Source organism: Emydura macquarii, unplaced genomic scaffold (genome assembly GCF_026122565.2).
Source record: "Emydura macquarii macquarii isolate MOO-44397 ecotype Brisbane River unplaced genomic scaffold, CSIRO-AGI_Emac_v2 contig_499, whole genome shotgun sequence".
In the NCBI taxonomy this organism is placed as follows: domain Eukaryota; kingdom Metazoa; phylum Chordata; order Testudines; family Chelidae; genus Emydura; species Emydura macquarii.
In genome coordinates this window covers 3,235,333-3,361,589 of record NW_027130636.1, presented here as the reverse complement: position 1 = coordinate 3,361,589, position 126,257 = coordinate 3,235,333, and the positions used below count along the sequence as shown (strand labels likewise).

Sequence of the window (126,257 nt, the reverse complement as noted above, 5' to 3'; positions counted from 1 at the left end):
AGCTAGTCTACCAAAAGACAAAAGAAAAACAAAGTTTAACTCTTCTGGATACTGTCAGGGAAAGATGCTTTTAGCAATGCTTTTCTAGGAGCCATTTTAAAATAAATAATGAAAGTCTTTGTTTTAAGAAAAGCATTTGGCTTCCCAGGACCCCCTCATATGTTTGAGAAGTTAAATATACTGTAACAGAAAGCAACTATATGTTCAGTTGACACTGAAGCCAACACCAAGTGGAAAATCACTACTCCCACGTGCCATTCCAGAAGCTGGACTCCTGTATGCTAATCGAAGGGCAACTTCTATGGCACTGCTTTTTAAAAAAACTGAGTAGTTTTGGTGTGAAATGGAGTGCAAGACTGTTGTGCCACTACATTTGCAGTAGATTTTTAAAAAAAAGCATCCCAGGGCACATAAGCCTTCCACTTCCCCTCTCCCTAAACAGAAATAAGGAATTTAGTATTTAAATATTCAGCATGAAGAGGAAAAATGCACACCACAAGTTTCATAACATCTACGAGGGAAAGGACCTTTTGAGTTTCCACATCCACACAGTATTGTGTGTTCGACTAAAGCCCGCTCTTCAGATGCCAGAGTCAGTCCTGCTCCAACACTCAGCAGCGCAGGAAAGAATGCAAAGGAGATGCCTCCCGTGAATCTAAAAATCCTTTTCAAGTAGTGGTTGAGTCCAGCTATTCCATAACAGCAGCAGCATTTTTAGAGGGCTCTAGACCTCGTGAATTTAACTCGCCCTGTAGTTAAGCCACTTCCTCGCCAGTTCCCTTCTCTGTGCCCCCAGGAAAGCTTTTAACAGTCAAACAATAAAATTAGCATCCCCTCCCCCACAACACAAATCTGGCCTTAGCTTTATGAATGGAAGAGGGAGCAGCAGCAGGTAGAGTGTAACTGGATCCCCAGCGCAGGGCCCCATTCACAAAACAAGGCACACACTTCCCAGCTTTCCCCATTCATGAAACTCCTTCAGATGCACCCCTTACCCCCACCCCCGCGGTTTGAGGGGAAGCTCAATGTTTCATTCACACAAAAACCAGCTTCATTCACAAATCGCCCACATTCATAAAACTCCGAGCGGCGGCGGCCAAGCTTAGCCATTCCCGCCGGCAGCCCCCAGCTAGAGCAGGCCGCCGTGCGCCCCTGTACACGCCAGCCCCATCCACCTGCTCCCCGCCCCCATCCCGGGCACCTCAAAGCCTGTCCGCCCCACTCACCCCACCCCCACTTCCCGCAGCCCATGAAGCTCACACCCACAGCGACGCTACCCCAGACCTACATCCCCAGTCACCCCACACTCACCTCGCCCACCGCCTGCACCCCCAGCTCCAACTGCCCGGACCCCCAAGCGCCCCACTCCTTGCACCCCTCCCCGCTGCACCCCCACCCCTGTGCGCCCCCTCTCCTGCACCCCCACCTTTGCACCCCTAGACCTGTGGCACCCCCTACCCGCTGCACCCCCTCCCTGTGCGCCCCAGCCCTGCGCACCCCCTCCCCTGCGCGCCCCCCTTTGCACCCCCATTCCTGTGCAACCCCCTCTCCGCTGTACCCCTACCTCTGTGCGCCCCCTCTCCTGCACCCCCCACCTTTGCATCCCTAGACCTGCGCGCCCCCTCCCCGCTGCGCCCCCACCATCCCGAGCCCCGTGCGCCCCCGGCCACGCAGCCCCCTCCCCCGGGAATGCTGCGGCCTCGCCCCGGCCCGCGCTCACCGGGTCCCGCAGCCCCTATCCGCCGCCGCCGCAGAGCCGTTCTCGGGGAGTCTTTGGGCTGCCAGAGCCCGAGCGGCCTGCAGAGTCCGCCTCTCCCTGTCCCCATTGGCCCACAGCCCTTACTGGAGCCGTCAATCACTGCTTGTTTACCCTTTCCACCGCCCAATGGCGCGCGCCGCTGCGAACGCCTCCCATTCTGATTGGTCCCAGAGGCCCAGCGGCGCGTCGGTGCCCGCCTCCTCCTAGAGCTAATAGACATAATTTATTCTCCGGGGAGTGCCAGCCAATCGGCGCAGCCTGCTTTGCATAATTCTTGCGAAGACGTTTTTCATTCATAAAAAAACGCGTCCCGAGGGGGAGGCCGAGCGAAGGCAGGATTTAAAGAGACAGCGCCCCCGCCAAGCGGTCTGCCCCGCCGCTTAGGCCCAGGGCAGGGGTCACCACCCCGCCCCGCCCATGGGGGCTGGGCAGGGCAGGGCACAGGCGCCACCAGGCAGCCAAAAGGCTTCGCAGCCCGTGCCAGTTACCCTATGGCTAGGTCTCAGAGTGAACGCCCTGCCAGCCCTGAGACGCAGGGCCCAGGACCTTTCACCTCCCTGCAGGCTACAGGCACCTGCCTGGCTCCCAGCAGTGCTTGAGCCTGGGGGCTGGCATGGCGCGCCCCACCAACCCGCCTGCCACCCACCCTGCCAGCCCCGCCGCCCCACCGCTCGGAACAGGGCAGAGCCTTGCTGGTGCCATCCCGCTGCCGGGTTACGAGGGAGCAGCCAGCCTCCTGCAGCGCTGGGGGGAGGACATAGAGTGCATGCCTTGCACAGGCCAGGCCTGAGAATGTAGAGGCCAGGGCAGCATTCCCACAGCTGGGGGGATGAGGGCACAGGGGGAGGAAAGCACCTCCTCTCTTCGCTGCTCTCAACCCCAGGGTCTCCGACACCAACAGAAGCTGGTTCAATAAAAGACCTTACCTCACCCACCCTGTCTCTCTGAATGCCCAGACGTATTTTCAAAGGAAGGCAACCCCGCCCGTCCCTCTTCCCCACATGCACACACATTGCCTGCTGTGCCAGGGTATTGTCCCCCCTCTAGATCACAGGCCTCAGGACAGCACGTGATGCCTGCCACGCACAAAGATTGCCAGAAGGGCTCAAGCCCATCACAGAATCCTCCTGGTAAGACATGGGAAGGAGGCTAGTAGGAGACAGACCCGATGCAGATGCACACAAGGAGCCCAGCGGTGCTAGAGGGCCCTGGCACAAACCTTGGTACATAGTCACTGGCACATCGCATGCACTCGCTGCTTAGTCAGCCCCCCTGAGTAGGAGCAGGCCCCAGGAGTACAGATGCTGCCCTCCGCATTTGGCTGACACAGCCCAGCCCCACAGAAGCTGGCACTGACACCAAGGGAGGTCCATGGCATTATGGGCACAGTCCTGGCAGAGTGTGCTACTTGCTGGTTTTGCCTGTGCTGCTCCATAATACCCTTCTCACCGCATGTGAGTGCCCAGGGCACAAGGGAACACAACAGGGCACAGCATCATCAGCACAAACGATGCTAATTATCCCCAGCACAGACCTCTACCCTCCTCATTGCAGTATAGAAACAAGGTGTTTATATCCACCAGCTGGCAGGCTGCACGCTCAGACTCAGAGCTGGAAACGGCTACATTTCTAGACTCCCACCCAGTGCCCTGCCCAAGCCACGATGGTCTACCGTGCTGCCTCTGCTCTGGCAGCTACTATGAGGGCACGGTCTAGCCCAGGGAGTGTTTCGATTGGCCTGAACCAAAATTTCAGCAGATATGAGGTTTGTGAAAATTTTCAAGATTTTGATTTTTTTTTTTTTTTTGGTCCTGATTCAAGAGAGAAAAATTTTGATGTCTAAAAAATTTTCACTGGATGGGAATTCTGCCTCCCATCCGACTCTAGAAAAGACTTATGTGACCCTTTTGCTGGTAGCCAGAGGGCACTTTTTCAGCCCCCTCCAAGATCCCTATGTAGATGAGCACCTCCTGTGATGCAGTGTTCACCCATACTGGGGCACTGCCCTGGGAACACAAAGGAGGGTTTGTGTGGTAGTGGCATGTGAGAAGCCTGCACAAGGAGTCCTGAGTTCACAAGAGGCATTCCCCACCAGTCCTTCTTCACAAATAAAGAAAGGAGAAGTAGATAGCAACTGGTATAAATTAGACCCTACAAAGTGTAGAAAAATGATAAGGGAAGTTAAAGACATAAGGAAAACTCCATGGCTGGCCAGGCTAAGGACAATAAGGAGTTTTTAAAGTGTATTAGGAACAAACAAAGCCTACCAGTGGTATAGGTTCATTACTAGATGAAGATGGTAAAATTGCTAATGATGCTGCAAAAAAGGCCAATAATTCAATAAATATTTCTGGTCTGTATTTGGAAAGAAGCAGGATAATACACTCATATTTCCAGTCCCTTAGTAACTAAGGAGGATGTTAAACAACATCTGATAAGGATAAATATTTTTAAATCATCAGGCCCAGTAAACTTGCACTCAAGAGTCCTAGAAGTGTTGATTTAGGAGATCTCTGAGGTTAATTTTCAATAATTAGTGAAATCTTGGAGAAATTCCAAAAGCCTGTAAGTGTGCTAATGTTGTGCCAATATTCAAAAAGCACAAGTGGGTAACAAGAGGTCAGTTAGCCTGATATCAGTCCTAGGTGAAATAATGGAAAAGCTGATATGCAATTCAATTAGTAAAGAATTTAAGCATGAGACTATAATTAATGCCAGCCAGCATGGTTTTATGGAAAATAAGTCTAGTCAAACAAACCCGATTTCACTTTTTAACAAGATTATAAATTTGGCTGATAAAGGTAATTGTGCAGACGAAATATACTTGGACTTTTGTAGGGCATTTGACTTAGTACTGCATGACAGGCTGATTAAAAACTAGCACTATACAATGTCAATAAAACACATGTTAAAAGGATTAAGCTCTGGCTACTTGACAGATCTCATGAAGATGCTGTCAGTGGAGCTGTTGCTAGTGGAGTTCTGCAAGGAGCAGTACTAGGCTCAACGCTGTTCAACATCTTTTTCACTGATCTGGAAGTAGACGTAAGCCTGCGGTCTGAATGAGGTCTCTCCTGCCACCTATGAATGAACTGGAGACAGAGCAGACCTTGTTTGCAGAGACTTACCTGCTTTGTCAAGGTGAACAATAGACACGCCTGCTTGTCAAGGTGATCAATTTGCTTGTTTTGGGTTAAAACTCACTTTAAGTCTTGGACGTAGGGGTAATGGAATGTTGTTGTCCTTATGGTAAGACTGAAGGACGGCAGAGCTGTGCTTTGTATGCCCTAAGGGCACCTGACTAGGTGTGGGGATGGGGAGTCAGGCTGAGTGAAAGAGGGTGTGTGGACAGGTGTTCCCGCTGGTGCTGTGGTACCCTCCCACTCCAGTGCTTCAAGATAGAGCTGATTAGACTCAACCAAGAGGCCTTGTCTTCACTCAGGGCTCATTAGGGCTGTAATCACTGACAAGCTGGTCTAGGGGCTGGCCCTTGGACCTGGCCTGGAGGCAGCATTGTAATGAGAGGGGATACAATAGTAGGAAGGTTCCTCCCTAGCCTGTGAACTTCCTAGGAGCTAGCCTAGGCGGTGGAACCCCAAAACATGGCATGGTGGCTAAAGGAGGCATCAAATGTGCCCCCCCACCTCTCCAGCGTATCCTAGAGCTGTGATTACTTACAGCTGGGCTAAGTGGTCGTGGTGCTGTAGGACCGGACCGGACCGGACCGGACAAAGGACTGAAGCAGCACCGCAGAGGGAGCAATGGTAGCGACAAGCGGTGGCAGAGATGAGAAGCGGCAGAGCCGTAACACACACCCACCCTCCCCTGGGGTATGATGGTGACCCTCCCCCCCAATGCACCCCTGGGCTCTGCGGTAGGGAAGAAGCAGAAGAAGCAGCTAAGGGAGGTGTCAGCTGCCAGACACAGCCACCGCATTTGGGGGCAAATCGTGGGGTGCGAGATGCAGCCTGGGCTGCTTGAAGCGAAGGAGCTGCTCCGACCCCGGCACAGGGAGGAGAGGCATGCACTGGAAGGGCTCTGCTCGCTGAGAGCGACTCACTGTGGGAGCAGGGGAAACGAGCAGGCTCCCACGGCTGGGGGAAAGGGCTCTCTAGGTGCATGGAGGAGCCTACTTTCGGGGGCCATCACGCCCTGCTCTCCGGTGTGTATATGGGGGGAGGGGTCGCTGTGCAGTCTGTGTCCCAGCCCAGTGTGTGTGGGGGAAGCACCCAGCGTGTGTGTAGGCTGGCTCAGAAAAGAACAAGGCAGAACTGCTGGAGCATAACTCCTCTCTGGATTTCAGGTGCCGGCGTGATGCTCTGGACCACTCCAGCAGCAGTGTGCTGCCTGCCGCGTAGATTTGGGTGGGCCCGGGTGCTAATTGGCTCCACCTCGGTGGGCCGTGGCCCAGCCAGGCTCAGCAGTGGCTATGGCCCTGCCCAAGAGACAAAACCAAGCAATGCACAAGCCTTCCCTGCAAGCTTCCCTGATAGCCTTTCCTGGTCTAAGCCTCTCTTCCACCTGGTAGGGGGTGAGAGATCCACATGCACAGGGCTGCCGCCATGTGTGACTCTAAGGAGAAGGATTGCTGGAGAACATTGCAAGATGCTTCCCGGTGCCTTTGAGGGAACCAAAGTCTCTGTAAGTTGAGTCTTATGGGGGAGGGGAGAACTACTTTGGCTAAATTTAGAACCCCCTCAAAAAAATCACTGGGTCTAAATTTAGCCCAATACGCTTCACATTGAGAGTTCAGCTTGGCTTTAGCAACACACAAGTTCCCGCCTGCTGCTGCTGCTTTGTTTGTTTGTTCCCTAGAAACAAGGCATTGATCATGTTCAAACCAGAAGCTCTGATTAGTGCAGGGTTCAGTCCCTTAAAGGCAGCTTTTGGACACGTCTCTGAAAAGTACAGTGGTTTAAATGGAGAGGCAGTGCCTTGTCTTTTGACGCCCAATCAAAGCTCACATTGTAAAAGTCTGATTCCCCACTGCCTTTTTTCAGGGCTCTGGTCCAGCCTGGTCCCAGTGGAGTTGTCCCAGTGTAAAACTGACAAGGTGCCCTGGTGAATCAGGCTGTGTTCCAGGGGATTTGTGAAACCCAACCTGCCACCAGGAACTCCCAGCCCCATGCTGTAACAGGCAGTAAGTTCTGCAAAACCCCCACTTTGGTGCAAAGAGGTGTGGGACTCGCCCAAGGTGACTCTGTTATGGAGAAGCCGTAGCCTCTTCAGAGGCAGGGTTGTAACCAGCTTCCATTGCAAAGCCCTATCTTAGCACCCCAGAGGCTCGAGGACAATTCTTAGGCCAACCCACCTTTCTAAACCAAAGCACAGGGGAGGCAGAGGGGAAGCGTCTTGGCAAAGACTGAAGGAAACCCATCAAACTGGTTTTGAACTACAGGTACCATGAAATGACTCTGATTGGAAAGGTTTCCTGTTGCATCACTGGTCTTTGGCCCCACCTAGCCCACTCCAGCTGGGTCCTGCCCATTGCTTACTTCCCAGGAAGTTAAACCTCCACAGACACTCACGCGGCAGTGGCATTGAAGAAAATCACTTGTAAGGATGAAGCACATTTCTGCAGGGCGATTTGGGCTCCAGTCTTGCTCCCATTGATGTCCATGGACGTCATGGCCCAGACCTGCCTGGGATGCCATCACCCCACGGAGTCCATGACCCTGCATGCCCTGCTGCTAGCTAACAGAGGAGGATCTGAGCAGGAACACCTTCAAGCTCTATGCGGGGAGAGAGGGGCAGAGCTGGTATGGGCCCCATGGAGACGTGCAGCTCTGAAATGGGGGAGCTGCCAATAGCAAGGGGCAGCTCGGCTTTTGTTTGCAGACTAGTGAGGTTTTGCGTCCTTTCCCTTGCAAAGGGCTCTGAGCTTGTAGACTGACTCAGTCCCCAGTGGGTGGGGCTGAAAGGACAAAATGGCCAAGCTCTGCTTCTGCAGCAGGAAGCTGGTGGGGTGAGGATGGGAGGGTGGGGGAATTACTGATATCCAAAATGCTAAGTCTTGCGAGGGATGGTTGGGAAAAAGCCCCGGGGGGGGTTAAAGGACCAAATCACCATTTCCAGCTTTGTGCTCTTACTTTTCACCCTTTCACTCGCTTTTCGACTTTGTCGAAAATAACAAACATGGTGCCTGTTTTTCAGCATCTGGGCAGCTGTCTGAAGACCAGTCATGGCATAAAAGCTACCGGAGCTGGGTCTCAGACAACTGCCCTGCCGCCATGCCAGGCGGTCGCTGCTGCCACCAACGCAGCTTTGTCAGTGCTCAAAACAGGCACAGCCTTTGCAAGTGGAGAGAGTGCTGCTGGGGTTGGAAAGGGTGTGAACAAGGCTGCTCTTGGTGATTCGCCCTCTGACGTTTCAGCCTCCAGGGTGGTGCTAAGGGGACAGCAATAACGTAAACAGAACCTGACACATTCCAGGACCAGCCACGGTTTCAGTGTCGTTTTATTCGATGTAAAACCACATCAATCAGGACTGACGTATAAATATGTGCTACGTTACAAAGCCACACAATGCCATGCAGGGCACCACAACAACACAGAGGCGGGAGGATGGGGCAGGGCGAGAGACGGGGGGTCAACAGGAACCCAGGAACAGTGGGGGGACAGGGTCCTGGCTGGATGCCACCCAGCACCTTCAGAGAGATGCGGGTTCTGTTTATCCCGCCGAGGCTCGGTTGACGGCATCAAGAGACCCTAAAAGCTGAGCCGGTTTGACGCTAGCGGAACACAGTTCAGTCCTGCAGCCTTTGGAGTCAAGATGACGTGAGCTTTTATGCACAAAAGGAAATCAGGGCGGCTCATCTCCAGTGCTGGCTTTTTGGGTATTACAAGGTGGCGCTTGGGCGGGCCTGATTACTCTTCCAGCAGGTGAGTCCGGTGGGCGCAGAGGAATCTACCACTAGACGAAGGCACGGGCAGGGCTGCTGGCTGATGCAGCTGTTCCTTCTGGGCTGTGAGCCCATCCTTTGCTGCAAGGGTGAATGTTCAATGCTGGGCAGGGTGCGATGCCTATTAACTACCCCATCCGTAACTTGATGTCTGTACCCTGCCCCACAGCACCGGGGGGCAGCCTCGGTGAGCAGAGGGCTGACTTCCTTATAAACGCGGCCTTCCGAAAGGCACGTCGAGCACTGGGGTGGGAAAGAAACGGGTCTTTCAGACACCATTGGTTCATCCGAATGAGCTCTGGCTTGCCATGGTGGCTTATTGGAAGTGCTGTGCAGCAGACGGCTTTGGAGGTTGGCAACGCCGTGCTGCAGCTGTGTGAGGCACAGGGAGGTGACCAGCGCACAGCAGGTTTCCTAACAACTTGGCAGCTGCCCTTTACCTGACTGGGATGCAAGGTGCTTACATCTCCTCCTGCACAGCAACTCAGGAGGCCTGAGCAAGACAGGGACGGCTTTACTAGCCAGCTTTGTTTTCCCTTCCATCTGCGCCGGGATCTGATCTCCATCCGATCGAATGAGCGGGGAGGCAAGAAGCAGAGAGGCAGGCAGTAGGCAGGGAAGTGCAGCCAGGTGATGAGTGGAGGGCTAGAGATGCATGTGGGGGCAGGGAGAGAAGAAGTAGAGAAGGGAATTTCCCATGAGCCTCCGGGTCAATGCACTGAGGCTCTGCCCTGTGCGCCTGCAAAGAGACTGCTGTGTGCGTGAGTGGTGATGGATGCTGCCCTGCTTCCTCGCAGCTCCGGGGAGCCGGCCAGGGCATGCCACACTCGAGGCAGGGCTCTGTTACACCGTTCCCAGGCTGGACGCTCTCCTGCTCAAGTCTCAGGCCTGCTTTCCAGACACCCCCAAAGCAGGCACTAGCTCTGCTCCCTTGCTGCTTTCCTCCTCCCCCTAACTTCCCTTCTAGCTCCCCACATTCTCTGCTAGTACAAGTGGCTGATCCTCCATTGACGCCAATAAAACTGGAGCCATTTATACGGGCAGCAAATTTGCCCCCCTGCAGCGCTGTGCCCCCAGTGTGCCTGTGGCCTGCCTGAAAACAGGCTGAGCAGCTCAGGCGCTAAGAAATGGAGACATCTTTCCCTAATGGGCCCCGCTCTCCAAATGGCACCGGGGGCTCTGTGTACGTCATGTCTTCATGGCATTCAGAGCCCAGGGGCTCAGTTCACCAATAAAAAGCGTTTGGTCTTCTTGCTGGCCCGGCGGAGGCTGCCTGGGAGCTGAGCAATCAAGCTGGGCTCCTGAATCTCCACCAGCAATCGCAATTCTGCGGCTGGAACCTGTGGACGCCGTGTGAGCCAAAAGAGATCCCAGCTCACTCTCCAGGAGCCATGTTGGCGCTGCTAGGAGAACTGGAGTAAAATATAGTACAAACTAATTTTTGCCAAGAATCTGAATTCGTACAGGAAGCAGGTCTGTTGAATCAAAAGGTGCTATTTTTATACAGGCACTTTTCTGACCATAGTCACACTTTACAACGATAATTCACAGGAAAGGGTGCCAAATCTGCTTATATAAAACCCAATGAGCTCATGTTTTTTCATCAGATGCATTAAACAGAGAAGGCCTTTTCCCCTGCCAATAGTATTTGCAGTTAAAGAGCTAGCATCTTCTTCTTTAACGTCCTGAGGAGCAAATATTTCAGAAGTAGGAATCTGACAAATTATACCAGCTGGAAGGGTGGGGGTAGGGGTGGAGAACAAATGTTTTTTGTTGTTTCATGGTAATCAACTTTTATTTCAGCCTCAGTACAATATGTTTTCTCCTGCTGCTAATTTACAAATACTATTGTTTAAATCAAAGGAAAATGTATTTACATACTGCCTACCGGAGCACACACATGCAACTGCGCAAAGATGGAATAAACAGTGTTCTCCTCTGCTTACCAAGCCTTTTGCCTGCATGTTTGGAAAATCTGATGCTATTTTCCACTTGCTCAGAGTTGCTTAGCAAAAATCTCCTGTATCTAGTTGCATTAGCTATTTACAGTGTTCTTCTAGGAACACTCTCCTATTAATCTGTGCATGCAATTGCATCTTAGCAAATGCTTAAAATCCATTATTTATCAGGGTCTCCCTGTAACCAGAGATGCACACTTGGGAGGAATGTACATTATGGACCAGAGTCTCCCAACCAGCCCAGCTGCACTTGGAGTCAGGCAGGGGCAAATTAGCTTTAAGTCATGGAGAAGCCAGGCTGGCTCCAGTGCTCTGGAGAACTGGCTGGAATTAAAAGGGGCTGGCCTGGCCTAATGGGAATAATGTTCAGTGGGACCTGGGTTCCTTACCACATGGGGCCCTTTGGGTATCTCAGCCAAGGTCTCCAACTTCCTTTTCCTGAACATTTAGTTCAATCTGCCTTCTCTCAATGGTCAGGGTTTTACCCAAACATTGTGCAAAGCGACAGAAGAGCTGACTCAGCCTTTGGCACGAGGTGTACGATCAGCCACCCAGAGCTACAGAGAAGCTGTCAAGCAGCTTTCCTTTCCTCTCTTTAAAAGAAATGATGCCCAGCTTATCTCAAACCTGCTGCTAACACCCCTTCTGGTCTTTGTTTGGGGCTGGGCTAAGTTTTGGTTCCGAGACCAGTGCATCCTAAACTGCAGTGGGTTGGGACCAAGTAAGTGCTCTGAGATCCCAATTCACCAAAGTGTTTTGCAACATGCTTAACTTTAAGTATGTGTTAATTCCCATTGATTTCACCTCTTGATGTTAAGCATGTGTTCAAGTGTTTTGTGGCTTAAAGGGCGACCAGTCTACACTGCAATAAAAAATCTGTGCCTGGGTCAGCTAACTTGAGCTTGCGGGGCTCAGGCAGTGGGGCTATGAAATTGCAGTGTACATATTCAGTCTCAGAGCCCTTGAGCCCGGCCAGCTGCGGCTGTGCCACGGGTCTTTTATCGCAGCGTGGATGGCTCTTGAGAGACCATTTCCATGTTAGGCAAACAACCATGTATGGACTTTGCTTTGATTATATCTAGAGCTTGTAGGGAATTTCTGGACAAAATTTTTCCATTGAACCCAGAACAGTTCATGAAACAGGGTCGGATTCGATAGTTCTTCCTATTCAGAAAAAAGATGGAGGAGAGTTTTGAAATCGTCATGTTGAAATATTTCAGCACTTTCTCAACGAATAATTCCAGTTTTGTGAGTTGAAATGACAGTTTCTAAATTTAAGCTAATTAGCCTACAAAGAAATTGTCAGAAATGAGTTTCTAAATTTAAGCTAATTAGCCTACAAAGTTTGAAAGAGGGGAATGAAAAGGTCAAAATTGAAACTAAATATTTCAAAATTATCAGAACAAAACAGTCAGTTTTCCAGGTCAGAAATCGTTTCAAGATTTTGACTTTTCATCCTGATTTGAGATGGGGGAAAAAATGTCAAACACTCTCAAAAATATTCACAGATGGGAAAGTCATTTCCTGCACCCTCTAGTTATATCACAAAAGTTCTCTGCACCAAAGGATCAGTCTGGTCTTCTGAGTGTCTAGTTTATTCCTAGTATGCACCGCTTTGTGGCTCTTCTGGTTCACTCCCCAGGCAGTTCACAGGACCAAACGAGAAGATGTTCTACAAATAGTAGAATAGTCTCAAACTTTGTTCTGGGAGAATGGGCTGGACCCTGCTGAGTGCTAGGCTCTCCCCACTTTCCCAGCCCTTTTCCTGCCAGCCCATCAAGGGGGCAGGATGAGGAAGAAATTTTCCCTGAATCACGATACTGTCCTTGTGGCACAGCAAAAATTACAGATGGAAAGATCACCCTAAACAACTCCCCTCTCTCCTTGGGCTTCACCGTCATGTTAGATGAGTATCATATGCCCCCTTCATTCTCCTGTGTGAGCAAGGCACAGGATACAGATTTAGTTCCTTCATCCTGACGTAACGCGCACAGCTCCTTTCAGTATTTTGGGGTCCTCCTGGCAGTCTCTCCATTTCACAGGGTAGGTGCCCCGAGTGGCCAGCAGTATTTTAGGAAACCCTTTACTATGGTGCACCGTATAGAAGTGCCTGCTCCCTTGCCGCTCTCTGCTGCCGACGGCTGGTGTGGCACAGCAATCACACGCTGGGCCAGGGTCATCCCTCGTGTCACTCCACCAAACGTCATCACAATTACACCACGGAGGAAACTAGCCGTTGCTCTTATCACCCTCCTCCCCCCACATGGATAAGTTGAAGACCCTCCCCCTCCATTACTGTTACAGTAGGCTGCTTTGGACATTGCTGCTGTTTAAGAAGCCCATGCTCATCGAATTGACAACTTTCCTTTCCGTGTGTTAGAGTGCATTTTTGTGGGACGGCTCTTGTTTCATTCCTTGCTCACATTTCCAATAATCTAGGGCCTGCTGGATCATTTCTCTGGCCTGTCTGCGGTTTGCAACACCCTCCATTTCAGTAAACCAAGGGAGCTGGCCCCCAAAGAAGCTCAGATCCAAACCAATTTGAATGGACTATTTCAGTTCAGATGCCAAGGAATGCTAGCTTGGATGCTTTACCAATGCCCAAGTCGCCAGCATAGTCGCAGAGTCGGTCACTGATGTTGCAACTCCATGGTCTAAAGGAAAGCAGTTGAGTTTGTCTGGCCTGGCTTATGCCCTGTCGCTAGTGTTTAGGGCTCAGACTCTTGTTTGGATTCTTTAATCCTCTCATCCCTGCATGTGGCTGAGTAGCCATAGGGCAAGGTCTGTGGTCTGCCGGTAGCAGCAGAGATGAGGACCGTGGTGGGGCCGATGGAGTGTCTAGGGGCAGGAGGACTAGTGCATGGCACCAGGGGATTGAAAAGCTTGTAAATAGTGAGAGGATGAGCAGGCTGGGGGGCGAGCAGCCCCACATGTCGTGGAGGAGCAGTGGCAGGGAAGGCAAGAAGAAGATCTCTCAGAGGCAAATGTTTGGGGTGAGGGCAAGGCAGCTCTGGCAGATGGGGCTGAATGCCAGTGTTTGGTGGGAGAGCTCAGATAGTACCATCTGTGGTATCGTATGTGGTGTGCAAACTGAGTGCTTACTATTTGCTCTATTATTTTACTAAGGCGTGAAGTTAAATGTATTACTAGCTGGTAATTGCCAGCACCACACTTCCTGTTCTTGAAGGCTTGGTGCCTTGGTTTTCTTCCACTTTCTGTGGTACCTCCTTGGTTCTTGATGACACACTTCTATTCTACACAGGCTTTTATATTGTGGTCATCACTGTAATGTCCCAGCGTCTTCCAGTAGTGCACCGTGACTACGCATCTGTCCCTTGTTGTTTGCTCTCTGATCCTCTCCCCAGAAGGAGAAGTGTAGATTTTGTGTGTGTGTGTTAAATATACCTGTTGCTCTGTTCTTTGGCTTATTAGAAAAAGCAAGGTCAAAGAAATGCGCTTTGCACTTGAAGCGGAAAGGGGTGAGATTTGGGATGGGCTTTAGTTGCTGGGGGAGTTCATTCCACAGTCTCAGATTGGCCCCGGAGAAAGGTCTGTCTGCCACCCAGATGAGCTTGATCTACACTGAAAGGTCAGGTCAACCCAACTATGTCTGGCAGGGGTGCGAAAAATCCACACCTATAAACTGTATAGTTAAGCCAACCTGGCGTAGATGGTGCTAGGTCAATGGAAGAATTCTTCTGGCGACTTCGCTTTCCCCCCTCTCAGAGATGGACTAATGCCAGCGATGGGAGAGCCCCTCCATCAGCATATGTAGTGTCTACACTGAAGCGATACAGCAGCGCAGCTGTAGCATTTCAAGTGGGTGACGAGCCCTTTCTCTTGCTGTTGAGAGTTCCTTTGGGCCAGAGGAGTGAACTTGTTGACCACAGCCTTTGTCCTGGAGCTTTAAATAGTCTTAGCTCAGCAATTCACTAGCTAATTCCTTTAGCATCCTTGGCAAAGCCTCACCAGCCAGCTGAGCTGTCAATCCATTTCCCAAGTCGTCTCTTACCGGCTCGGAGTCAGCAGCTCGGCTCTAGGCTCCTTGTTACTTTAATCATCCCTGCCTCTTCCAGTGATACTCGTGGACCCACACGTGATTTTTGATTTTCCTAGATGGCTTCTCTTGCTCCTTCTCTCCCTGGCACCACATTGTGTCTCACTGGTGTTGTAAACGCCTCCTCCTCTCACTGCCCCCTGTATTGCTCATTCGCACTGGCGCTGCTGTGGGAGCCGTGCCAGACGTTTCACTTACACCCCCGAGATAATTCTCCCACGAGATGACATTTCCAGACTGGGGGGCTTATTTCCCATGTTCCCTGTGTTGATGTTTAAGCCTGTGAGTACATGAACGTGACTTTTGGTTACTATTAATTAGCATGAGGTGGAGAGCAGCTATATCCTCCACCTTTGTGCTCAGCTGAGAAGAATATGCCAAATCCTAGGAGTGACATGGAAGATTTCCTTTAAAAGCCAGCCTAAAGACTCCATCTGCATGACTGGAGCTTGGCGAGGGCAAACGGATGCCAGAAACTAGTCCAATGGATGGTGAGTCCCAGAGCCTCTCCACAAAATCAGCGAGCAGCTGGTCTCCAGGAATCAGCTCTGGATCTCAGTGTAGGTCACCAACTTGCCAGGTCTCTTTCTAGACAGCGAATGCTATGCTTCCATTTTTTCCCCACTTATTCTGTTGGTTTATTACAGGGTCCACAGTAAACAAAATTCCCCAAAGTTCTTCAGGAGACCTGGAGACGGCTTGCCTTTCTTGTCACATCTCCTGTCCTGACATGTGGGGCCAGCTCAGCAGCCTATTCTCTTTACCTAGGTCACAGATGGCCAGCCCCGTGTTCGGCGTTATTAAGGCAACCGTCATTTGCTCAGCCGTCCTGCCTGAGTCGTCCAGTCCTGTCCTCCTCCAGAGTGTTTTCAGGCCAATCCCCCTTCAGAGTGCATCTGGCATTGTCAGATCTGCACCAATTGGTCCTGGGTCTTTTACATTTCACTCTTACCCCGCGCTGCCTGCCTGCTTCTCCACATCCACCCACGCCAGGTTCCCAACCTGCTGTGGCCACAACAGTACCCCGTGATGAGCCCCTCCATCTGGTCCCTCAGCACGGAAACCAGCCTGCCCTCCCGCAGAAGCAAGGAGATGCTGCCTCGCTCGGGTCAGATGGCGCTGAGTTCTCCAGGACACCTCTGATAGCTGGTTCATTCAAGCAATGTCCTTCCCCTTGCTAGACCCTGTCAAGCTTTACACTGGTGCAGGGCTGCTCTGGGGATTATTGGACTGCCACCTATTTCTGCAGGATATCTGCTTTCATTTTAACAAAAGGTGACAAAACCATTCCTCCTCTTTTAGTGGATAATTGCAGAAATGCCCCTACCCCCACATGGCACTGTCCGCGGACTGAAACATTAATTTTTCTATCTAGGCTACCCCATCACTGTAGTATCTGAGCACCTAGGAGAAGAGTGAACTACCCTCATTAAGTGTTGACTCTGAAACCTAGTGATAACCAGCAGCCATTTGCATTGCTAATTCTACCCTTCCTGCTGTCACACTGCTGAAAGTGGTGGAGCTGTTCTCCCCAGACTGAGTTCCCTGCCCTTTGGCCAGGAGAAAATTACATGGGGGGAGAAATGAACTACCATTAGGCTTTCCCATCTGCTTCACATGGCTGTAGGGAGAGCAGGAATTGCTGGTAGGCGGGGAATGAGGACTAGGAAACAATTCCATCCTAGCTCCTGTCAGTTCTAAACACTTGGTTATTCCTCTCACCTCTGGACTCTCTCGGGAACTCCCATCTCTGTCCTCCTGGTCATAGCCCAGCGAGGTCTGCCAAGACACTTGTGGATTACTTCCGCCCACCTTCGCAATGACTCACAACGCTCCATCAGTTCTTTACACCCATGCAGAGCCTCTAGACCTGGCACGTAGTGCTCTTGGTCCTCCTCGCAGCCCAGTCCCCTCCACTGTCACATCCTCAATCTCTGCCTTCTCAGGTAGCTTGGAGATAGCGTGGTGAACGGGGTCTGCTCTTCCCTCTGCGGTCAGAGTCATGGCCATCCTCACAGCACCTAGACCCATCAGATCTCCGTGGCCCATGTCGATCTGGGTACCAGCATTGGTCTGGTACAGAAACTGCGCTAGCTGCACTAGTTGACGATCTCCACCCAGTGATAGATGATGATCAAGTCGTCTGTGCTGGCACTGTTAGTTCCACTAACTGCATTTCTCGGCCTTGAGGCATTGTTGGCATGCCTGTAGGTATTCCTCTTCAGTGGCTTTGTTTTAATCTCATGGGGAGATCCCACAGGGGTGACCCCGGCGCTTTGTTCTCCTTCCCTAAGAGCATTTTCAGGAGGAGCTGTGCAGGGCTCCTCCTTGGTGTGGAAAAAGCCATAGCCCAAGAGATGATGCATGTCCAGCCAGAGGGGCACGGTGTCATGCACGCATGAAATATGGACATTTTGCAGCTGTTTGCTGCACCAAAGCAGTCAGGGAGAGGACTCGTATTACAGACCATCAGGAATCATTGTTTCTGGGACTCTATCACTTGTGATGACACAGAACCTGCCTGGAGAGTGAAACTGAGTATTCACGGCAAGTTTATTGACTTTAAAATTGCCTCAGGAGCTGATATTACAGTCATCTCAGAAAAGATTTCCAATCACCTTCAACCCCGCCCAGAACTCAGACTAGCCCTGGAGCTATTCTGAACTGCATGGGCCAGTCCATCACAGAAACAATTTACAAAGACAAAAGCTTTGCATTCAGAGTGCATTTGCTCAAAGGACCATGGACCAACAGCCCTCTCATCCGCTGCTTGGCAGCCATGATGGGCCAAGTGAGAAAGGTGGAAGACCTCGACAGAGGATTTGATGTTATTGGACTTTTGAGAGGAGATCCATTGAAGTCATTCTGAATGAAATATGCTTTTGACCATATTACTAGCAGCCCACGTTACCCACAAGCAAATGGAGAGGCTGAGGGAGCTGTACAGACAGCCAAGAAAATCCTACAGGAGGAAGATCCATTTCTTGCCCTTCTGAGTTACAGATCAACACCAAGAGCAGCCACTGGGCATAGTCCAGCACAACTCCTGATGGGAAGACAACTCAGATTCTTTTCTAATGTTGCAACAGTTGTTCTATCTCCAAAGTGGCCAAACAAACAGAAAGTAGCCAAGTCTGATACAAAATCTATAAGTGCTTATGAATACTTTTACAACAGCTGTCACTCAGAGAGCTGTCAGGTCTCGAACCTGGTGACTGTGTTCATGGAAGTCAAATTGGATGAAGAAATGGGATGGACAACTCCAGCCACCAAAGAAAAAATTCAGTACCCGGATCATATATGATCAAGACCAACAGTGGAGAGTTCAACAGAAACTGTCGACATCTACAGTTTGTTCCTTAGAAAGAACAATCAACCAAGCAAACTCTACGGAGGGCAGAGGCAGAACAAGACGACTCAAGGTTTCCAAACTGACTGCCACCAGCAACTGCTGGACAGCCAGATGACCAAACTGTTTTGCATTTGGGTGGTGTAATCAGAAAACCCAGTACGATTCAGAGACACCTAGCAGATGGATCCGTCCTGAACTTCAAAGACAGCACGACAGTGTCAATATTGTAAAAGGAAGGAATGTAGAACTTAAAGGGGAAGATGTAACGGAATGCTAAATTGCACGATACTGTTCAGTCACTAGTGACCCGGGGTGTAAAATACCTTATTTAAACAAACATCAGCCCTACCTGGAGGGTATTAAAGGATCCGATAATGAACACATCTGGTGTGACCAGTCCATAGCTGGTATTGCAGAACATGACAGCAGTACTCCACCTAATTGCCAACCACATCAAGCCGCTGGGTTTGATATTCATGACAAAGATTCAATAGAAATTTAGGATGAACCCATCAAGCTTATATGATCTAAGCCAAATTTGAATGCAGGTCTCCTCGGCAGGAAAGCATCATAGTAAGTAGCCTGTGTATTACGATCACGCTTGAAGCTGTGTTGCTTTTGATGCCCTTCGCTGTATACTCTTTACATTTTTTTCCCCTGCACTGTTGTGCTTTTGAAAGCAAATAACTCTCTGCAGTACTAGCCCTGGGTTTACTTTGATTTCAATCCCAAACCAGGGCCCCTTCCAAAGCCATTCACAAACCCGCCACTGACTGTGACAACTCAGCATAAATCCTGTGCTGTACAGTTAAGGCTGCCCCATCACATCCCCAATTCAACTTAGGCCATTTGTCAGTGGGCTAAATCAACCCTATTAAGGGTAATACCCTTCTATTAGGAGAGTTTGGATCCCTCTCTCTTCTTTGGAACTACCAGGGAAAACTGGGAAGTTTCATTCCTGTCAATCTTTTTTCTTTCTTTCTTTTCCTTTAAAAAAAACAACCCCAAACAAAAACCTGTTCAATAAATATATAAATAAAAACAGCCAGGTGGGGTCCAAAATCGGCCTGAGGATTCCATGGAGGCCGGCAGCTGCATGGCAAGGACCGTGTTATACATTCAAAGTGTTGTCTCCTCTTGTTTACCCTGAGTTTGTTTCTGACATCCAAGGAAAAGTCTCTCCTTGTGTAGCTTCCCCCGTCCCTTCTGGCTCCCTCTCTCCAAACATAGCTTGCACCCACATGGGTTTGAAATTGAATGACAAACTTGCTTCTGTTTCAACAAAAAAAAAAAACAAAAAACCCAAAAAACCTCCCCCCAAAAAAGCAGCAAGTGGAGAGATTTGAAACAAAATAATTCGAACAGTTTGAGGAATGGCAACATCTCCTCCCTCTTGTCTCCTTGGTGTTCTCCAAGCTAAGACAATAAATAACCTTTAGAATGTGTAGGATTTGGTGACCACAGAGACAATGCAATGAAATATCCAGTGTTTCTGGACAGAACTAAACAATAAATAAGTGACACTCAGCTTCTTGCCAGGTCGATGTTTCACCAGCACCTCTGGGGGTGAAGTTAGTGGTTTAAATAAAAACAGAAAGAAAAAGAAAGAAGCCAACTCCCACTTGCAGCGTTGGGCCAGATATTATACTCCATCCATTCCAGGTCATCTATGTTGCTCTACTTTCAGATGGGCCGATTTGTTGAGAACAAATCTTCTCAACAGAGTCCAAGGCTTCATCACCTGAGACAAAACCCTTCCCCAGCACTGAGAGTTTGTTTGCACTCCTGGGACTGAGACATTCTAGGAAAAAAAAAATCTTTTTTTTTTTTTTTTTTTAAAACCATGCAGCTGGTGCCTGCTAGTAATGTGTGTGTGTGTGTATGCGTGCGTGTGTATAAACCCAAACCACACCCCATTTAAAATGGGACCATTGGTGCTCTTTTCCACTTGCTGTTCAAAACACTGCCTCCGGTCTGCTGTTTCCAAAGCAGAGAGAGACGTCAGTAAATCTGAAGAGATGAAGGTTCTTTTTCCACAGGCCTTCCTTGCAGCAGTTGCCAGCGGGATGTAGAGTTGCCACCTCTGGATGTTAGTGCTTTGCTTGCTTAGTCTCGAGTTCGGTTTCTTCTCTTCAGGAAGAAGAAGCTGCTCTTCTGCGGAGGGCCCAGCAACATCGGCACTTGGCTTTTGTGGGTAATTTTTATCTAAAAATAAATATATAAAACAAATCAATCAAGAAGGCCCAGCATAGAGATGGGTTAGTGGGTCTATTCACCTCAGAAGGAACTCTCTGTTAGGTGAGAATATGACAGCAACCATCTTGGCCAGCCTGCTAGGGACTGAGCCAGAGACCTCCACTGCTGTAAGGAGGCAGCCTTTACAGCTTGAGCTAGAGAGACAGGACCCGCTCACCTTTGGGTTGGACACATAACACACGCTGACCAGAGGATGACAGTGATACCTGAAGACTCAAATGCTTGGAATTTGTTTGATGTTTTCTGACTGACAGAAAGGCCGGACGAGATGCCTGGATTTGGATACCATCCCGGATGCGCAGCTCTGTTTGTTCATCTCTGCCCTGGCCCACTTCATTCTTGCTGTCCTCAGCAAAGAGTGCCAGCCACAACAAATGGCGGTGTGCTTTTGTGATGCCCACACTGTGGTTGAGGATGGGTTCACCAAATCTACTCCCACTTCTGGGCCAAGTCACGTTAGGAGCTCGACGGCGAGCATCCCACCCTGCAGTGTCTCTCTTTGCACCCACATTGTTCCTGAACTGGTTCCTCTAGAATATAGGCATCACTTTACTCCTCAATGAAGTGGTTGGTTTTTAATGCCATGGGCGAGGGTGGAGTTAGCAGCTCTTCCAGCGCCAGGTAGAGCAAGAGGTTTGCTAGCATTCTCTACTGCACGGCAGCAGAAAAGACGAAAATCAAACCTATGCGAGAGTAAAACTGGGCCCGGGACCTTTCATGCGGCTCTTCAAGGGGAAGCCAGAGGTTTTTGATATAGGCTTCTGAGGAAAAAGTGGCCTTGCTGTGGGGAAGCTGCTGGCGCAGGGGCCAAGTGCAACGAAACAGTCTGGACAAATAAACTGTTCAGACACCCAGTCACTCAGCCGGGGGTTGTTAACCTTGACAGTGGTAAATGGCTCAGAGGCGTCTACTGTCTAGAAGTATTTCCACTGCAGGGTCAAGACAGCACAGTCCAAAGCCAGGACAATGCAGAGTAGTTTGACAAAGGGGAGCATTCTGAAAAGCACTGAAGAGACTTAGGAGCCAAAGTTCCATTTTCAGAAGTGGCTGTGGCATCTAGGCCCAGATCCTCCAAGGCATGTTGATCGCTGAAATCTATGGGAGTTAGGTGCCTAAATACCTTGGCGGATCTGGGCCTGAGGAGCTCACGTCTCATCCACAGTCAGTGGGAATTAGACTCCTCAGTCGTGTGGTGAATCCCACCCAATATCTCTGCAGGTTAAATATGTTTTTTCTTCAAAGTATGCCGTCCTCATCTAGCCGTAATAACTGAAAAGCAGATGAGAGAGTTAAACGCAATTCTCCCGCCAGCCAGTGGTCTTCGTGAGTCAGTGACACGGGACTTGCTGGAGGGATGGCGTTCTAGATTTGTGAGCACACAGGGCCACAGCGCACAGGGCACAGCGCAAAGCCACCGGTGGGACGGGGTCTCTTTGTGAGCAGCCAGCACGACCCAATGCCCAAGAGCAAAGGTGTTGGGTCGCTTTGGCTCATGCTAGGATCCTGGGCAGGGGGCACCCACTCTCCCTGGACACCCTGTCCCCAACAAGGTGCTTTGCCAATCTCTATGCTCTCTAGAGCAATCACTGCAGGGAGGCTGACATGCTGCAGTGACAAAAATAGCAGGTTGCCAGGGCTTTGATGCCGCCCACCCGGAAGCTCACAAGCACCATTTTAACTGCAGAAGCCCTGCGTTATCACTGGGGAGGGGAGAGCTGGCATGATCGCCCCATTCAGGCACAACAGGGCTGGATCAATTGTGTTCACTGTGGGCTCACAATCAGCCCTTGCACTCGCAGGGGCCAGCGTCTGGGGATGATCCACCACAAGGTGGCCAGGGGGTGTTCGCACGACATCCCACCCTGGGGACGGGAAGGGGGAGGGCGCAGCTGTGAACGGTGGCTGGGTTCCACGTGCTTCAGGGGTGTGTGGGGTCAACACGTCACTCCTCGCTCAGGGCCATCCGCTTTCGGGGCTGGTCCCAGGCGCTGTCAGACTCTGCCTCGGCTGCGAGTGGACTGGGTGGGAGGAAAGAAAAACCTGTCTTGCTTGAAGTAAAACAAAGAAAAGAGTTTATTGGGAGATGTGCTGAAATCAAAGCAACAGTGAGACAGCCTGGGCCTCAGCACAGTCGTTATTGCTGTTCTTGGGTGGATTCCCTGGGCAGTATGTGACGTGCCCTGCTTCAGACCCAGCCCTTCTCTCAGAGGCACAAGCAGCATGATCCACTCTGGGGGCAATGGGTCAGGGAGACTCGTGACACCAGCATTTCTTGCCTGGAAAAATATTGGTTATGATGTCAGGGCCTTGAAGACTGTGGGGTAGCCATGGGGCTTAAAAAGGCACAAGAAAGAGGAACCAAAGTGCAAAATGACCTGATTTTTCTGCTGGCTTCTAAAAGCTACTGCTTCCAAAATCTTCTCTTCTCAGGTAATGTTGCGCCAGGCTGACCACTTGTGCTGTTCTGTGGTGGCAGGTCGACGGGGAGGTGAAATGCAAAGCTAAGCCAGAGGTTTCATCTGTGCATTTCGTTGCTCCTTTAACCTGTACAGAGAGAGCCCTCCAGGCCACGTCCGCACCAGGGCCAGGCCCCCAGCCTTGCTCCATTGAGGTGAGGCTCGGGCCCTGTGTAGCTGCTTGTTTACGTTAGAAATATCAGGAAGGAGGACCTTGACAAGATCACAGGAGGATCTGGACAGTGAAGCACGGGGGGCTGAGACTTGCGCAGCTCCCAACTGAGGAAGTCACTTGGGGCACGTCAGCTTAATCTGGGCTGTCCCAACAAAGGGGAGTCCGGCCATGAAATTAGGCAGCCCTACCCGTTCCTTGCCCCCCGTTTGTTTTGTAGCCTAGGCCTTTGAGACACCCTGTGACAGGGCACACACACCTCTCGTGAGCGCCTCCTGTTGGCTGGGTGTGAACCTGCACTCTTTCCTTTTCCTGGCATCCCAGGGGCTGTTAGCCTCGTCAGGTGGGTTTTCAGTGGCCCAGCCCTCTGGCTAAATCACACACAGCCTATGGCATAAAGGAACCCCTTCCGGGACAACACAGTCCAACAATGGCTGGCCCTCTTCAGGTCTTCAACCCTGTCTCTGGGCCTGTTTGAATTCCAGCCCCTTCCTTGGGCTTTCACCAGTGAGTCCTGTCCCCTTCTTGGGGCTTAGGTCACTTCCCCAATGACCAGTGGAGGGAAACGGGCCTGACCCAGGGACCCTACAAATAGCAGCCACGTGCTGCTTCCCTTAACTCCGATGCCATGGCTATTCCCTGGGCCACTTCCCACATAGCTCCTTCCTCTTCCCTCTTATCCCAGGGGTCTCTGTCTGTTCCCTGCCTAAGCAGGGTCTCTTCCCAGTCCCTTTACCTGTGGAGTCACACAGCCTTCCTGTCCTTCCTCACCCTTCTGGTCCCAGCCAGCAACTGAGCTGGTCAGGGGGCACTGCTGCTTCTTTTATCTGAGCCTGCTGCACTCTGATTGGCTGCTTCCCTGCAGCCTTTCCAGGCAAGCATGGAGGACCCACTTTCACTGCTCCTTTTTCTGGGGCAGAGGTGGCAGGACTATGAGGCCTCCAGCACTCTACCCTGCACTTCAGCTGTACACCCACTGTAGGTCAGAACTCAAGAGCTCGTGAGTTTACATCAAATCTTTAATGGCTCTTCATTTGTTTTTAATTAAAAGGGCCAACTGCTGTCCTCTTTCTGAGGCTGCAGGGGCCGAGGGAGTGTCACAGGATCTTGTATGCAGCCCTCTTCTGCAGGAGTCTGGGGAGGGACACGAATCACCAGGAGGCAGTGGCTGCCAATCGTGTACTCACTGTGCAGGGCGGCTGCATCCAGGGCTCTCCATCCACTTGCATGGGCAGCAACTTCGTTGTCCTAGAAACCACAAACAAACAAAGACACTGGCTGAGGACACGGGAGGGGCTGCCTTCCTCAAGGCGGATGTTGTGCCACTGACCTACCCAGGAGGAGTGGGGGGAAACACCAATGACATGCCCTGGAGCCACCCCTTTGGGGAAACGTGCCCTGTTCGAGTGACTGGTAAAGAAAACATGCCCTGAACAGCAAGCCCTGGGCCTAGGAAACTGACGCGGGAGACTCCTGCAATGCTAGGGGCATTGGGCCAAGGATGAGAGCAGACACCCAGTCTTGTTTTACGATCTACTGCATATAGCACTGGATCTGCTCATGGCCTTTCCCGGGTCTATAGCCTGCCCCTTGACTAGATCCTCTCCATTCCTTCCTTGCGCCTGTGCTGAACGCTCTTAGTTCTGCCACTGCGTCCGTCGCTGCCTCTGCCCGTGGCATTGATACAGAGTCATGGAGTTCAAAGCCAGACGAGACCACAAGATCCTGCAGTCTGACCAGTATGGCACAGGCCACCTACAACACCCAGCATCCACGCACCAAACCCAGCTACCGAAATGAGAGCAAAGTGTTACAGCTCCCAGGAGGCTAGACTAGGACGGGGCCCCAGCAGAGAACAGGAGGGACTGAGCTGCACCAATGCCTGAGGCCCCCCCAGTGTCAGGAAACTGATCCAGTGAGAGATACCCAGATAATCCTGACAAGCCAGGCTGTGTTTTTTCACACCCCCAACCAACGAAAGTTTAACCGACAAAAGTGCTAGAGTAGACATAGTGTAATCTGCAAACCAGCAATTGGTCAGAAGTAAGTAAGGGGAGACAATATACAAGTAAATCTGAAAGTCCTTCCAAGAGTCAGGAGACTTGAACATACACGGCCAAATCCGAAAGTCCAACAAATTCCATTAACAACTATTGCTGAAGAATTAGGGAGGCCCTGAAGGGCTGGGAAATACAACAATAGGAGGAAAGAATGATCCTGTCAATGAGTGCTCAGTAACTGTATCTTCTATAGTAAAAGAACTGAACAAATATCAGAGAGACTCTGTGGCCAATAGACGTCTCAGCAATAAGCAGCAGAGGCTTCCACTAAATATTGTTGGGGGTAGCTGTATCATCGGGCCTAGGAGCCGTAGTCATGGCCAAGGACCCCAGGGTGCTCGGTGCTGTACAAACCCATAAATAACTCATGAGAGAGACAAAGCGGGGCAGTCATCTCTTTTATTGGACCAGCTTGTTCCACCAGCAGAAGTTGGTCCACTAAAAGATGTTAACTCACCGACCTTGTCTTGCTCCTATCCGGGGACTAACGCGGTCGCAACAACACCATAAATAAATCCTGCCAGACAACAGACCTGCTGGCACAGGAGGCACAGGATTAGCGAGTGAAGGGGAGGGAGGGGGTGCAGTGATTGGATCTCAGCAGAGCCTCGTACAGGTGTTGGATGCAGCAATGTATCTGGTAAGATGCTGTCACATAGTCACAGCCATTTGGCACATTCTAGCGGGCATGGCTAAGATCTGGATCGGGGGCTGAGGGCTGGAATGGTACCTGATGGTGACGGATGAACATTGAGCCAGCCTTTTCCCAGCACTCTTCAGTCCGGTGTAGATCTGCCCCATCTCCATCGCTCCCTCGAGACCCACCACTTCCAGGAGCTGGTCGCTGAGGTCTGGGGGGAAAGAAAGACAAACACTGCATGTAGGGTCTGACATGCCAGGTCCAGATTGGACTCATGTCCCCAGACTTAGCCACTCACCCACCCTTTGGTCTAGTGCTAAACACCACCACTCATTACTATTCCTAGCCATTTATCGACAGGAGCAAGACACTTTGCAGAGCCGACATTTACACGGTGATCTTCACGTTACTGATCACCACAATGCAGCCACCTCTGGAATGGAACCCAGCAGCTGCTGTAACCGTGGCAGCAGTGTTGGCTCACGGTGTAGGGGCAGGTCATGAAGAAGAAAACCTTACCCAAATGCAGTGAGAGGGGAATTTAGCTGAGCAGACTGCAGCTCGCTGCACTGGAATTTAGCCGGGGCACTGGGGATAACAGCCCTTTGCTTGGAGAAAGAGCCAGGAATCCATAACTGACCTGGGCGCGTTCTGCAAGGGAGCGTTTAGGATCATTCATCCCAGTGCTGGGCCAGTGTTTGGGAGAAAGGGAGGGAATGAATCTGTTGTGTCTCAGAACACTGCCTGCAAGCTAGGTCTGGTTGTGCTCCCATCACCTCCCCACCAGGGACCAGCTTCAAGGAGGACAGAGCCTTTCCCCACGCCAGCCCCTGCATCACCATGGCCATGGGGTATAGAGGCTGTTGATGCACTGCAGCTGGCCAAGGGAAATCTGCCTGGTCAGGCCCAGTGCAGGGCTACCACAAACAGATGCTGCTTCACAGCATGGAGGCATGCTGGGCCCAGGGCTGGGGTGTGAGGGGTGGCCTGGGGGCAGGCCCATAGCTCACAGTGCTGGTGGGCTGCTGATCTGGTCTGCAGTAACTTAGAGCAGCCTCTGGCTGCTGTAACTTATTCTGGGGTTTGTTTTGGCCCCTGGGCAGCCCACAGAGCCATCTTTGCACCCCTACTGGTGCTGCACTGCAGAATCACAGCCCTTGCCTTTCGTGGGGGAGGGGGGGAGTGCTCCCCTTGCCCTGTCAATCTCAGCTAGGAACGGTGGAGTGGCCCTGGGTTGTGACTAGTCCCCACCCCGTAGAGGTCAGGTACATCTCCAAAGCATCAGTGCCCAGGTCTGGGGGCTGGGTGAGACAAAACAAGGGAAAGGTGGGTTTACAATAAGAAGCTCTAGGAGAAAAGAAAAACACAAGAAAAGATTCTAGATCAGGTGACTCAGGCAACTGACATCAAGACTTTGTATCTTGTTCATTATGGTCTCTTCCCCATTCCCTCCTGGTTCTCTGCGCTCATGCCCTTTCTCTGGGAATGAGCACATTTATGGGATGCGGGGCTAGAGCCTGGAAAACGGCGAGGGTGCAGAATGCGATCTCCCTATGCGACGCTGGGGTGAAAGGGGTGAACTGGGGAATCTTGCGCAGGTGCAGAGAGGTGGCGTTACCTCTGCGTACGGCGTGGGGAAGACCACTGCACAAATACGGCAGCCTGTTCTGCTGCTGTTCTTCAAGAAGGATGTTGAGAAACTGGAAAGAGCCACAAGAATGATTGGAGGTCTAGAAAACCTGCCAGGCAGTGAGCAACTGAGGGGACGTCTACACTGCAGCAGGGAGGTAGAAATAAACATACCCACACTAGCTTTGATCGAGCTCGCACACTGAAAATAGCAGGGTGCCCGCCGCAGTGGCTCAGGATAGAAACCTAGTTACAATCCTGTCTGACCCCCTGAGTTGGTACTTGGGTGGTTAGCCCAAGCTGGTGTCCTTGTTGCCGCAGCCATGGGGCACTGCTCTTTTTAGCAAGCTAGAGATCAAGCCACGCTAGGGTGAGCGTGTTTGGGCACATCCCTTAAGAATCTGTTGCAACGGTTCATTACTCTCTGTGTTACCAACTGGCACCTGATTTCCAGTGTGAACTTTGCTGAGTTCACCTTCCAGTCACTGCGGTCTGGTTCTGCCGAAAATGACACCTCCCAACTGCAATGCAGACATACCCTGCAGAAGCTCAATTTATTTCACCTATCAAAGATCCGGTGAAGAGGTGACTTGGTCATGGCCTTTAAGTACCTACCTGTGGTGGTTTCTGATAGAGACCTCTTTAACCTCGCGGCTGAAGGAAGAACAAGACCCCATGACTGGAAGGTGAACTCAGCAAAGTTCACACTGGAAATCTGATGCCAGTTGGTAACACAGAGAGTAATTAATCACTGGAACAGATTCCCGAGGGATGTGCCCCATTCTCTATCACTCAGCGTCGTTAGACCAAGTATGGATCTCTGTCTAAGAGCTTCATTCTAGCTCAGGGAGAAGTTCCTGGTGTGGTGCAGGACTCAGTGGATGAGATTCTCTGGCCTATGTTATACAGGAGGCCAGACTAGTTGATCACAATGGTTCCTTCTGGCTTTATTAAGATCAAAGCAGTTAGTTGGGTCCCTATTTTCTCGAGCCTGTGTGCACTCCTCTGTGCTTATGGAACGCCAGAACTGTTCTCAGTCCCCAATGGAGAGAGCACTGTTTCTTGCGGGTGAATTGACTCCCGGCAGCATAAGATGGAATTAGCGATGGGAACAATCCGTTCAGTTCTCTGCTCCCTGCCCCGCTACACTAGACTGCCCGCTGCTTTCTCTGGTCCTTTGTAAATGGGGATGATGCTTCCCCCACATCCTTTGGTGGCGGGGGTGGACGCTGCTCCATTCATCACGTGACAGGGACAGGAGGGCCCAATGCCAAGTACGCCTGTCATTGAGGGAGTGTGTGCCCATACTGTGAATGAGATGGCCTGACACCCTCGCTAAGCAGACAGGTGAGGTATAGAGGTCGTTCAACATGCCACACGACCTGCGCCCTGCCTGAACCAGCCGGATGCGGTCTCTTCCAACCCCGCTTTGCCCCTGGGCTGTGCACATTTGACAAAGACAGAGATGCATTGTCTTGCCTGGATTTTCAATCCAAAGCTCCCCCTTGCGGGCGATGAAATGCTGATGTTATTCTGGAAGGGCTTTAAAAGCAGGGGCTGAAAGAGCAACCGCTTTGCAATAGCTTGGAGGCGACTTGTTCAGCTCTGCTCTGGCAGTGGAGGGAGGGGCTCTGAGGAAGAGGAAGGTGCAAAGTGAGGAAGAGGGAGGCAGAGAAGACAAATAGTTGAGATGGGGGATGAACGCTCATTTTCTGATTAGACCAGACACTGCGGTTGCCTTTCTTCTCTGATCAGCATCTCCCACCTAACAATGCATCCTTTGGGGTTGAGGCCCTGTGTCCTCAGCCTGTGGGGTACAGGGCTTCTTCTGCACTCAGCTGGGGAAGGATGCTCTCATGCCAGCTCAGCTAGCCCCTTTCCTCGGATGGAGAGGAGAGGAGAACAGAGATCTCCTCAAATGGAACGCAATGGTCCAGCCTCTCTTCCCCTGTTCTGGCCACTCACGTGGTGCAATGTGGCAGGATCTGGCTTGCAGGGAATCCCCTTGGGCTGGGGGCGCACTGAGCAAGCAGACAGTAGAGTGACCTGCCTTGCTACGCGAATGGGCTGATGCATTTTGTACCAGTGGGAAGTTTTTCAGGGAGTGTGGCTCCATTCCTTCATTCTGTATGGTGAGTTACAGTAACCGGCACAGTGGTCTCAGGTGCCTGGATCACTGGGTCAGATCCGGGTTCAACAAGGCCAGGCTCATCTTTCTGGCCAGCTGCAGGCTGAGGGAAGCATGTTTGTATACATGTTGTATACATTTGTATACAATGTTGTATACATGAGGGAGGCGTGTTACAGCTGTGTCTATGGGGGTCTCTGAATGCACTACAGAGCCCAAAAGAACGTCAAGGCTGTGACTCAGGCCTGCAACCAGTTGCCAGGAGCCCTCGATTGGAGAGTTACTGCTGTCCAAAACACGATCTCCCATCCCATGAACATGGCCTATGTTTTTTGTTCCTGGGTAGATGTCCTTGCCTTTGGCTGCATTAAAATGCACTTTTGTTTGGGCCCCGCCTACCAAGTTGTTCAGTCTGCTCTGCATAACCAACCTGTCCTTAGCATTATTCACCACTCCACTCATCTTTGGGTCAGCTGCAGATTTTACCAGCAAGGAGAGATTTTGTATTTTCCCCCAGTTCATTGATCAAGAAGCTGAAGAGCATTGGGCCAAGAACAGATCCCTGGGGGAAACGCCCCCACAGGATCATGATTTCCCATTAACAGCTACGGTTTGATGTTGAGTATAGAAGATGGACGTTGATATCAGTGTAATTGCAAGGCACAGAGGGGCCCTGCAGGATGACGATACATGACATCTCCCTGACTAAGGGCAAGAGAAGACCATCCACCATACCTGCATGTGCCCAGCCTGCATCATGCCCTGGGCTGAAGCGTGGCAGAGGAGTGCAGGGTACTGCTGGCCACAGAGGCCTGTTCTGTGTAAGGCTCTCCGTCCCCTTGCTTATAAGAGGCAACTTTGATACTGGGCAGCAATTGGCAAAGTGCCCAGGAAGAGTCGGTTCAGTTAATAGACAACTTAGCGCCAAAAGGCCACGCTATGTAAGGGACTAGAAAGGGGCTGCAACAGGACTGGTGGAGAAGGCTGCAGACGGCAATCTGCCAAAGGCAGCACAATTCCAAGGTCCAGCTACGGAGCAGAAACGGAAGAGTTGAAAGGTGCAACACTCTCACTTTGTTTCTTTGGCTTTGGCAAGGTGCCCCTGGCTAGAGGAAGCCAGGAGATTTCGAACACTCCTGCCCAAACCTGTGTTTCATGCGGGCACCGCCGGATGCTGAGTCACACACATGGTGTCAGTCCTGTCTTCCCCTGCCAGGAATCCCACCTGCCCTGATGGAGCTCGTCAGCCCCTCTTGTCTAGGGATGTGCCACCTCATACAACAGCTCATCAACCCTCCTCGGCTTCTCCCAACGACCTTGGGCCTTCCGTTGTTGTTCAAAATGCTCGCCGGGCTCACCGACACAGGGGATCGCGTTTGAAGGGACAAACAGCAAGACGAGCTCCTGAAACAGGCTGGCCCAATGAAGCCCACGGCGTTTTGCTGACAGCTCCTCAGCTGCTGACCATGAGGCACGAGCGACAGAGAATGCTCTGCACGGCTAGCGCCTTGCCCTGGAGATGCTCAAGGGGGCTCCCTTTGCAGGGCACGTCTCACTCTCGGTGCAGCTTGCTCCTATCCCACAAGCCCCCAGCAGCTGCAGCGTAGAGAGCGTGACTGGACAGTGGCCAACCAGCCTCTTGGCTGCAGCTAAGGCTTAACATTCATGTTGCCCAAGACAATACGCATTCGAATTGCGAGTGGTCCATTGGCCCAGATGTGCATCTCTTCCTGCCTCCGAGGCATGGATTCCTGGGAACCTGGCGAGGCAACGAGAACCGCTCTGCAAACATCACGAGAGCTGCTCCATCACGTCAGGAGGAACAGACGCGACGTTGCTCCAACAGACACAATCCTGTGAGCGAGAGTGAAGGTGGATTTCACATAGTGCATCTGTAGACTGGAGGCCAGAGCAGGTCTTATGCAGGCCAGATCCCATCTCTTGTAGCACCTGCACCCTCACTAGCCAATCATCGAGGGATGGCTGCGTCTAAGGTCACTGCTCTGAACCTGCCTCTGTGGATCAGGCTGTGAAGTGTTCTGGTATCTAAGCTTCCCCATGGTAGAGAGGCACTGTTCCTGGGAATCCTGTGAGCTAAAGTCCACTTGGGCATTCAGCCAACAGACGGGCCTGTCTGCCTGAAACTCACTGGCTGGGCCAGCAAGGATGGGCTGTCTTGGCTTCCATCATGCTAACGGAAGAAGCTGCTGTTGAAGTTAGAAAGAAGAATGTGCATCAGCTTCACCAACCAAAAGTAAGTGCCTTGAGCACTTTTCTAGGGTGTTGTTAGGTTCCAGGAGTGGTAAGAGGTTGGCCTGTTGGAAGAATGACTTCATTTATTTAGCGTTTTACTACCCTACAATAGAAAAGCACCTCTCTGGGCACCCATGGAAATCCTTTAATAAATGACCGGCCAATAGTGCCAAAATCACGTAATCCAACACCAGCATAACTAACCCCCTGACAATCTCACCAGGAGTCTCCCCACATCACTCCTACCATGCCTTACCCATCACCTCGCGCCTTACAGCAAAGATGGGGTAGAGCAAGTGCGAGTGCAGCTAGCTTTGCCAGCACAGCTCAGCACAACAAGTAAATATCGCAGATTCCAGCTTCGATCCACCACGGAGGTTGAAAGTCCATTTCTGGTTTGGCCTTGCAGTTTGCCAAAGTGCAGCGTGGTGAGGCTCTGCTGAATGCAATAACATCACACTGCTGGGACTTGTTAGACCGTTTGCTTGCTCCTTGTATAGCAAACGACGCAGAAGGCACTGTTCTTAAATGTCAGATTAATCCGTTTTGAAAATGGCAAAATGTTACCAATGACACTATCATTAGGATATTAGAGAAACAAGGTGGGTGAGGTAATATCTTTTATTGGACCAATTTCTATTGGTGAAAGAGACAAGCTTTCGAACTATACAGAGCTCTTCTTCAGGTCTGGGAAAGGTACTCAGAATTTCACAGCTACATACAAGGTGGAACAGATTGTTTAGTGTAAATAGTAGTTAACATATATTGTAAGAGACCATTTAAGGTGAAGTGGCCAGTTAACATCCCCCCAGGCATAGAACCAAAAAGGGAAGTGTGTGGGTTACCGATTGTTGTAATAAGATGTAAATCCAGTCCCTTTATTAAGACCATGATTTTTAGTGTCCAGCAGAATTATAAATCTAAGCTCCCAGGCTCGTCTTTTGAAGATGTTGTGCAAGTTTTCTTTGAGGATGAGGACTGACAGGTCAGATAGAGAGTGATTGCTTTGTGGAAAGTGTCCACCCACAGGTGAGGTGGTGTTTTTGTCTTTTATCATTTTCCTATGTGAGTTCATTCGAGAGCAAAGTGATTGTCTGGTTTCACCCACGTAGTTGTTGTTGGGGGTATTTAGTGAACTAGAAGAGGTAAATCACCTTTTCTCTCTACTATCATTAAGAAAAGGAATAGAAAGTAAATATTTCAATACAAAAATCTCCAAACCAGAAGAAATACTCCAGTTACCAAGGTTTTGGAGGGCACTGTACCATTAAAGTGAGAAAAGCGTCCCATTGACACTTACAAACATTGCAAGGCCCTGGGAAGTGCAAGGCACTTAGAAATAGAACTGCTCAGATTTTTTTTTAATCAAAACACTTCTCTGTCAGAACATGGCATTTTTATGACGCTGAAATTTTTCATGAAATTGTTCATTGAAATTTCAATGAATTTTCCTGGGAACATATTTTTAAACAATTTTTTGGGGAAAAAAATGTAAGGAAAATTTTAAAATTTCATGCACAATTTTATTTTATGAGTTTTTCACTTTTATATTTTTATTATTTTTACATTTTAATGTTATATCAGTACTAATACATGATGACATGTCACATCATGTAATGCATGTCCTACTATGTCATATTCTGCACCCCTACTACTCACGTCATAAAAATATAATATAAGAGTTAAAATATTCTATTTTTATTTTGTTTTATTTTTAAAATCAATAAAGAGCAGTTGCTACTTAGTGCTGTTTGAAACATCTTCACTTATTCTCTAGATCATATTTTCATTTCCTGCTTGTGTTATATTGAAATAGTTTGACACTTTGAAACAAAATAAGATAAGGACTCCGAGTACTAATTAGCGGAGTAGCTGTTTTCAATATCTTTGTGTTAGCTTGGAATCATTTTGCTAGAAGATTGAAAACACTTGCTCATCTAATGCCATGTTAAACACTGCTACTACTGACATGTCATTAAATAATAAAAAGAATATAAAAATGAAAAAAAAAAACCCAACATAAAAGCATCCAATCCAGTATGACATTCTAGGTGATAGAATTCCTGATCAGAGATTGGCTTAGTCAAGCAGATGCATTGGGTCCTCACACTCACAGCTCTAACAAAGTTCCCATGTCCAATAATCCCATCACCAATACTGGTACAGAAGTTCTCAGCATTCTACAAGCTTATTGAAGAAAAATGCTTTAGATATCTGGCAAACAGAGCAGATATTTTTGTATGGGTCAGTAATTGGCTAAAGATAGGAAACAAAGGGTAGGAATAAATGCTAAGATTTCTCGTTGGAGAGAGGTAAATAGTGAGGTCCCCAAAGATCTGCCCTGGTACTAGTGCAGTTCAACATATTCATAAGTGATCTGGAAAAAGGAATAAACAAGGAGGTGGCAAAGTTTGCAGATGATACTAAATTACTCATGATAGTTAAATCCAAAGCAGACTGTGAAGAGTTACAAAGGGATCTAAAAGTGGGTGACTGGGCAAGAAAATGGCAGATGAAATTTAATGTTGATAAATGCAAAGTAATGCACATTGGAAAACATAATCCCAACTACATGTACAAAATGATGGGGTCTAAATTGGCTGTTACCTCTCAAGAAACAGATCTTGGAGTCATTGCGGATAGTTCTCTGAAAACATTCACTTAACGTGCAGCGGCAGTCAAAAAAGCGAACAGAATATTGGGAATCATTAGGAAAGGGATAAATAATAAGATAGAAAATATCATAATGCCACTGTATAAATCCATGGTACGCCCACATCTTGAATACTTAGTAAAGATCTGATCATCCCATCACAAAAAAGATATATTAAAATTTGAAAAAATACAGAGAAAAGCAACAAAAATAATTCAGGCTATAGAACAGCTTTGAATGGGGTGGGGAGAGGATGAAGAAGGCTCAGACCATCTAAGTTGGAAAAGAGATGACTGAGGGAAGATCTGACAGAGGTCTATAAAATCATGAACGGTGTGGAGAAAGTTGAATAAGGAAGTGTTATTTACCCCTTCACATAACACATGAACCAGGAGTCACCCAATTAAATGAATAGGCAGCAGGTTTAAAACAAATACAAGGAAGTGCTTCTCCATACAGTGCACAGCCAACCTGTGGAACTCATTGCTAGAGGATGTTGTGAAGGCCAAAAGTATAACTGGGTTCAAAAAAAAATCAGATAAGTTCATGGAGGACAGGTCCCTCAATGGCTATTAGCCAAGATGGTCAGGGATGCAACCCCATGCTCTGGGTTTCCCTAAGCCTCTGACTGCCTGATGCTGGGAGTGGCTGACAAGGGATGGATCCTGCAATAATTGCCCTGTTCTATTCACGCCTTCTGAAGCACCTGGCACTGAGCACAGTTGGAAGATGAGTTGGATTAATGGGCTGACCCAGCATGGCCATTTTTATGTACATGCAGGTCCGGGGCCAAACAACATTAGCAACCTTTAAGAATTGCTCAGTGATGGGGATCCAGGTAGATGCTGGGCCACATGTTCCCCTTTGAGCTCTGGCACGCCACAGACGCACGTCCCATACTCTTCCCTCCACACACATTTCCCCCTGAAAAATAGATTAACACCCCTAAACGATAGCCTGGGGCTATGCTTATTCATACTGCATCAACACTGACTGCGTCCAGAACTCCTGAGCCCTGCATGCTGCCCTGGCACATGATCTATGAGGGTTTGACTTGTGGATTTGTCACGGAGTTGCCAAGAGCTGTTCGTTGCTTTTAGGAGGCAATTGGCTGCTCAGCAATTGACAGCTTCTCTTCCTCATGCCAGGGCATCCCTGAGGGTTTGGGCTAGAGTGCTGCAGTTTAGTGAGCTGATCTGACCCGTCCCTCCACAGATGCTCTCTGTGCAAAGGGGGGGCCAGCTTTCAATGCCATTGCAGACAGTCTCCAGCTCTCTGAAACAGCAGAGTCTGCAGAGCTGCTTTGACTTCTCTCTCCATGGGAAGGCTCAGGCGTGCTGATGCATGGTCCCACACAGTGGAGGCCCCAGCGAGGTTCCCAGAGACCTGGGGCACTCAAGACACCCGTGTGGCTCTTGTTGCTTGTGGTGCTGACTCCGAAGGAGCACAGCCTGCAGGAGCGCCTGTGGTGTCATAAACTTATGACAGCTGGCGGTGTCATAAACTTTGTAAAGCTCACGGACATCCTGAAGGCTTGATCAGCCCCCGCTGTAGCCCGCACATAAATCACTGCTGCATGTGATGCTGTCCATCCCGAAGCACGCTTGTCCGGCTTGACCAGTAGGATAAGCCCACATGCATAACAGGGTTATGGAGGTGCCACCACAAAGAGAAAAAGCACAGCATCCCTACTCTGCTTGTTAGGAGGGACCCTATTGGCACCAGGCTGAAGCTGAGAGGATGAAGCCTAGTGGGAAAGGCAGAGGAGAGCCGATTCCTCCGCTTTCAGAAGTGGAGCAGTCTCAAGTCCTGGAGTCCCCTCAGGACCCAGAAATGTCTTCAGGAGACACCTCCCTCTGCAAGCCTTGATTTTGCCCAGGGAGGAGGGTGAGGAGGTGGAGTAGCTCTCGGCTTAGGGGAGGGGTGTTGATGGTGTCCCCTGGTGGCACCATTCCTGGGGTCAGGAGTAGGTATCTGAGGGGGGTGCACCAGCAATAAAGAGTCCACTAGTACCTGTCCCCTTTGGCTCAGGCCGGGTGATGGGGAGGACGCCAGAAGCCGCTCTGGTGCTGCGTTGCGACAGGCAGGGCATGCAGCTGGCTCGGTGGGTCAGGCTTGGACTTTCCCCATCTTTTTCCAGCTCACCCCAGGAGCAAACCACCCTGAGGATCATGTTCCATCTTGAAGGCTTTGTCCACACGAGAGTCTGACCAGTTTGAACAGTGAAAGCTTCAATTTCCACCAGTCATTCGGGCACCCTCTGCCAGAGCCAACTACCCACGTGATGCTTCTAATTCCCCAGCAGATGCCTTCCCAAATAGGCCTTTCCCTCCCCAAGTTCATGCTATGCTGGAGGCTATCACCGAGCTCTTCCAGACATCCCCAATCTGAAGTTTGTAAGACAAGCTGTTCTGCAGCTAGCACTAAATCTCCTCAGTTAGTGAAAACAATTCTCCACTCACCAAAGCCCACTCATGGCAAGGACCTTTTGAGGACTGTAAAGGAGACGGCCTTGTTGGGAAACAAACCTCAGCTTTACCTCTGCAGAGGCTCTCACCCACTTCTCCAGTCAATGCCTTTATTGAAAGCTAGCAGAGGCGAGATTTGCAGCAAAAGGAAGAAGCATAAAGGCTATTGCAGGTGACCACCTCATCATGGTTAGGCTGGGTGTAATAATTCTGCACTTGCTTTCAGATGCGTAACCAGAACAGATTTTTTGGCAGGGCCTGTGGTTGACACGGGGTGGGCACAAGCCTTGTGCCACAAGCAAAACAGCGGCTGATAAAAATGCGGGATGAATTGCTTAAAATCTGCTTGGGTAAGCTGGCTTTCAAAGTGGGTGGGCCCATGGTCCACCCATAACTATGCCACTGCTTGCTTTATTATTTACAGCACTTAGAGATTATAGGCAATTGGAACATTGTTGTAGCAAGGCAAACACTCCTTTCAAACACGGCAGGTTCAAGCAGTTTGAAAAGGCTCCTTGTTTGTTTTGTTTTACGTCAAGCAATGGGCTTAGCCCCAGGGTAGGTCTGGGGGGGAGTGACTTTGTGTGGCAGCCCCAGCCCACGTTCTTACAAAACATGCAGAGTTGGTAGTCTGTTATGTACGGACTGTAATTCCTAAGAGTTTATCCCGGGCGCACGCAGCAAGGGATAGGGTTTCGCGTGTAGTTAGCACAAATCTCAATAACTAAGTCTAGGGAAGGATGTGTTTGGGGAAATGTTTTGCCCTGCAGCTGCGGACAGCTGTGTGGGAAGTAGAGTAGCTGGAAGCTTGAACAGAGGAACTCTGCCTGGGTGTTGAGAGTCATGGCTACATTTGAGGAAGCTTTGCTGCAGGGTTCTTCAAAACACGCCTAGGAAAGGCGCTCATATGGTCAAGTGCAATAAATTAGGGAAGGCTGTCATGAAACGGGGCTCAAACACTGCTGGTCAGTGCAGAGCCTGGAACAATCCTTATGTACAGAGCATTTTCCAAGCACTCTACAAACAGTGAATAATGATCCCTTACAGCGCCCTTGTGAGGTAGGCTGGTGGGAGTGTAATTGTCCCCTTTACACACTGGTAGACTGATCCATTCAAGAATCTTGCACAAAGGCAAACAGCAAGCCAGTGGCCGGGCTGGAACTAGAACTCAAACTAGAACTCAAGCGCTCCCAGCTCAATCAGCTAGACAGGAGCTGCCCCTAATATGACACAACACTAACAAAGCCCCTGTCAGACCTCAATAGTCTCACAGCTCTTCCAACCCTCATTTCCCCTACCGGCCTCTGACCTTGTCAAACCAAGACAAGCTGCCGACGCTGCTGGTGCGAGTGAGCCCATCCCCCACCCCGGGAACCCAGACTGGTGTTGCGGGATGACGGATGAACAAAGGCGGGCTCCAGGATTGCTCCAGCACAGGTTCACGCTCATCATGTGACTATGGAAATGGCAAGACGTCGTGCCGCTGCGTAGTCGGGAGCGGGTCAGTCGGGGGCTCATCAGCCTGACCAGCCAATCTTGGAGCTTTTAAAAACTTCATGTGTTCCCAGCAGCTGAACAAACAATCACTGTTCTCCTGGCCCTGGGCGCCTTCCAAATGTGTTACTTCTGCTGGTGAAAGTCCTTGGGTAGCCATCCACGCACTTACGCCAATGAGCCGAGCACTGCATACGCACACCAGTGAATGGCTGTAGGAGATCAGGAAGGCAATGCTCACCCCAGCCAATCATGGTGCTGTCCGGGACGCTGCCCCTCCACACGGGATGGATTCCTGAGGGAGGGTTCCCCGCCGTTTCACAGAGAAGTTCAAGGCCAAACCCCAAAGAGAAGCAGGGACTGAATCGATTCCCCCTCCCAGGCAGTGAGCGGCAATGGTCCAAATTGGGCCTCGGGGAACAGAGAAACGAGAAAGGCGGAGTGACCTAGAACTCTAGTCCTGGCTCACATCCACCACTCTGTCCCAAGCAACAGCAGCGATCTCTCTGCAGGCTTCCGCTTCCCCTGCCACAACACTTCCACCAAATACCGTCACTTAGGAACGCAGGCACACAATCCTCCCCCAGAGCAGGTGCTTAGACAGGTATCCTGGGTGACAGAGGCCAGAAACAGATGCTTTCAATGGAAGGTCCCCGACACTCAGTGCTTAATTTGTAATGAAAGAGGTGTTGGGGCTGAAGCAATTTTTTTTACATTCATAAACAATGCAGCAAGCCCAGCGCTGCCGGGGCGATGAACTGCCAAGCCTAGAATGCCGACTAAGCACCGCTGAAACTCTTGGAATCATAGAACAATAGGGTTAAAAGGGACAGCAACGGTCATCTGCTCTAACCCCCTGCCGAGAGGCAGGATTTGTTGAGTTTGAACCATCCAAGACAGACGGCTATCCAGCCTCCTTTTGAAAACCGCCAGTGAAAAAGTTTCTACCACTTCCCTAGACAGTTTGTACCATTGTCCTAGTGTTCTTACAGTTAGGAAGTTTTTCCTGAGGTTTAATGTAAATCTGCGATGCTGTCGTTTGAACTCATTGCCTCTTGTCCTGCCCTCTGTGGCCACAGAGAACAATTTTTCTCCATTTTTCTTATAGCAGCCTTTCAAGTATTTGAAGATTCCCCTTAATCTCCTCTTTTGCAAGCTAAACATACCTGGTTCCTTTAGCCTTTGTTCACATGGTTTGTCTCCTATCCCTTTGATCATCCTTTGTCACTTGTCTCTGGAGCCTTTCCAGTTTCTATACATCCTACACAGTAGTCCAGCTGGGGCCAACCAGCGACGAGTAGAGCGGTACTATCACCTCCTGTGTCTTGCAGGCTATACCTCCGTTAAAGCAACCCCACATTGCATTTGTTTTTTGGTTTTTTTTTTTTGCAACAGCATTGCATTGTTGACTCAAGTTGAGGTTGTAAGTCACCGCAACTCCCAGATTCTTCTCAGCTCTGCTGCTGCCAGGTCAGTTATCCCGTATTCTGTATTCGTGCACTTGGTTTTTCTTCCCTGAGTGTAGCACCTTATGTTTGTCTTTGTTGAATTTCATTTTGTTGTCTATAGCCCGGTTCTCCAATTTATCAAGATCCCTTTGAATTTTACATGTTGTGTGTCATCTGCAAATTTGATGAGCATGCTCTCTGTTCCTACATCCGGGTTATTAATAAAGATGTTAAACAACATTTGTCCCAGAACAGATCCCCGTGGAGCCCCACTTGAGACCTCCCTCCAATCTGACATCAGTCCATTAATAGCTACTCTTTGTGTATTATTTATTATTAGTTGGTATTATTTATTATTTGCTTTCTAGTAGCATTAAGATCAGGGTCCCATAGTGCTAGGTGCTGTACATACGCACAGGAAGATAGAGGTGCTGGAACAGTTTGTATGGTGGGGGTGCTGAGAGCCATTGAACCAAACTGTCAACCCTGTATTTAATAGAATCCACTAGAACCTGGGGGTGCAGCTGAACCCCCGCACCACTTGTTCCAGCACCTATGTAGTGAGAGACATTTTATGAATCCTACCAAGTCCTGGATTTCAAGGATATCAGGTGGCAGTGAGTGCCATGGGGTAAGAAAGTATTTTTTATCTGTTTTGTATTTGCCACCTTTCTATTTCATGGAATGTCCCCTTGTTCTTGTGTTATAAGACAGGGTTAAGAGGAGCACTTCTCTCTCCAATTCATTATTGTGAGACCTTTATTATGTTTCTTCTTATTGGGGAGGGGGATGAAGATAACACACTAGAGACCACGAGGTGCTCAGCGACGGAGGCCAGATATGCAAGATAGCCGGATCACACCCGCGAACCCACACAGATCCAAGTCATAAGTACAAACACGTCACTAAGGTTACGCCGCCAGCATCCTGGCGAGGGACACAGCATGGAGTGCACAGTGCTGAGGGAGCGCAAAGAGGCAGCTATGTCTAATGACACAGTAACAATGGATGACTCACATATAAACTGGTCAGATGTCGCCTTGGGACAAGGGTTACAGAAGCAGTTTCTCAGCGTCATTGCTTCTTGGAACAGCTAGTTCTGCACACAGGTTATTTAATGCAGTGCTCTGACACTTGGTTACTTGGTTACTTTTCTGGGCTTTTTCTCTCTGATCTCAACCTGTCTCTTCTCCAATGCAGCTGTAGTTTCTGCCCTATGCTTTACTGAGTGCAGAGATAGCTGTGTCTCACTGCCACCTTGGCAGACTTTGCTTGACTCTGCTGCCCCCCAGCACCCATCAGCTCTCCCCCAGCGCCTGCTTAAAATAATCCCACAAAGCTGCCTTGCTACTTTTCTGTCCATGCACTTTGGAGTTGCTTGGGTTAAGGTGGAACCCATCCCTCCGGTAACAGCTCTCTCTTCTCCCAAGCCCCCCCAGTGATTAATTAATTTAATTCCTCCCCCTTTATACCATCTTCTACTTTGCATATTGGGGCTCTGAAGTTCCTCTGTCTTCCTAGCCCAGTGAAAGCACTTCACAGAATCCTACCATAGAAGCCCTGGACTTAGGGCTTACCAGAAGAACCTAAATTTCACCTTCAGGAACAATCGCCCCCGGCACCTCCCTATGTTTAAAGATCTTGCTCAGAGAGATTGAACAGCAATCTGCAGAGCTATCCTCGCCGGATTTATGTGCTAGCATGACTAGCAGTTGAGCATTTGATTCAATGAATATCTAGTTAACACACAAGATCTGTTTTATATAATAAGCCCCACTTCATAGGAGACTGGAGTCTAGAATAAAACTTTTGAGGATGCTGAAAAACACAAGGGGTTTTGTTTGTTTTTTGTATTGGCTCCTTCAAGTAGCCAGAGGGCTTCCTAATAAAGCTGTGCTTGTTTATTCCCCATCATTTGCCTCTGGGGCAGGATGGGCACACTTGCCTCCTCTTTGTTGGACTCCCTTTACTTTGACTTTGTCACCAGAGATGACTCACGCACCACAAAGGGTTTATCTTCATCACCCAGTCTGGCCAAAGGATGGAATTAAAATGGGGAGTGACCAGGGTATAATTGTCTTGAAATCCTTGGTCTGCATCCTCCTGCAGAGAGGGTAGCCAGCGTACTGCAAAATGCAGCCTGCTTTCACAGGCCACTGTCAGGGGAATAGTAGATACAAAGCTTTATTCAGGTGCCTTCAAAATCCTTCCCAAGTCCCCCTCCCCCTGCTGTGCCAACCTCAATCATGCAAAAGTCCCAAGTCAGGGCCCAGAAATCATGAGAAGAAATCATGAGCGTTTAAATCACAGTAAATGTTGTTTCTTTGTCTTCTGGTCTTTGAGCCGCTTGGTCACCCTCCGGTCATGCCCGCAAGCTTTTCTTTTCAACTGGGGGGGAAGGGGGCTAGAAAGGCAAGCTGAGGTTTTCACACGATCACCTGACTCCAGGAGCAAGGGCTTGCAGAAAACCACCAGATAGCGTGAGACATGCAGAGGCCAGAGCTGGCGATGCTGCAGTAGGGGCCTGCTTGAGCAAGCTCTGCTGTTTCTTTCCACAGCAGAAGCCAGTTACCACCTCGCTCCCCCCGTGACACTGCACCTGCAGGGAGAGGAATTCTGGCCTCCCGGGGATCTGCCAAGAACCCCCCAGCCCTGGCCCTCCAGAATCAGACTTTGGAAGTGCCAGGCAGCTCCTCACCTTCTCCTCCTGCCCCCTCCCTTGCTGCCAGGATCCAGCCTCACCGCAGGCCCTAGGCTGCACCTTCCTCTCGAGTGCAGGAACCCAGTGCCTGTGCCTCAAATGATCATGTTCATAATCTCCTCCGTCTGCTTTGGAGAGCGGCTGCCCACAGGGGACCCAGAATGCTGGCAGGGCCCCCGGGTCACTTCGGAGTTCGACAGCTCTCCCTGCGCCACTGTCAGTCCAGCCAACCCCTCAGGTGCAGCTGCCCCAACAGGCAGACAACAGGAAGAAATAAGCAAGAAAGCCCCAGCCAGCGCCAGGGAAGGTCAGTGACAGCTCCCGCTGATGCAGCACAATCAGCAAACAGCCTGCTCAGATGGAGCCCAGACACAAACACCAGGCCCTGAGCCTCATGCCAACCTCCCCGAGATCTGCGTCCAATACTCCCTGCCCCATCCACGGCATTATCACTAACGAGTCCCCAGCCTCCTCAGCTTCCCGGCTGGATACCGCTGCAGGCCCCGGGCTAGCTGCTCTCACCCCCTCGCACGCCCAGGGCACGCCAGTCACCACCTGCCCACACTGGGATCACACTCCTGTTCCCTTTACCCACATAGGGAGAGATGGCCATTGGACCGAAAGGCCTACAGCCAGCTCTGATAGACAAGACAGATCAGGAGTGGAAGAAAGACAGGATTATTATCCCCTTTGCACAGACGGGGGCATCTCAGGTTTGTCAACGGGACCATCTTTTGCAAACTCTAACAGGCCCTTCTTTGGGCCTTTCAAATGCCCAAAGATTCGGGAAATGGACAGAAAGATTTTTGGGCGCCAGCAGAGATGGGAAGGAGGTGGGGTGAGGGCAGCGTGGATTTACTTCTGTTCTATGCCAGCTGGATGCTCGTGAAAAAAACAATCGTGGTCATACAACATACTGTTGAAAACTCTCCCTCGCTCTCCCGTTTTAAGCCATGAAGAAGGTGCCCACAGAGATCCATGCACATTTCAATCTGTGCTTTAGTGAGGCCTCACACCTCATGTCCCCCAGCCGGTCTCCGCACTGGAAGTGACGAGGGTTGCCACCTGTCCAGTTGTTACCCGGACAATCTGGTTTTTGGCTTCTGCATCCGGATGCCATTCAGGGTTGCCAGGTGCCTGGTTTTCAGGGACCTGGCAACCCAAAATGGCACCTGGACCAAAAGTCATGTTACCGCAGGGCGAGTTATTACCCGGCCCCAGCCCCTGCTCAGCCAGGGCTGCCTCCTATATGCAGGCAGGCTCCTTGAAATGATCCAACGTGCAACGCGGGGGAAAGGGGTGAGTGATGGGGGCGGGGCCTTGGGGCAAGAGGTGGAAAAAGGGGCGGGCCTTGGGGGCTCCGGTTACCAGCAATTAGAAAGGTGGCAACCCTAGCCGAGTGAAAGTATGTGTGGCTCACCTTGCACACAGAACTTGAGCTTCTTGGCGTCAGTGACCACCGTGGAGTGCAACTTTTCAGGCACTTTCTTGCTCATCCGGTTGTAGCCACGCTGTTTCCTGGTCTCGCCCCAGAGTTTGGAACCACCATACATGCTGGGGATGTTGAGCACTGCGACACTTTCCAGTGAGGCACCGTTCAGATCCAGCAGTGTGCCGTCACACTGCAGACAGACAGGCAGATAGGAAGGCAGGCATGGTAAGGCATTAGACCAGATTGACTTAAGTCAGGGGGGGAAGGGAAGGGAGAACGCCGTGCCCCTAACTCTGCGATGCGCACATCTGCCATCTGGAGTGCCAGCAGGTGAGCGCCTTTGATCTCAGGGGTTGGGGGCTGACCCCACATGAGAGGTGAGCGCTAATACACACAAATCCACAGCTTAAAGCTAGAGCTGGTCGAAACATTTCCCCACAAAATGGCATTTCAATGAAAATGGCTTTTTTGTCAAACAACATTTTTCATGGCGCCCTTTCCACTTCATGGAACCATGTCAGCAAGTCCAGGACACATTTTACCCCAAACTGAAAAATGTACCTGAAAATAGCTTTTGAAAACCTTCCTCTCCCCCCGAAGTTTTCTGTTGTGGTCTTTTGTTGAAACCCCAAAAACCGTTTGCAGGCAATTTTGAGGAAAACAAAAATATCCATTTTTTAAACTTTCGCATGAAAACTCATTAGCATTTTTCAAACAGCTCTTCTTAAAACCAACATCTTGGCTGGGGGGGCAGCGATCAGCCCTGACCAGCACCTCTCCCATCTCTGACATCAAGCACCTGACCTGACAGAATCTTACATGCAGAGTTGTTGTAGCTGTGTGTATCCCAGAAGATTAGACAGACAAGTTGGGTGAGCTCATGTCTTTTATTGGGCCAATTTCTCTTTGTTTGTTGTGCTTCAGGATTTGAAGAAGAACTCTGTGTAAGCTTGAAAGCTTGTCTTTCCCACCTACAGTGATTGGTCCAATAAAAGATATTACTTCACCCACCTTGTCTCTCATGCTATTGTGCAGGCATTTCTAATATTGTATGTAGGGTCTGGGGCATGAAGGCGTGCAAACAAAACTCTCTAATAGAATTCAAGAACCCCATCCTAGAAACACTCTCTCATTCTTTGGTTTTCTTTCTTTTGACTATAAGATTTTTTTTTTATTATATATTTTAAATGAACATTTAAAAAGCCCAGAGACGTCTCATTAGATAATGTTTAAAAACTTTTAGTAATTTCCAGGGGAACTGATGTCACTAAATGGACAGTTTCTCTAACCACAGATCGCCAGGTACTATCTACAGCAGCACAGAAAACTTCCACGGCTCAGCTAACTTTCCCTGTGGCCTCTTCTCTTATTATTTGAACTTACTTTAGAGAATAAAATATTTTGGCTCGTCAAAGCCTTGTTCCTTTGATGACTGGATACTGTTTCTTCTAAATACAATTTGGAAAATAGGGTTGATTTTGGCAGAAAATAATATTAAAGATGTTAAAGAAAAAATTGTCCATTTTGGAAACTCTTTTGGAAAGCTATAAAGCATTTCTTGGAGTCCTTATTGAGGCTTTTCAGTATTACATAGAAAAATTGAAACATTTAAAAATTACACTAAAAGGTATTTGTGGCTTTCCATAGGACTAGAGGGAGAGGATAAGTAAATATAGTTTTGAACTTTTTAATTCTATGAATTACTTTAATTCCTCTGCCAGCATTCAAGCATGGAGAGTATTTTGTAAACAAAAAACACTTGGATTCTGCTGTCTGTGAAACTGCCCCTATAGACTATTACCCTGGCATCATCTTCTGATTGGGAAAACTGATGACTTATAGCTGGAAAAATTAGGGGTGGTTTCTTCAAAGTAGAGGGGGTAAATAGCTTCCTTGATATTGTTAAAACCAACATGCATGTAGGGGAAAAAATCTTTTTTTGCATTCTAAATGTATTTTCTAGGCTTTAAGGCATCTTTTCTTTTACCTTCAAAGTTACAGCTGAGCAAGGATCAGAAATGTTGTTTTTTTTCTTGGAATTTGATGATGCTAGAGAATTTCTGTCTTCTGTGTTTTTCAAAGACGAATGTGTGTTGGATAATGAAGAACGCTGTAATTCTTTATTGCTAGAATTTTAACTCTTTCTTGCTGAGTGAGGCGCTCAGCCTTATTTTTCACAGAACCATATAAATGTCGGGCTGGAAGAGACCTCAAGAGGTCATCTAGTCCACCTGCCCATGCGGTGGCAGGACCAAGTATACCTAGACCGTCCCTGACAAGTGTTTGTCCACCCTGTTCTTAAATACCTCCAATGACAGGGATTCCACAACCTCCCATAGAGAATCATAAAAATTCAGGGCTGGAAGGGAATTTTGGAAACAATTCATGCTAAAAGTTAGGACATTTTAAATATTTCTGCTAAAAAAAAGTAGAAAATGTTAAATATTACCTCATGATTATGTATGTGAATCTGCCTGCAAATGTATACACATGTATTCAGACACACACACACACACACACACATTTGTACATGCAATACTTTTTTATCCCCCACAATGTTTGGAGGTCGTCGTCTCTTTTTTTAGCTCAGCCTTGATTGTGAAAAACCAGAAATATTTTTTTTTAAATGTATTTTAAGCTAAGATCAGAATTTTGGGGGCTTTGTTTCAGTTACTCATTCTTCAATATATATTTGAAAATAATCATAATTAAAAATATCCCCTAACATCCTGAAGTGCCTGGACAGCGCCTGCCACAGCAAGGTCCTGGTCCATGACTCGATGCCACTTTACTCAATGGAATTTCTCCATTGGTCTTTAACATGGTAACTTTTGAATGCCGCATCCGGTCAATTCCAGATGTCTAGGGACTGTGAAGCTTCCAACCAGCAGGTCACCAGGCTCTGCTATGCAGCTAGAAAAAGGAAGTGCCAAAGATATGCCAGTGCAATAGGAGAAGGATAATTCAGGGACAGGGAGAACACTAAAGGTGTTCTAATGGAGCTGGGGATCTGGCCTTGCCTGTCCTACTGTTTGTGAAAAGCGACAGATTGGCGTGCAGGGGATGGACGAGGGAGATGACACTCAGGGACCTCTAACATACAGACACATGGGACGAGAGCACTGGAATGCACCTATGTCGCGAGCATGGACAGCGCGTGTCCACAGATGGGCTAGGAGATGCCACGTTGGGTGGCATGAACATACATGGAGAGAGGAGACAGTTAAGAGGAAGGATATTAAACACTAACGCACACACACATACCCGGGGCATCTAGCCAAACTTTCAAATGTGGCTGCTTAACGTTAGGCACGTAAGTTTGCATTCAGTTACCTAAACTCTGTGGCAGGCACCGAACGGCTAATTCATGTACCTGCTCATTTAGGTAGCTGAGTATTTAGGGCCAGATTTACAAAGGGAGATAAGCACCTAAAGATGCAGGTCGGCACCTTGGGGGAATACACGATAACAGGATTAACACATTTTTTAATGGGTATTCCTATGTCCATGCTGGGGGCGGGATGTATTGCTTGAACGATTCTGGTGTAGTTAAAGCAGTACAACTTTCTAGTGTAGACAAGGCTGTGGGCTCCCTTCGGCTGACAGTTTATCCCCTATTATACCTACAGGGAGGAACAGGGGTGGCTCTGGACATTACCGGCTTGAAACAAATGAAGGAACAGACCCAGGAGTGCATCAAGGCTGGATGGCTGGAAAAGGCACCAGATAAGCCATTTTTAGTGTTTAGGCTAAACGTTACTGCCCTGACAGAAAAGGGATAGAGGTAGTGGCCCAGTCCAATAGGAATGCGATCTGCCAGATCCTATATACCGCAGTGCCTGCCTGGGGTTGTGAAGATGGGCGTATTAGAAAGGATCCCCATCCTCTTCTGGGCTCAGCAGACCTCTGGCGGGTTTGTGTAGGCGCTAAGAACATGGTGCAGATGCCACATACACACACAACACACTGAAGAACGTCCAATGAGCAGGGAATGTTCCCCCTCCTTCCCCCCCTGTTAACCCTCTTCTGTTTATGTGCCAATATGGTACAATGGTCTCTTTGAGAAGGGGCAGCTGGCAGGGGTGTTGGCAGGGAAACTGGACGTAGAAATTTGCAGCTGGGGGAAAACCAATTTCATTTCCAGGAGCTATCCCGTAACGGGTGCCAATTTCCAAAACAAAACTGCCATTTCTCTGCACTTATGACAGTTGCCTCAGAGCTGGAGGAAGGACAGACAGGGAATTTCAACTTAAACTACTCCTCGGTTAACGCTTCGCTGCCTGGAACAGCAGCTTACTCAACACACACATGCAACCAATGGGGAGTGCCTGAAACGTCCAAACACGCACACGATGAATGGCTGTGAAGGCTGGCTTCTGCGCATGGTTCAGAGACAGTGAAGAGAAGCCTGGAATTTTAACAACTCCTTCCCCACACAACCTTTCCCCTGATCTCATGGCAGAAGCACCACCTGATTGGGGAGTGGGGGTGTGTGCATACCTTACTGCCCTCACGCTCCCACACCTTCCAATGCAAATCCTAGATGCGGCTCAGAAATCAACAGCTTCACTCTGATTAAAGCAAACCCGTGTTTATGCCAGGCTGGTTGACAGAACAGTTCAAGGAGGCTTCCAGGTGCAGCATCAGAGACCAGCATTACGGATCAAAGGAGTCACCTCGCTCATCAAGTCAGAAACGAGACACCTTGGCAGGCCAGCTCCCCTACAGTGCCCGCGCTGACCTGAACATCTCTAGCAATGGGGCCTTGCACCCCTATCCTTTAGGGATTACTCCGGACTGCTTTGGTCTAATTCCGACGGTTGGGTTTAGCGCACAGATGCTGGGTGGTGGCCTGATACACAAAGGTCAGCCTGGACAATCTGGTGGCCCTTCTGGCCTTCAACGCTATGACTTTATGACTCTATACTCCCCTGCCCAATGGCTCTGACTTAAGTTTTTCCTAATATCTAATCGAAACACAGCCTTCCTTAATGACAAGCTATTGCTCACCGTTTTGTCCTACCATCTAGTGTGGCTGGAGAAATTGCCTCCTTTCCTTGAGGTTTTTACATGGAGGGGTTACAGTCAGGGTTCGTATCGTCCCTAGACATTGCATTCAGCGCCTTGTCACTCCTTGCTTCGCCATTAGTATTTATCGTTTTCACTACAGGAATAGCTGGGAACCCCACCACAGGATCAGGCTCCCATTGTGCTGGGCAATGGACAGACAGGGCCTGGCCCCATGGTACTCACAGTCTACGTGCCAGACAGCATGCAACAGGTGGACAAGACAGACCAATGGGGGGGATAGACTGGGAGGGTGAGTTACCGTAAAGCCAACACAATATACCAGAGAAGCTCGCCACTTGCCTAGCTAGTGCCAGCTGAGTTGGCTGTGCAGACATTGTGACGGGATTAAAGAGGGATTCAAAAAGAGGATAAGGTGGCAGCACCATGAATTTCTGTGGGGGAGCATGTGAAGATTGTTGGGAGCCGTGAACAGGCAGGCTGGTATCATGTTTGGATTTTCTCCATCTTTCTTATTCCAAAGAAACCTGACTGGTCCCGGTCTGGCTGCCCTGGGGCGACACTGGGAAGCCACCCTGCTGCCCCTGCTCCTCTTTCAGAGGAGAGTGGGAGCCCAGCCATGAGGTTCTTTCCAGATTGCCCGTCACGAAGTGCGGCCCAGGACCACAGTGGTCTCCCACATTTCATCCCCAAAGTGAAACATCCCTGCGCTTCGCCTCGGCCCTCCCCCATCAGCTGCACAGAGGGCCCTCTTTCCTTCCCACCTCTTGCTCACAAAGCCATAGACAAGGGGCTAAAAGGGGAGGGGCCTGCTGCCAAGTCTTTTGCACCTAACTGGTCCTTCTTTGCTTGACTGACACCAGAGGAAAGGGGCCATCCTATTATCCAAGCTGGGGAGCAAAGCCGCGGGCAAGCTACCCCTACCCTTACCCCCTCACACACATACACCCTGCATTACAATGGATCTAAACTGTGTCGTAGGCCCCTGAGCCCCACGGCTCAGCGAAAGTGAAGCTCTAATTGGCCATGATAGCACGGGTCCCTCACACAGAGCATTTCAATGACAGCAGCTGGTTTCGGAGTGCTTCTCCACTGCTGTCACCCAATCACAAATGCACCAGCTGGTCTCGCAATTCCACCAGGTCCCAGCCCACAGCAGTGACATGAGGGCAGGTGTTTGACGAGGTCTGGGTGATTTGTCCAGTAGCAGGGAGGGGGGTTTCCATCAGCTGTCTCCCACCCAGCTTCATTCCCCAAGATCTATCCACAGGGCCGATTGACTCCTTTTCTGCCTCCCCACCCCACCGTACCCAACGGCCCCCAGGATCCCACCTCCGTTAATTCAGCACAGCCTGACTACTCCCTCTCCCTGGCCAGAGCTGGGGAAAAGTTTCCTCATGCAGGAGGGAGGAAAATTCCACTGCTGGAGGTAAAATCCACAGGCATTTCTCCATCTGCGGATGGGCTGAATACATGATGCTCTTTTTGACTAACACAGGCCCCTTGATCATATGCCCTCTGCTATCTATAGCTTCATTCTCCCTCGTTTCACCTCCCACACTTGTCTGCGTTTTGGATTTCATGTGCATCACCCTCTTTTCGTTCCCTTCCAACGTTTCCTATGCAGATTGTAATTCAGGGTTGAGATTAGGGTCTCCTGGGATTCTCTTTGCTGGACATGAATTAAATTGCAAGCGGCGTGGCGTGCTTGGTCAGATTCATGTGGGCCTTTGTGTCATCGTGACATTTTTTTCTAAGCCCTCATGAATAAATAATAAAAGGCTCATTTATTCAGAGATAAGGAAAGCAGGAAGTTTGCAAAAAAACACAGCACAAAAACCCCAATGCAAACTGCAAAATGACAGATCTCTTAGCAACCACCGGGAAGCAGCTCGCCCCTCCTCCTTTCTCTAATTAATGGTTGTTTCCATGTCGCCCAAAGGCGGCTGTGTGCAGACACAGAGTTTACAGAGAGAGACGTTCCAGGCACGCTGTCAAGTCCAGCTGCAAGGCACAAACAGGGGTATTTTGTTCTCCTGCAGCTGGCTGTAGTTAGGGCAAGGGCCCTGTTTCGAGATCTACGCTGTGTTTAAAGAGAATTCACCTCACACATGTACAAACGCTAAGGACAGATTTTCCTGAGCTGTCTTGTCCATTTCCTTTCCCAGTGCTGCTAGTCGGGAGATCTGGTCACCAGCAGGCGCCTGCTCCTTTTTAACCAGCTTCTGCCCTGTGCCCAGCACATCTAGTGACATCACGCGCCAGTGTGCTCACGTCATCGCTGTGGGACTGAGCTGTCACGGAGTGAATCAAGCAGGGCCACAGTGCTGCTTTCAGTGGAGAACACTTTTATTTACACACCCACTGCTTAGTAATCTACCGTGCAGAGCGAGAGGACAGGACTCACTGTTTCGTGGGAATATGCTAAAATATCTGCAAGATGCAGTTTCATCAGTATGCTGCAAGCCAGGAGTTAGGGTTTCTTAGCACAGCACTCTAGTTATTGCTATTTATTATTTTAATTGGCACAGCGCTCAGAGGCCGTAGTCAGAATCAGGGCCTCCCCATTCTGGTGGGGGCTGTACAGCCGCAGAGGAAAAGAAAAGCAGCCTACCCCAAAGAAGTTACTGTCTACATGTCGAATACAACAATGGTGCACTGCTACAGATCAGACACCTGCTTTTGCTCTGAAATGATACTTTAGGGAAACAAAAACGGAGGCTGGACGGTCAGATACTTGCACCTATGGGTAACATTTTCAAAATCACTGACAGGATTTAGGAGCCTAAGGGTAAAATGATCTAAAGCATCTAATTGATTTAGGAGCTTATGTCCCTGAAGTCCAAAGCGGCAGGCACTTATGGCCAGGTTTTCAAAGATATTTAGACACCTGAAGATGCAGACAGGTGTCTAGATGGGGTTTTCTAAAGCGTCTTAAGTCAGTTCGGTGTCTAACCAATCTAATGGGAGTTAGGCACCGAGGTGCTTTTGAAAATGTCACTAGATACCTATCTGCATTTTAAGGAGCCTAAATACCTTTGAAAATCTGGCCCCATGTGCCAAACCCACTTTTGAAAGTGGGACTTGGGGGTCCTAAATAACCAGCTGGCTACCTGCCATGATTCACTGCCAGTCCTGGAAGTCCCTCAGTGGGAAGAGGTTGTCTCAGCATCAGCAATTCAGAGCCACCGTTTCATTCACAGGCGCACACTGTTCAGGAGGAGTAGCTTGGGGGAACGCTGTCACTACCACGCAGGGGGGAAACAGTTACCGTACGGTGGCGCTCACCTCGATCTCTAGGTAGTCATGGAGCTTCTTGCAGGTAGCTGCGAAGGTTTCTGTCGTGCCAAATTCAAAATACCACAGCTTGTTCTTCATCCTGACACACACAAACACAGAGAGTTGGGACTTCACAATGAACTCCTCATTAGTACATTTGTCTGGAGACACAGCTCCCTCCCTAATCCCCCCCCCCCCCCCAGACCAGGGGTCTTAGGTCCCACTGAACCTGGAGCATGGCACCAAGACAGGAGAATTGTTACCGGCACTGCTGGGACCCTGCCGACCAGCCTGTCTCTCAGGAAGAGCAGGACGCAATTGTGAGGAAGGTCACTGGCCGGCCAGTGTGATGCCTACACTTTGCCCCGAGACTAACTGAATATGGGTGGGGGGGGGGGGGTTGGAGGGGGTCAAGGTGGCTGGCGAGGTCCAAGTGTGGAGAAGTGGAGCCGTTTCTGAAGCCCTGTATTCACACCGGCGAGGGGAGGCCAGCCGCAGCTTTGGCTACACAAGATGAATCATTGAGCTTCATTCACCCTGAGCTGGGCAGCAGGCTGGAAATCCGAAGAGCAGGGATTCCTGCTTTCGGCCAGGCCCGGCATATCACAGGCTCAGCCATCCGTGTGCTGGCTCCACACCCTGCCAGCCACACCAGGCAGGGCAGAGACAGCTGGGATTCAAGCGCACCGAACCTTCTCGGGCATTGCTCAGGGACTTCGAGAACACAGCAGTGGTTTCAATGGGGGTTCTCAGGGGCAGCAGCTCTTCTAGGTCCCCAGCTCTCCTCTTGGGGGGCAAGAGCTGCAAAGGGGGATGGAGTATAGCAGAGCCTTCCCCTGGACCCAGTCAAAGAACCCCTCCAGTAGCCTCTCTGCTCCCCCGCTTCTGCACTCACACATGGGCCAAGAACCCCACCAGCTCCTCATGGGCCATCACCCCTGACAGGAGGGGAGGGCTCGGCGGGGCACCGGAAGCCAGCTAAATCACGCGGGTGCAATGAAGCAGCTAGCTGGGTTAAACAGCGGCCAGCGACTGAAAAGAGGAAAAAGCTGGACCAGGCAGGTCAGAGAGGATCATGGGAAGGGTCCCAAAAGCAATACCCCAAAGCAGTCAGTGGGGGGCTCCGGGGCTCAGTGACAGTAGTAAGGAGAGTAGTCAGAGGCTAACAGCAAGGTACCAGAAATACAGCCAAATCCAGGAAAAAGACTGGTAATAAACAACCGCGTTCGCCCCTCCCCCAGCGGTGTGCACATTCCCCTTTTGGATTGCGGGTGCTTTGAACCAGGGCTCAAGGTGATTTCATGCTTTCAGAGCACCCCACATGCTTCGGGATGCTAGCCAAGTCAATAATAGGGGAGTGATAAGCTGATTGAATTTGCTGCTACAAAGCCAGGAGGGAGGGAAGGGAAATGCATCTGGGCTAGGATTAAAATAGACCATGATCTTGCGGTCTTGGGGAGAGTGGCTAAAAATCAATGGGCTTCACTGGAGACAAATGCAAAGTGCTTTCATAGGCTAACAAGCACATTCCAAAACATAAATGGGGTAGGGGGCCTGGCTAGGAAACAGCACCACGCGCCAGGATCTAGGGGTGTAGGGGATGGCTGATTACACGCGAGTCAGCAATGCAACGCTAGAGCTAGAGACTGCATGGAGAACAAGGGAGGAAACGCTTTCTGCCTGGCTAGCACTGGTTAGGGCCATGGGGGATGCTGGCGACAGCTCCCTGGCCCAGAATTCCCAAACCACAGCACCCAGTTCTCAAAGGTCATTGCATCAATGAAAGCAGCTACAACGGTTCTCTGGCCACCAGCCGCAGGCACCCTTAGAAACGTCCGTTCACCCATTTCGATGGTTACTTGGCTATTTACAGCAACCTCCCCGTTCTGAGGTCAAGGAATGCCACCGCTACCCTAACCCGGCGGGGTATTCGGGAGGATTAAGGGCACCAAATGTGTGTGCTGGTTTGGGCGCCTGACCGAGCAAGTGGGCGCCTCACTGAAGTGCCTACGTTGCAGAACTGAGCTGGAGGCTAATGGGGAAGGAGTTCCGCAAGCACCCACAGGGGAAGGGGAAGAAAGCTAGGCATGCTCAGTCTAGAAAGAGATGGGAGGGGAGCTGGGATTGCTGTTAGCAAATACTAACCGGAAGGGATGTTGACACAGGGGCAGCGAGCAATTGCTCTCAGTGCCCAATGAAAACTGATCATGGACTCACGAGCCAAAGCTTCAGCAGGGAGATGGAGCCAAAATCTGGGCCAGGTTCAGCCCAGGAGCTAACATTAGACTCAGGGGAGGCCCTGGCCACGGAGGGGTAGAGAGAAGGGAGTTGCAACAGTGAACAGCACTTGAACTGTGGGCCAGAAGCTGGGAATTGGCGATGGGATGGATCACTTGATGATCACCTGTTCTGTTTGTTCCCTCTGAAGCACCTGGCATTGGCTACTTTTGGAAGACAGGACACTGGGCTCAATGGACAATTGGTCTGACCCAGGAAGGCCGTTCTTATGACCTAAACCCCTCTCTCTTCTGGCCAATACTCACAGAAGCGTGAACAACGCTGGCTAGGGGCGGGGCACAGCCAGGACAGCTGGAAGATGGAATGAATTAGTGCATCCTCTTATCAGCCTGCATCATCAACCAGCCCCATGGAAGCCCAGGAGAGGAGACGAAAGCAGGACACCTCTTGCCCACCCGCTAGCGTCCAGGGGTGATTTTCACCTTCCCTCCCCAGCTGCAGGGACTCTGGCCCTACACCACTCAGAATGGCTAGAGAATGCAATGGAGCAATTTGAGAAGGATACGGAATGGCTGTGGCTGAAGAGATCCAAGGCTGGATATGACAGGCTGAACAGATATAGGGGGATAAACTCCATCGGATCATCATGCAAAAGGGAACTGGGAAGGTTTACATGTCTCATTGACATTTCACAGCTAGTGGTAACACCAGTGGAAAGGGCAGCAAGACAGGATCTGGGGTCTCTTATGTGACAGTGAAAAAGAATCACTGAAACAATTGCATTCTTCTAATACTGAACAAGGAACATGATTAGAATAAGGAAAAGTAAGTACCCTTGAATCTACTACGCCTTTCCAGGTAAAGAGCATTTCTTCCCAGCGTTGCCAACTCCCATGATTTTATCATGACTTGCAATATTTGGTGATTTTCTCAAAGCCCCAGCTCCTGGAGTCAGGGGATTAGGTGAGAATCTCATCTTGCATTTTAAAAAATGCAAATTGCTAGAGCTCCTGGTTGCAGAGAAAAGCTTGGAAATGTGACCCTTAGGGTATGTCAGCATGGAGTGTGATTGCAGCTCTTATAGACATATGACATAGACATTTGATCTAGCTAGTTCAGATAACCAGCTAAGTGAAATTGGCGCCGCCTGGGCTTCAGAATGGGTAGTACAGGCCTGCTGGGACCCCAGGGTAATGAATAGTGTGGCCAGCCTGAGGTGAAGCATGTGCTACCACAGCTTCACAGCTCCGGTACCCAAGTTAGCTACAGTAAAGCTAGCGTGGGTATGTCCTCACAAGGGCTGTAATTGCACCCCGGGATTACAGTCTAGACTCAGCCTTAAATGTTCAAACACCAGAAGGCAAATAAAAAGAACCTGGCCTTTATATTTTTTTTAAATCTTATGATTTTTAAGCCAATCTCATGCTGACTTCGGGGCCTGACTTGTGATCTTCAAAGGCTTGGCAATATAATATTGCTGGTAAAACTCAAAACAACAGTTGCGGGTTTTGTTTTGCACTTGCAAACCCATCCCAGCTAACTGGTTTCCAAAAGCAACGTCCTGCTTTTGCCCATTTCTCACCATCTCTCTCTCAGCCTGCTATGGCCCAAGTGTGGGGACCCAGAATAAGAGAGACAAACATAAAATGCCGTGTGATTCCCTCTTCCTTTCTAGAACCTCAGGGCCATGGATTTCTGGTGTAAATAACTTTCAAATCATGGGGGCAAAGGGGCACCACTGGGAATATAAGAGAAGAAACACTGTACATTTGTAAGGGAAGTAGTTTTAAGGATACTAATTACTTTTGTTTATTTTAATCATGTTCCTTGTTCAGTGTTAGAAGAAAGTGACCGTTGTAGTGATTCTTTATCTCCATCACATGAGAGACCACATGTGGTTTGTAGGTAACTTTGGGACGAAGGATGTTGAAACACACTGGAGAGGGTTCAGAAAAGACCCGCAGGAATCATTATACAATTGGAAAATCTGCTTTATAGTGACAGACTCAAGGAGTTCAATAGCGCAGGGCAAGCAGCTGGTACAGGGGATGAAGTGCGTTGGGCTAGGAAGAAGCAGGTGTGATGGTAGTGGCTGAGTTAGGTGGGTTGGTATATTTAGCTATGAAACCATGACACCTTTTGTTTTCTTTATAATCCCATCCTGTCACTGCCACAGTTCCTGCTATCTCTCCATCCACAAAGAGCAAGCCAGGGGCTTTCCATTTAAAATGATGACAACAAAAATAGAAAGAAAGAACAAAAATAAAGTTCCTGGGAGAGAACATGGCATGTGTCTCCTTGGTAACAGACAGCAGCATCTCCCTCAACAAAATGGCTGCCAACTTTGCACACCTGGAGAGTTCTGAGACACCGAAAGAAGCAGCAAAAAGCAGTTACCTGCACCCCAGGCAGGGGTGAGGGGAGTGGGTGCAGGGCGAGGAGCTTGGCTATTGAAAGGCCAAGTTTCAAGGCTGCGAGGCCATGCCAGAAGAGAGCCAGCAGTATCGTCTCCTGCCTCCCAGCCCAGTGCCCTGCTCTCTGTCCCACGCTGCCTGTAATATGCGTGTCATGCTCTGTACAGAATTGGGGCCCAGATACACTCTGACAGAGATGTCCAGGGAATAACGATAAAGCAGACACATTGCTTTCTGGCTCTGTCAAAAGGGAGGGCATTTGACAGAATTTCTAGGCATCTGCATGTACTGGCTGTGACATATCCCAAGCCACAGAAAGCATTTATGGCTCTGGCTACCCTACCAAAATAGCACCATGTTTACATAGGGCCTGACACGTGGTTGTGGTCAAACCACATGAGCAGGTGGGCTTTCCTTGCTTGCATGGCTAGAAATCAAACACGTTCTAGCCAGCTTAAAAGTCACGTTTAACCCTGTCAAGGCCCATCAGGGGGTGGAGCAGGGTCCGGTCCTGCCTGCACTCATGCTTTAGTTGCCTCAGTGGGCAATCTGGACCGGGATCTCCAGCTGGGAGTGCCCAGGGTTCATCCCTCCCTGAAAGAAGGAGGGCACTAAAATGCACATCAGCAGGAGGCCTCCTTGGAGTATTTGTGCTTTTCTGGGCTTGTTCAAGTCCCCGAGCAGTGCTCTGAAGAGCTGTCCTGGGACCAGAGAGTTTTGCACTTCAGCAAACATCTGGAGCTGAGGTTCTTGGGTGGTTTTCTAACAGGTATTTCTGAAAATCAGGACTCTGGGGGATCTGCCTCTGGCTCTCTTGCACAGATCACAAGCCGCAGGCGCCTGCTGCCCACCTGCCATTTTTATCAGCGCCAAGTGAAACGGGAGCTAGTCCTAACCTGCAGCTCTGCCTGTGCTGCAGAGCCTGTTCTTGCTCGCCCGGGAGTTTGTAGCTAATTGTCAAGTGTGAATGAATGTAGCTCGGTTTACAGCCAAATCCTAGCACATTTCCATGCAAGGCTAAACTATCCACCCCATAGGATGGGTTAGCTGACAGATCTAACACGGCTGCACTCACAGCACAGGACTGCACGCTTATTTCCTCAGCCCAGGGGCAGCTTCCGGTCCTCAAAAGGTCCTATTGCTCTTGTTTCTATTTTACAGTCGCGTTGGATAAAGTCTGTCGTGGTGCACCAGAGCCCAGATCTTAACCTTCCAAGGGCACTGCAAAGCCCATCTTCTTACTGCCTTCTTCAGGGCTATTGGAGATAGTGTGGGCTGATTGCCCCCTTTCGACCCGACTGGCTACTCAAAGCTCAGGGCCCTGGGGATGTTTCAGCAGGAAGGAGACATCAATGGAATCTGCTGTTTTCTTTGCTGCCATCTTGTTTAGTTACAAGGAACATACAAAGTCCTGCTTCGCTGAATGCTGGAGGACCCACAAATAAATAGAGCAGTTTCTGAGTTTGCAGCCTCAAGCCTTTTTAGCCAACAGATCCCAATGCTCCCACTCTAGCTGTGCTCAGGATCACACTGTGTTCACAGGTTGCTGCTTGCCTCCTCCTCTCTCGCTCTTCGTGTCTTTTTCACTCTTTTCTCTCTTCTGCCTTTCCCCACATGAGTCCCTACTCAAAACAATACTCAGTCTAAAGCTCCTTTTGTCTTATCCTGCAGTTCTGTTAATTGATGGATGAGTTCATACCTATCAATTTCAATGGGGTTTTTACTCAACACATACCAACGTTTCATCCAGCTCATAACAATATATGTAGCTATATGAGAGAGAGAGAGAGAGGGGGAGGGAGGGATGTTTGGAAGTTCTCCAGCAGAACATCTTTCCGTTGGAGAATGTCATTTCATGGAGATCAAAACGTTTTGTAGAGATGGTCTGATTTTGATGACGCTGCGTCGCGACCCTGGTTGGGTTCTGACAGCTCCCCTGTCTAGCCCCTTGGCAGTCCTCCTGGCATGCTGATGAAGATGGCCTGAGCTCCCCGACTCCTTGGCTCCTCTGCAGCTCACCTGGCAGGCTGCTGCTGCGTGGAGCTCGCAGGGCTTCCTGGCTCCCAGTTCCCCATCAGCTCACGAAGAGGACAGGAACACCAGCTCCCAAACTCCCAGGGTCTTGGCTAGTTGACGGCCTGGGACCCACAGGACTTCCAGCATGCCAGGCAGCCAGCCCCAGAGCCACAGCTCCATCCCATCTCGTGGGGAATTTGAAAGTGTGGGGTTTCACTCCAAATTGGAATGAAGCCATATTTTGAGATATCAGAATCCTCTGGGGGTGGAATTGCCTTTCTTTGCCCCGCTCTCCGCACAGAGCCAGTCCTTCTGCAACGTTCTGTGATTTTCATGTCTGGGATCCGTGGCCAGCACACAGAATGATTAGAAATATGAGGAAATAATAATGACGCCAACCCACTGAGGGCAAGCACACCCAGTTCCCAGCACCATACTGGCCCCAAAAGACTAACCAGTTGGATTTTGTGCTCCCTGAAAGCAAGATTAGCCCCATGCAATCCAACCCACCCGTAGCTGGTGGTGTCTCTAAGCTGCTTTAGCAGTAGGGCCCAGCATCACAATGGAATGGCCAAAGGGTTTACCTGCTGTTGAATTTCTCAGGGTGCTTCTCTCTCATCACATGGAATCGATGCGCGATGGATGCATCCTGCGGGAAGAGGGAATGAAGGGGCATGTGAGTTGTGTTCTGGGAAATGCCTGGTGGCAGAAGAGAGAGATTTCCAGAAAATACAAGGAAAATAACATGGACTTCCCAAGAGCTGTGATATAGATAAGTCTGCGTCATCTCCTTAGCCAGGACATTAGCTCCTTGGGTCTAATGCCTGGAGCAGAGGTTTACTCGGGGCTGTGATTTCTGCAATAAGACCTGCACACACGGGGCTTCCACGCAGTAATCTATGGGGATTACTCTACTACCTATCCAATACAACAGGGAACAATGCCCTTTCTGTAGGTTATTGGAGCTGTGTGGTGTGATCCCATAGCAAGGCTAAAATTCTTTCTATGATGCGATTCAAAAATTCGACAACAAGGTCATTTTCTATTAAACGCTGCAGGACTTTGGGGAAGGGAGGGAATTACGACCGAGGAGCTAACACTGAGAAAGGATAGTTTTCCTGTGTCACAATGAGGCAGAAGCCATGATGGGGCAGCATAAGGCTGGGTGGGTCTAGAATCTGCAGTTGGAGGGCCCTGGGTGACCAACGTCGCCATGTCCCCACTGGGGCACCAGGTGACGCAGCAGCCAACGGTTACTGGAGGGTCAGGCACTGCAGGAAGTACCGCCCAAAGAGGCCAGACCAAAAGATCCCTGCAGCCACGTGATTGGTCTACCCCAACTCTTTAAACCGGGAAGTTGCCCCAGGGAACTGTCTGAGCAACAATGTAGACTCTGGCTTGCGACTGTTACAGGCTTTATCTTTTGCCCCATCTTACTCCTGACTCCTGCCTTCAACCCCTGCCAGCTTGACCTCAGGGCCCATCTCCTGACTCGGTTTGCCAACTCCTGCCTTTGCTCCTGGCCCAGCTGGCCATTACAGGCAGCTCCTCCGGGGTGGAAGGTCTGGTTAGGTGATAAAGATTAATTCCTACCTCAGTGGCGAATGGGAGAAGGCAGGAATCACTCCATGCTCCAGTGAGCACAATTTCCCTCTCTGGTTCCCTGTGGGCCATTCAAATAGTCCCACACGAGAGATTAGCTGCCATGATCAGCTGCGAAGGATACGTGGGAGATTTTAACAAGATCCTCTGCTTGTTTGGGAAGGTGTGAAAGCCCGTATATGTCATGTGAGCGGATGTAGCCTCCATGTGAGTGCGGGGGGCCTAAAGTTAGCCGCTGAAGTAGTTTTCAAGGGTCCCAATAAAATACAGCACACCCGCAGTGCTTGTGGACATTTTTCCAAGTCTCAGGGCGTGGGTAGCGCTGGCAACATGCGGCACTACATCAAGGGATTAGCAGCCTGATCATCGCCTCCATGCTGGGGAGAGGATTGCCAGCTAGGACCTCTGGCGAGCCCAGAGTTAAACATAGCTCAAAAGCTATGTGCAATCCAAAACTTCCTGTCGGGGCAGCATTCCTCACACCCAAAAATAAAGGAGGAGGCGATAGGAAGCGGCAGCCCAGCTCCCCAAGACTGACACATCCAGTCAGGGCATTATTTAAAGGCACTCTGTCAGAACCGAGATTCCCAAGTATGACCTAAGCGGTCAGCTCGTCCCCCCTTTTATCTGCTCACCGGTATCCTGCAGCCTTCCATGACTGACTGTGTGGATGGATTTGTTTGATAGCACATGCCTCAGTGTCTTTTTTTTTTTTTTGGTCAATGGCCTTCCCACCTAAACCCAGCAGCCCCACTCTTGATCAACCTCTCAAAAGCAAACCCGTCTGTAGGCACAATGCAGGGAAGTGGTTGCCGTAAAGAAGTACAGCTCGATTCCAGGCTGCCAAGGGGTTCCTAGGGAAAATGATTTTTAAAAAATGCAGGAAAACCCAGTGTGATGGAGTGAGGAAACTGCCTGTCTGTCTGCTCTGAAATAAACCTCCGATGAGGACAATGCTGTGTGCTGATGGTGGAGATCTCCCCGGAGAGGGGCCTGGATGATTCATGCTCACAACTCAATCTGTGCCCACACACTGGACCTCCTACATGTGTTTACAGCAGGGCAGCATGGGCGCTGCTGTATCACACCGTGAATGGTTAACGTTAACCCCATCCCTTCCAGGAATGGCTGGGAAAGCCATGGCCTCTTAGAAAAAATGGTCCCATCACATTCCCGCTCAAGAAGAAATGTGTATTCGTTTGGCTCCACATACAGCATGGTTGCCTCTGTAGTAGCGCCGCTCCCCAAACCAGAGTCACTCAGTTTCCATATCCCAGACTGATTTTACTGGTGAGGGAATGGCTGCATGGGACCAGGTTTGGCAAATGGGAATATATGAACTATGGTGCTCTCTGAAAGCTCCAGTGGTACCTGGCAATATCTCAAGAATGATTTTCCTGCCGGTTCTATAGGCAGCATTGTTAGTGAGTAAGACAGACATTCCCAAGGCTATTCTGAACTGCTAATCTTACTCTACCCAAGTAATATTGTGTGCCACAAATGCTCTGCAGAACATTTTATAATAGCAGCCAGCCTATAGGGGTTTAATTTAATCAGAGAAACATCAAATCTAAAGCCCTGACTAAGCAAAACACTTAAGCGTGGGCTTAATTTTCAATCTGAATTTAAGTGCTTTGCTGAATTGTGGACTAAGTGCTTTAAATCAGTCCCTGGGGAAGAAGGAGTTTGCCAATGGTGTGATTTTCCTATAGAAATTTCCTAAGACATTTTCACAGCCATACTAGAAGTAAGCACAAATTTCCAAACTTTTCAAAGATTGGCAATCTCCCCTCCCACTGGTGATCACCAGGCCCACCTCCCTTTGCTAGATGGGGTCTCCTGCCATCCTGTGGCAACCGCAGCAATTGTTCACAAAGAAAAATATCCAATATATTTTTTAGCTGTCTTGATGCACTTTAGCAATCGGAAATAAACAGGAAAAGGAGCATCTCATGACGAGCCACCAGTAAGCGCTCCGTGGACCACCAGAGCACGGTGTGAGAGCCCCCTGCTCTAAGATCTGTCTCACGTAGTGCCAGGTTCTACCCCAGGCAGGGTATGTCCACCGAAGAGAAAGGAAACTGAGAAACCCCCAGTCCACACGTGCAAGAGTTAACTTACAGGTTTCCCTGATGCACTCTTGCAACAAGGTGCTGATGGGGTGACTGACCGTGTCAAGTTAAACACGTGTGTAACGCTTTGTACGATAAGAGTCTACAAGGCAAATCAGTGGAAGGGTGGGGGGCACCCCCACCCCGTCAGTAGCCAGACTGGCAGCCCCCCCTTACATTACAAAAGTAACAGTTCTAAAAATCTCATTTAACAGCATTTTTTGCCCTTTTCCTATGTATACACAGCCCAGACCACTGCCTGTCCCATTGGTTTGAAATCCTCCCCATTTTCATTTCATGCTGTCTTAAGTGCTAGCCCTTTTCTGGTTGTTCCCTGTAACTTGGGAAGGGTTACGCTGTGTTGGCCGTGTCCCAGCCCTTCCCCGCGGAGAGCACCCATTGTGCCCACTCCCTGCTGGCTGTGCACGGGGCCATGAGCCCCACTGACAAGGCCAGGCCGTGGGGCAGCTCCCACCTTCCCGTGTGAAGGAAGCAGAGGTGAGGCAAAATCATGGCTCCACAGAAGTCAGTGGCACAGTCCCGTTGGCTTAAACGGGGCCAGCACCTCACCCCGAATTGCACAGAGGCACAACAGACTCAGCCTCTCCATTGCCCAAGCTCCTTTCTGATGTCCCGGGCTCAGATTTCTCATCCCGATGACTCAAGTGTGCTGTTCTCCAGTTTCCCCAAACCACGCCAGCCTTTGCCAGGGCGGACTCATTTCTCTCTTTCCAAAACTGTTTTGCTAATGACAGCCAGCCCCTGGGGGACTTGTGACCAGCGGGGGCTGCCCGGCCTCCAGAAGGTCACGCCAGCACGTTGGCGGCTCTCCTTCCCCAAACGGTGTTCCAAGGAACCTAAATGACATTTATGCTCCTGCAGGAAACGGCAATGGACGCAGCCAGGGGAAGGTGCCCACCACATGCCGGGGTGGGCTGGGGTGACTTAGAAGTCCCGTTTTCAAAAGTCCCTAAGTCCCATTTTCAAAAGTGATTCATGCACTTGGGAGCCCAACTCTCATTGAAAGTTAATGGGACTTATGGCTTGTCTACACCGGAGGTTATGTGGGTGTAACTTACATTGCTCAGAGGTGTGAATAAGCCACCCCCCCGAGTGACGTAAATTACACGTAGGCGCTGGTATACATAGCTATGGAGGTGGTTGTATTATGCCGACAGAAGAGGTCTCTCCTGTCAGCATAGAGCATCTTCACCGCTGTAGCGTTTCTACGTCAGTGATGCCGTGGTCCACAAAGGGACATTGGCATCACCTCGCCTATCCGCTAGGAGGGCAGAAAATCACAGGGATAGCACTGGGATCCACACAGCTTGAGTGTGGCGCCCAGGCTCCTTACGCAACGCATGGGGGGAGACGGGCACCTAAGCGTGGGATCCACAAAAGCCAGCACGCTAGGCAGAGAGCCACCTAAGCTAGCCAGTGGGAGGTGGAGATGTGGGAGGGGGTGCTAAGCCCTGCCCCTCTTTAGAAGTATGGGGCCTCACTCCATTTATGGATCCAGCTTTAGGCACTCTTGAGAACCACACCCCTTATATCATTCACTCTCTGCGAGGCTGCCTGTACTGTTATTAACCAATTGTAGTTGATAAAATAATAATACTCAGTCATTTTGCTGGGAGAATAATATATAGTTATATAAACTAAACATTTCCCCCGTCATACTGTTTAAATAAGAATAGACAGTGCTATAGTAATGAAACAATGAATTCACATGACTGTGACTCTTTTGGGTAATGCTGATCGCTAATTTGGCTCTGGAACCGCTGAGTCTGAGTATCACTGGTTTAGACAGATGATCAGGGGATAGATACCACAATGAGCGTCCGCCTGGGAAAATGCCAGCTAATCTAGCCAGGGATACTACCACAACGCAGTGGCTTTTGGGTGGCTTTTCTCAGAGTTCACAGAGCTTCTCAAACCCAAAGGCTCAGCCAGCACCCCTGGAAAGCATCATTAGAGCCATTCCCTAGAGGTAAACTGAGGCACAGAAAGGTTAGATTTTGAGATTAGAGGTTTGCCTGAGTTTCGTGAAGTTCTTGGGAGGAGTCAGGAATAGAAGCTATGGGCCAAAATGTGACCTGGTTTAAGCAGGTGTGATTCTACTGCCATTCAGCCAAGTTACACAACTTCTACCTTGTGAGTGAACTGTTGTTTGACTTTTACTATTTGTCTGCCTTGTCCCAAAGGGAAGACATGCACGATGCAGATCCTCATCTGGGGTAAACGGGCACGAAAAAAGCACTGACAATTAACACCAGCCAAGAATCTGTCTCTCTGTGTGCTTGACACAACAGGGTCTGGATGCTGACTTGGGTCTTTGCATGCTACTGCAATACAAATAGGAGCAATAGGGCTGTTCCCTTTTGCCTGCCTCGCTCTAGTTTTTATCAGAGTGGATTCACTTTTTTGAAAGACGCCATCTCATCAGTGTAAACTCCTTGGAGCTCTGGGAGTGGGGTTGCCTGGAGTTGCCAGTGGCGTGCCTTTTGAAAAACACACCCAGGGGGGTGGGCAAGTGTTTGTAAGGCAGAAGGGCACCAGGCAAGTCGTACAGCGATCAGATACAGAGGGAGTCACAACAGGGTATTGTTGGGGTGACTATCTGCAATACCAAAACAACATAGCCCTTAGTGAGTGTGTTATTCTGCAGATCAAGGCGTGAGGTTGGAATCAGCTTCCCCAGGTGAAGACAGAGAAATCCTAGCAGATCTCAGGGGGGAGCAACAATGGAATAGGTCAGAACTGAGGTGCCCTGGCAGAGATACTAGTGTGTAGTATGTACTACATGTATGTACTAGATACTAGATAGTATGCTGCTAGTATGGCCGCTGTTGACATTATGTTTGGCCGTATTACTTCACGCACTAATTTCTGCTCTCAGTTCAACCAGCATCACTTTGCCAAGCTGCTGTTCCAAAGACTAAATCTATTCATTTGCTGTAGACCTTCCTGTGTGGGATTTCCCGCCGGGTAGTGGCCGTGTCTGAATGTTGCCCCACGGGGGGGATAGGATACCACCGTCCTGGCGGCCTTTACACGCGGGGTGGAGGACGGTGACTCGTTTGTCAACCAGCACAGGGCCACATCTTGACTTTAAGGTATTGGAGTGGCTGTGTGCCCAATCTGGAAGGCTGGACGCCAGCCACCAGTGCAGTGTGTCCAAAAAGCACTGCAATGCCAGCGTCCATATGGCAGCCCCAAGACACCACTCCTCGCTAATCCCTCCTGGGCCTGGCAGAGCCAGATCTTGGCAGACTCATTGGCTGCCTGCTGGAAAGGAAAGCCCAGGATTACTTACCACGCCGATGGAGAAATAGTTGTTGACGATGCTGTACGGGACAGGGTCCCCGTTCTCCTCCTTGTCAGTCGGGATCACTTCAATCCGCCACCGGTCAAGCATCACCTCGACACTGTGCTCGACATCCTTCAGCACCTTCAGCAAACTGCCACCTTCGTAACCTTGGGAGGGAGAAAGGGTTGGATCAGGGTTAGCGCTCAGAGATGCTCAGAGCAGCGCAGTGACTGTCCGTGGGGGCATGAGGCAGAGCCACAGGGAGTCAGGCGAGAAGAGGCTAACCCGGGGCAGCTCACACTAGCAGACAGCCCAGTCGGCTGCACCGGGGGCACGACAAAGCATGACCATCTGCAGCACAGAGCTTTGCTCGTGGCTGGCAGGATACGGCAGCCAGCAGGGCTGGGGTCAGTGATGCACAGGGCCCAGTACCGACTGCAGTGGCAGATCAGGCTGCTAGGACCTGACAACAACAGACAGGGTCACTGGCAGGGACTCAGCAGGACCTGGGGTCAGGGCAAGATGGGGAGATTTGTGGGGTAACGGGCACCGGGCAGGACTCAACGGAGTGTGGGGGCACCAGCAGTTTCGTGGATATTTCCCTGACCAAGGATCACACCCAGGCCTCGGTGGGGAAGGCACCAAATTCTGACCACTAGCCCACCTGGGAGAGCCCAGGAACTTCCTAGTGGTGGCTGGGGTCAGGGAGGAGACAGGCGGGGTCAGGGTGGACACAGGCGGGCTCTGGGGGTCAGGGCAGAGACGGGAGGGGTTTGTGGTGCATTAGATGGGGCCCAGCAGGGAGCAGTCAGAGCTGAAACTAGTGCATGGCACCCGCCCCCCATGCAGTGCCATCCTAGCTGCTGGAGGCACGCAGCGCAGTGTGGGAAGGAGGCTTTGCAGAGCTTGGCTCTGTGCGGGAATAGATCCACCCATAGGAGTCCCTGGCCCAGCAGTAGAGGCTACCTGGGCTCCCATGATTCTGGTGTCGGCTGCTCTGGTTCTTGTTAGGACAGGTCCTGGGCGCAGGGCTGCCTCCACAGCAAAGGGGGCTTGTCCCGATCCCCTGCCTGGGTTTCAGGGCAGCCCTGGGGACTGCAGCAGCGACAGCAGCTGGAAGCCAAGACACGACTCTTCCTAGCCCATGGCGAGCCGCACACACAGGTGGCCACAGCGCCCGCTCTCTGCCTAAGGCCTTCTTCAGAGCCCCTCACCAGCGTGTCAGAGCGCATCCTGCTGCCACCATGGCGAGGGGCCTACGCCGCTCCCTTGGCCACAGGACGGAGGCCGTGTGAGCACGCGTGTGTGAGCATCCTCTTCCTCCTCTTGTCATAGTGCCACCAGCTGCTGCTGTTGTGGGAAGGCCACGCTGGCTGGCGAGTGCTTTGCTCGCACGGCGGGCAGGCCTGGGGCCATTCTCACCTCCTCTGGCAGGACGTGCCATGGCTCGGACCAGCTGCCAAGGCAGCTCTCCCCTGCTGGTCCAAGTGGGGGCCTGGAGGCAGCGTGCCTCCAAGGATATAACTGCAGGTGCAGCTCTGGGTCCCGTAGCAAGACCTGCTCGTGGAGGTTGTGACCCGTCTGGTGCCCAGGGTTGCCAACTGATAATGCCAAGGTCAGGGCAGGCTGCAAAAAGAGAGCAGATTCTCCCCACGCTGGTGGGTGACACTGAAGCCCGGCTTCCCAAGCAGCCACGAACTGCTTCTGATTACCCCACACTGGATATCACGAAGCCAGTCCACAAATGCCCACAGCCCCCTTTACTGCATTACAGCTCCAGGCTCCCAAATCAGTACCAGGTCCAGCAAAGAGACCAGTTACTTAAACTCTCTGCTCTTTGCTAAAAAGGTTCCCTCTGACCCCAAGGGGTCAGCCACAGCACCAGATCAATATAAGCTTGGATCTTACCTAAAATACCACGCTGCCAGCCAATCCTTTAGTGTCTAAACTAAAGGTTTATTGTACAAAGAAAGAAAGAAACGATGAGAGAAATGTTAAAGGGTAAAAGTGAATCACAGATATACAAATGATTAAAAGTCCATATACTTCAGGTTTCTGGAAGAAATGTGGATTTGCAGGCTTGTATAGTCCCCACTGGTTCACATCCAGTACCTGGATGGGTCTAGGTCCTTTGGTTCAGTTGCAAGATGAATTGATCCAGAGGTCAGTGTGTGTCTGCAGACTGGACAGGAGCAAAGACAAAATGGTTTCTCTGGCTTGATCTTATATACCCTCTGTCTTTTCGCCATGTGGCCTGTGAAATTTGCAGGAGCTAAAATGGAGTCTGGAGTCACATGAGCCAATCCTGGTGACTCTTCAGGTGTGCCTGGGGTCCAGTCACGTAAGCAGGTTCTGGTGACTCATTAGTGATGCTGGCTTCTTTCTCTGGGCCCCCTGTACCTGAGAATGCCTTAATGGGCCATTACACTGGCCATTGTCCTGCAGCCATCCTATCTGGGGTGTTGCTCAGGCAGACAATTTGAAACACACAAATCTCAAATACATCTATAACTTCCATTTCACATATTACACATGAACATAAGTAATATTCTCGTACTTAGCACATTATAACCTTCCTAACCACACCTGACGTGGCCTATCCCACATGGATTATTCTGATTCTGCCATGCTGACGTCACACAATATACTAGCTGCCCCCCCTCTCAAGCCAGCCCGCATGACAGAGGTGCCTTGGCCCGGTGCCCCGCAGGGCCACGCCGACAAGAACCCTGGGCTTGAGGCAGCTCTGCTGCTTGGTGGGGCGCAGACATCACGAGCAGAGCCTGGGGGGGCTGCGGTGGGGGGCTGCCAGGCTGCTGTGTTCTAGCCTTGTCTCTGATCCTGGCCTCGCCCTTGGGGCGCAGGCTTGGTGCCAGCGATGGGCGACAGGCTATTTTTGGAGCTGTTTACATGTCCAGAAGCAGCAAGGGAGGCTGGCCAAGTCCCGGCTCTGGACCAGAGGACGGACTCCCTCAAGAGCAGGAGCTGCTATGGGGTGACCGGCTCTTCACACCTCTTCCCCCTCCTGCCTGGTCACCTCTGCCTTGTTCAGGTGTAGTTCCCAGCACCTGCTTCTCTGCCACATGCCAGGGGCCAAGATGGCCGGGTGATGAGCTGTGGAAGGGGCTGAGTTAGAGTCAGGTGCCCTCTGCTGGTGTTGGGGTTTGAACCCATTCTGCCTCTCCATTCCCCCTGGGGCTGCATACAGACGCTGAGCACGGAGGCCGATGTCACGGAACCGGGTGAGGCATGCGGTGGGGCTAGAGGAGTGATGGGCAGTTTCTCTGCGGCTCCAAGCGCGACCCACCGGGACCGCTCCAAGTCAGTGCTTACCAGCCGGCCTCACTTCTGCTGCAGGCAGGCTATCCGGGCGGGGGTGAGGGGTTTCGAAGGCTGTGGGCACAGGGAGCCGGAGTGGTTTTCTCTGTGGGTTGTGAAGGCTCTTTTTAAGCGATTTCCCCACTACATCATGCACAGTGGTCAAGAGAGGCCTCAGGATCCCCGGGTCCGATGGGAAGCTGAGGCGAGTGAAAGGCAGATGAAATGGTGGCGAAAACACCAACATTTGCAGTGGAAAGCTGGCCTGGTCAGGGCGAGGCAGCCCTTTCTGGCTCGAAGGTGGGCCAAAGAGAACGGCGCACAACCGCCCCATTCTACTCCATCAGGGCGCTCCTGAGACAGGCGAGGGACAGCTGGGCTTTGGTGAGGGCAGAACCCAAACTGGGCCATTCGGCGCGTCTCGTGCGCCACAGGGCTCCACTGCCTGGCGGGGCGTCGGCTGGTTCCCAGGCCCTGCCGTGTGGGAAGGGCTTGCTGTCTCAGCTGCAACGCTGCCAAGCAGGAAAATCATTCAGCTTCACGCGCCATTTTGGTGTGACACCACCGGCCTCGCCCCAGTGGCTCTGAGTATCTGCAGGAGTCATGGGCTCCCAGGCAGAGAGAGCAGTGAGCCACCCAGCAATGCACTGGGGTGGGGAAGTCCAGAGGTAAGACAAGAGCTAGCCCTTGCAGTGGCCGGGATGCCCAGCGCAGGAGGAGGGGAGGGAAAGGAGAGGGTGCATTCCCTTACAGCTCCATTCGGAGGGCTGGGCCCAGACCAGAGTCCACGTCTCTGCAGGAGCCACTGCCACGCAACAAGCCGGGCCGGGCTGGGATATGGAAGACTGGAAGCCTAAGAAAAATATCTTTGTCTTTCAGTCAGATCCTTTCCAATCCCACAGATCAATGGCACCAGTTACTGTTTGGATTACAGCAGTGCCTAATGCACCATTGGGGGTTGGAGCTCGGTGCGCTAGGTGCTGTACGCACACGCAATAAGAGACCGTCCCATCCCCAGAGAGATCACAAGCCAAGCAGGCAAGACCGAACTGGGGGAGAAAGGAAGGATTGTTATCCCCGCTGTACAGAGCGGGGGCTGAGACCCAGAGCGACTCAGCCAAGGTCACGCAGGGAGCTGGGAATCAAACCTGGCCCATCGAACTCCCCAGGCAGGGTCTAACCACGAGCCCAGAACAGCTGGAAGTTGGAGAAGGAAGATCTGGGCTGTCGGTCTGGAAATGTCAGGGCGATATTCTCCCCTCTCAGAAGGACCCAGGAAGTGGAGCTACTGTGCCAACAGCACGGCATTGGCCAACAGCTAGGTGGACGCAGACAGGTTAAGCTTTGCACAGAAACAACCATTAGGCAGAGAGGCTGATCCATTAGGCAGAGAGGCCGATGGGGGTGAGTCACTTAACGATGCCCAAAAATGGAGCCCATGTTACGAGTGCCTGTCACACACTCGCTCACACTCCTTGCCCGCTTGCTGTGTGTGGAGGAGTGCCCCTGGGCTGGCTTGTCCTCTCAGGCCTGCCCTGCATGCACAGACTGGTGCTGGTTTAACTAAAGGCATGGGATCGTGCCATTGAAGCCCCCCATGTAGACGCTCTGATTTTTGGTTATGTCTACGCAGCTGAAGTCAGCTCCTTCCCAGCTAAGCCAGGGCTTCGCACTAGTTTAAGCACAGCAGTTTTTAAACAGATGTAAGGTAAATGGGTGCAAACCACCCCCACGGGTAGACAAGGCCTCAGACAGCAGCTGCTTCAGGGCTGGGTCTGTGTCTGTTCAAAAACCAGCACCTGCACGTGGGAGCACCGGCAGGCCAGATCCATCAAATGCTGGCTGTTGTAAGAGATTGCCATTCTAACCGTGACCCTTTAGCTTGCTCCATGCCTGTGGACTCCTGTGCCTGGCCGATGCTCTGGGAGCGTGCTGGGGTCTGCTGGCACGGCGCATGTTACAGGATTGGGGCCTCAGATGGCTAGGGTTTCACTTTTCCTTCGTCGCACTGATACCCATTCCCACGCACATACAGAAAAGCAATGTCTAGGCTATTTCAGGGGTCGGATGGGAGCGTTTTGTACCAAAAGTGAACCACGAAGTGTGATTTGCAGTGGTGGCGGAGAGAACTCCTTGTCACTATTCCCTATTTATACAGCTAGCATCTCTGGTGTACACGTCGCACAGTAGAGGGCAATAAGCCACAGTCCAAGGAACTCACCCACCCCAATTAGATAGGTTATCTAATGAGAAATGACAGAATAATGATCATTCCTAGCTCTTAGATCGCAAAGTGCTTTACAAAGAAGGTCAGTGTCATTACCCCTTTTTGCAGATGGGGAAACTGAGGTCTGGAGCATTAAGTCACCCATGGCAAAGCCAGGAATAGAACCCAGGGGCCCCGTGTCCCAGTCTAGTGCTCTATCCACTAGCCAACACAGCCTCTCCTGAGAGGAGATGGTGAAGGAGCCCCATGCACCATAAGAATCTGGAGCCGTTGCCTGTGCTGCTCCAGCAGATCAGCTGTGTAGCTAGCAAAGTGGGCTGACGCAGCAGGGCACGTTTTCAGCCTGATGTAGCTGAACTTTGCCACGCTTGCTAGCATTAACAGGAAGTGTGCGGCTAAGCCCGTGTGCATCTGGCAGTGGGTTTGTGCCAGGCGCCCCCAGAAGGGACAGTTTGCCCCCTGGATGGAGGGCATGTGGCTACCAAGGCCGCTTGAGAGTGTGTTCTGGGGTGGCCAAGGTGGAGCGGGTGGGGCGGCGGAGCCAGGAGGACGCCTCACCTCCTCCCCAGCGCAGACACCTGGCGAGGTCGTTGCCTGTTCCCAGTGGCAGGACGGCCACAGAGGGGTGCTTCAGCAAGCCAGCCTTGTCTGCAATGCAAAGAGAAAAGGCTGTTAGTGGCCCTGGGAAGCAGGCTGCCTGAGGCACCAGCCAGCGGCCACTCAGCTGAGCCTTCCCCCTATTCTCCACGACCCTGGGGCTCCTGGGCAAGGGCAAAGAGCTGAAAACCAGAGCAGGAAGAGCCTGCTGCCGGCCCGGCGGGAACCCCGCTTAATGCACGGGGTGGCACATGCGGGAGCCTGAGCAAACCCGGGTGGCCCTCTACCTCCAGGGGCAGCTCTCGTGCAGGAACCAGCATCTGATACCCGGGCCTGCTTGCCGGGAGCTGCCGTCGGTGGGCTCCTCCGAACACGGGGCAGAGAAAGGGGCTCCAAGGGGCGTCCTGGGAAGAGAGCTCTGGGCGGCACATCAGGGAGAAGCCGTGTGATCCGGCGTGGCGGGCAGGCCACGGGGCAGAAGAGAAGGGAGCTAGGGCGGCTTGGGGATCTCTCTCTGTCATCCCTTTGCATCTTTTCTCGGGACATGCAGATCTGCTCCCACCCACGGGAGCCAAGCCAGAGAGCCGTCACAACATCTCGTCCCGGCTCCAGGCACAGGCACTCGGTGGCGCTGCAGCTTACAGAGCGCCTTCGCTCGGGGCTCTCGACCGCATACGCGGTGCACCTCAGTTACCTATGCAGTCCAGGATCCAGCCAACGGTCCCATCCCCACCACAGGCCAGGACACGAAAGTCTGGGGTGTCGCGGAAAAAATTCAACCTGGGAAGTGGAAGCAAAAGGAGGGAGAGCCAGGTGATTACAGGGGAAGGCTTATTGCTGGCAGGGTGGTGGGAGGGGGCGACAGAGGCAGGGAGCGGTAAGGGCGGGGCGTGGGGACGTGGGCCGTCTATCATCTCCATACCCAGGAGTTGGTCCCCCTTGGTCCAGGTTGTACACTTGTCTGGGGTTGAGAAGATAGTGGAATTTCCGAAGAACCCTGCGGAAATAAAGAGCAAGTGAGAGATGGAAACTGGCCCTGAAAACAAGTGAGATCTGTGCAAATGGGCCACCTGCACCGGGGGTACGTGGGCAGGGACCTGACCCGCAGGGCAAGGCTGGCACGGGGCAGATCCCCCTGCAGAAACCCTGGCCAGAGCCCAGGGCCAGCAGAGGCTGGGGTTGCTACTCTCCATCGTCGCTCATTGTGGGGGCTCCTAGCAACAAACAGAGAGAGGAAGAAAAGTCAGCAGCAAGACCTCAGTGCCCCTGGTCCTCGCTGCACAGCGATGGTCACCCAAACATCCCTTGGCAGGGCCAGCCCAGGGTGATTAGGAACAGAGCTCAGGCCTAGCCCGGCTCTGCGATGCTGCAAACACAGAGGAGCCTGCCTCCCAGCCCCCGGGAAAGAGCCGAGCACGATCCGCTCCACTTCCGGGGGAGCTGGGTCAGAGAGAGGCAGGAAGGGCCCCTGGTGACATGGCGTCTCTGCAGCAGGATCCTCTCATGGTTAAGGCATGGGATGGGGTCTCCTGTGGCCTCAGTTCACTTCCCATCTCTGCCCCAGACTTCCTGAGTGACTCAGAGCACGTCACTGACCCTCATGCCTGGGTCCCACCCTGGACAACGGAGATAGCTCATGTGCCTGCAGGCATTGTGGTAGGGACCAGACTCGGGGCCCATCCAGCCTGGTACCCTGTCTCCAGCACGGGCCAGCCACAAGGAAGAGGTGAGAACCTGCCCTGGGCAGCTGGGGGACCATCTCCCCCCGGTGAAGGTCCCCCACTATCCCCTGAGATTGGTTTCCACCCCGGATGGGTCATATCCCTTTCCAAACGCTTGTGATTATAGATACTCTTGGTAGCTGGAGAACCGGCCGGTCCCTCTGGACACCGCCATGGTCTCAGCCCGACAGCCGGCTTCCCTCCTTGGTAGGGGTGTGCGTTCACCCCTCTGCATTCAGGTAGTACTGCGATGGGAGGACTGGGGGGAGCACAGACCTGATCTCCTGCCTCTCGGTGCTGTGCCACTAGCACAACACCGCCTTTCCCCCTCATGCCCTGCATCCGAAGGCCCCCAGCACAAAAATGGCCAGGAGAGCCGACTGGCAGGGCCGACAGAGGATCCCTGACTTTGGCGGGGTCGAGGGCAGGCTCTGCAGGCCAGGCTGGTTGTGTGGGAAGATCAGACTTCAGGCTCCCGGCCATTTTGTGCTAGTGCTGAAATCCACCTGCCCAGCCTCTGTGAAAAGCCGTATCTGTAAAAAACCCACATTGCCTCGGGGAGGACGCTTCTGTACTCAGCAAAGCTGTCTGGCCTCTCATCCGGCACCCCAGCCTGTCCCTGTACTGGGTTCTGCCTTGCCAGTTTGCACCCTTCCCTCAGGGGACGGGAAATCTCTGCCAGGGTGGGCCTGCCTGGTTCCTTTCCCTCCTGCTCTTTCCTTTCCTGTCTCTCAGGCTCCAGCACACAGTCTGCCCCAGGGGCACCTGCTCAGATCATCTCTGCCCCGAGTAGCTCCCCTCACCACTACCTGCCCCCAAGCTCCCCAGATCCGCAGCCCTGCCAGTGCCTCTGGGGAACAGGGAACGTACCTTTCTCCTTGTCTCCCTCCGCTCTTGGGGTTGACGAACACCAGCAGAGGGTGCGTCCCAGGCCTGGGGGTGATCTGAAATGCAAAGGGCAGAGCACGGATCGCTCTCGAGACAAAAGCATCCGTCCATGGGGAGGGCGGGGGGATTGATGGAGCCTTGGATGAGCTCCAGTCAGGAGGCCCTGCTACAAAGGAAGTGACACGAGACAGGATGGTCCAGGCTCTCAGCCAGGCAGGACAGACTCCCACAGGGAGGAAAGTACCCGGGAGGGACACCAAGTACAAGCTCAGTGCCACAGCTCCACGGAGGAGGATGGGGGGACACAGCCAGGCAGAGCCATGGGACTGCTCATCTCCGCCTGCTGCTATTTTCAGCATTAACGATGTGCGTCACGGGAGAAGCCCCAAGGTGCTGGGCAAGCACATAACAAAGAGACAGTCCCCAGTGACTACAGTCTATATAGGACGAGAGAGGCGACAGAGGGAGGCAAGAGACAAGCAAACATTGAGATGATATTAGCGCCACAAACCGACCATTTCGCAGCGTCATCGACGCGCCAGGGCAGACCCTCCCCGAGTTCATCCCGACCCCCTGAAGTCAGCCACCTCTTTCCAGACACCAGCCGAGCTGATCAGCAGGGGGCCTGCAGAGTGCATCAAATGGCCTAGCTCCTCTGTCGGGCCCTCATCTCCTGCTGGCCTGGGCCTGAGACGTCTCTGGTTCTCGCTCCCAGCCCAGCGTTTGAGTCACCTGGAGAACGAGGCAGCTCGGAGCCACCTACCTGCAGGCCGTGCCCGTCCAGTGTGGTAGTGCTGAATTTGAAGGTCTGAGTGATGTCATCTGGGCTGGTGCTGGCAGGGGAATCGCCGTCTGATTTCCTGGGGTGCGACTGCCTGTCCTTTTAAAAGGAAAAAGAGGCCTGGAGTCTGACACCCGAATGCAGAGCCGCAGGAAGAGGCTTTGCTTTTTGTACTCCGGCTTCCAGGATTATGCTGACAGAAACAAGTCCCCATGGGGGCACGAGGGGCTGACGGCCCTGCAGTTTCCATGCCAGTGGCCACACAGCCCTCTCCGCACAGAGGCATCACACCCGAACATGCTGACTGAGCGCCAAGTCACAGTCGCTAACATCACACGGCAGGGCGACAGCCACGCCCCACACAACCGCAGCCTGCGAGCACTGCCCCGCGTAGCACCGCAGCATTGCACCCCGCTTTGCTCCATGAGCACCCTGCCCCACAGAGCATGCACCAAACGATGGGCGGCACCTCCGCAAGCCACAGCCTGAAGTCTGATCTGCTGGTTTGTGCCCCTCTCATATCGCAGGCTGTAACGGGGCACACGGAAGGCACATGTGTGGTTTTGCTGGGCGGTGTGCAGGGCAAAGCTGAGCTGACCCTTGAAAGCCATAGTGTAAGTGGACCGCAGAGGTTTCTTTGTGTTCGAGAAGGCAAGGGAGGATGCGGATGTGAGGAGCTGGGCCCGCTGGGCCTGCCCGGTGCATGGCATGATAACACTTTAATGATATTTACTCTCTCAACCTTGCAAATGAAAGTGGCCAGGGGTGGTGACAGTTAAGGTCCTGCCTTGTGGTTCCTTGAGGGGCGTATCACTGACATGGCCTTGTGTTTGTTGCCAGAGGAGTGAACATGCGAGCAGGCTGATGCTGATCTATTGGAATCGGGCAGGCTGACTGCTGCCTTGACTTGTGATTGCCTGGCTCCCCGGGGCCCGCAAGGCAGAGGCATGCTCGCACACAGATGTGGCTTTGGGTTCACACAGGTGTCTGCAGGCAATATGTACAAGGGCCCATGCGTGCATGTGTCCGTGACTGCTGTACGGGCCAGAACAGGCAGACCTACCAGAACCACTGGGCAGATATCAGAGGGCAGCAAGATGTGGTCCTTGAGCTGCCCTCCGTCACACTCTGGCTTCATGTGGGAGGCACATTTGTTGTGAAGCTGGAGGAAGAGAGAGGAAGGAGTGTGAGCATGTGAGAGCTTCCCTTTCCCTCCCCTCTGGGCAGCAGGCAGCTCTCCAGCCCTTTGAACTGATCTGCAAGGAACCTGTGGCTGTCTTTAGGACAGCAAGGTGTGAGGAATCCCTTCATACCACCGCCTTTTCCTAGAAGGCCTGTGAACCCTGGGCATTGTAATATGGGCCGAAGCAGGGGTAGCAGAGTAACATCTGAGTCAGCAGTTGTTCAGGCACCACCACTAGTCAGGGAGGGGTTTTCTATCCCCCACAACAATCGCTCTCTGCATTAGCTCTCATCCCTTCCCTTGTTCCTTGAATTCCCTCACCTCATCCTGCTCTTGCTCATTTCAACTCTGTCCCCCATTGCCCTGGTTGTGGCCCCCCTTTGCAGGGATTGCGAGAGACAAGGGCTCAGGGCTGCTTTAGTGAACTTCACATTTTTTAAAAATATTTTGTCCCAAATCGAGATGAAAAATCAAAACCGTGACATCTTTCGGGGCAAGGATTTCCAGAAAGTGCCCCTGCAGGAGAACCCAGGCAGAGTTTTCTAGCTTGCGGGGCCGGCGGCCTTGGCTCTTGTCAGGTTCCCCACAGGCAGAACATGAAACTGACGCTCATTCGGATTTCTGCCAGGGGGAACTCAGATTTTGCCACAAGGGGATCGCTCTGACGGAGGGTCCCAACCTGCTCCACACCTAAGTGCCACCGTGCCAGGAGAAGTGACACATGGCGGGTTCCTGCAGCGTGACGCCTGAGCTGCCAAATCTCAGCCCTGCGCTAGGGAGTGCCGGGGCGACTGCCCCTGCCTGGGCCGCCTCTGAGAGCTCATTTCTGACCCACAGGGAGAGACAGTTAAAGTGGGCTGGGAAACCAATCCATGTTTTCCCAGGCCTGTCACAGCCTTTCGTTCCCAGGAGTGACATTCATCCCCCATCCTGAGCCGGTTGCTGGCTTCTCAGCGGAGACTCACAGCACTCAGATGAGAGCTCACAAGGAAAGGGGTTGGCACCAACTCATTTCACACAGGCCCGCAGCTCACCTGCTGCTGGCCAGGTGGTGATGGACCTTTGAACACTACCAATGTGGGCTGGATGTAGCTGGGCAAACCTAGGAGCAAACAGCTTTCCGTGTCCCATCTCCCCAGGCCCTTCCATCTCCCTGACATCCCTGCACAGTGGCCCCTCCACGTACTCACTGTGATTTGGCACCAGACACAGTGTAGCCCGGTAATACCCTGGTAGGATTTGATACTTTTGTGGCACCGGTCACATTTGACGGGAGCGTTCCCTTCGACCCATGTGTGCTGCAGAGCCTAAAAGAACAGGCGAGGAATGAAAGAGAGATGGCGCAGTCTGGGCCAGCATCAAAACCCAGATGCTAAATGGCAATGGGAATTGGGAACCCAGGGGCAGAATTCATAGTGGGTGTGCTGTAGGAATCTGGTCAGTCAAGGGTCTCCCCAATGAGACACTCTCTCTGCCCTGGTCCGAAGCAGTAAGCGGATGCCAGGATGTCCCTGAATGCCCAGCCAACCATGGGAAAGGCCACCAGCACCACCCTCTGCTGCTGCCCTTCCTGGGGATAGCCCGCGCTAGGCTTGGGGAGCCTGGTACGAAGAACAAACCACGGGAACATACGTGATCTGCAGCTTCACGGCCAGGGGCTGGTTATGGGGCGTTATGCTCCAGTAACGATGGTGGTGGTGGGGTAGGGAACAGGGCCCATACTCATTGTCCCCAGGATCTATTCTGGGGGAACTTTGGATTGCTCACACTTGGGGGTGTGCTGGAGTTTGGGGCAGGCCTTTCAGGCCAGCTGGATCTCAGGGGAGTCCGTTGGCCAGTAGTAGGCTAAAGGCAAGAGCGTGACATCCAAAGCGTCACTCATCTACCCTGCTGAGCCCCAGGCCACACTCGCAAGGAAGTCCCATCATGCCTGCCGATACCAGCCCAGCCTGCCTGGGCAGCAACCGAGCCAGACGAGAGACCGGTCAGCAGTCGTGTCCGAACTCGCCACTCACGTTGGTGTTCCTCTTGGATTTCACGTAGGTGCTGATGCACGAGGCAATCTCTTTGGACACACACCTTTCATGGACAGTATATTTACAAACTGCAGCAGAGAGGGGAAAAAGGCGTCAGCTGCCTGCACTCCAGAGCCACCTCAGGATACAGACAAGGGCCAGTGCTCCCACGGGTGACGCGCTGCACTGGCCCAAGCCAGAGCAGGGAGGGAAGTAGGGGAGCTCCCCACCTCCTCACAGGCTCTGTATAGGGCTGGGCGGCCGACTGTCTTGTGAGCCTGAACAGACAGCTGCTGGGACACCTGACTTTTAGAGGCGGAGAGGCACTCACTGGCTCCCAGGACAGCTGGCGGTCTGGAGGAAGATGCTCCAGGGAGAGGGGAACAGTGTCCCCTGCTAGCACAGGTGAGTGATAGGCAAGGCATAAATGTCTAGCGGGCTGGGGTATTGAGCCCTGCCATCAGCCGTTTGGAGGACCCAACAGAATTCAGCAGCCGCGAGGAGGAAAGAATCCAGTGTACAAGCTGCTAAGGTTCCCTGCGATTGTATATCTGGGAAGCAGGGGTTAGCTCAGGGTCTGGCTGGCTGAATGTTAATGTTGGCATGCCATTCTCAGTGCTCGCCGGTGGGCTAGGGCACTCCGGGAAGGGGAGAAAGACATGGACCAGTGGAAGGTTTTCCATTCCCGGGCAAAGCTGGGTGAGTTAGGGATCGAGATGCAGACTAATCTCTGAACTTCTCAGACACGTCAAGTTAACCCGATGCAGCCTTCCATGGATTTGTCTTTATGGATAGGACAGCAACATAGGGCCAGAGCACGACCGCCCGGGGCTGGGGTTACAGACTCATAGACTTTAAAGCCAGAAGGGACCCTTGTGATCTAGTCTGTCCTCCTGCACCTTGCAGGGCACAGACCCTTGCCCACCCACTCCTGCAATAGGCTTGCTTTCCATGGATGCTTGTGGCACCCAATCCACCCTGAAAGAGACGGGACTCACAGGAGCAGCACAAGCCCTGTTTCCGGACCCCTAGCAGCATGGTGCGGCAGAAGTTGCAGTAGGCGGGTTTCTTGAAGTGCTTCAGTCTCCAGGCGTGCTGCCCATCGTCCTTCACGTTCTGCAGGCAAAGCACAGAAGGAGTCAGGGAGAGGCACAGAGGGAATCCAGGGGGCAGCAATTTGCTGACGCTATGGACTGTTGGAGGTCCATTCTGGAGTAGGCAGCTCATCTGTTTGGCCACTCATGTGCTTTCCAGCTGTGTTTAAGGACTACAGCAAGCAAGTCATTTGGGGAGATTTACCCATTTCTCTCCATTGCTTGTAAAATCCCCCTAGAGTCAAACACTGACAAACAAACTCCCGCTTCCCCCTGACTTCGTCCCTTCACCAAACTGGGAGGCCGTATCTAGTGGGGTCCTGCAGGGGTCAGCCCTGCACCCGGTACTATTCAATTTTTTCATTAATGACCTGGATAACAGAGTGCACAGTGTGCATAGAAAATCTGTGGCTGACACCAAGCTGGGCGGGGCTGCCAGCGCTTTGGGGGACAGGGTTAGAATTCAAAATGACCTTGGCAAATTAGAGAATTGGCCTGAATTCAACAAGATGAAATTCAATAAAGGTAAGTGGCAAAGTACTAGACTTAGGAAGGACAAATCAAACACAACTATAAAATGGGGACTAACTGGCTATGCGGTAGCACTGCTGAAAAGGATCTGGAGCGATGGTAGATCACAAATTGAATACGAGTCAACAATGGGACGCAGCTGCAAACAAGGCCAATATCATTCCGGGGTATATTAACAGAAGTGCCATATATCAGACACGGGTGGTACTTGGCACTGATGACACCTCTTCTGGAGTATTGAGTCCATTTCTGGGCATCTCACATGAGGAAAGATGTGGACAAATTGGAGAGAGTCCAGAGAAGAGCAAGAGAAATGATCAAAGGTTTAGATCACCTGACCTCTGAGGAAAGGCTAAAAAAACTGGGCATGTTTAGTCTTGAGAGGAGAAGACTGAGGCGGGGCCTGACAACAGTCAACAAATACGTTAAGGGCTGCTATAAAGAGGACGGGGATCAACTCGTCTCCATTTCCTCTGACGGGAGGACCAGTAGCAAAGAGATTAATCTGCAGCAAGGGAGATTTAGCTTAGTGATAAGGAAAGACATTCTAACATAAGTGTAGTTAAACTCTGCCACAGGCTTTCAAGGGGCTTGTTTGCCGGGGAACGTCCAGGAGGCTGATGTCTGAAGTTCATAGGGCCCTTCCTATCCCAGCCCCTGCTCTGCAGCCACTTCCTCCCTTTTAGTTCCCGCCAGGCTGATGTTGCGATGGGGCACTGACCCTTTGCCCCTTCTTGCCTGGCTCCAGCTTGGGGTTTGTCCCTCCATCGCAAGGAGCTTTGAAGTTCTGGGTGGAGATTCTGTGTTGTGCCTCCAGACGGCTCAGCAGAGCCCAGGAAGCTGGTGGGGTGGAAGGAAAGGGCCTTTACCTATGTGTCCACAGGATCCTGGGCTGCTTTGGGGGCCCAGCTTTGAAAAAAGCACCAAGGTCCAGATCGGTACCAATGGGCTAGAACACCCGTCTCCCGTTCAAAGGGTCCTGTCCCAATATCCAATGCAAACAGCCAAAGTGTTGCCAGAGGGGTTCTCAAAGCACCATGGGCCATGTATTGCAGGCTGCAGCTGACTCAAGGACAGCATCAGCTCAGAGTCTCTCATAACCGGCTTGAGCCCTGCTCGGAGTTTGTCCGCTCCAGGAACACGAGCTGTGTGATAACTAACTCCGTTTCATTTCCACCTCAAACCTGTTGTCAAACCTCACGCAGTGCTGAGGGCAGACAAAGAGTTACGTTTAAAGTGTGTTGGCTGGTGGTAGCTACCCCGTGGGTCAATCACCACCACCGACCAGGCTTTTAAACACCACTTCTTTGCCTATCCTTGGTGCTGGGGGCTGTTCGTTATCAGCTTGTTTAACAGACCCCATTTTCCCAGTGTAGTCACAGTCTTAAACTATGACTTTGCGGTATAAAATTTGGAGCTCACCTAGCTTCACTGCGGTAACAATCTACATGTGCCATGTCTGCAGTAGGATTTTACAGCAAGCCGTCTCAAGTTAGCTGGCTTGATTTACAAACACACCTTTTCATGCACCGAAGAAAAGCCTTCACTGTGGTTTAGATGTGGCCCATGACAGAACAAACCCCGGTCAGGCGGGATGGGCATTCCAATCAGGCTGGGGCACTACCGTGTGCGGCTCTGGCCTAGCAGGGGGAACTTGCCACCGTCCTGAACTCTTTATTCCCAGTCTTCAAAGATTTCAGAGGTTTTTTTTAAAGCCATGGAAGTTTTTTCGCTTGTGCGTATAACATACTGTTGAGCGTTGGCTGGTTGCCCCCCCATCCCTAACAGTTCACAGGGCGTGCCGATGCTTTCTTTTCCCAGCTGGCACATTACATTCATCTGATTTGTTTTTTCACTAAAGAATTTGATTTCTGGCTGGGCCTTTTAGCGATAAGCAGCAGCAGAATCTGTTTTAACGTTTGGATCACGCTCTGCCAGGGGATAGACCCCGCGTTTGGAGAGAGGCAGTCCAGCTGGGCTAACAGATCTCGTCCACCTGGGCCCAGGTCTTTGCGTTGTACAAGATCGAAGTTCCACTCATCAGCCAGGAAATCAGAGGCTATAAACGGAGGCATAGGCTGGCACTCACTCACAGCGTGGTGACCCCTTCGCAAACCTCTGTATCCATTTTAAACGCTTCATTGTTTGCTCCTGGGCTTCAACCTCAGGGGCCAAGGCAATCATTCTCCCCCTCCATCTGGAGACAGCACGGACCCTTCCTAACATTAGACAAACGTACTACAGGATGACAGCGCATTCATCTCTGCACATGTATTTTAGCGTCTCCACTCGTAAACGAATTAAAGCATGAATAAAAGCACCCAAATGAAACATGCCTGACGTCTTTCCTGGCTACCTCAAGCCCAACCATAATAATCTAGCACCTTCCATTTGGGAGTGCACCCCTACATCCCCTCAGCCAAGTGCTGCTGGAGCACACCAGGGGATCAGGCCCGAGGGCTTTGGAGTAGGACCTTACAACTACGGCCTTGTGAACTTCGTGGCAAGGTGGGCCAGTGCAGGCCTTGGATTCAGCAGCAGACTGGTGCAGCGCGCTGGGAGAGTGGTGGCAGACTCGTTTAAATTGTAAGCCATTTGGTTTTTAAAGGAGTAAAGGTGAAACCAAAGCAGCCCAGGGGCCCAGGGTTTGTTCATTTAAAACGATGTGCTCTGGATTTTATGCTGTCCCCCCCGGGTTCGGTTTAGGACATGACTTTTGTATCAGCTCCACAGAACTGTATCACAGAGGCTCCATGAGTGTGAGTGTGAGTGTGCGTGTGGCGGGGTTTGGAGGGTTCTGGGAGCTGAGCAGGGGCAGCTGAGGCTTTTGGCCCAGGCAATGAAGTAAGCACATTAGCTGGATGCTTCTGCTTCCACGGTCAGCATCAGAGCCATTAACAATGCTGACATTTCAATGGTGGCCTCTAGGTCTCAAATCTCCACCCCCTGCCCAGCGGGACAAGGCGGTTCACACCTCTCAGAGTTCCCCTTTCAGGCTGGCTGCTGACTCAGGCTTTGCCACAGCTGGAGGGAGAGTGACGCCGGCTGCTCAGCTACTCAGCTAGGGCAAGCACCGTGGCTGTTTGATACTTTCCCAGCTCACTCTTAGCTTCTAGATCTTCCATGGATGCTCCATGGGCTGGTGCCATCATGGACCCCTGTCTTCCTAAATAGCCTGGGCTGCTAGGCCCACAACTTCCGGACAAGCTGATGGCTCTGACTGCAGCTTGTCTGATTGACTGCCTCTGTGTTGCTGGACTGCTGTTGGAACACTGGACTCGAGTGCTGTTCCGGTATATCAGACACGTCCCCAGCACCCGATGTGATTACAAACACTTCTGCCTGGCAAATCTAGGCTCCAGATCTGAAGATATGGTTGCTCTTTGGGTACGTCTACGCCAGAGCTAGAGGGATAATTTCCGGCTCGAGCAGACATACCCACTCTGGCCCTGACCAAGCAAGTGTGCTGAAAATAGAAATATCGCTGTGGCGGTGTGAAGGGCGTGCTGGGCTAACTGCCTAAGGAAATGCCTAGGATTTCAGAGAGCGCCAAACTCGGGGTGGCTAACCCATCCTGTCACTCCAGCTATGCTTCTATTTTTAGCATGCTAGTTCGATCTGAGCCAGTGCAGGTGTGTCTGCCTGAGCTGGAAAATACTCTGCCAGCTCCAGTGTAGACGTACCTGTAGTGTGCCAGGCGAAAAGATGTAGAAGTTAAGCTATTGTCTGGGCTATGTTTCCCATCTAGCTTTCTGGGCTGTGAATAAGATACCACCGCTTGGTACCTACCTTCATACATGGTCACATTACTTCTAAGAGATAGTTTGGGCAAAGACCACACTACAAACATTCAAAAACATCCAGCGCTATTAAACCTTCTTCCAACATTAAGAGGATAAGAACACTCTGAACCAACAGCCCCATGCTACTGGCTGTCATCTCTTATTCTCTGTGGTAGTAAAGGCCATCATTTCTGTACTGAAGAATGCTAGCTCGCTTCCATATAAACAGTGAGAGCTCCAGTCTAGAGAGGAATTTCCCAGATAGATGCTCGCTCTCTCTCTCTCTCTCTCACACACACACACACACACACACACACACACGTTTATGAGTGTAAATGAGTTTAATAAATTATTCATTTCCCTCATTTTGCCTTTTTCTGTTTACCAGCTGCCCACAAGTAGCTTATGACTGATTCGAACGTATTTGCTATGCAAAGTCATTTGCTGAACAATTAAAGCAAATCATTCCTGCTCTGAAGCCTGTGCAGAGTTTGTTGAACATTCAAGCTGTGCTGACACTAGAGAGATTACACCCGATAAGTTTGTGTTCCCTGATTGGATGAGTGCAGCACTGAGGCTCAGGTTTAAGGCACAAGCACTTTCCAATAGTCACTTAAAATTCACCGTTTCCTTCAACATTCCTGCCACTCAACTTGTTCACTAGCTTATCTGGAGAAGTCAAACAGGAGAAGGGGCACAAACACAGCTGCAGCGAATGTGTTTAACATTTAAAATGACTATGGACAGCAAATTTTAGTAGGATGAATCCAAGCCTAATAGACACCTTAAATACAAAGAACTTCATTAGATGGAAGAATTAACCTCTGGAAGTCAGGAAATTTGGATTAGCCACCTTAACACTGCACCTTGTACTTCATCACGCAGTGAATTGGTCCCGTAACAGACACGGGGCCAGGATTGAGTATTTTACCTGCTTTTCCCATTTTTGGAATTGTTAATAATGAAAAAGGAATGCTCTCCACGCCAAACTGCAAGCCCAGTGCGTTTGAGATCCCAAATCGCTGAGACAAGAGAGAAACTGAAACCGTAGGTGGGGAGACAGTTTAAGAGTCAGCGGAAAGAACCTTTATCTTTCAAGATCTAAATCTCTGCCCTCGTGTGTCTGTGTCTCTCCAGAGAGCTGCAGATGCCGCTGGCAGGTGAAGCAGCTTGGCTCACCCTGTACTGGGTGCTATCAGGCTATAGCACAAGAGCACAGAGAAGCCTGAACTAAGGCCTTGGCAAGGAGGTGAAGAGAGAACTGTCTGGAGAAGCTCAGAAACCCGGCTGTAACTCTGGCCCTGGGACTTGAACCCGTATCCGCGCTGCTGTTTTTCACCGTGCCCACCTCCTGTCCATGAATCGGGACTTGAACAAGAGTTTGTATCTGTCGATGTTCGAGAACCCTCTTCCGGACTAGCTTCGCAGCTGGGGCAAAGCAGCGTAGCGCCACTGAAGCTCACAGAGCTGGGCTGCTTGATGCCTGCAGAGCAGCTGGCCCTCAGTAGCCCCTCTGTGGCCATTCAGTGGGTGGCCTGCCATTCCAGACTGCCCCCACGCAATCGGACGACATTCGAAATGCCAGGTCGGTCTTTAAAGAAGGCCCCGTTTGCTTTCTGTCTAGTCACAGAGCAGGCGGATTTCTGCCAACGGGGTCGCTCAGCGCAGCTTGTGCATTTCCCATAGCACAGCTGCACACCCAGCGGTGGAGTCCCGCTTGCTAAGGCAGGAGGGTAGGAAAACATGGTTGTGAGCGCTGGGTTTGTGTGGCTCTGGTGCCCTCCTGTGGTCCCAAGCTGCTTTTTGGAGGCTCCACCATCTGTCCCCAGCCTCTAACCTTTCTCCCCAGCTCATCCTTTATCATCATCTGTCTGTTATCATCATGCAGCCATTGTCATAAGCCCTGTTTTGCTGGGTCCAGGCACTTAGCGTCAGCCTTTCTGGTACAAGCGGCAGGCAGTATTCAGCACCAGCCTGAGAAAGCAGGGTGGTTTTCCTACTGCCCCCGGGTGTCCCCTCAGCCTGACGGTGTCTGTATCGAGGAGGGATGTTCGAACGCCGCATGTACAGAGCAGAGGGGGTAGGTGCAGAATAACGGCCCACGGGTAAAATGCAGGTGGAGACCTTCCTGGGTCCTTGCTGGGACACTCGCCCCGGGGATGCTGCCACAAGGCACCTATCAAAGGGAGTCCATGGGCCTGATTTTCATTTGCACTAAGGCTGCTTTGCGCCGCTCTAGGAATGCAAAGGGGCTCTGCAGCGGCTGCAGTGTAACAGGAGTGGGGGTCAGGCAGCCTTTGTGTGAAGGAGAAGTAGGCCCTGCATAGTCTGCCCCGGCTAGCCAGCCTGGCCACCCCATCCCTTTCGTTCATTTTCACCCTGGGCTTGGTCAGAACCCTACTCTCCAGGGAGAGTTCTTGGGGGAAGGAAGTGCTCCCCTGCCCCTCTGCTGTGTCCCAGTTCCTCCAGCAACTGAGTCACACCTGGACCCAGGGTTGCACATCCTCCAGAGACCCAGCCCCCTGGGACCCGTCCCACTTAAGCCCAGTCTGGGCACTCACAGTCTCCATCCCCAGGAGGACTAGCAAGGGGATGGTGGTCATGCCGCCCCGGATCCACTCTTCCAGCGTAACAGTGCCATCATGATCATAGTCTATTTCCTCCATCATCTCCTTCAAAATCTAGAGGAAACAAGAGCCCCTGGGAGTCACCATGTGGCTGAAGGTCGTGATCTCACGCCTCACACGCACCATGCACAATGGCTAGTGATCCTGCTCCTCGCACACCCCTTTCCCAATGGCTAGTGATCCTGCTCCTCGCATGCACCTTGCACAATGGCTAGTGATCCCGCTCCTCACACACACCATGCACAATGGCTAGTGATCCTGCTCCTCGCACACCCCTTTCCCAATGGCTAGTGATCCCGCTCCTCGCATGCACCTTGCACAATGGCTAGTGATCCTGCTCCTCGCACACCCCTTTCCCAATGGCTAGTGATCCTGCTCCTCGCATGCACCTTGCACAATGGCTAGTGATCCTGCTCCTCACACACACCATGCACAATGGCTAGTGATCCTGCTCCTCACACACACCATGCACAATGGCTAGTGATCCCGCTCCTCACACACACCATGCACAATGGCTAGTGATCCTGCTCCTCACACACACCATGCACAATGGCTAGTGATCCCGCTCCTCACACACACCATGCACAATGGCTAGTGATCCTGCTCCTCACACACACCATGCACAATGGCTAGTGATCCTGCTCCTCGCACACACCATGCACAATGGCTAGTGATCCCACTCATTGCACACACCTTGCACAATGGCTAGTGATCCCACTCATTGCATGCACTTTTCCCCATGACTAGTGGTCCCACTCATTGCATGCACCTTGCATAATGACTGGTGATCTTGCTCATCCTTTGACATCTCTACCACCTCTGCTGCAGCTAATTGCAGCATTGCATAAGGAGGAGCAAGCAGAAGGCTCCTGGCCTGCAAAGACCGTGGTTAGAAGCAAAGGAGGGGAGAACCCAGCCCCTCCACATAGGGAAATCAGTCACTGGCAGGGATACTTTTCTGAATTATCCACATAGTGCCACCAACTCATTCAGGTGGATTTCACCTCGGCCTTCGCCGTTCAACCAGCACACACCCAGCAGAATCATAAGCTCTGCTGTCACTTACTGGCTTTAGCTCCGTTGAGTCCCACTCCAAGTATTCTGCTACGTGCACCATTTGATTGATGATCCGATCCAGCTCCTGAGCTCAGAAAGCAGAAAGAGAAGGAACCAAAGAGAAATAATTGGAGACACTTCTGGGCCCACAGTTTACAGTAATATAAGCAAGTGTGAGATAAGGCACCGAGATCAGAGCCCCGCTGGGATAGACGCTGCACGTGGAGACACACCGACAGGTAAGCCTTCATTCATGCAGGGCCCCACCACACACCACAGCCAGTCCTATTGATTTCAATGGAGGGCAGGTGGGACATTTTTGGACAACGTGTTTTTCCTTCAGAAAATGGCGCTGAGTTGAAATCAAAATACCAATGGCTGGGATTCCTGCTATCTCGCCCTCTACTGGCACCTCAGCAGCCCACCTGGGGTACGTCTACATGGTGCTGTAAAACCCGCTGATCCTACAAGACAGTGCAGACATATTTCTGGGGGCTGGCAGGGTCCCCAGCTCTTTGGCAGCCCGCAAGCCCTGGGAGACCCAGCCCCCGAGATGCCCGGTTCCCTGGCCCCTTGCTGGCCAGCTGCTGGGGTTCTGGGTCCCTGGGGGGAACCTGGGAAACACTGTGAAAAGGCCCAAAGGAAAGGTTATCTAGACATTTTCTGCATTCAGCTGTGGGATTCCCCTTTCTGTGGGAAAGGCAGAGATTTCATTTTCCATTGGGTTTCAGAGCCACTTTTTCCTTTTAATCAGGGAGTTTCCCATGCAATGGGAATTCCAGTCGCCAGCTCCCTCTATCTCAATGGGGTTATTCATGGAGTAAGGTGCCGATCAACATGACTAAACATGTCAGAATCTGCCCCCAAGAGACAAGACAGAGAAATGGTGGGAGTAGGAAAGCCAGGAGGGAGCCTCCCCCTCCCACCCGAAAGGGCTAAAAATAACGTCGGTGCCTCCTGCCTTGGAACCGGGGCCCTGCAAAAATCAGAGAATACCAAGGCCAGAATTAAAAGGTGGTGGGGAATGGCATCTCTCACTGCCCTGAATGGGCGTCTGACTCTGGCTTTTGCTCTGTGTTGGGGCATTGACCCTGAGGAAATCATGCCGTTTTCTTCTACCGAGAAACATGCTGGCTGAGCGAGAATCAGCTGATTGTTTGAGGGAGATGCACTGACTGCCGTTGCATCTGGGTAGTTTCTTTGCATGGCGACTGCGGAGACCAGGCTGCCTGGCCAGCAGGAGGTGACTCACCTGCAACCCCATGGCCGAATGGCCAGCAGAGCCTTAAGGCACTGTATCAGAAACTCTCCACCACAGCTCATCTAATCGCTGCAGGGCTCTGTGGGGCTGCCTGATGAACTAGCGGTCTCTCTGGGAGACCATACGCTTTCTATGGATGATGGTGCCAGACCGATGAAGGTGTGTTTGGCTCACGAGTGTCTCAGAGGGACTCTCAGGCAGCTGATCTGTTAGGCAAGTGAACTGAAACGCTTGCAAAAGTCACAGCCAGCCTGTTTGAAAACGGACTGTGGTTGGGAGAACAGGCCGGTTTTTGCCAGCGTCCTGCCAAGGGTCCTGTATTGCTTTTGCTTGCCCAGGTGCCACCCACCAACATCAGCCAGGGTGTGTAGCTACAGGCAGACCTCTCCCTGCGTCAGGAGAGCAGGGCAGCAGCTGGGTGCCTGGATTACTTCGCTATGAGGCAGCGTCCCCAGGGAAGGGCTTACCGAGCTGTCCAGCACGCCATTGCCATCAGTGTCGTAGAGACGAAACATAACTGTGAGAGACACAAAGACACAGGACATTATGGACCAACCGGGGTGGGGGGAGGGGAGCTCTGTGGGCTGCCCCTTTGTCTGCTGGCACTTGCACTGGGGGCGGGGGACGCAGCCATTGAATCTGCAGCCTCCAGCCCTGCCGATAATTGTTGTCTCAGGGCAAGTTTAAGCCCCATGGTTCCCAATGCTCTTCAAAAGGTACTGCTGGCTTGGCCATTCCAGACCATCCCAGAGGAGCTAGTGTGGGGAAAACAGACACCAGCCACGTGCAGTATTGTCTAGAGAGCTGCCCTGGGCCCCAGCAACGCGCTACCCCAACCCCCTTGCTGCCCCAGGCTGTCCCAGGCTACCCCTGGCTGCGTTTTCTAACTGGGAGGTGGGAATATGGAGCAGCCAGCTGTTCCTCTCTGCTCAGCCAAGCCCAGTCAGCTGGACACTGGTCTAAATCCCACCAAACCAGGGGTACACGGATGGAGCGAGAACCCCGGGACCAGGCCGACGCAGTGCTGGATCTCTGTGGAATAGTGCGGGCCTGAGCCTGGGGTCATGCAGCACGGACTCAGGCCCACTCGCCCTCTTCAGCGCTCCGCCCCGAACCCCGGCGCAGGAACATCGCCTGCCTCGGACTGAGAGAGCCCCAGCAGAGGACGGCTCCCCCCGCCCCACGACGGGAAGCGAGACTGTGCAGCTAGTGACTGCCGCAGGCCAAAGGAGGCCACGCAGGGAGCCCCGCCCTTTGGTGAAGTTCAGGCAAATGGGCCCTTTCTGAAGGCTTCTTCCCATTCTGGCTGATTCCCCATCCTGCTTAACCCAGGCCAAGAGCTGAAAAGCAAGGCACGCTGAAACCAGTGGCTGCAACCAGGACCGCCAAGGAACGGAGCTAGCAAAGGGAGCTGGTGGCCAGAGCCTAGCGGACAGCCCGTGTGCGTGGGTGACTAAATGAAACTGCCCCGACAAGGTGGGTGCCGGTCAGAGCCCTTTCCCCTTCCTTGGCATCTGCCTTCGGAGCGTGTGCTGGGAGCAGCACTTCTGCAGTCTGAACAAGAGACAAAAGAACCGCCATCAAACCAATATGGGCTCAACAAACATTACTCCAGAAAACTAGAGAGCAAGGCATGTGCTATACAGACAGTGCGGCCTAGTGGACAGACCCCTGGGCTGGGACTCAGGAAACCTGGTTCCCAACTCAGTCATCAGCCTGTTGGGTGACGTTGGGCAAGTCACTTCCCCGCTCTGTGCCTCAGTATCCCCATCTGTGAAATGGAGCCAATGATAGTGAGCACCTTTGTAAAGCATTCTGAGCTCTACGGATGGATGGTGCCAGATAATAGCTGGGAGCATATCACTCCTCCCTGAGTGTGGAAGGAGAAGCGAGAGCACAAGTGACAGGCATTCCCTGCACACCGCAGGCATGGGGGAGTCCTGAAGAGCAAACGTAATTATTTCTGAGCCTCAGATAAAGAAGGATTCGAAGGTGATATTGAACTTCTCTAGCCTGACTTCGCCAGCCAGTAAATTCTTGGCACATGGGGAAGTGCTTGTTTTAATCCTCGGAGGTAAACTCTCCCGCAGTGGGGAGGCTAAAACAGCTGGACACTTGTGCTCCAGGGTTGGACTGGGTCATCTCACCATGCTGGGACCTTTTCCTAGAGGCTGTGGCTTGTGTTCCAGCATTTAAGGTTTTATTTAAAAAAAAAAAAAAAAAAGAAAAGAAAAGTCTTTAGCACTTTTGGTTACAAAGACAGCCTTTCAAATACAATCCCCACTTAGGCCAGTAGAGCGATATCTGTCTGAGTCTGCAGACAGCCTGGGACAATAGCTCTGAGATGTCTGAACTGCCCTGTGCATTTAAAGAGATGTTTACTCTGGAGTCAAATGATGGCACTTTAAATAGCAATATTGCTACTCTTTCACTGTTGATCAGAGTCTGAAAGACAGGAAAGGGACCATCATATTATGAAGAGATACACGATGTACTGTGAATGGACATTTAAGCTGATGTCATGAGCAGCATGCGGGAAACGATCCCTGCACATTTTTTCAAATCTCCTTGCTGCCAGTGCTGCTTTCAAGAGCAGTAGCCGTTGTGTAATCTAGTGAGCTGTGGGTCTCCATCGTCTTTGCCTGCCTTTGGGCTTTTTCCCTGCATTAGAGTGATGTACACAGCCAGTCTGAGAGCAGTAAAGATGGCAGAGATGGAATTGCTCCAATAAACACTCCTTAGAGCCAACATCTATTTATGTAGGGCCACTAGAAATTGTGCCACAATAAAAATACATTTGAAGATGCTTTTAAGATGGTTTCATAAACCACTCCAGCAAACGTTCCCCCGCCCTGCCCCACCACAGTGGGCATCATCCCCAGTCTCCTACAAAAAACGAATCCCAGCGTCCTTTAGAAAAGATAATAAAAGCAAAGGACAAAGCAGGCCACAGACACTTGAAGGCAGCCTGGTGCAGTGCTTAATTTGTGCCAGGGCTGAGCCCCGGCACCTCTAGGCTTGGCAGTTCATAGCCCCAGCACCGCTGGGCTTGCCATGTCAGTTCTGAAAGTCAAAAGATCGCTTGAGCCCCGGCACCGCTTTCAATACAAATTAAGCCCTGGCCTTGTGCAGTTGCACTGCCCAATAATATGGCAATGACCCCGTCCCCGTGCAATGATTTGGTCCGCATGACCGCAGATAGACATGGGCTGGGAGCAGCCGTTCCTCGGCACAATGACCTACTCTCTGCTCAGCTTCCTTCTGCCACTGACCTTTGTGTCAGCTAACAAGCAATGGCACGACGCAGGCAGTGCATTTGCGAGTGAATGACTAAAGCAAGCCTCAGGCAGAAGGCCAAGCAACTGTAATGAGCACGACGGAAGAGCTGAGTAATTACCCCTCAAAGATGCATGGCCTTTCTGGTCTTACTGCCGTTAACAAACACTCTATCAATAAGTCTTGTGCATTTTCTGGGAACCGTTTAAAATAGACCATTGCTAGCTCCCATTATCCCCTGCTGTGCACTCTGGCTCCCCAAGGACCCTGTCTATGCTAGGGACACGCTCTCAGAATTTCCCCTTGGTGCTTGCTCCGCTGTCATCAGCCACGCTGGGAGCCCTAGTGTAGACAAGTCGCCAGCAGCGACTGGTGACGGTGAGAGGGTCCCAGAGCCCTGCCTCCAGCCCAAGCCCAGATGTCTACCCAGCAATGAAACAGCCCTGCAGGCAGAGTCCCACAAGCCTGTGTCGGCTGGCACAGGCTGGCTGTGGATTTTTCTTTGCTGGGTAGATGGACCTTAAGTGCCTAAACTCCTTTTGTGAAGGAGACTTAGGTGCCTACATCTGGTAGGCATTGACTGCTAAGCACAGCACCGCCTCAGTACCTCTAAAAACCTGGGCTCCAGTCCCAAGCGTAGAGATGCCAGCGTTCAGCCGGGCTGCAGTGTTCTGAGTCACGTCTGAGTCATGCCAAAGGACACTGTGAACTGGGTGAAATACGCCCTTCTGTTGACCTGATAAGGATGGGGCTGTTCAGTATGTGGGCAGTGGAAGACTGAGGAGGGCCTTAATTGGCCATGTCCTTGCTTGCCACAGCTTGGGTTCGGCACAAGATGTGAGAGGTTCCCTGGATGTTCAGATGAAATGTTCAGGGCCTGTCAGTCCTTACCAAGTTCCAGGCCTGTCGTCGTATAGGGAGGAAGCGCAAGGGAGTAAGAAGATACGATTCCTACTCTCTGCTCTACCACAGGCTCACCGGGTGACCTCTGACAAGTCGCCCAGGGCTAGATTTCATCGGGACTGGTAGGACGTGCAATTCGCTGGAAGCCAGGGTGGGTACCACAGTCTGACCCATGCCCTGGGCTTCCCCAGAAGCCTGGCAATCCTCCCCATGCAGGGGCATTGTGAGGCTGAAGATGCGTGTTGAGCATGCCAAGATCCATGGGCAACGTGCCAGAGATGAGCTGTAAAATATCAACTCTGACAAGAAAAATCTTACAAGTCCAATGTCTTTCTCCCATCCTCTCCATGCAGGGTGTTGATGTGCTGCCCATCTCTGCTGTACAAGGTGAAAAGCCAATTCACCTATTTTGTCTTATATTATTAATGATGGGCTAGGGCACCCAAAGCCTCGGACAGGGATTTTTTTTCATTATTTTAGATTGAAATGAATAAAATGTATCAATACCAGGAACGAGACGTGGCAGGAGTGTGCCTCTGTGTCTCTGAGCAGGATAGCTTTCCCCGTATTTTTTCCCCAAGAAAAGTTTTGAATGAAAATTTTACATTTGAATTTTTCCCAAGGGAATGTTTTAAAACAAAAATGCAATGGCTGGTTCATTTCACTTTGATCAGAAATGTCCATTTCCATTCGGTTTTACAATCAAAACGTGGTCAACATTTTGGAATTTAGTACTTTCCCCTTTCTCCCTCTTTTTTACCCTGGACACAATAGAATAAATGTTGTCTAGCGGGTTATTTTTTCACTCTTTTCTTTTTCCAGTTGTGACTTTTCAAAACTTCTCCAGCTTTGGAAAAGTGACAGAGAGGCAACATCTGCTTTGAAACACTGCCATGCAATGCTCAAGTCCAAATACGAAGCCTGGGGACAGAAGAGCTCGCTGCCAGCTCGCAAGCCTGGCTTTCTCACCAAGAGACGTTGGCCCAATCAAAGCTATCACATCACCCCACTTCTCTCTCTAGTATCCTGGGACTGATATGGCTACAACTACACTGCATACACCATTGACAGCAATAGGCGTGTGAGTGACAGCAGAACGATGGCAGACACTGAGGTGTCAGCTGTTTTCTCTTTTAAATATTGCTACTGCTCCAGAAAAGCTCCTCTCGGATACATTTTGCCTGAGCCCAGGTTACAGGAAAGTCAGGTGCATTGCTAGGGTCACAGGGAATGGGTGGTTCAGCTGGGAACACAAGATGCTCCCTGCGCTTACAGTCTTTTTTCCTTTCTCCCACTTACCCACTAAGAACAGCCTTTCGGAACCAGTCCTCCCAGCTCTCCTCCCAGCACCGCCTTTAAACAAGTCACCAGCAGCCAGGTCTCTGGCTCACGTGTCCACCAGTACTTACACTCCAGCTTGTCCTCAGCCCGGCCCCTTTCCAGCAGTGACAGGTAGCAGACAACATCCTTCAGGTAAGCTACCTGAGGCACGAGGGCCGGCGGGTGTGGATTGGCCATTTTCAGGGAGTTGTGGGTCTTGCGCAGGCTGAACGGTAACCTCTTCTCCAAGCTTTTCGAGCCTGTTGGAGGAGAGGAGAAAATTCAAAGCCATGCCACATTGCCAGGACCACCCTTCCTGATCTTTCCCCGCGTGATCTGACCCCCCACCAAAGCATTATGTGCTGTCCACAGACTGGGGCTCAGCTCCTGGCTACTACTGAGAGAATGGGAGCAGAACGTGTCAAATCTTCCTGTCTTGTGGTATTTTCACACTTCCATGGCAATCTGGAAGGGCAGAAGCGGGCAAATAGACATGCAATAATAACAAAAAGCCCCGCTTATCCGGACCCCGGGAGAAATTGTTGGGGGTGGCTGAAATCTGGGTTGGAACAGACTTTGTCCAGGCTCATTTGCCCATCCACAATTATGACAGGTACCATGCAGGTGCCAACTAATTTCACAGAGGCCAGCAGACAGCTGTCGATGGGCGTAATGCTCAGCCACTAGAGGATCGCAGACCCAAGGCTGAAAGGCAGACCTTTTGGGACTGCTGCAGCTGTGTAAATAAGACACTGAGCGATGGCGTCTCAGTGGGAAGGGAGATCCATGTCTCAAGTCACACGCAAAGGTGCGAAGGTGCTATGGGCCCTACTGCTAGGGAACCGCTGCTCCTGCTGGGATCGGACAGACCACGCAGGCGTCTCCGGGTACCTCGTTTGGGTCGGTGTTTGGAGGATCAAAACCCCATGCCCGGAGAACATCCCCAGGAGGGCTCTATTCCCTCACAGAGTCCAGACTCCAAACCTCCGCCGTGCCCTGTGCAATGGTTTGATTCTGAGACACTCCCCACAAATTAAGAGCCCCAGTGTCAATGTCCCGGTTTCTCTCAGCAGCCGAGAGAACTGGCCCAGCTCCTGAGGGCTGCTGGAAGTGCCAAGCTTGCTTTGCAGCCAGGTTGCGGCCTGAGGGGTCCCATTTATCTGCATCTCTTCTCCAGGGGATGGAAGAAAACTCAATCCCGGACGCTGGCTTTTGCCAGCATATCCAGCCTCATGACTGCCCCTGAGAGAGGCCAGGCGCCCGCGGGCTGAGCCAGAGGCAGGCTCCACAGCTCACCTGGTGACTGCGGGGTGAGCACGGACCCAGCCGAAATCTTCGAGGACCCTGACGAGTTGTGAGCGGAGAGGGTGCCGGCGGTGGATTTCTGAGAGGAGGACCTGGACCAGCTGGGAGAGGCGTTCCCGAAGGCGCTGGTGTTGGGAAGAGGCGCAGGGGTCAGAGAAGTGGCCTGCTGGTCTGCGACGTTAGCTGGGGAGCTCCTGGGCTCAGGAGTGTGTCTTCCCATGGCACTTAGGAATGTTTTCCCATTGATCCCTGCAAAGCAAACATGGTCACGTGGAGCAGGTGACATCAGCGCCCCAAACCCACCGGACTGTCCCTAAAGGCAGCTCCTCAGAACAGACTAAAACAAAGGAGCAGGCCCCAGCACACGGCTCCAGAGAGATGCTGGGCTCAGACGGTGCCAGGTTTGGAGGACTTTTCTCCTCAAAAGAAAAGGAAGACACAGAGAAAATTTCACCCATGGCTCTGTGGAATCTCCCCACGTGATCTGAAAAACCCCAGCTGGGTTTTCAAGGCTGGCCTGCTGCGGCGTCACCTCTCTGCCTCTCTCTCCACTTACCCAAGGGACTTTGGGGGGAAAAGGGCAGGTCCTGTGGGGTGCCGTGCTGGTGGGGAGGGCAGTGCACAGAGTACATGAGGAGCAGTGGGGCTGGTGATGAAAGGCCATCATGGAAAAGTCCTACAGACTGTAGCAGGGAACGCCAGAGGGCTAAATAACAGAGAATGCCATCACCCGAGTTACCCCATAGTCCCCCTATAACACTGATAGGGAGACACATCTCCATTCCACTCTATAGGACACATACAATCCTACAGACAGCATCTCAATTCCCTAGATAACTGGAACCTAGCCCAGCAGGCAGTTACTAGGAGTCGCTGCCTCGGGGACAGTCAGCCTGGCCTTGCCTAACGGGGCCCCGGATTCCTCACACAAGAGGGTCCATGGTGCCACTGCGTCCCCTGGCCTTTGAGCTGGGCTCTCGCTGATGTGTTGCTCGCTGGCCAGAAGGCGTCGCTGCAGGGATGAAATTCCAGCTCCTTGGCAAAGCAGCTTTTCACATTCGTCCCAGCATAGGGGCTGGGGAAGCTCTCCAAGGTCAGAGAATTCCTTAGGCTGCCGGGCCCCACCCCCAGGTGTTTCGTGGCACTCCGTAGAACTCCTGGCATATGAGATTTACAGGTCCATTCTAGACCTGCAACTCCCTAGTGTGCGTTTGAAACAGCTCAGCACCTCTCCCTTTGTACTGACTGCAATTGGGAAAGCACCTGGCCAGGTTAAAGAATAATGCTTACTGTCTTCTTTGGCACCCAGCAGACTTGAGCGATACATTTCCCTGCACTGTAACACCAGACATATAAAGCTGCACAACAACCTTTCCAGGCCAGCCATTGGGGGGAGGGTATGTGTATTGGAGAGGGGGAGGGGGCTGGTCCTTGGTAAACACCAGAGACAAAGCTGGAACTCAAGCAGTGTGGAAACTTGTTTGTTTGTGTCTATTGGTAGATTGCTTTCCCTCCCGCTTTAGTTGGGCTGAGAGTCCACATATCATGCCATGAGTCACAAACACAGTGGGTACCTGTGATGGGGGCGCAGGCCACTTCAGTCTGGATGGAGATGCCCGCATCAATAGATTTTGGCTCTAACCACACAAGAGAATAAAAAGAATAAATACACTGAATTTATCTGCAGTCATCTGAGCATTAAGAGAACTAGTGAAGTAATCCTCTCCCCACCTTTTATCCAATGTCCCCTACCTGGAAAAAAAAAGTCAAGGAAGTAAAGCATTTAGTGATAAGCTGCATACAAGGACTTCTACCATCTCATCACAGATATGTGAATTCCCTCAGAACCACATGCGCACATTGGCTTTTGGCGGGGGATACTCTATCATCATGTTAAATATTAACTTTACTCCACTTTAGAGACATGGCATCGGCCTAGTCATTTGGCACTGGGGGGGTGAGATGTTCCTCTGAGAGGAGCTGTGACAGGAACATGCTGCATTCCTTCTTCCTGCCTATTTCCTCCAGAGTCCTAGGCTGCACCGCCCGTGTCGGGGCGCGAGGTACTGCAAAGCGCTGGATCCCTTTGCGAACCTCACATTGCACTAGCCCATCCCAGTGGGCTGATGCTGATACACGGCACTGACTGGGACCCTCAGAGAGCATTTGTTGCACAGTCATTGCCCGGGGCTGCATACCAGCACATGCCTCCCGAGAAGGCTGCATTATACTAAGCTGTGTCCAGCATCTGCAGCCCCCTGCAATCTTTTTCAAGCTGAAAGTGGGACCAACGCTGAGGCTCCAGATGATATGCCTTGGCCCGGCCACCACTGTGAGCGCTTCAACCCTGTGAAGGCCAGGCCGGATCTTCAGGAAACATGACGAAACTCTCCTCTCTGAGGAAGCCTTTCTACCATCAACAGGACGACATTCACAAAGCATGTGGCAGTGGCTTAGGTACTGCAGTGACGGGCAGCAATGCAAAACCCTCAAGGTAGGCAGGAGTGCCGCAACACACTGGTTGCACGCTTAGTACAGAGACACACCAAGGCTGCACGGACCATAGGAGTGCCAGCTGCACAGCTCTGCTCGGGGGGGGCTGGGCGGGGGTCATTAGACCTGGCTCTACTTCAGCAGCTTCTAACAATTTACAATCAGTCAAACTGGAGACCTAAGTCACTTGCGCGTCCCTTCCAGCCACTGGGAGCTAAGGTCTTCCTAGCAGCCTCTTATGTGTGCGCATCTATGTAATGGCGTGTGTTACTGGAATATTAAAATTAAAGCGGAATATAAAGGTTGGAGAACAAACTCCCGCCACCTCCAGTATACGGGATTCATCGCCAGTAAGGCCAGAGGGACCATGAGATCATCTACTGTGAACCCCGGCATCACAGGCCAGCAGATGCCACCTTCCATTTCTAACCTAACGCAGCTGCATCCAACACACGTCACAAGTTGCTGGGCCCCATGTCGGCTGCCGGCATGTGGAGCAGACAGGAGAGCAGGAGCCGGTTAGATGTCGCTTACCCAGCATGTTGAGCTGTGAGACGGTGGAACTTTGCCTCTGAGACTCCGGGGTATACTGGCAGATCTTGCGTTTGAAGGACATGAAGAGATGCTGGCAGAGCTCCTCGGGAATATCCACCTCCAGGTACGTCTTCATGAAGAGCCGGAACCCCTCATAGTCAATGGGCTACAGAAGGGAGACACAGGATGCTGTTAGTAATGCCCTAACCCTCCCCCTGGGCCTGCTCAGATGGGACAGAGCTGCTTTTCCTCCACTCCCTTCAAAGCGTGGCTTTCACAGGGCGGGTCACTTCCCGCAACACGCTCCAGCCAGAATGCGCTAAAAGGTTTGCTTGCCATTGCCAATGGCTGTGCCCAAGGGGTATGAAACCGGGAGCTGCTGCCCCGTGGGGAACCCTCACCCACAAGCCTGGTGGAAGAGGCGCAATCGTATTGTGAACACCTGCACTGGCTTGCGAGCGGTGGCTCACGTGGATGGAGCTTGGCTTGTGGGAGGTTCTCCCCTCGCCCCCGCCCAAATGTAGCCCCTGCCGTTGGCTGTGATGCTTTATCTCCTCCGCACCTGGCTGCCTGCCCTGTGAGCGCTGAGGCCAGGTCCCCCCATGCATGCACAACTGCTCGCATGTGTCAGACAGCCAGGTGCCGTTTTGTGGAGCTACGCTGCAGCGACTGGAAAGGGAAAATGGCTCCACGCTGCCCTTCCCTCTCTGCGGGCAGCACTACTAGCACGATTCTGCCCGAGCTCGCCCAGTCCATGCTGGGGCAGAGGGAGACGATCCCTTCTCTCCCCTGGCCCAGAGAGGAGGGGTTACGTGGCTCCTTGGCCATCTCTTGGGAAGCAGGTCGTGGAGCCCAGGAACCTTCCCTGTCCTTGGCTGTCCTGGAGAAAGGCGAGCAGACGTTGGGAAACCGCCAGCCTCCCTCTTCTCACAATCCCTCTCGGGGCTGGACGCAGGCACGCAGGCATGCCTGGCCCCAGAGAAAGGGAGCTAATGCGAACTGCCCCCTTCCCCTCAGCTCCTGGCGGACAGGAATCCCCCCCACCTCGCAGCATGGCTGAGTCTGACTGGTACCCGCGCCGGCAGTGCCCATGGAGGGGAGCCCCACCCGGCTCTTGTCCATGCAGCAGTGCCATTCTTCTGTCCCCCGCACGGCATGCCACTGCACACAGCACTGAGCTGAAAAGGGCCCTGAGGAGGGACTAGAACACGGTGCAGCTACTGCAGGAGCTGAAAGTTCTCAGCCCCAAGGGAAGCTTTCTGAGGAGAGGTGCAGGCCCAGGCCCAGGGGGGCCCCCATCCAGCACAGACAGGCACCCCACTGAAGTCAAAGGGACTCGGTGCAAGTGCAGGTTTCAACCCGCCTGGAGGCAGTTTCTGGTGTGGGACCTTTTCTTGTTCCGCCCCCACTAGATCATCCCCCAGGGTCTGTCTACAAAGCAATCCTGGCATCTAAGTGCAGCACGTGGAGAGAGGGCAGGGCGCTTTGATCTAGCTAGCTCACGTACCAAGGGCAGCACGGGCTGTGCCGATCTGCTGCGGACCCTGGGTGCAGAGCCGGGCGGTTTGCCCGTGGTGAAGTCCATGCTGCTCTCTGAACTCAACCTAGCACAGTCCACACGCGGTGATCATCCCCCGTTGCAGTGTAGGTGTGCCCCAGGCCAGACCGCTTAGTTTTTTAAATCTTTCCTCAGCTATCAAACCCTCCCATCTCCTGCCCACTGTGCATGGCATATCTCAGCCCTGACCCTGCTCAGACAGCGTTTTCTGCATTCAATTACACACAAGTTCATGACCAAAACAGACTTTTGGCTTAACATTTCATGACAATTTGCCTGTGGCACGTAAGTATAAACACCTCCATTAACTCGGGTGGTGTGGACACAATATCTCACGTCCTGGGGAAGCGGCGTTACAGACATTCAGTGATTTCTTCACCCCATGGAATACCCTGCCTCTGCGGCACATGGGCTAATGTTGTGTCTGCAGAACGCCATGCACGTGGCTATTTGAAGGGATTTCTATATGGACTCACTGGCCATCAAGGTGGGACGGTACCCCATGCTGGGTGGCGTGAAGGAGTGTACAGACCCGTCTCAGGCCTGGCAGGGAGACATCAAACCCCTGGCGTCATTGCAAAGATACTCTGGTAGTGGTAGAGTTGCCTGCCAAGTGCATGCCTCGCTGCCTTCCACTCTGCTAGAGGGGAGAGCTGGCTACCCAGCAGCCGGGGAGTTGCCCTTTGCTTACTGTCTCGTGGCATCTGGCTGAAGCAAGGCATCTCTGCTTGGACAGGAGGGAGCCATGTTGGGGCCCTAAGAGGTGATCCCCTAACAAAAGCAGCCCTCCCTGGGCTCTGTACCTTTCTCCTGGTGCTGACTGGTCTTTATGGGAACCCGCTTGCCACAGGTGTGTGGGTGGGTGATGACGACCCTGGGGACTCCTAGCTGAGCATGCAGAAGCCAGCATGCAAAGCAGAAGCTAACAGCCTAACCACACCCGCCCACCACAATTCAATTGGGGAGAAGAAGGCAGGTCTCTTACTTGGTTCAGGGTATCTTGCTTCTGCGGCAGATGAGAGCAGAGAAAACAGAGAGGAGAGGTTAGTGAGTGGGTGAAGGGAAGGACCCAGGCAATGCCAGCCTGCACCCAAAGACAACGGCAGGGTTACCACCTTGCTTGCAAGTCTCGTGCTATGTTTTTCGGAAAGCCCCACCTGCTGGAGTCAAGAGATCACATGAGAATCTCAGCTTTCACTGGTGGGCAAAGGAAGTTTCTAGCCTTCACGGTTGCAGAGAAAAGCTTGAAAGTGTGACCCGAATGTGCCCTGAAAACTCAAACACTGGGAAGAAAATTAAAAGAACCCAACATTTATCTGTCTCTTAAGCTAATCTCATGATTTGGGGGGACCTGGCTCGTGATTTGTGAATGTTTGGGGTGGGGGTGCTGGAGAAGTGGGGAAGAAATACCTTTAAAGAGCTAAAATAAAACACAAAAGTAACCAGCTGGTGGTTCTGCTGCTGGGTCCAAGGAACCCCCAACCTAACCCTGTGCTTTGCACTGCACAGCCCACGCGCTGGAATGGCCCAGTGGCTGCCTTGGGCAGAGCAGGTTGCAGTTTGACCTGCTCAATGCCCGTGTGTGGAGGAGAGCACCAAGGCCAGCACTCTGCCATGAACAGAAGTCAGAAGATGACACTGATGCGGACAGAGTGCGCTGAGAAAAAAAGCTAGTCGGCAGGGCAGGAGGGTGTGCAGAAGCCATGATGGACTGGGGTAACAACAGAGGGAAGGAAAGGGAAAACATCTGCCAGCTAACCAGAACCGTCTAGAAAGCAAAGATGGCCACAGATCTGGACACCACCATTCTTGATCCACCATGGGGATAGCCAGGCTTGCCAGGGGTTCTGTTTGGAACTTGTGACCTCCGAGGGGGGATGGGGCGAGACGACTGTCCTTTCCTTCCTGGTTAGATGGGCGGGGGTGGTGGTCCTGGAACTTTTCCAGATGGTGACCCCAAGTTCCAGCAAAAAGCCAAGAAGAGCCCCTGCCTTAAGGGGTATACTAAGTGAGAGGACATGTTTGCCCAACCAAAGTGGGGCCATCCTCTCCCCCAGCCTCTCGGACTCAGCACATGAGGATGCATTTCTCATGGGTTGATGCCACTGTTAGCACACCCAGGGCTGATGGAATTGTAGGTAAGCTAAACCCTCAAGAATGTCACAAAATGACCATGAAATTGTGACCATAAATGGAGCTTTCGGCTTATCTCGGTATTTACAGCCCCCATCCCCACAGCAGCTGAATGGCACTCAGCATGTGTGGCAAACAGATCTCCAGAGCTGGTTCCTCAACTGATGTAACGTGGCAAATCTGCACTGTGGACACCAGAGCAATGCCAGTTCACACCAGCTGCAGATCTCACCCGCAGCGTGGGAGTTTTCTTCTTTGGAAATAAGTTTCCTCTCCCTGACTGCAATCAAACATGAGTCAGTGCATTCATTGATTGTACTTCTCAGGTGGTTGAAGTCCCTTGGCTGTATTATTCCACCACCAGCAGCATGCTATTATCACCCTGCAGCACACATGTGGCTATCTTCTATTGCTAAACAACATTTCCTAGCAACGTAAATAGGAACAATGCCAGTGGAATTCTGGTGGCATTGTTGTAAATACCTTTGAGCACGAAGTGTGAGTCACCAGAGCCCAGTGTGCAAATTACTTCATTCCTTGTCTCTCCAATGCTGTTGTTCATACCTTTATTTGTAAGGTCTGAGCCAGGTTTTGGGGCAGGACAGTGGCAGAGAGTTTAAGTTGGGTGCCAATACCTCGGCAGATACAAAAAATTCTCTTGCAAAATCATTGGACTGAATAGGTTCACTGGTAATTACAATTAAGCAGTGGAAGCTGGTGGAATGGGCTAGCTGGTCCAATAACAAAGTGTTTTGCTAAGCCAGGTTTCTACAAGGCTTTATTCAAGGACCTTAGTGTCCCCAGGTTATAGGGAAAGACATAGGCTGTACACCAACCTCAACTCAAACAGAAAACACCAAGTTTGGGCTACAGGCCTGCCCTGGAGCCAATCACTGAATAGCTTTGCCTCTCCAGAGATATCCCCCACCGGGACTTTATGGATTCCTGGGCTCCCTCCGAGGAACTATGCTGTGTGATAATGCTTTGAGGATCACGAATGACATAAGGCAATGAGCTTCATCAAGGTGGAAAGGGAGGTATCTGGAAGCGTGCTGAAAGGGTCAATGATCAGTCCAGTCTTAATGAATGTGCGTTAATCCCCTGGAACTGGGAAGGCCAGAGTGGCAGAGAAATAACTAGAAACGTTGGAGAGAAAAGCATAAAATTATATAGTGCAAGAGGTGGGAAATAACGAGACCCGTGTCCATGTGCGGAAAGTAAGAGCAAGTGCAGTAGTAAGAGCTGGGGGTGATAGTGGACAGCAAATTAGACACAAGTTCACAACTGGAGGGAGCTGCCAGTTAGTGGCCCCATACACAAAGCAGGGAGCTGCGGTACCCCTTCATCTGGCACGCTGCAGTCCTGGAGAGCTCAGGACCAGAAAGATTTTGACACATTAGATGGAGTTCAGAGAAGAGCAACAAAGTCCTTAGGGTGCCGGCAGGACTAATTTATGAGGAAAGATTAGAGAACTGAATCCATGGCCGATGGCACGGCCAAGCGACAGCCGAGGGGAGAGGGGCTGGTAGGCCCTGGAACGGTGCAAATATCAGGAGTGGAGAAGAAATGAACTTCCAGGGGTCTAACCAGGAGTAGTTCAGTCAGTAAGAGGTTCTGCCCTCCTGTACACTTGCCAGGGTCTAACTTCCTAGGGGAAAGAGCAGAAATCCCATCACCTGAGCATTGTAAACACAGACTGAATTGAGTACTTGGGAGCAATCCTGCATTTGATCAGGTGCAGGCTAGATGACTCACTAGATCTCCATCTCCGAAGTGCGGTCCATACGTCCCCCCTTTCTCTGAGCCACAAGCTTTGAAGGGCATTCTACTATTTAAACAGCCTCCCGCAGAGTCGTCAGACCACATGGGGGCTGGGAGAGGAGTGGGAGGAGCAAATCTTCCAGGACATCTCTGAAGATGCTATGGGCATGAGCAAGCCCACAACGCTTTTCCCTGAAGGTATTGGCGTGGGTGGGACGAAGGGGTTTGACTTGGGTCACAGGACATCTCCCACCCGAATCACAGGGAAGGAGTGGGGGTAGCAACACTTTGTTTCCTAAATTACAAAAGAGATGCTGGAGGAAACGTTTAACTCGGATCAACTCCCACTTCCCCGCAGCTGATCTGTGCGTTGTAGACATTTTAAATGCAATTAGTCATTGCACTAATTTCCCCAGAATGCATTACACCTACGTGATCCCCTCTGTGTAAGAGGGACACACTCACTGTGAGAGACCTGTCGTGGGATAGGAACAGCCAAAAGGCACGCTAGGCAGGAAGCAATTAGGTTTCACTGAGAGCCATCCACCATGCATCATTTGTACCATGGCCTGTTTTCTCTTACGTGCCTGCCCACCGCTTTCTAATAGGCTCGCCATTGCAGTTCCTAGTGATGCGTTTTGTTGCTCTGTTCCATGTGGTAATTACCTTCTGAGACGAGAAGTTCCCCCAAACTTCTTCTGTGCCGGCCCCTTGTCTAAAGTCAGGTCGTGTTCTTTGGCTCTGGATTCCGTTGTGTTCTTGAATAGTTCTGCTGCTTTCACCACCTCTCCTAGCGGAGGACAACCCACTGCCTGTTCTTAATCACCTCTCTTCGAATGATTATAAACCAAACATTCCTGAGCTGGTTAGAGTTACAACGCCTGCTAACGGGCCTGTGCTGCTGGCTGTCAGCTGAGCCTTTCAAAACGCATCAGCTATGAAAAACAGCCTTCCCAGAGGACACGTTACAAGGGACGAACTCTTCCGAGACTTAGTCTGATAGGACAGACCATTGTCCCAGCCTTGTTCCTGGCTCAGAGTGGAGGTTGGAAAGTGTGAGGGGGAACAGAGACAAGTTTCATTAAGGGGAGCACAGAGATGGAGGGAGAAAAAAGGGGTGCGAAGAGTGAAGCTGAATGCAGATATGTTGAACAAATGGAACTTTATTAAACTCTGTGCACGACTCTCTCTGTCCATGTGACTGAGTGCTTCCAACTTAACTCCCCGCATCCCCTGTTCTCTCCTCAGTGCCCAAGACTGGAGATAGCACGGCATGTTAATAGATTCAGTGCCCTGGTTCCCTTCCCCCAGCTCGCTGACACTGGCTCGAGGTGCCCTTTTCAGGGTGTCAGCTCACACCAGTAATCATCCTGGACAATATCTGGTCTCTAGCCGCTAGCACTGGAGGTACATCAACATGAGTTGAACTTTCTTTGGAGCACTAAGAAGTGTGCCAAGATTGTCTCTAGGGGTTTGTGTTCTCATTGCATTATTTCTGGGTGGCCAGAGGTCTCCTGATGGAATCGTTAACCCCCCAGCCAGAAGCTCTTTTTCCACTTGGATGGACTCCTGGCCGGTCTCTGACCAGCTGCTCCTGCAGTAATCCTTTCTCCGATGCATTACACTGGAATGTGTCTCTTCCAGCTGGTAGCACTTCAGGACAGGGGCCATCTATTATAATTTGCTTCAGCATGTCAAATGCTTGCTGTTGGGGACCTGCCCCGTCCCACTCAACATCCTGCCTTGTGAGCGGATGTACGGCTTCCACTACTGCAGCCAGATGCGGACAGAACTTGGACAGAATTTTTATCATTCCCATGAAGCACCGTTCTCTTTTCACATCCACTGGAGCGGGCAGCTCTCTAGCTGCCTTGTTCTTGTAGAGACCTGCTTTCAGTCCCTCTGCTGTGAGCAAATGTCCAGTGTATGTCACTTCATGCTGTTTGCATCATATTTTTGATTGAGTTTTATGTTCTTCTCTCGGCATCACAGTAGAAAAGATTGTTGTTTTCTGCCATGGTCTCCTTCAGTTTCTGTATTGTTGCTCCCTTCACCTACAATTAGGGTATCATCTGCAATTATTTTTACCCCAGGCAGTCCTTCCAGTGCTTGGATAAATCTTCTTTGGAACACATCTGGTTCTGGGCTCATGCCCATTGACATGTGCTGCCCCCTGTTGTGACCAAACGGGGTCGCAAAGGTTGTCCCCATGTTGGACTCTGTCAAGGCTTTTGTGCCTTCATGGATTGTAGAGATTCTGGCTTTGGAGAGTTCTAGCAAGATGGCACCAATTGTGGGCAGTGGATAGTGGCAGCTTTTCAATGCCCTGTTCAGTGACTTTGGGTCTATGCAGATGTGTTATTTGCCTGACGATTTCTTTACCACCTCTGTGCTGCTTACTCAGGCCATACTGACCTCGATTCCAAGGCCAGAAGGGATCAGTGTGATCATCTAGTCAGACCTCCTGCATAATGCAGGCCAGAGAACTCCCCCAAAATAATCCCTAGAGCAGATCTTTTAGAAAAACATCCAATCTTGATTTAAAAATTGCCAGTGATGGAGAATCCACCATGACCCTTGGTAAATTTTTCCGATGGTTAATTACTCTCAATGTTAAAAATGTGTGCCTTATTTCCAATCTGAATTTGTCTAGCTTCAGCTTCCAGACATTGGATCATATCATACCTTTCTCTGCTAGACTGAAGAGTCCATTATTAAATATTTGTTCTCCATTTGATACTCCTGTTCTGCAGACTTTCAAGATCTGTGAGTACTGGATTACATGATACTACTGGAATTGTCCTTTGTGGTAAACTATGGGTGTACTTGCAGTTGCAGCTTTGCTTTGAGTCACCCGTTGCCTTGGAAAACATCCCCATATGCTCTTAAAATTACCTCCATTGTTCATGGGACTCCCCCTTTTGCTTCTTGCTCTATAGCTATCAAAGTCTTGTCCTTGATCAGATCCACGGCTTGTACGGCTGTCTGCCCCAAGAGGGGTCTGTGGTGCCAACCTCCACCACCACAAACTGCAGCTGATACCGGCTGTTATTTTCCAGACAAGTTACAAGGAGGTGACATTTTTCTATGGGCTGCATTGTGCTCTCGTTGTACATCATTAGATTGCACCTGCTGTTTGTAATGGGCGTGTTCGAGCGCAACTCACCCTTAGGAATCACATCGCAAGAAGCCCTGCTATTCCACTGAAATCACACAGGACTTTTCCCTAGTAACACTGTTGCACGCACAGATGTTGGTTTTGTCTCTTGTTGCTTTCCTGCTCCAGCAGCCTGAGCTTGATATGCTCTCGAACTCCAGGAGAGATCTCTGATGTCATCACCGCTGTCTGATGTGCCTTCCCCTCTTGTACAAAGTCTGACTGAATCTTTCTGGGTCCTTCCTCCGCTCTTGCACATGCTGCTAAAATGGTTCAACTTGCCACCTTCCTTTCAATGCTGTCCTAGCGCAGGGCACGTTTCCTTCACCTGCTCATGTTGTCTCCCACAGTAAAGGCAGCTCACCATGGGTATGGAGCCCTGGCCACCTGCTCTCTTTTGCTGTTGTCTCACTGCGTGTACTTCTGGGGCTGTTGTGCCGCCCCCCAGGGCTTCCATCCTTTCTCTTGAAGCTTCCGCTGCACATCCCATGTCTCAGCTTCTGTCTTGTCTGAGATCGCCTTCACGGAGCAGCCACTCCCACAGGTGGGGATCCCAAGTGCTGCAGACTGTCCTGAATCGGGGAGTCTGCCAAGTCCCCAAAATTGCATATAGCAGCCAGCATGCATCAGGCAGCAGCATAGGGGATAATCTATCCCCTTCCCTTCAGATTGGTCTCCAGTGAAAAACCTGTATCGCTCCACAGTTTCATTCTGCTTTGGGGAGCAACAGGTTGCAGCTGTGACGCTTGAGGCCACGGTGAGTTTCAGAGCAGTGCCGACCTCCCTGCGCTGTTCCCTAACATGGTAAAGTAAGTTTCACTTTCCTGCTGTTGTCGTCCTCCTGCATGGCCAGGTCTGCACACAGCTCAACTCCTCCTTCCACCAGGTCCATCTCCGGGCTAGGTTTGTGTCTGCACAATCCAGGGTTTGGGGGGGCGTCAGACCGAGTGCCCTGGCTCACGTTGCTAGCTGCTGCACAACAGAGAACTCACCGCTAAGACACTGCCACCACGTTTCATTTGCAAAGAGTGACGCTGGGTGCAGGGGAAGTTGAACAAGTGGGATCAGGCATTTGGGTAAATGGTGACACAACCAAACCAACTAGTGGGTCCAAATATTATTGACGGGAGGAAAATGGGGAGGTGGTAAACTCTTTTCTGTCTGTGACAGACATGGATTTGTAATAATCTAAGAATATTGATATGTTATTGAGAGAGTGTATAACTCATACCGGGGTCGTAGGATGTTTGTTATAATACTTGAATTCAATGGGAATAAGCAGGAAAGCAACACAGTGTTCCAGGATAAGAACATCCAGGAACACACTTGAAGGACAATGGGTCAAGCTGTTGGAGACAGGAAGTAGGATCCTTGAAGCTAAGCTGCAACCCTGGTTTTGCCAAAGCTAGTAATTCCCAGTCCTAGGATTCACGGGACTGTCCCACTGTGGCCCCCAACCCTCCCTGTCCCAGTTGAGGTAGAACGTTTCCCATATTCAGGGCTACCCAAAGGCTTGGCCTGCCCACCCCTTCACTTCCATCTACAACTGGTGGCAGGGCCAACCTGAGCAGCACTGCATCCTGCTGTAGCCTCTTGAGACGCTGGGATGTCCGAGTTACTAGATCAAAGAGCTACACCCCACTAAAAAGTGACTTGATTCCTTCAGTTGCCAGGGCTGTCTAAGGAGTTGTCCGTGCGCTCTGACATGGACGCACACATGGGTCCTGCAGGTGTGTTTGAAGAAGTTAGGGCTTTCCCCAGCTCCAGGGACCGGTAAGCCTTAGGCTAGGCAGGCATGCGTAGAGACTGGCTTTTGTTTTTAAGATCTGTTTTCTCTTAAATGCTTTTATTCTAAATAAATGATACCTTGTGGTCCCTGGCCACCACTGTCATTGCCCCACTGGGAACAGACTCGAAGGTGCTCGACATAACCTGCAAATGTAACTGCAGTTGATGCATGGGTGACTGCCACCCGGGGCCTGGTGTGAGAATGCCAGAGTCACATAACTCCATCCTCGGAGAGACGACAGCTCGAGGCCTGAGACATGGTGTACGTGGGGGGACAGGCTCAGAGGCGCAATTAGCTCAGTAGCTGTGACACGCCTATCAGCCTTTCTGGCCTGTGGGAGGGGATGACTATGTAACACACGGATGTCTGGAATCCACATTAGAAACCTCCTTACCTGTTCTGGGTTATATTTTGAGAGGACTCCGTCCCCCTGGAACTCTTCCAAGACATCCTTCAGCTTCTTCGTGGAATCTAGGAGGACAGAACGGTATTGTTGAGCCCTGAGAGACTGATGAAGAACAGACTCCACGGCTTGCCATGAAAACCATTAATAGCAGATTGAGTTGTGAGGTGACAAGCTTTCCCAGTAGTTGTAAGCCACCCACTTGGCCACTGGTTCTCAAACTGGGGGTCATGACAGGGTTATGTGGAGTTCGCGAGCTGTGAGCCCCAAGTCCAGCCAGGCTCAGGGCTGTGAGCCTCTCTGCTTCTTCCTGACAAAAGGAAGCTGGGTGGGGGGCAAGCAGTGACACACAGATATGGCTCACCCACCCCCAACATTCCTCCGCAGCCCCCTAGGGAGCTGGGGGGGGGAAGTGAGGGGCAGCGCTGGAAGGGGGAGCAAGCTGTAATACCAGCTGCTCCATGCTTGCAGGTCAGTTTCCCCAGGTGGGTGCAGGAGAAGGGGTGTTGGGGTTAGGGGCAAAGGGGGAGTGGAGAGCCCATGGGGACTGGGGCAGTGGAGGAGGGGGCACCCACAGAGGTCAGGGGGTTGCTATCAGAGGCTTGCTGTGTAAAACAGATCACCAGTGAAAAAAGTTTGAGACTCACTGCACTTGACAATAGGACAGCCAGGGACTAGCATGCCAGGAATGGTGGGTGCCCTGCACTTACCCACCTGTCATTCCCCCTCCTCTGGAGCAGGCACTGGTGCTCCAGCACCCATTACACCTGGGGTTATTCCTCCTCATCTTCCAAATGCCTCCTTACTTATTTTTAACCTCCTGCTCTAGCTTCACAACCTGCGCCAGCAGGCGGAGCTGTACTCCCAGGAAGTCGGTCCGCGCTGAGAAGACAAACTATCCATTCTGACTGGTGAACATTATGAGAGGTCAGCTGTCTGCAGGTAGGGCGCTTTATCCTTCATCCGCTTATGTGTTTATTATACGAGACGTGGAAATGAAGCCAGATCCCAGTCGGAGGGAATCCCATGATCTCTCCGTCTCTCTACAGGAATGCTTCACAAGAGAGCAAGGACAGACTGAGATGTTCCAACTGGAATTTAAAGCCAAAGTGGGCGATGCCCTGCATGGTGCCTTGCTGAGTGCCAGCTGCCTCCGTCAGAGATGGAAAAATTAGAGCCGGGTAAGGAAATTCTCCCGTTATCCCTGGCGGGCACCTGCTGCTCCCATTACAACTGGAAAGTGGCCAGCGGTAAAACCAATCTCCACAAACGGGAGAGGAATTTACAATTGAACCAAGATGAAAAATAGGTCTAATTGGAGGGCGGTTTGTTTGCTTTTCTCCTTCCTTCCCCACCATGTAATCATGGGTTTTAATGCAGGAAAAACAAAGAGAGAGAGACTGCAGAGCCTACACCCCACAAAGACAACGCCTCGATTTTGCAGTGCTAGATAACAGAATACACGGAAGACCAGGTAGCCACACAACAAAGTCACTTGAACACAGCATTGTGCTGTTCTAACCAGGAAACAAGGAGTCCTCATAGGAGGGGGGAATATTTAATGAACAGCTCATAGACCTGACAACCCCCTGAATGTATCCATCTGAAAATAGCGCATATGGATGCCAGTCCAGGGTGCCCACGGAGGCTGAACTGACAGCTGCTGGAGTCAGAGTGGGAGTGCCATACAGCTGGGCCATATGCGGAAGCCCTTTTCATCTTAGCTAGGACTGTTTTAACTCAAATACCAGTTTCCTGCAGACTCGTGTTCTCAGAAACCCTGGCCCTGCCAGGGGACAATGAGGAAAGGGAGAAAAAAATCAACATAAGGATAGAAAAAGTGCTGGCCTGGAAACAGAGCCCCGAGAGGCCTAGAGGACCCTCCTGCCACTTCAAGTGGAGAGGATGCACTGGGGACTTAGTGAGGCCGTCAGGCCTCTGCCCAGCTCCACTTGCCATCACTACATTGGGGTCCAAACACAGAGGAGTCCCCGTGCGTGGAAGACAAGGTGGAAAAACCCACCTGTGATGGATCCCAGAGCAGCAGGGGCCCAGGAGGGAGAACAGGGCCTGCGAGCAGAATGGAGACCCTGCTTCTCAGTGAGACCCTGGGGCAGCAGTGACTGGACAATTGTTCTCATCATGATGCTGGGGCTGGGGCAAGACGTGTGTGGGCCTGGGAATGGAGGCAAGCGGCCTGCTCTGGAAAGTATAGAAGCAGACATGGCACAGACAGCAGCACGGCCACCTTGCTGCACTAGGCTGGCCGGCGTGCCTCCATCCTGACTTTGAGGAAGCGCCTGCTCATTATCCACTGACCACGCGGTCATGTCACACAGAGGCCACTGAACCCCCTGGCCCAGTTCCACCTTTTGGAGAGTTCAGGGCTTGGACGGAGTCTCAGCAAGCAACCCAGTGGAGACAGGGCCCATGTGCCATCGCTGAGCCAGCATGTGCTCCTGCAGGCCGCGCAGGCTCAATATCTACCTAAGCGGCACGTGCTATGGGAGGCAACTCGCCACATCTGACCAAGGAGTGACTCAGAGCCCCCTGAAATGGGAAACAGGCCAGGGTGCCCTGCCCCATGCTTCCCATTGCCTTTCAAGCATGGCCCCAAGGCTGCGTGGGGCTGGTTCCCAACATCCAGACTCAGGCGAGGTTCTACCAGGTCTTCCTTTCAGACCCCTGCCTTTCTCCTAGCTCCTGACCACCAAGCGCTGCGCCACACCCATCTCACCTCACAGACTCCTGCAGCCCCTCCGCCTTCCCCTCCACCCATCCCACCTCCTGCAGCAAATCTTCCCCGCCTGCTGCCCCATGGGCCGGGCCAGGGGACTCTTACCTGGGGCTTTCTTCTGCCCTCCCTCACCTGCACACGAGCCTGCTATGGGTAGAGACATGGCAGCTCCTTCCTCTACTCAGCTGATGTGAGAGAGGTGGCCACTTTCCCCTCATGGGACTGATCCGAACAACCACCACAGCAGGCAGGAGGAAAATGCCCATGGCAGCTGCCCCCTGCTAGAGAGTGACATGAGTGGCAGAGGACAGTACAGAAGGCAGGTTAAGGGAAATGACTCCAAATTCAGAGGGTGAATGAAGGGTGGGTGGGATGCCCCAGCCTAGCCAAGAGGGGCTTCTGTGGGAGGGATGGAAGGATGTACAGGTCAGATGATGAGGTTTCAGGGAAAGGAGGGAGGGGAGCGTGCAGGCCGGACGAGGTGGTGATGGACACAGGTGTCGGGGAGGACCCTCGGGGCAGGTATGGGGAAGTCTGGGGGCACAGGCCAGGTGAGGTCCAGGAGCAACACCCAGGTATATCAGAAGAGTGGTCTGTGAAAAGACAAGACGGACGTTACAGCTGAATGGGAGGAGAAAGCCAGGAAAGTAACAAGGAGTCCCACAGCATCAGATAAAAATAGACCCACGGGTAAACCTACAGGAGGACCAAGGTCCTCATGGCAACGTGAGATGCTTAAAAGTGGAAGGAGGAGAAGCAGGTTGCCTGGCTGTGGAAGTGGAGCATGACATCTTGCTCATTAGTGAACCGTGGGGGAGTGGCAAATCAACGGGAACGTTTACAGCTGACTGCGGACCAGACCGCGGGGCAGCCCAACTGCGAGCTAGGAGCACGCTAGGCCCATAATGCCAGGTTTTGCAGCCCAGCGGTTTTCAAGACTGTTGTGCTCCATACACGTAGGCACTTACTGTTCTGTTGTGTAAGTGGGTCTCCAGCCTTCCCTGCCTCTGGCCATGTGGAGAGTAATTGCATTAGCATTTGAGGGGCTCCAACACCTGCTCTGAGAGCCAGAAAAGCCAGAGAGAGAGAACTCTTGGCCATCCTGCGCGCCGGTCCCCACCCTCCCACTGGAGAAAATGCCGGGGGAGGGATTCAAAGCCCTTCTCTTCCCTGCCTCTGCACCCCAGCCAGCGGAGCTGGCGGGCTCCCTGTTGCTTAAACGTGTGGACACAGCTTACTAGTAACACCTCTTCTTCCCACTCAACTCCCCATCTCTGCCCCTTGGTATTTTTTCCTCTAGTCTTTCATGGAGTCTCCTGCAGCGAGGGCCACCACTGAGATCGACTGTCTGTTTAAAGGAAATGATCTGTACCAGTCGGGAGTTTAATGCAGCCCTTTTTACTCCCCAAGAGGAGAAAGGAAGTCGGAACTTTCGACTATCACAGTTAACGCGATTGCAGGGGAACCTAGTAATCTGGGAAGTAGGCCTTTTCCTGCTATATCTGCTCAAGAAGCAGTTAGTAGTTGACCATAAATCAAAGATTAGCTCTTCACCCGTCCCCTACCTGCTTTTAGGGTTTCACTAGAGGTGATGTCTTTTCTGCAATCAACATTATAGACAGACAGATCAGAGTCAAAGTTAGATTGTTTCAGATAAAAGTAAAATGTAGAACACTGTATTACAAATTAAAAAAACAGTGAGGCTGGTCAAATTAAGACCGTGGACGATTGAAATGAGAAGTTAGGGTAAACATTCTGTGAATTGTGCAGTTCTCTGAATTCATTGGTAAAGACCATTTGGTTCTATCAAGGCCTCGTCCCTTTTAACCTCAGATTGCAACCCACCTTTCTCTGAATATATTGGAAGGATATTGCACATTCATAAGCCCTTTAACGTTCAAAACACTTCCTTTGCTACTGTAGAACATTGGACAAACACAAGGAGGTCTGGAAATGGAGATACTACTCGGAGTTTGGTAGGATATCAGTTTCTCCTGATATTACTACCATAACTCCAACAAAGAGAAGGTTAGTAATTTTCTCCATCAGACTCATCTCTGAGTTTCCAGAGGACAGCATTTCTTGCCAACTGTCAGTTAATAAATTAATGAAGATCTGGCATATCTTTTTGGAACTTAGTGTTATCACAGTTATTTTATTGTCTGTGCTTAAATAAAATAGTACCCACTTTCTGAAGCCACAGAACTTGATTCAGATGCTGGATATTCCACATACATCATTGCTTTCCAAATATCAACTGTATTTTACAATGTTTTGTTTGTTTGTTTGTTTCTCCTTAATGTCTTTATTGGCTCTTTATTTCTTTAAGTGCCATGACGTTACAAATCTCATTTTTGATAAATCTTCACTGAAGAAGATTTTGCTCTTTCTGACTTGTGTTTAGGGTGTTCCCTTTTGTAGACTTTCCTGTAAATATATTTTCTCTCTTTAGAAAAGATTTTCTACGTGAAGTATTACTAGACCACTGCAATTTGTCCTCTGGAAAAGGGCTTGTGTGCGGCGGTTGCAAAGATTTAATAGAAACAAACTTTAAAACCAGATATAGTGCAGCTCTAGAGATGTAGGGAAAACCAGTCTGCTTTTCTCAGTAGCTTTTTAGTGGGTTGACAAATGTGTGAGCTGTCTAAACTTTGCATTAATAAACCCATGGGACACTGTTGTATATTGATCAGTTTTACTGAACAATGAGTTACTCTGCACTTGCAGGTAATGGGGGGGTGGGTAATCTGGCTATCCCAGGGTGAGCCCATCCTCGGAATGGGTTTGGGCCCAGTCTCACTTTCTCCTAACTCGTGGGATTAGGGCATCCCCAGGTGAACACAGGCTGCTGTAGAAGGAGCTACCTTTCTCTTGGCCTGGGAACGGGGCCAAGGCATGGGGGGATGGCCTAGAGGACTGTTGAGTGCAGGGAAGGGCTATCAGTCCCTGAGGCAGGGATGGTGGCTGGCCCCCGGGACAAAGGCAGCGCCTGCACTGAGTGGCCAAGGAATCAAAGAGGACAGTTTGCGTGTGAAGAGGCACAGAATGACAACTGCTGAGGCCCATGACTGGGGGTGTCGGGAGAGGGCTGTGGGCACACGGAGATTCTCTTAGAGCTGGAAGAGGAAGGATGATGACTGAACGCGAGGCCCAAGTCGCCTCAGAGCCCCTTAGCAGCCTAGGAGCATTGGTAGGAGAAGCTGAGGTGCGCAGCACTCCATGCTGGGCGGGGGGAAGGATAAATCCCTCTCGCAGATTCTCACTCAGTGTGCCGTTGCGTGGCAGGGCCCTGTCAGCAACCACAAAAAGCCAGCCCCGATGCAGCAGCGGGGGGAGAACAGGGGGAAGATTCAGTGTGTATGAGGGGGAGTGGGCAGTGATTTGGTCCAAACAAACAACGGGTAAGATGAGGTTAGTTTGGTGCAAAGGGATCATCTGAGCTTTCCCTGTGGCTCTGGAGCAGCTGAAGTAAACCGTCACTTCCAGACACTGCCTGGACCAAAGGCGGGAAGGATTTCTGCCATGTAGCCTTAGAGCAGTGGCTGGCCTCCAACTCATGATGCAAAGCAGGTCCCGTTATAGAGCCGTACTTTGCCGTTGTGGCTGTTCCTCCTCCCCCCACAGGGGATGGAAAATCGCTGAATCCGCAGCACCCCCTGCAAAGGCAGCCAAGCTGGTTTCAGACCAGCACGATCTCTTCATAATTGCTGCGGCTCTAAATACGTGAGAAGACTTCCTCCACCGAACGATTTAATGGGAGCCAGTTTACTTTTAATTCTCCTTGCTGTGGTCTCAGGGCCCCAGGAGGTGAAATGACGTGGGGGACTCAGCTGACCTGGATTAGTCACACTGGATCAAAATAGGCTGGAATACCACAGGAAAACACTGTCACTGCCGGCAAGCGGGACTAAACTTTAAGGGTCTAACCCAGCCACTGCAGAAATAAGTACGCTAAATCTGTCTGTTTCTGGAGACAGCATCCCCTAGTCAGTGACCCGGCTGCTGAAAAATGACTTTAGGTTAATCTCTGAAAGATTAAATCATGGTAATAAGGTCAGTGGGAGGAAAACCTGACCTGCCAACCTGCCCATGAAGTGGCTAAGTAGGGGCAAGGGTTACACAAATCCCTAAGTGTGATGGGCTAGGAGGAGGAGGCTTTGAAGGCTCTGAGGAGACTTCTGACATGGAGAAAGCAGAGGATGACTGACACAGAAGCGTGGCAGCCCTCTTGTTGATTTAGAGCGGTCCTCAAGGAACTCACTAGTCCCACAGAAGCACCATGCAGTGTTGTTGGTATGTCGCACCCATATAATGAGGACGCTTTGTCCCCCATGAGATCTGGACAAGAACAGTTCTACAATCCACACAGGTCAGACTTGTGACAAATAGGACAGGTATTATGACAGGGGTGACCCGACTCAGAAATGATGGACAACTGTCGAGTTGCGCTGCCTGGGGTTGGCCAGAAAACAAGAATTTTCTTTTGTGAAAAATGTCAGGGTGTTGAGATTTGTTTGCATTCTGCGTGGGAATGAAAAAGAGCTTTTTTGAATATGTTTGTGAAGAAGAACAAGAGAGAGAAATCAACCTTTCCCCAGCCCAGTCCAGCCAAAAGCCGCATGCAGATGGAATGCGGAAGACCCATATTCACATCCCTGCTCTACCTAATTCCATGGGGACACTCACATCCAGAGCAAGTGCCCTGATCATGGCCTGTTGTGGGCTGGGTCTCCCGCGAGTCCATCCTGCACCTGGGAAACCTTCCTCACAAATATTTTGTCAAAACCGATACACTGCCCCCAAACGTTTCCGTTTCAGCAAACTGTCGTTTTCCAACAAAAGACAGTTAGCCGAAAAAATTCCCAGGCAGCTGTAGTGCTGAGTCAGTGCGTCTGCTCCACCACTACCTTATTACTGCACCCAAGCTCATCACAGCACTAATATAAAAGAGACACCATTAAGTGCTCATAGACAAACAGAGTAAACCATGCCACATTGCCACACACAACGTGTGTGCAAAGCCTGTGAGAACACAGGTGATTGGCAGCATCTGCCGGATCTATAAAGTTACCCATAAGACACTTTTTGGTTCTTTGGTTTGCATATTTCCCAGGCATCGAGGAGATAGCCATGGGTAGAGTTTGGGTCCAGTCACTAGGAAAAGAAGAATACGGTCATATTTGTCTTGCACAAAAGTTCCGGTAAGGCCTTCAGCTGTTGACATGGCTAGAGCCCTGCGTGCATACAAAAATGTGGAGCCGCATCCAATCCCCATCTGCCAGAATCAATTAACATCCTACCCACCATCCGCAGTCTATGTCTTCCAGGTCATCTGCACCCGCAGCTCTGGGCTCTCAATTAGCTGTTTGAAGGCCAGCCCCGCTGCAGCCCTGCCGCTGATCAGCTGATCAGGGGCCAGCAGGGAGAGCCCCTCCCTTGGATCTCAAAAGCAGGGAAACAGCATCAAAAGCTATGAGCTGCAAACAGTGGCTTCCCCGACTTTGAGATCTGCATCCAATTCGCCATCTGCAAAAAACAGTCCGTGGATATAAAGTGGATATCTGCAGATTTGCAGGGCCCTAACTCATTGCCACTCAATCCCCCCTTACGTGACCTTCCATGGCCCATGGCCAGCCACACGTGCCGGCAGGGCTAGGGGAGAATTCCAGTACTTACAGTCAGAATATTGCTGGAGCTGAGCAAATTCTGTCGGGCTGAGGGAGATCCATGCGCCATCACTCATCTTTCAGGGCAGCCCTTGGGGAGAGCCAGCCCGCGCTTGCACCGTGAAGGGGGAACGAAGGTCCACACCAGCGTTCTGCCGTTGGAACTAGGAGCTGCCAAGATTCATCACTGTAGTTCAGTGCCTGCTCTGTCACGGGGGCGCCAGGGACGTATTTCAGATCATCACCCGGATGAGTGCTGAGGTCTCTTGCGTCAGAACCATCGGAATGACCATTGCACGGAGCGATTCCATGAGTTGGCACGTCAGACGCACCAATGGGAGAACTCTACTTCAGTGTCTTCACTCCTAGAATATGAAGAAATGCAAAAGAGTCACTTACATTGACTATCTGCTTGCTTCTCTCCGTATCTCAGAGGAATGAAGGCAGATTCAAAACCTTCACCTAAGCTTATGTAGATTGTTTGGCATCATAGACGAGTACACATGATTATTACTCTGAAATGGGTTCAATTCCAGCATCTCTCAAAGGAGACGCAGATGTAGTCGGGACCAGGGGACAAGGAACTCGAATTAGGGGACTCTGGTAGTGACCAGCTAATTGACTAACAAACTAGTAAGGCAAAACTACCGGCAGTGATGTCCGGCGGCTAGAAAAAGGTTCTGACTCAGGTCTCAAAGTAGGGGGGGTCACAATCACATTAAATGGGGCCTCAAGTCAGACAGCTGCTCTTCGGACTCAGTCACCCTAATGCTTAGCATACAGGGGCAAACGCTCGCTTGGCTCTGAGCCAGGGAGTCTAACGGTTTTTGAGCGCTTCCGTGTAAATGCTGAGAAAACATGAATAAGGCACAGCCCTGCCGGAACAGCTACCTGGCTACTTCGTTATAAGTTCGTTAGAACCCAGCAGAATGCAGGGGAGGCACTGTTTTTCATATGGATTATTGTTGGGCTCCCTAGTTTTATACAGATAAGGAACACATAAAGGCTGTGTATTGGAGTGTGTGCCCTGGTGTGTTTAATGACATTACCCCCCCTCTGACTGCAGAGGTTTATTGTGTAAGCACTGCTCCCGCAGGAGACCTGGGGCCTGGCTCTCTGGTACATTACACCAGTTCTACACTGGTGCAATGCGGTGGTGAGCTGGGTCTCTGGATTCCTGCATGTGAGAACAGCTGAGATGCACGGTCAGAACTAAGCGGGGGAAGCTTGCGTGGTCGGTGTCTGCGGCTAGTGTCATCGGGATTTGCTCAAGAGACACCAGACTGCGGTAGCAGGGGTGTAAGGACTGATATACGCAGGCACAGCTTTATGTGGGCCAGGAGAGGACCTCAAGTTGGGAGTTACATTGGAACATTGCTGCTAGGTGCCGGGGCTGGAAATAGCAGGGAGTGCTGTTGACCAGCAGGGAGGAGTATTGGCAGATCTGGACCTGGTCCAGCAGGGTAATAACTCGGTCCCGATTGGCCGAATCTCTGTGATGCCTAGGACTGGAGTGGCAGCACTGTAGGTCAGGATTCGCACACAGGACCAAGCCGTCTAAGGAAAATGTAAGGACAGATGGAAGAGCGTCCACCTGATCCAGTAAAAGTGATCCACAGGTGGGGTCCCACCCTGCAATCAGATCAGCTGGCAGACTCCACTGCCCCAGTGACTTCCCTGCGAGGCTGTGGAGGTGCAGGGGCCTGAGTGGGGCCTCCGGGACTAGCTTCTCCATCTAACATCCAGAGCGGCACAGCAGAATGTCGGAATTCTACTTCCAGAAACCAGGCAGGGGCAGGGGGGCCGTGCAGCCTAGGGGGCCGGTTCATGGGGGCAGGAGCAATGGTGAAACAGCAGGCGACAAGGCAAGGGTAATGGACAAAAGTCACAAGCCAAAGGCTCTCCAGCTAACTGACACTTCTGCCCACAAATGCGTGTGTACTACAACCGATATAATAAAACCTTTCACGAGCCCCTCTGTGCCCCGTTGCCTACCACAGGGAGGGAAAGGAAACCCAGCCGGAGCAACGCTCTCCCTTGCCACAGAAGGTCAGGTGGGAGGAGGTGAGGATACTTGACATCTCCTAGGAGGCACTGTGCCCTCTACAGGACTGAGCCCACAGTGACTATGTCATAAACAGCCCCACTCCTCTCAGCCACGTGGGATACCAGGAGAGCTCACCACAGCCCTCCCACAAAGACGCTACGAAGAATCCTCTGACCACCCCCAATGACTTCCTGTGGTTTATAGCACTAGTACTTCCCCTCTTATTTCCAGGCCAGCACGTCTCAAGGCAGCTGGCCTGAAATGGAAACACCCCAGGCAACTCTGACAGATGACTTCAGAAGAAAACCCCTTTTTCCTTTCGCTAGGAGAAGCCATCCTGTACAGCAGACAGGCCCAGACCCTCAAATGTATTTAAGGCTTCTAATTCCCATTGAAGTCAAGGGGAGTTAGGCACCTAAACAACTTGGAGGGCCTGGGCCACAGTCTTCTAACAAGTTATTCCTCTTCCTTAATTAACAGGAAACTCTCCCAAGTCAGCTGGTCACTTGAACCCATCAAAAATAATTCACCAGGAAACTCAAAAGGCTCCCCCTTGATTCCAGCCAGATCCCATGGCAGGCCACTCAAAAGTGACCATTGATGGCTGTTAAAGCAGTCTCTGTGGGGACAAGGGGATCATGAGAAATGCCCCACACATGTATGGCGAGAGCCAACAGATTCGAGGCACAACACAGCAAGATGTGCTATGTGGCCGCTTGTGGAAAACTGATTACATTGTACCAAACCATGGGAACACGTTAATGCCAATGACGGCAGGAATAGCCCCGAATCATCATAGCTCCACCCATTAGACTTCACAAAGACCTGTGCAAATGTAGACGTTCAGTAGATAACTGTACTAATGGGCGGGGAGGAGGGAAACATATTGTATGTATAGTAGGAATTTAGGATTCTCAGCAGGCATCGTCATGTTGTGGGGTTAGGAAGAATATCTAACTGGTATATAAAGTGGAAGTCACATCCTGAGTGCAGGCCCTAACTACCATGTTATTCTGGGACTCTCTCTATGACCAGAAATTCCATCATAAAGAAACTTCTCTCAGCGAAAGTTGGGTCAAACCTGGTGCCTTCCCACGAACAGTTTCAACAACTTGGCATTTTCCAATGAAAACCGGTTTCATCAAAAAATTCCCAACCTGCTTTACTTGGGAGAGGTGTTTAAGTTTGTGCCAGTCGTATAAGGAAGCCTTTATACATGGCAAGTGAACGATATTGCTTTAGGACAGACCTGGTGATCTGGCCAAATGTAGCAAATTGATTGGAGAGAGAGGTCTTTTCTGGCGTCAAAATTGTACCACTTTATCTAATGACGTTTAAACTAGTGCAAAACAAAGTGGACGTTCTTTAATACAATTTAAATGTGCTTTACGTTGATTTATATTATATCCCCACCAGTTTAACAACCTGTATATGGGTGTCACTTTCAATACAGAAGAAGCCAAAGGTGGCTACTTTATGATAGATCTGAAAGGGGTGGCTGAGCCCCTGTTCTCATACAGAGATGTGTGTAATGTAATACTTATTGTTAATTTTTTTGATGTAAAAATAACTAAAAAGTCACCTATCCAATGCTCTGGTCCCTAACACACATTAACAAAACAATTTTAAATTTAGCAGCATAAACCAATCATCAAAGCAGGAGCTCAGCCAGCTGCCTGCGAAGACTTCTTTCCACCTCTTCATCATCGTGAGAAGCTGCCCCCCCCACAGTCCTCTCCATACATCCTGCTAAGCGTGCTCTGAAGGTCACCAAATTCTGGCTATTTTGGACCAAGGGGAGAAGCAAGTTCTAGAGCCCAGAGCCCTCACGGAGAACATTCTGTCAGCTGCCCCCTCTCTTTGATAACGCGGGAGAGCCATCGGACCACAGCTGTGGCCGCGAGGCACGGGGACAGAGGTCATCCCTCAGGTAGGCCGACCCCAAGCCAGGTAGGGCTTTCCAGGTTGTAAGAAACATCTTAAACGCTATGCGGAGAGCAGTGGGCAGCCAGTGTCAATCCCACAGTGCTAGGGTCACAGGCTTGCCCCATTCTGTAGGTGATCCCAGCTTCAGTCTCTGATGGGTTTTAAGGTGTTGTCCCATGTGCAGCACATCGCAACAGTCTAAGCCTGAGGTGACAAAGATCTAGACGACAGTGGCCAGACTCACGCCCAAAAGGAAAGGCCACCACCTCCTAGCCGGACGCAGATGGTATGAAGCTGGCTGGGCTCTGGCTGTAACATGATAGTCAAGCAGCAGTGGGAGTTGAGGGGGAGGTGTCTAGAATCACCCCTAAATTCCAGACCCCGGGACTAATGGCTGATGCACTCCCTCAGTCAAAGAGATTGATATTACTTTTGCCATCTGTCTTCAACTGCCAGAAGCTGGGACTGGATCACTCAATAATGCCCCTGTTCTGTTCATTCCCTCTGACACACCTGGCATTGGCCAGTGGCGGAAGACAGGACACCAGGCTAGATGGACCATTGGTCTGACCCAGCATGGCCATTCTTATGTTATCGCCCCCAGTTGCTTCTTCCACCCACCATGTCCTGCCTCTTGCCTGGATCGACCCTCAGTCAGTTCACACTTGTGCATGCCCCAATCTGAACTAGACGCCAGCTGCAGTGCTGAGCTTCATAGTGCAACCTGCTCCACCAGCACTATAGTGGCCGTAGGGAAGGTGCAACATAGGCAGTGGGACGAGAAGCAGTTGAGGGTCTATAAGAAGCAGCATGAACTGTCATTTTAATTCTGATTTCTCCTCCAAAGTGGCTGAACTTCTCTATCTATGGGACTATTTCAGAGGCGTATCCAAGGCTAATGAATGGCAAGGCATGGGACTTTTTCATTTATAACAGAGATGGCTGGTTGCTGCTGTTATAAAGATCCGAAAAATATTCTGGACAGAGTTTATGTGCAGTGAGAATTCCTGGTATGGAGCCTCATCAGATGGAGATTCCAAATGTCAGACAAGCCTAACAGGAGATTACACAGAATATGGTCATGGCTGGCAGCTGGATATGACAGCTGAGTTAACATCTGGCTCTTGCACTGAAATTCTCTAGATCTCTAGCCATCTACAGTGACTGCACCTAAAAATTCTTCCACTTTGAACGTTTCTACTAGCATGAGTTTAGTTAAACCAAAAAATGGAAAATACCAGTAGACTCTGTAATCTCTCACCAGTATGTTTAAATGCTCTCACTTTGTGTATTTGCCACTTACATTTCCAAGAGAAAATTCAATTTGATATGAGCAGAAAGAACTGCACTATTAATTAGTGAAGGGAGAGAACCTGCGGCCATAAAGACAGAAGATTAAAACAAGTGGAAACTCTCGCATCAGTCCTTCATCTATGAGAATTGGTCCTAACTCTCTGACAGATCCTGAGACTAATCCTTTTGGTTTTTGTTTTAAATCTAAGTCAGTGGTTTTCAACCTGTCATCCATGGACCCATGGGGGTCCCCAGACTATGTCCAAGATTTCCAAAGAGGACTGGCCCCATCCTCTAACTTAAGGGCAAGCCTCCCATGGAGTTTACTGGGAGCAGAATGAGGTGCTAGACATGGGTCCTTTATCGTTTTCTTTTCTTTTTGCCAACTGAGGGGAATCTGTCTGGGATCAGAGTGGATACAGCACCAAAACCTCAGGTTAAAACCCCCAAAGACTAGAGCAACAAAGAGAGGGGTTGGAGGAAAAGGGAAAAGTGGATGAGGGGGAGCAATTCCCAGTAGGTGAAAGGCCCCACCTAAGTAACTGAGTTCCAAAAACATCCCAAGAAAGTCATCTCAGGAAACCTCTCAATAGTGGGGGGATATTTTAGAGCCCCCGTGGTGCAGGCTGGAAAGTGGGCCACGTTTACACTTGGAGCTGGAGGGGGGTGTGATTCCCAGTTTGAGCAGACGTGCTCGCGCTAGCTCAGCAAAACCAGGGGTGAACTGGGGAAGCATGGGTAGCAGTGGCACATGCTAGCCGCCCCATGTACAGCCCCACAGGTGCATACTCAGGGCACTTCACCTGTACTGCTTGCTGCTCCTGCCCCAGCTACGCTACTCTAGTTAGCGTGCGTGTACGTGAGCTGGGAATCATACCCCCAGACGTAGCTGTGCTGAGATGCCCTTCGAGCTGGCACTGGGATGGACAGAGGGGAATGAAGGGAGCTGGGTGAATAACTGATTTTTAATCTCACTGGCAGTTCTGAAAAAAAAAATCAAAACAAAATTGTTTTGGGTCAAATTAAATATTTGGTTTGCACCACAATGAAACATTTGGTTTGGACGTTGAGCTTTTTTTTTTTTAACATTTGACCTGTTTTTAAAAAATAAACTGGAAGGAAATTTCAAAAAGAGAAGTAATTTCGAATCAAAACATTGAAATGGTTCCATTTTTTTTTTCAACGGAAACAGTTTGGTGAATTAGACATGAATTGGCAAAATGTTTTGGTCACTCAAACTGGATCTCCTCTACCCAAAAAGTTCTGGTCAAAATATTTTGCCCAGCTCTAGCGTGAAAGCTAAAACCCCACCTCCCACCCATGAGTTCCAGTTTCTGGGGTTCTCTCTTTTGTATCTCAGACCAGCAACTTCTAGTCTACAACATTACAGCACCAAAGAGCTGCTATCAGCCTAGGGTGCGATGGAATTGCAGTGGGTACTTTGAATTGCCTGGCTGCGGTGGGGTTTTTAAATAATATCTTGAAGTGTTTGGAAAACGTCTGTTAATTCCTTGCCCCCGGTGTTCGTAGACAGTCCTCCAGGGACATGCCAGCTTACGGGATGTGAGATGCACTGGCAACCATTTTTGCTCTTCGCTACCATTAGGCTATTCTACAGCATAGCATCGCTGAGGAATACATGGCACTCAGCAGTAACTGATGCCTATTACTGTTTGTTTCTACTGCCATAGCCACTGCGTTAGCCTTATGGCGTGCAGGGAGCTGCACCAAGAGAACAGCGATGACCACCAGGGGTGCAGCCTCGGCTCTGAAAGGTTAGACCTGCAGGTAAAAAACCCCTTCCTACACTCGCCATGCTCTCCTCCCAACCACTCCCTTTGTCATTTACACCCACTCCCAGCTTTGTACTTGCATTCAGGCTCCTTTGGATGCCTGGAACAGCCTTCTAGCAAACCCTAATCCCTCGTGAGGGTGGGAAAGAAATCCCTCACTTTCTTTTAGCACTGACAGGCCTGAGTAAGGTAGGAAGGCCACTGGGGTGCTGTGAAAAGGCAAGAAAAATGCAAATCAGGACATCCCAGGGGTCTCCCCACAGCAATTTTTGGAATAAGAAATGCCATTTTCTGTGGTTTTGATTTAGATTTTAGGTGGGGGAGGAAACAGCTTCCCTGGAAGCCCAGCTGCCGCTCATTTGACATTCTATACATCATCAGCAGCAAATTATGGTCTATTAAGTCAAACTGGCTGCTGCCTAAAAATAGCTCCCCTCCTAGTGTTACAAATAACATCTGATTACTCTAGCTGGAAGAGATGAGAGGAAAACACTCCCTCTTCCCCCAGATCCACGTTGTGCATCTGACAGCACGGTGAGCAGTTTTCTACCGTCGGTCCCCTTCCCCGTGTGTGTGTGTGGGTCTTTCACGCACAGCCCAGAGAATTGACACTTTAAAAAACCAGCCACTGAGCCAAACGTGACTGTAAGGCTACATAAGACCAGCTGGGGGGCCAGGGTGGTGGTGAGTGGTGTGGGGGTCGGGGAAAGGAGTTTAATGCCTGAAACTAAACCTGCTTTTTGAAACTGACTAGTTTTTAAGTGGAACCGTGTCCCCTCGAACCATCAGGCCCTGGGCCTCAGTCCACGCCGGCATTTCCTGTCAGACCCAGAAACCACGTTAGAAGACGCCGAAAGCACAAAGCACAACTGGGATGTGGGTTTGTGTGTGGGGATAAAATAAAGCTAGGGATCCCTTCTTCACAGATGATGTAGGTACAATAGACTCCTGAGCCTACCTCCCAGCCAGGTCTTCCTGCCTTCATCATTCATGCCTTCCCGGCTCTGGAGCCCTTCACACCTACCCCCAGGCCCAGGGGGCAGATCAGGGCCCAGGCACAGACCCTCCCCACCTCGCATGGCGGCAGTGCTCTACACAAGGTGCGAGGCAGAGGAGAACTGGGTCCCGTGGGACAATATGCCCCTGTGCTGTGACCACTGTGTGCCAGCTGTGTGGGTGCACTGTGGGCACACGGGGGGGCCGCCTGAGGCACTTGCAGGTGAACCAGCCCCACCTCTAGTCACAGAGCTGGCTCTACGCCAGCCCA

At 51.2% G+C, this 126,257-nt stretch overlaps 1 protein-coding gene and 1 long non-coding RNA gene across 4 annotated transcripts; one reads left to right on the top strand and one right to left on the bottom strand.

Annotated features, from left to right (window-relative positions):
- Positions 1-5,277: 5,277 nt before the first annotated feature.
- LOC137146973 (uncharacterized) lies at positions 5,278-6,732 on the top strand. Its single transcript, XR_010918114.1, has 2 exons — positions 5,278-5,589; positions 6,063-6,732. It is a non-coding gene; the product is annotated as an uncharacterized lncRNA (long non-coding RNA).
- Positions 6,733-20,133: 13,401 nt separating this feature from the next.
- DGKG (diacylglycerol kinase gamma) lies at positions 20,134-118,008 on the bottom strand. 3 transcript variants are annotated; one of them, XM_067538627.1, is made up of 26 exons: positions 117,942-118,008; positions 109,520-109,596; positions 101,271-101,291; positions 98,728-98,893; positions 97,275-97,337; positions 95,692-95,949; positions 94,485-94,655; positions 89,364-89,413; positions 87,646-87,720; positions 86,514-86,633; positions 79,544-79,661; positions 78,546-78,634; positions 77,721-77,837; positions 76,411-76,509; positions 75,330-75,446; positions 74,549-74,622; positions 72,880-72,954; positions 72,652-72,737; positions 71,919-72,008; positions 65,822-65,982; positions 59,377-59,441; positions 52,134-52,224; positions 43,806-44,007; positions 25,702-25,822; positions 24,099-24,159; positions 20,134-20,232 (listed from the first exon to the last, which is right to left on the bottom strand). In XM_067538627.1, the coding sequence occupies exons 1-26, from the start codon at positions 118,006-118,008 to the stop codon at positions 20,134-20,136; spliced, it is 2,733 nt and encodes a 910-aa protein (XP_067394728.1). The 3 variants fall into 3 exon arrangements, with proteins under 3 accessions (XP_067394728.1, XP_067394730.1, XP_067394731.1); XM_067538629.1 differs by lacking the exon at positions 101,271-101,291; XM_067538630.1 differs by lacking the exons at positions 75,330-75,446; positions 77,721-77,837; positions 95,692-95,949; ... (3 more) ...; positions 109,520-109,596; positions 117,942-118,008 and having other exon boundaries at positions 76,420-76,509; positions 94,485-94,585.
- Between the last annotated feature and the right edge of the window lie 8,249 nt (positions 118,009-126,257).

Bases quoted from the DNA above. Each gene is read 5' to 3' on its own strand.
- DGKG (XM_067538627.1), bottom strand. From the start codon at position 118,008: ATGAGTGATGGCGCATGGATCTCCCTCAGCCCGACAGAATTTGCTCAG. The intron at 97,338-98,727 runs GTAAGCGACATC...TTGTGTGGTTAG, and splicing joins CTCACAGCTCAACATGCTGG to AGCCAAAATCTATTGATGCG. The intron at 94,656-95,691 runs GTGAGCTGTGGA...CTCCTCCAACAG, and splicing joins GCTCACCCCGCAGTCACCAG to GCTCGAAAAGCTTGGAGAAG.